Source organism: Rattus rattus, chromosome 6 (assembly GCF_011064425.1).
Source record: "Rattus rattus isolate New Zealand chromosome 6, Rrattus_CSIRO_v1, whole genome shotgun sequence".
NCBI lineage: Eukaryota > Metazoa > Chordata > Mammalia > Rodentia > Muridae > Rattus > Rattus rattus.
This window is the reverse complement of record NC_046159.1, coordinates 59,832,521-59,975,255: the sequence shown is the minus strand read 5'-3', so window position 1 is coordinate 59,975,255 and position 142,735 is coordinate 59,832,521. Positions and strand designations below refer to the sequence as shown.

The 142,735-nt window shown below is 44.7% G+C and overlaps 5 protein-coding genes, 1 non-coding gene and 1 pseudogene across 10 annotated transcripts; 6 read left to right on the top strand and 1 right to left on the bottom strand.

Annotated features, from left to right (window-relative positions):
• The first annotated feature begins 19,451 nt into the window (after nucleotides 1–19,451).
• On the top strand, nucleotides 19,452–20,374 carry LOC116904315 (annotated as a pseudogene).
• Nucleotides 20,375–32,476: 12,102 nt separating this feature from the next.
• On the top strand, nucleotides 32,477–38,210 carry Fam136a (family with sequence similarity 136 member A). The gene is made up of 3 exons (XM_032906173.1): nucleotides 32,477–32,645; nucleotides 33,441–33,581; nucleotides 36,870–38,210. Exons 1-3 carry the CDS (start codon nucleotides 32,559–32,561, stop codon nucleotides 37,056–37,058), a joined length of 417 nt encoding a protein of 138 aa, XP_032762064.1. The 5' UTR covers nucleotides 32,477–32,558; the 3' UTR covers nucleotides 37,059–38,210.
• Nucleotides 38,211–39,402: 1,192 nt separating this feature from the next.
• Snrpg (small nuclear ribonucleoprotein polypeptide G) lies at nucleotides 39,403–46,343 on the top strand. 2 transcript variants are annotated; one of them, XM_032906170.1, is made up of 4 exons: nucleotides 39,403–39,528; nucleotides 43,386–43,408; nucleotides 44,225–44,349; nucleotides 46,174–46,343. In XM_032906170.1, the coding sequence occupies exons 1-4, from the start codon at nucleotides 39,497–39,499 to the stop codon at nucleotides 46,222–46,224; spliced, it is 231 nt and encodes a 76-aa protein (XP_032762061.1). In that variant the 5' UTR covers nucleotides 39,403–39,496; the 3' UTR covers nucleotides 46,225–46,343. The 2 variants fall into 2 exon arrangements, with proteins under 2 accessions (XP_032762061.1, XP_032762063.1); XM_032906172.1 differs by lacking the exon at nucleotides 43,386–43,408 and having other exon boundaries at nucleotides 39,468–39,528.
• A 10,420-nt stretch (nucleotides 46,344–56,763) lies between these two features.
• Nucleotides 56,764–68,883, bottom strand: Pcyox1 (prenylcysteine oxidase 1). The gene is made up of 6 exons (XM_032906169.1): nucleotides 68,713–68,883; nucleotides 67,658–67,864; nucleotides 66,170–66,344; nucleotides 62,396–62,607; nucleotides 61,941–62,090; nucleotides 56,764–59,470 (listed from the first exon to the last, which is right to left on the bottom strand). The coding sequence occupies exons 1-6, from the start codon at nucleotides 68,822–68,824 to the stop codon at nucleotides 58,812–58,814; spliced, it is 1,515 nt and encodes a 504-aa protein (XP_032762060.1). The 5' UTR covers nucleotides 68,825–68,883; the 3' UTR covers nucleotides 56,764–58,811.
• A 9,153-nt stretch (nucleotides 68,884–78,036) lies between these two features.
• Nucleotides 78,037–78,107, top strand: Trnag-ccc. The gene has a single exon. It is a non-coding gene; the product is annotated as a tRNA-Gly (tRNA).
• Nucleotides 78,108–78,626: 519 nt separating this feature from the next.
• Nucleotides 78,627–107,785, top strand: Tia1 (TIA1 cytotoxic granule associated RNA binding protein). The gene is given in 14 exon segments (XM_032906168.1): nucleotides 78,627–78,667; nucleotides 88,400–88,496; nucleotides 91,794–91,892; nucleotides 94,654–94,708; nucleotides 94,875–94,907; nucleotides 96,096–96,183; nucleotides 99,897–99,972; nucleotides 100,499–100,675; nucleotides 100,677–100,746; nucleotides 100,982–101,077; nucleotides 101,192–101,276; nucleotides 102,024–102,147; nucleotides 102,936–103,081; nucleotides 105,779–107,785. Coding segments are annotated over 14 exon segments (1,299 nt in total). The 5' UTR covers nucleotides 78,627–78,641; the 3' UTR covers nucleotides 105,906–107,785.
• Nucleotides 107,786–112,755: 4,970 nt separating this feature from the next.
• On the top strand, nucleotides 112,756–140,909 carry C6H2orf42 (chromosome 6 C2orf42 homolog). 4 transcript variants are annotated; one of them, XM_032906164.1, is made up of 10 exons: nucleotides 112,756–112,862; nucleotides 117,616–117,869; nucleotides 119,070–119,904; nucleotides 122,557–122,667; nucleotides 124,707–124,811; nucleotides 126,408–126,512; nucleotides 131,149–131,256; nucleotides 135,034–135,134; nucleotides 137,883–138,045; nucleotides 140,263–140,909. In XM_032906164.1, exons 3-10 carry the CDS (start codon nucleotides 119,082–119,084, stop codon nucleotides 140,469–140,471), a joined length of 1,725 nt encoding a protein of 574 aa, XP_032762055.1. In that variant the 5' UTR covers nucleotides 112,756–112,862; nucleotides 117,616–117,869; nucleotides 119,070–119,081; the 3' UTR covers nucleotides 140,472–140,909. The 4 variants fall into 4 exon arrangements, with proteins under 4 accessions (XP_032762055.1, XP_032762058.1, XP_032762056.1 ...); XM_032906167.1 differs by lacking the exon at nucleotides 112,756–112,862 and adding an exon at nucleotides 112,905–113,162; XM_032906165.1 differs by lacking the exon at nucleotides 112,756–112,862 and adding an exon at nucleotides 112,905–113,215.
• Nucleotides 140,910–142,735: the final 1,826 nt, after the last annotated feature.

The following is a 142,735-nucleotide window of genomic DNA, read 5'->3' as shown; positions in this document are numbered from 1 at the left end:
CCAGGGTATCTGCTGCCCTCTGCTGACCTTCCTGGACAGGAGCACACATGGAGTACATGGACATATATGTGGGCAAAACACCCATAGACATTAAATTAATGTTTTTAAAGCTGGGAAGTGGTGGTACATGCCTTTAATCTCAGGAGGCAGAAACAGGCAAATCTTTGAGTTTGAGGCCATCCTGGTCTACAAAGCGAGTTCCAGGACAGCCAGGGCTACACAGAGAAACCCTATCTTAAAACAAACAAACAAAAAGGAAAAACAAAAACAAATAAAAATTTAAGGGAAAAAATATTGTGCCAGAAAAAAATTTAGTTAAGAACCAGCAAAATAACTTAAAGGTGTTTGCTGTGCAAATCTGGTCACTTGAGTTTGATTCCAAAATCCCACAAACACGTGAAAGGACAGAACCGTTTAGATTCTGTTTTGAGACATTGCTCCTGTGTGCTGGGATTACAGGGAAAGCATCACACAGTTTTGGGCCAAATCCCCTCCATGAACCCAGCTTCAGCCAAAACCTCTTCCCAAGCCCTCGGAGTCCCCCGCACCAGCAGTCTGAAGCCCCTTCAGTGCCCCTCTCATAACGCTGCCTCCTGGCCTTTATTCTGCTGCCCTGTAGCCCTACCCCTATGCTGCCTCCAGCATTGACGTGTACAAAATTACTAAAATATGAACTACTGCTTCCAGAGTGGATCGTGAGAAAGTTTCAGAAAGTAATGGTTCTTAGTGTTTAAGTCTAACTAGTGTTTAACTATAACTATAACTAGTGCTATATAGTTATAGTGCTATATAGCTGGCCTTGAACTCCTTATCCTCCTGCCTCCAACTCCCAAGAGCTGGGGTTAACGGGCATACCTTTATGTGTCTTACTGTCTCTGAGTGGCTGTCTCTTCTCTCCTGTCAACAACTCAGTCAGGAAACAAGTGCCCCCACTCCCCTGAGCCTTCCTGGAGAAGCTGGGCAGGTCCAAGTCTTTGTTTGCCAATCACAGACACTGCTGTGTTGCCTGAGACAGGAAGAGGGTGAAGGAGTTGGACAGATGACCTCTGATATTCCTGGAGGCTGCATCAGAACATCCAGGAGAGCTGGAATGCCCTGTCCACTGCTTCTACTGCATCAGACAGAGATCAGAGGATGGGTGTGTGTGTGGCTGTAAGACGAGGCCACAGGACTGGGAATCTGGTTGGGGTAGACCTCTCTTTACTTCATTCAGACAGAAGTGATCTGTGTGAACACTGGGAAGCCCAGTACACCATGGGCAAGGCTGCTTTTGTTCTCCTTCACCTGCCCTCTTTACATTTATTTATCTGGCAAAGAGTCTGGCAAAGACAGGCTGTCATGGCACAAGTGTGGAAGTCAGAGTATGGAAGTCAGAGGACCACTTCTGTGCGTCTGTTCTCACCTTCTGCCATGTGCATCCCAGACACGGAACTCATGTTGTCGGGCTTGGCAGCCAGTGTCTTAACCCACTGACCCATCTCTCTAACCCTATTTTCATTTCCTTACCATTAGAATTTATTTTAATGTTTTCTTTTCTTTTTTCATTTTCTTTTTTCTTTTCGTTTTTTTGGAAACAGGGGTTTCTCTGTATAGTCCTGGCTGTCCTTGAACTCACTCTGTAAACCAGAGTAACCTTGAATTGATGGGCCTGCCTCTGCCTCTGCCTCTGCCTCTGCCTCTGCCTCTGCCTCTGCCTCTGCCTCTGCCTCTGCCTCTGCCTCTTTGCCTCTGCTTCTGCCTCTGCCTCTGCCTCTGCCCCTCTGCCTCTGCCTCTGCCTCTCTGCCTCTGTCTCTGTCTCTGCCTCTGCCTCTCTCTCTCTCCCTCTCTGTCTCTCTGCCTCTTCCTCTGCTCTCTGCCTCTCTCCCTCTCCTCTGTCCTCTGCCTCTCTCTCTCTCTCTCTCTCTCTCTCTCTCTCTCTCTCTCTCTCTCTCTCTGTGTGTGTGTGTGTGTCTGTCTCTATGTCCCGCTCCTTCCCCTTCCTCCTCCCCCCTGCCCTTCTGCCCCCCTGCCCCTCTGCCCCTCTGCTCCTCTGCCTCTCTGCCTCTGTCCCTCTGTCCCTCTGTCCCTCTGTCCCTCTGCCTTTCTGCCTCTGCCTCCCCAGTGCTGGGATTAAAGGTGTATACCACCATCCCAGCCTGTTTTAATTTTTCAGCCAGTATTATTTGGATCATTCATTTATTCTTATTGTGGTAAAAACACATAAGATAGAAAAGTTACCACTTCAATCATTTCCAATCACACAAACCCAGGACACTCACACTCATCACCTTATTCTACTGCAAAACATTCCTGCCACCCAAAAGGAAGCTACTCTCCCGCCATTCCTCCCCTGCCCCTGACAGCTGGCCTGCTCTCTCTTCTCTATGGATTTGCCTATTCTGGATTTAAGTCGTATATAAATGGGTTTGTAGAATACATGGTCTTTTGTGACTGGTTTCTCCCATGTAGAAATCATGTTTTCTAGGTTCGTCCATATTTACTTTAACATGTGGCATGTCTCCATGTTTGTGGCTATGTCATGTGCTGCCTATCCCTTCACTGGCTGCCAACCACTTGAGTTGATTCCAACGAATACTGCTGATGCGATCAGGAAAAAGAAATTATTTGTGCCATCAAATCCCTTTTATGAGATAGAAGAAGGTTATGTTCTAATTGCTTTTTTCGCTATCAACCAAAGGCAAATATATTTTCTGAATTCTAAGATTCACGGGGTTGTTGCAGTTTATTGTAGAGAGAATATCTTATGTCTGTATGGATGACGCACCTGTCAATCATAAATCTGATGGCCTATGGTCTAGGCAGGAACTAGGAGGGGGAACATCCAGGAGGCAGAAAAGATCCTGGGATAGAGCCAAGCTCAGGAGATTCTCCTGGGAAGACATGACGATATGGATGCATGGTACCTGAGTGCAGGTAACCAGACACATGACATAACGTAGGTTAAGAATAAGTGGGTTTTGGGTTGGGGATTTAGCTCAGTGGTAGAGCCCTTGCCTACCAAGTGCAAGGCCCTGGGTTCGGTCCCCAGCTCCGAAAAAAAGAAAAAAAAAGAATAAATGGGTTTTAAGTTATGATCTAGTCAGAGAAGAGCTTAGTTATATGGCCAAGGTATGTGTAAATACATAATGAGTCTGAGTCTTATATCTAGGAGCATGGGACTGGGAGGTAAGACCAGACGTAACTTCTACAGTTTATTTCTTAGTTTAGGGTTTTTTTTTTAATGTATGTATCTCTGGGTATGAGGAATTGACTCTGTGGTTAAGAGGACTTGGTAGCCTTCCAGAGAACCTGAGTTCAGTTCCCAGCACCTATACAGAGTAGCTCACAATCATCTACAGCTTCAGGTCTGGGTGATCTGACAGCCTCTTCTGGCCTCCAAGGACACCTGCACTCGTGTGCATGTATACTCACACAGGTACACACCTACACAGAATTCTAAAGGTAAAAAATAAATAAAGATAAAACACAAAATGGACTCATCAGTAGAAAGTGAGACATATGGATGAGGTTTTACTGTAGTTTGTACCATTCTGTACTGGGCATATTTTCAGATAAGCACTCCTTCCTCTGCCCCTCCTTTGGGTAGAAGGGGCCACGTAGTAGAATAAGGCAATCGTGGAGGGGGCAGGGGAGCAGCCCTTACTAATAGCTTTTCTCTCTCTAGAGTTTGGCAAATCTTGGGTCACGTTTGCTAAGTGGAAGGCTAAGACCTCTAGGCTAAAATGGAAAATGGCCCTCTGCAAGGAAGGCCCAGCAAGCCGCATGGGTCTACTGTGACTACTGATGGGGTGACAGGCCCTGCCTCAGTGACTATGAAAGTTTAAAATCCACATTAAGAGGGGTGGGGGTATGGGGAGATTGCTCAGCCAGTAAAGAATGTGCCTCTCAAGCATGAGGACCTGAGTTGCATCCCCAGCTCCATGTGAAAAGCCAGCACATATCTATAACCCCTGGGCTGGGGACAGGTGGATCGCTGAAGCTATTGCCCAGCCAATGGAGCCTAATCAGTGAGCTCCAGTTTCTGCGAGAAACTGTCTCAAAAATTAAAGTGGAGGGGTTAGAGGGATGCCTCCGTGGTTAAGAATGGTATTGCTCTTGCAGAAGACCCAGGATCAGTTCCCAGTACCCATATAGGAGTTTAAAACGGTAACTTCCGTTACTGTGGGATCTGGTGCCCTCTTCTGGCTTCTGTGAGCACTGCAAGCACATGGAAACGCAACCCAAACACCCATATACGTAAAATAAAAATAAATAAATCTTTTTTTAATTAAAATAAAGAGCAATTGTAACTCCAGCTCCAGGGGTTCCAACACCCTCTTCCGGCTTCTGAGGATCTCTCTGGGAACCTCTCCAGCACCCTACTTAAGGTTTTTTATGTTACCATGCAGTTTTTGAGTGATCTGAATGTACAGGGTCACTAACGTTGTAAACAGATGGTGGCTGCAATAGCTGTTAGAGACAACCTGGTGCTGTCCCCACATCTGGAAATGGTTTTGGCTGTTGGCTGGATGCTTTGGTGGCCTCTTTTTATTTTATTTTTCCAATATGATAATGATGGGTTTTTTTGTTTGTTTGTTTGTTTGTTTTTGTTTTTTTTTAATAGACCTGGCTGTCCTGGGGCTCACTCTGTAGACTAGATTAGCCTTGAACTCAGAGATCTACATTTACTCCCAAGCGCTAGATTAAAGACGTGCACCACCTAATAATATAGATGCTGGGTACTGCACTGTGGTCCTCGTGATAGAGTAGAAGTGCTTTTAACCACTGATCCATCCCTCCAGCCTCCTAATTAAAATACTTCTTTTTTAAAAAAAAAATAGGTAGATAGATAGACAGACAGACAGATAGATATGTACACACACACACACACACACACACACACACACAGTGAGAATTTTGGTTCCTTTAAAAACACAAAAATGTTATGGGAATGTTTTTGTTTTAATCCCAAGTGTGAGATATGAGGCTGCTTCAGTCTGTCCACAGCAGCTGACTATGATTTGCCTCATGCTCTGGCAGGGGTGTGATTTTGTCAGCGGCAGATAATTTATATGATGTTTGGAATTCAGAGAACTCTTGAGAGGGTGTAAAAGTGCTAAAGCCCCAAGAGGGGTGCCACGGTGGAGGCTGCTGCTGCTGGGTGCTGGTACTCATCACTGGTTGCTTATTGCTGGTTGAAGATATCCTGACTGCAAAGATCAAACTTGATCCAAGGAACTCAACACCCTAGTTAGCAGGAAGTAGTCTAACGATATCAGCACCCTCTTTCTTTGCTAACCTGGTTTCCCTCCTACCTGGTGTTGAGGGGTGGAGGACAGTGGTGGAAAAAGGGAACAGAGGGAACCTACAAAGTAGCCAGAAGTCTGTCCACACACACACATGCACACACGCACACATACACACACACACACACACACATGCACACACACACACTCACACACACGCACACGCGCACACGCACGCGCACACACACACACTCACATTTAAAATATATAGTATATATTATATAATAGTATATATTATATCTATTATATATTATGGTAGAGAGTGATCACAGAAGACTCTGACATCAACCTCAGGCTTTACCATGCATGTGCACATGTATACATGTATACACAAAAAAAAAAAAAAAGCAGTAACGGTGGCTGTGTGAAGATGTTCAGCTTTGGGGTAGTTTATTCTGCCACAATAAATAATTAAATCATCTCTAGCTATCACTCACCTGTTCCGCCCTGGCTCCTCCCTTGCCCCATTCCCCAGCCCAGGATACCTTATCTACTCGTGACTTTGCTTTGATAAGACAAACTGTCTCAGAACACACGTCAGACCCACGAGTGTGTCCCTTGGCAAGCCTGCCACCATGGACTTGTCACCAGGAACAGCAAGGCCAGCTGCCCTCTTGGCTGGATGCCGTGAACACCACCTACTTCCTAACTTGGGAAATTTACTTATTGGTCAGCTTCTACCTGACTCACCTCGAAGTTTACCACCCACCTCAGCCATGCCTTAATTTGCCCATCAGTCTCATGGACTGGTCTCCAGTGTCTACCCACCTTACTGTGTCCCACTCAGTTCATGTCCCCGCCTTTTCCCCAGTGCATCTTCTTGTCTTGATAGCTTTTGGCCACACCCTGAAGATCCACTGTTTGTAATGTAATTATACATTAGCTGCCTGTCTTCACAGCTGTGAGCTTCTCCAGGCCTGAAATGAGTTGTATTTGTCTTTGAACCTCCAAGCTTCTCAGTATCAGAGAAAGAGAAGGTAGGAAGGAAGGACTCAGTAGGAATGGCTCCAGCCAATCCAGGTCTCACAATGTGATGGGACCCACAGGCAAAGTTGAGTTCAGCGTGACTTGACCAAAGCATACAATGTTTCAGCATCTCCCCCAGAGTCCCTCAGATGGGGCCTGGTATCAAGCAGAGCAGAGAGAAGGGGCGTGAGGTACAAAGTGCCCTTGAGAGTTGTCAGTCTGTTTCTGAGGCACTGTCCTACAGAAAAAGATCTGAGAGCTTGATTTTCCTTGAACAAATAGCTGTCCTGTCAAATGTGATCACTGTGAAATACCAAAACCAAAACCAAGCCACCGCCTAATTACATCTCAATAAACTTTCTGAGATGTATTCCAACAAACCAATTTGCTTTCTCTCTTGGCAAAAAAAGAAAAAATATTATATATGAAAATAACTTTGTTACATTGTAATGTCCCATAAAAATGTTAGCCAATGAACTTCACACCTTGGGTCAGATGGAGCACCATCTACAATAGGATGGTCGTCTGGAGTTGTGGGATATGGTACAGCGGCAGAGTGCTAGCTTAGCATGCATTCCATCATTCCATCCCTGGTACAGCAAAGCAAATAATAAATAAATAAATAAATAAATAAATAAATAAATAAATAAATAAATATCTTTGCATAACTCTCTTCAAAGTCATACAGATCTGGACATCGAATCCAGTCTCTCCCTTAACAGGCCATGGATCTTGTCTTAGGGTTTCATTGCTGTGAAGAGACACCATGACCAAGGCAACTCTTTTTTTTTTTTTCTTTTCTTTTCTTTTTTTAGGAGCTGGGGACTGAACCCAGGGCCTCGTGCTTGCTAGGCAAGCGCTCTACCACTGAACTAAATCCCCAACCCCGACCAAGGCAACTCTTATAAAGGACAACATTTAGTTGGGGCTGGCTTACAGTTCAGGGGTTTAGTCCATTATCACCATGGCAGGAAGCATGGCAGCATCCAGGCAGTCATGGTGCTGCTGAAAGAGCTGAGAGTTCCACATCTTGATCTGAAGGCAGCCAGGAGAAAGGTCTCTTACATGCTGTGCAGAACCTGAGCATAGGAGACCTCAAACCCCACATACAGAAGCACACTTCTTCCAATGAGGCCACACCTCTTCAAATAAGGCCACGCCTAATAGTACCACTCCCAGGGCTGGAGAGATGGCTCAGTGGTTAAGAGCACTGTCTGCTCTTCCAGAGATCCTGAGTTCAAATCCCAGCAACAACATGGTGGCTCACAACCATCTGTAATGAGATCTGATGCCTTCTTCTGGTGTGTCTAAAGACAGCTACAGTGTACCTATATGTAGTAAATAAATAAATCTTTAAAAAAAATAGTACCACTCCCTATAGCCAAGCATTCAAACACATGAATCTATGGGGGCCAAACCCATTCAAACCATCACATTCCACTACCTGGTCCCCATGGCCTTGTAGCTATAGCATAATTAAAAAAGCACTTAGCCCAACTCCCAAAGTCCCCATAGTCTATCACAGTCTGAACAATGTTTGAAAGTCCAAAGTTCGAAGTCTTTTCTGAGATTCATGAAATCTCTTAACTGTAATCCCTATAAAATCAAAACCAAAAAGCACATTACATATTTCCAACACCACAGGACATACATTATCATCTAAAACCTCCTAGTGAGGAAATACTGGACCAAAGCAAGACCAGAATCCGGCTGGGCAAACTCCAAACTCTGTATCTCCATGTCTGATGTCCAACTCCTTTCAGTTTTGTTGACTGCAACATGATTCTTTTCCTTGGGCTGTTGCCACTCCCTGTTAGCAGCTTTCCTCAGGAGGTATCCCACAGCTCTGGCATCTCTAACATCTTTGGGTCTCCAGGCACCTGCAACTTCACAGCTTCTTGTTCCGATGTCTGGGATCCACACATGATCTCCTGCGCTCCGCCAGAGGGCTTGGGTCATTTCTCAGCTCTGCCCTCTGTAGCTCTTCTAGGCTCTGGCTGACTCCACTCCACTGTTGCTGCTGTTCTTGGTGGTCGTCCCATGGCACTGGCATCTCCAGTGCCCTGGGGTCTTCCACTGCAACTGGGCTGCACTTTCACCAATGGCCTCGCATAGGCTCTCTTCATGGTGCCCAGCCTCAACTTCTTTGCATGACCCCTGCCCCCCCAATTCCGGGCCTTCAACTGCCATTGAGGCTGCACCTTCACCAAGGGCCTCCCATGGCCTCTCACAGTGCTCAGCTGCTCTTTATGACCCTTTCATGCCTTCAAACCAAGTACTACTTGGCTGATTACCTAGTCCAGCTGCAGCATGAGGTACGACCTTGGCTGCCTCTGGAATAGTTTCTTTGTGCTCTCAGAAAACACTTACAGAGGATTTCACCTCAGTGATGCTGGTCTCTTCTTAATCACCACTAATTTCTTAGTTCCAACTAGCCAGCATCAATTGTCCCAGTTACCCCGTCTCTTCTGGACTCTAAAGCCAGAGCCACATGGCTGAAGTTGCCAAGTTCTGCTGCTTGCTGGATCTGGAACATGCTCCCTCTTGTTGTATTACATCTTCTGTTTATGTTTTTGATGATTCCTTCATTGCCATGGGCAGGAGAGTTGGCTCTACCTGTCGCCTGAGTAAAGTGAGAGAGCTGGCCCTGGTGGTGCGAGCACAGGGGAGCAGGGTGGTGTGGGCACAGGAGAGCTGGGTGGTGTGGGCACAGGGGAGCTGGCCCTTGGTAGTGTGGACATAGGGGAGCTGGCCCTGGTGGTGTGGGCACAGGGGAGCTGGCCCTGGTGGTGTGAGTACAGGAGAGCTGGGTGGTATGGGCACAGGGGAACAGGCCCTGGTGGTGTGGACATAGGGGAGCTAGCCCTGGTGGTGTGGGCACAGGGGAGCTGGCCCTTGGTAGTGTGGGCACAGGAGAGCTGGCCGGCTGACCAACTCAGCTACCACCCAGGTCCTCATCCAGGACTTTGAGTTGGCCACCCCAACATCTACCCCATCAATCAACTGCTGGAGTGTGTGAAGGGGCCGGTCCTGTAGATTCAAAGCTGCAGAATCTCCATGACACAAGACAGCAACAGGATATCTGAAAGGAGTCCCAGTGAGAATCCAGGATTGATGCTGTCACAGAAGCCTCATACCAGACCAATGACTCACTGCAATGAACATTTGCAAGTAAAGCTGTCTGGATAAAGGGGTGCACACCACAGCTCTCATGGGAAAAGTTTGTTTGTTTGTTTGTTTGTTTTCCTTGGAAGGGGTAAAAGGGTGAAGGGCAGAGGAGAGATGGGAAGATGAGTGGGATTGGGGTGCATGATCACAAAGAATCAATAAAAGGTTAAGAAAAAGAATGAAAGAAAGAAAAGCAATCCCCTTGAACTGACATCACAGACAGTTATGAGCTACCATGTGGGTGCTGGGAACTGAACCCAGGTCCTCTGCAAAAATGATAAATTCTCTTAACCATGGAGCCGTCTCTCCAGAACCAAAACATGTTCTCTAGGGATATATGTTAGTGCACAGAAAAGGCACACAAAGATGTGACAGGAGAGTGGCTGTTTATCATAAATTAGAAAAAAAATGATCTGTCAATGTCCACGGGTGTCTCTGTCTGTGTGGATGCCTGTGCACCCGTGTGCGTATGGAGGTCAGAGGTGAGCCTTGTGTGTTGTTTCCTAGAAGCCCTCTGCCATGTTTTGTTTTCTTTAGGATTACTTATTTTGCCCTCTCTGTCCCCATTTCCAGTACTGTGCAGATCTCCCAGCGCTTCCTCACCACACATCCCTTTGTCCCAGCCATTAGCCCCCACAGGCATTCCCTGGGAACCCATCAGCCACAGGGCTGAAGCGGATAGGCTAACTGCAGATCTTCCCCTCTCTCTTTCCTCTCCTCCAGATCAATCCCCAGACTCCTGCCCAGCTCTGAAGCCGGCCACCTGATGAGGCTTCCCCTTCCTCTCTGGCCCCATCTCTAGCAGATCACACAGATCTCCACAGCCTCCCAAATTACCCACCCCTGTGTCTCGTATTAGTAACAACACACAGGAAAGTTCTAGAATAGAAAGAAGAAATAACACCCAACAATCATATGTGGCAAGAGATAGCCAAACTCGGGACTGAAATTAATAAAATGGAAACAAACAAAAAGTCAAAGAATCCATGTAAAGAAAAGTTGGTTCTTTGAGAAAATCAATGAGACTGCAAGGGATCCAGCACCATCTTCTGACCTCTGTGGCATCAGGCATGCGTGTGGTGCACATCCATACATGCATGTGGTGCACATCCATACACGCATGTGGTACACATTCATACATGCATCTAAGGAATAATTATAGTAATAATATAAGAGCAATAAAAAAACAAGCAAATATGGCAAGCCAACCAAACAAGATGGTTGTGAGCCACCCTGCATTTGCAGGGGAGCAAACGTGTGTCCTCTGCAAGAGCAGCCAGCGCACTTCACCCTAAGTCGTCTCTCCAGCACCTCTATTTTGGGGGGAAGGGAGACAGAAGGTTTGAGATCTCTGGGACACTATGACCAGACTAGGCTGGCTGGTCAGCCAGTGAGTTCCAGGTCAGCCTGTTCCCACCTCCCTGGCACGAGGCTTACAAACATGAAGCACCCTCCAGCGTTTTAAGAGCCTCACGCTTGTGTGGTAAGCACTTCACTCACAGCCATCTCCTTGGTCCCTAAGATAGTAAGTTTGCATAAGAAGAATGTAACCACATATTATACAATTTAACATTGATAAATGTATATGCAAAACTTCTGGGGGAAAAAAAAAGCACACAGAAGTAAAAAAGAACAAAGCAGCATCCAATCCTGCCTGAAGCGCCAGCCCTTTGGAGAGGATCAAACGTGTGTTCCAGGGCTGGAGAGAGAGGTGGCTGAGCACTTAAGGGTTCGTGTGGAGGACCTGTGTTCCATTCCCAGGACCCACATGGTTCCTCACAACCATCTGTAACTCCTATTCTAAGGAATCCAAGGCCTCATTTTGACCTTTTAACCTTTTGACGATTTTATTCAGCACTGGGCACGCATGTGGTATAAATACATTTATGCAGTCTAAACAGTCATATAAGTAAAATAAATCATAAAAATGATTAAAATTAAAGATAAAATCTCTACCCATTCGGGGGGTAGGGGGTATGTCTGTTAGGGCCACTCACAGCCTGCTTGTCAAACCATCTCCTGCCCACAAGGGAATCCCAGCACCAGTAAGCCCAGTAGCACTCCTAGCCCAGGCCTGGGATGTGACCGTTGGTGGAGCACTTGCCTAGCATGTACAAAGTCCTGGGCTCCGTCCCCAGTGCAGCATGAACCGGACATGGAGGTGCACCACTGTAATCCCAGCAGAATTTCAAGGTTCTCCTTGACTGCACACACTCATAATCCACACCGTGCCTTCGCCCTGTGGAGTTCATGAAGCCCACCCACCATCTGGAACTCCAAACATGAAACACTGAGGAAAATTCTAGATTTGCCCTTAGAGACTTCGAAGTATCCTTTTAAGCAAAGAACTTCAAAATCTTTCCAAAGAGATGCCTCCCGCCTCCCTTTCTTTGTTTGGGTGTTGGTTGTTTTGTTTTGTTTTGCTCTGCTTTGTAAGGTGGGGAATTTGTGGCCCTGGTTTGGGGTGTTCTCAACCCCCCCATGGACTGCCTGTTGACTAACCCTGCCCTGCCCCTCTACACACCCTCAGAAAAGCCGGGGTTCACAGAGAAACGCCTAGTCACTGTCCCCACCCTGCCCCCTCTGTCTCCCCTGCCTCAGCCTCACCATTGTGTCCAAACCACTGCAGAACAATGGATTCTTAGCAGATGATGGAGTCGCCCATCTCATCAGCCCAGCAACCCCAGCTATGCCCGGCATCCGTCTGAGCTCAGCATTTTATAGGCTTCTGTGACATTTGCAGGCTGGCCTCCCACTTCTCTCAGTATTTGGGGAAAAGGAAGGACAGAAGGCCACTCTTGTCACTAGTGAGCTCATCCTTCTCTGAGAAGAGGAAGAAAGATAAATTTCATCTCCGAGCCGAGAAGCCTGAGCTGAGGTCCTGTGGTGGGGTGGGGGGTGTGCGAGGGGGATGCAGTCCCTGCTGCCTGACCTTTCCAGCCTCCCAGAGGAAGGTAATTAAAGGAGGAGAGACAACTTAATGGAAAAAGCGCTGCCCACCATCCCCTGAGGCGTGCTATTCCCACATGCCCTCCAGAGCCGAGGCATTTTTCTGCCAGGCCTCATGGGTCTGAAGCCTCAGGCTTCTGAAAAAGCCTGCCCACCTTCAGCACGATGTATACTGTGGCCATCAGGTGGGCTTTGCCAAAGTTCATCTGTGAGCTGAGAACACACCCACTCTTTAACCCTCCGGCAAAATGCTCACCCCAGAGAGCAGTCATGGCTCAAAATGGTGATCGTCCACCTGACAGATGAAGGGTACCATCGAGAGGCTGTTGGAGCCTCCATGACTGTGCCATCTGTGGAAGGGTAATATAACATTATGACAAGGCTTCTAGAGACTACTGCCTGGGCTTAACCCTTTCTCTGCCGGCTGGCAGCAAGCCGTCAGTGGCTTCTCAGGTTTTTCTTAGTGCCTTCTTATTAAAAGGGAGAGCTGAGGGAAATAACACCAGCTAGGGCTGTTGTAAAAGTCAGCCTTTGCCAACTGAGCCGCCTGAGGTCTTTTCCCTTCCTCCTGGTGAAGGGGGTTTTGGTGGTTTGAATAAGGATGAGCCCCCATAGGCTCATAGATTTGAATGCTTGGTCACCAGGGAGTAGTGACACTATTTGAAAGGATCAGGGGTTGTGGCCTTGGTGGAGAAAGTGTATCACTGGAGGTGAGCTTTGAGATTTTCGAAAGGCGGAGCCAGGCCCAGTGTCTCTCTCTACCTGCTGCCCGTAAATCCCAATGTAGAATTCTCAGCTCCTTCTCCCACAGCACGTCTACCTGTGTATAGCCATGCTCCCCACCATGATGAAAATGGACCAACCCTCTGAAACTATAAGCCAATCTCAATTAGTTCTTTTATAAGAGTTAGTGTGGTCATGGTGTCTCTATCCAGCAAGAGAACGCTGACTAAGACCAGGGTTTCCCCAGTTCTCACAGCAGGTGTTGAAGCTGGTTGAGTTACCACCACCTCCCGAGCTCCTCAGACCTGCTTCTGCATAGAAGATCCAAGGAAGGATTCTGCTTGGCCCTGTTTAGATCACACACTCACCTCCAGCCCACTCCTTACTGTGGGCAAACGAGTGCAGCGTCCTGATTGGCTAAGCATCTGCTTTGTGTTCCTTCCCACCAGACTGCCCAGCATCAGAACTGCTCAGCAGGAAGGAGCAGGTTCAGAGTCTGTTACCCGTGAGGATGAGGATGAAAGACACTAACCACGGCATCAGATGTCCAATCCAGTCAGCACCTAAGGGATTGGATCCAGCCTTCAGTCAGATGGGTGAGCATGTGTGCCCAAACATGCTTATAACCCGCACCTAAGTCCCCCTGTATTCCACAGCTGCACGAGTTCAATAAAACCCTCAAGGCTTCACGAAAGCATCCTAGGTTCAGTGTTAAGTGTCACGTCCAAGAGCACAAAGTTAATAAGAACCAAAGGCCAGACAGAGGCAATGCCAGAGCAGTTAAAGCACTTTCTACACAAACGTGAGGACCAAAGTTCAGATCCCCAGATCTCAGTAAAGTCTGCACGGGCATTGTGACCCACCTGTCATTTCAGCCAGGAAGTTGCAGACAGGGACCCCTAGTGTAAGCGGGCTAAGAGGACTGTATCGGTAATCTCTGGGTGTGACTTGAGACCCTGACTCTGTGAATAAAATAGGAGGATTATTAAGAATAATTCCAGCAGCAACCTGTGCCTCCAAACCCATCCAATGTGACCACACTTCCACACACGTGTCCCACACACATGCAACACACACACACACACACACACACACACACACACACATGCTTGGATAACATACATTCACACACACACACGCTTGGATAACATGCATGCACATTCACACACACACACACACACACACACACACACACACAAGCCATATCATTCCACTGCACCATCCAGCCCCAGTGGACCTCCTCAATCCCCACTACCCGGCTCCCACCATCCTTCCCTCCTCCCTCCGCTATTCCCAGGGCAACACTCATCAGGACACATTCTTCACACCAGCCTCTCCTCCCAGACATCGAAGCGCCACAGCGGCTATTTCCCTTTGCCTAGGCACCGTGACTCAGCAAAGCTCCAGCCCCGTGATGCTCTGAGCTGCAGGACTGACCTGGAATGTCTCCCCTTCCCTCACAAACACATTCTTTTCATGCCTCTGTGAAGCAAAGACCTCGACCAGAAAGTGGCCAGGGCCTCAGATAGCCCTGCCTTCTCGTCTCCATATTGTTGTTAGAAGAAAATAATTTGTGTGGAACCACAATGGAATAAGCATTGGCAAAGTATACAGAGCCGGTGTGGACCAAACCTGCGCATGTCCTGGGAGGGACATTTTCCTTCAGCACCCATGCCCTCCCTGCACTGCTCACCATGCACACTTGAGCTGGCTCAGCAAGCTGCCTGCCCCCACCCCGCCACACACACGCACACGCTCACACACTCACACACTCACACACACACACACACACTCACACACACACACACTCACACACACACACACACACACACACACACACACACACACACACACACACACACACACCACACACACACACACACACACACACACACACACACACACACACACACACACACACACCCACCCAAACACACCAAAAAAACAATCACACACCACAAACACACACACACTCACACACCACATACCCACCACACACCCAAACACTCACACACACACACACACACACACACACACACATCTCCAACTGTTCCCAGGCTGCAACTCCTTGAAGGAGGACCATTCAACCCTCCTAAGGCTCAGGCCTTCACCTGATATTACACTCCACTTCTTCCCAGGCCAAAACACCTCAAATGTTCCTCTTCCAGCCTTGACTTCTCGCCCTGACCCTTCCCTTGAAGCTCAGTCTTACCCAAACCTTTGTTTTATGTTTAAATACATTTTAGTTACATTTATTTGTTTATGGGGTGGGGGTGTGCACACATGGAGGTCAGAGGGCAGCCTGTGAGGACTGAGTCTTCCCTCCCACCGTGTGAGCTCTGGAGACGGAACTCAATTAGTCAGTGTTGGCAATGAGCACTTCATCCACTGCGCCATCTCACCAGCTCTTACCCAAGACTTTAAAACAGTCGTCTTTTGTGTCTGGTGTGATGGTTCGTGCCTGTGATCCTAGCACTTGGAAAGCTGAAGCAGGAGGATTACTGTGACTTTGAGGCCCTCGTGATTTACATAGCAAGTTCTAGGTCAGCCAGCATTGCAGAGAATCTCTCTCAAAAAAAAAAAAAAAAGTAAACAAACAAAAAAGCGATAATAGCCCATAGACCTTGACCCGCCTTCCTTCCCTACCATCCTTCCCTATAATCTGGCTAATGACTACCTGCCTGGTTTCCTACAAATGTCATCATCGAAGTCATCAGTGACCTCCTTGTTTTCAGATCTTCTGCTGTTCTTCTGAGCCTGGATCTGGTGCAACCCAGGGTTGGCCTCCAACCAACTACAAGGCCAAGGACAACCATGAACTTCTGATCCTCCTGCCTCTATCTTCTTGGGGGAGGGGATACCAGCACTACACCATCGTACCTGGTTTACTATGAGGTACTACAAATTTAATCCATGGCTCTGTGCATGTGAGACAAGAACTCTACCCACTGAGCCACACTGCCTTGACCGTGAGGACCACCCCCTCTTCCCAGAAACTGCCTCAGCCCTAGTCTCTGATCACATGGTGGCTTCCTTCCACTTCTCTGACCACACCCTCTTAAGTTTAAGTCTTCCTTTCCAGCTCTTCTCTACAAACATTAATGGCCTCTGGCTTTCTCTCTGAGGCCCTTTTCCTTCTGACTTTAGACCCTCAGTAGACAACCTCATCCACTCACTGTCTCCACCAGTCTTCCAAGCCATCCTTTCCAGCGATGGTGCTACAGATTGTGGCTTCTGCAAAAATACTAGTACATCCTACCCAAAGCTTGGGCCTCTGCCTGGGATCCACAGGCACCACTCGCCTAGCTTTCAAAGTAGATCCTTTGTGAAGAGTCCCCTTACATGCATGCTACTTGCTGGCTGGGTTCTCTTCCATCAGGACACGCACATGGCCACATAAGTTGTTCCTGTCACCATAGGCTGCACGGAACAGGAAAGATGACCAAGGCCAATTCCAGCTTCCTCTCTGCCAGTCTCCTGAGCCAGAATGATTGATTGTCTTGGGACAACAGTGCCCTCTTGAGGAATGTCTTTCAAACGCATTGCTGCCCTCGGTGGGTGGGGCTCTCCCCCATCCTGGCCTTCAGCTCACAACAGTGCTGTGTCATCCATCCACTGTGAGATGCAGTTCCTTCCTCTTGTCTGATAGGTTTGAGGTCATGGTGGAAGCGATGCTATGTGACTTCCAAAGCTTAGCTAACTTTTGCTGGGTTCTTGGGGCCCTGTCACAGCTTCAGCAGTGGCAGCGCCTTAGGCTGGCATTCCGTGAGGAATGCAACCATGCACAAAGCCTGCAGAAAATGCCAGTGGAGAGAGACAAGACAATTCAGGCCATTCTGGTGCAGCCCCAGTTTACTTACTAAAGTGAAGAGACCATCAGAACAGTCCAACTGAGTCCTTTTCAAAGTCCTGCCCCACGGAAAACATGAAAGACAATAAAATTACTGTTTAAAGTATTAATGTATGTGGGTGGGTGGGTGGGTATGTCTATGCTGTGTCTGTTTCTGTGTCTGTGTCTGTGTGGTACATCGAAAGGCCAGAGGTCAGACAAAGGTATTATTCCTCGGCAACTCCTTAGCCTTTTTTTTTTTTTTTCTTGAGACTGGGTCTCTTACTGGGACCTGCAGAGTCACCGGTTTGGCTAGGCCTTGTGGCTATCAGGCCTCAGGGACCTGCTGGTCTCTGTCTGTCCAGCACAAAGAGCACACATGCACATCACAGTGACCATCGCTTTCACCTACACTCGGAACTCAAACTCAGAACCTCCTTGAGTTTGGGTAGCAAGCGCTTTACCAACTGTGCCATCTTCCCAGCCCGTGAGCTGCTACACTATGAGGTTTTGGGGTTTTTTTTTTTTGTTTTTGTTTTTGTTTTTGTTTTTTTCATCTACCCAAGTACTAACCAGGCCTGACTCTGCTTAGCTTCTAAAGTCAAACAAGTTTGGATACACTGGGGGTAACTTATCTGTAGACCAAGACGTTTTGGTTTTTGATTTAAGTGCATGTGTGTGTATCTGTGTGTAAGTGAACATTTGTGTGGGTGCCCAGAGAGGTGAGAAGGGAGTGTTGGATACCCTGGAGCTGCAGGTCCAGGCAGTTGTGAGCCATCCTCCGTGGGTGGTGGGAACTGACCTCGGGTCCTCTGCAAGAGCAGTTTGTGCAGGTAACTGCAAAGCCGTCTGCTCAGCCCGCAGAGGAGATCTGGCGTGCAGCAACCAGCACTGAGAACAGCGACCGTGAAACCAGTTCTCTGTGTGCCTTGAGGGGAAGCGGAAGGGAGAAGAATGGGATGAAAATGGAGTGATCGAGGTGATATTGAGAGACTGTCAATCAACATTTGCTTCCGTGCATGAGTCCCGAAACCATTGGTGAAACCCACCCACTTAAGAAGTAGGCTAGGACAGAATACTTGAAACTCAAGAAGGATGACCAAAATGCGAATGCTTCACTCCTTCTTTAAAAGGGGAACAAGAATACCCTTGGCAGGGAAGACAGAGGCAAAGATTAAAACAGAGACTGAAGGAACACCCATTCAGAGCCTGCCCCACATGTGGCCCATGCATATACAGCCATCCAATTAGACAAGATGGATGAAGCAAAGAAGTGCAGGCAGACAGGAGCCGGATGTAGATCTCTCCCGAGAGACACAGCCAGAATACAGCAAACACAGAGGCGAATGCCAGCAGCAAACCACTGAACTGAGAATAGGACCCTCGTTGAAGGAATCAGAGAAAGAACTGAAAGAGCTTGAAGGGGCTTGAGACCCCATATGAACAACAATGCCAACCAACCAGAGCTTCCAGGGGCTAAGCCACTACCTAAAGACTATACATGGACTGACCCTGGGCTCCAACCTCATAGGTAGCAATGAATAGCCTAGTAAGAGCACCAGTGGAAGGGGAAGCCCTTGGTCCTGCCAAGACTGAACTCCCAGTGAACGGGATTGTTGGGAGGAGGGCAGTAATGGGGGGAGGATGGGGAGGGGAACACCCAAATAGGAGGGGAGGGGGAAGGGTTAGGGAGATGTTGGCCGGGAAACCAGGAAAGGGAATAACATTCGAAATGTAAATAAGAAATACTCAAGTTAATAAAGAAAAAAAGGGGGGGGAAGAAGTAGGCTAGGAATCTGAATAGAGAATTCACAACTGAAGAAATAAAAATGGCTAAGAGGTACATCAAACTTGTTCATCATCCTTAGTGAGCAGGAAAATGTGAATTAAAACAACTCTGAGATCTTGTCTCACCCCCATCAGAATGGTCAAGATCAACAAAACGACTGACAGCAAATGCTGCCAGGTTGTGGAGAAAGAAGACAGACCCTGGACAACTGTCGACAGGAATGCAAATTGGTTCAAGTACTCTGGAAACCACTGGAATCCACATGGAACCATCGTATGATCAGGCTGTGCCACTCCTGAGCACCTGCCCAGGACACTGGACGTCCTACTCCCCAGGTCCTTGCTAAGCAATGCTTCCTCCTCCCCTATTTATACTATCTAAGAAATAGAAAAAAATTAAATGGCCTTCAACGGATGAACGGACAGTGAAAACGTGGTACATGTACACCGTGGAATACTATTCGTCTGTAAAGAAAAATGTAATCATGAAACTTGCAGGCAAATGGATGGAACTAGAAAAGACCACGCTGAATGAGTAACCAGACCTAGAAAGACAAATGTCCTCTCTCGTCTGCAGCTCTGGCTCCAAATACCCAGATGCAATTAATAAACATGGAGTGACCGCAGAAACCAGGAAAGCATAAAGGGGCCGTGCTGTTGGGGAAGTTTGGGAGGGAAACAACAGAAACGGCTGACCCTCAACCCTGGTGTGTCCCTCCACCATATCTGTGGGTGGCCCATCATGACCTGCAGCAAGCCTCAGGGGGTAGATCGCAGCTCAGAGAGTGAGCAGCACAGCACCAACAATGAGGACAACAGGGACAAGCATGAGTCCTAGGCCGGGATCCAGAATACTGAGGACTACAACGAGCTCTTCCAGCCCAAGGACAGCTTCAGTCGGACACCACACTGGAGAAGTGAGCCCTTCCCAGTATTCCCAGACAATGACACAGTCACAGCAAAGGAGGCCTCAAAACCCAGTCCAGCCATGGATGTGCAGTTGCTGGGGCCAGATCTCGAGGTCCCAGCCTGACCTCCAGTCATGACTTCCATTCCTGCACCTAAGAGTGAGCTGTCACCATCCCTGCCATTCAGAATGAGCCCATTGGCCTAATCTGACTTCTTGCCTGCTGTGAAGGTCCCCCAGCAGACAGAGCTAGTAGATGAGAATGACACGTCACAGGTAGATAGAGGCCATGACACCGTCTCTGTGCTGCTCACCGGCCAGCACAAGGATCTGGATACTATATATGCCATGTGCACCACAGGAGGTATCAAGATATCAGAGGACATCAGTGGACTCCAGTAGCCATCAATGACCCATATGTGATGGTGGATCTCCTGTACATTGTCAAAAGAAAGCCTCCCTGTGGAAGCTGGACCTGTGCACCGCCTCGCTGCCACAGATGGAGAAACCTCTACAGGTTAAGTATGAGCATATGTCCAGACTGGGTGCACCTCCCTGAAACTGATTCTGCAGCCGTTCCTGGCCCCATCACTGGCATTTTGGCAGTCCCGCCCTCTGTAGGTGTGGACACCAGCCAAGAGGAGAGGCTGCACAAGTACCGAGTCTGCTTCAAACAACTCAAGAGCAAGCTGGGTCTGAAAGGCCTCAACGGCAGTGCCTTTGGTGGGCTGCTCCTACGCATAGCCAGTCTGGACTGAGGAACTCATAGTGGGAGCACCAGCACCAGCAGCCCTCATTGGCTTAGCCTCACACTCTAGTTTGCCGTATGCCCATGGCCTGTGAGCCTTAGCCTGGCCTCCACTCTTGCCCTGACGGCCTTCACAGTCCTTCACAATTGCAGACTCAGAGCTCCCTCTCCAGCAGCAGCTTGAAGTCTTTCACAGCCCTCGCTTCTTGAGACAACTTTGGTCTCAGAGCTGCTGCTATAACTTATCGGTCACATTTATTAAATTTATAATTGTTTCTCACTTCCTTTTTTTAAAAAAGAATGGCAGCCACCATGCCTGGCTCTAAATCCTAGTCTTACACCACAGGTAAGTGTAGCCACCATCTCTCATTAGAAAAGCTTCTCTTTACAACAAACAGAGTTCACCACAGAAAACCACAACTCAACAGAGTGCAGAGATCAATGGATCGTGGGGAGCCCAGCCCCAACATTTACATCTGCATCACAGCTCCAGGATTTATAGTTCAGGGAACATGGTAGGAAAGGGAGTGGAAAAATTCTAAGTCAAAATACCAGGAAATCTGCTGTGAAAGAGTCTCTCCTAAAAAGGACTACAGAAACAAGACCAGAACAACAGCAACATCAGCGAGCCTGTTAATGTGGAAAATCGTATGGTGTCTCCTGGACAAAGAGCAGCAGGCAAGCATTGACAGCCGGGGGGGGGGGGTGTTAGCATCTCCCAGGGATGAGCCCTTTAATTGGTTGTCCAATGCAGGGTGGTCAGCCTGGAAACCATATACACACAAACAACAAAAACAAACACAGCAGGTCCTGATATATGTATACATGTATGTAATATATAGAGCAAATAATCAAAGATAAAGGAGTTATCAACTCTAGGAGAGAATGGAGAGTTCGAAGGAGGGTAACAGGGAGGACTGGAGGGAGGAAAGGAAGAACGGAAGTGATATAATTCTATTCCAATTTAAAACATTTTTAAAAGAGTACTAAAGGTAACTAATGTAAAATAACTAAAAGTGAGATGTCATATAAATAAAAATTGTAAAAGAGACATTAAAAAAAAAGTGGGGCCTGTTAGACTAAGCATAGCCATGGTAGAGAAATCACTCAGCATGCACAAGCTCTGAGGTCAGTGCCCAGCCCATAAAAAGGAAATGTACTTATTTTTATGAACTATGTAAAAATTAGAGTTCTGAGAAGTGAAATTGTTGTTACAATCCCAGAAGTTACAAAAACCAACCTCTCCAAGGCTAATCTTGGTATTATCTTAGTACGCCAAGGGGCTGTGAACCCTAGGACCCTATATTACTTAATCTTCTCAATACTGAAGCAATACACATAGCCAAGGCTACTGAAGGAAGAGCGGGAGGAGGGAGGGAAGGAGGGAGGGAAGACGAAGGGAAGGAGGGAAGGAGGGAGGAGGGAGGGGAGGGAGGGAGGGAGGGAGGAGGGAGGGAAGAAGGAGGGAAGGAGGGAAAGAGGGAAGGAAGGGAGGGGGAGGGAAGGAGGAGGAGGGAAGAAGGAGGGAAGAGGGAGGGAAAGAGGGAAGAAGGGAGGAGGGAGGGAAGGAGGGAGGGAGGAGGGAGAAAAGGAGAGAAGGAAAAAAAAGAAAGGGAGGGAGGGGGAGGGAGGGAAAAAGGGAAGAAGGGAAGAGGGAGGGAAGGAAGGGAGGAGGGAGGGAAGGAAGGGAAGAGGGGGGAGGGAGGGAGGATTTATTTCAGCACACAGTTTAAAGATATCGTCCATTATGGTGGGGAGGCCTAGCACCAGGGGCACGAGGCAGCCCCTGGTCACGTTGTTCCATTCGACTTGCTTTCTTCTTTTTAATTCAAGCTGGGAATGCTCCCGGTCAAGTGGGCTCACCTCCAGCTGGGTTGGGTCTTCCTACCTCAGTTAACCTAATCTAGATACTCCCTTCAGGACAAATCCAGAGATTTGTCTCTTAGGTGGTTACAGAGCCTTTCAAGCTGACAATTGAGGTTAACCATCAGAGATCCCAAGAGCCAGTCACAGGGAGGCTCTCCAGCTTTGTCCCACAACTAGGAGAGGGTAGGAGTTCATCTGCCTGTGAGAACAAGAGCGAAAGCGACTCCCATAACAATGCTTGCCATGGCTCTGATGTATTCTGACTATAGAGGGTGGCACTGTGGACTTCTCCGAGCTAGCTCTGTCACATGAATGGGACTTCTTAGGTATTTTCATGGTACGTTTCTCTTTGAGCCTCCTATCTCAGAATCACTTGGAACATAGCTGAAATGCAGATTATCCGGCCACTGTTCAAACTTACAGGATCAAAGGGCTGGGACCCAAAGCTTCACTTTAGCCCTTAGCCCAGAAATCATGGAAATCATGGATTTGAAATTCACTGGGCCGTCTCAGTGGTTCGCATCACTTTTTAAAGGTGCATCTTATTTCTGTTTTTATAGAGACTGTAGCCATGATGATCTGTCAGGACCAGGAGAGTGAAAAGCAATTATCCTCCCACTATCTGTCTGGTTCTTCCTTTGTTTCTTATTTGTCTTTTTCAACAAGGCAATCTGCAATCAAGATACAGAATTCGAGAAGTTTAGAGAGAGCAGAGACTAGAACGGGAAACCATGGTTGGATGTCGCTCTGATGGTAGAATGCTTGACTAACATGCTCAGAGCCCTAGCTTCCGTCCCAGGGGGACATAAAACATGGCACATCCCGGTAATACTCAGTACTCAGGAGGTAGAGGCTGGAAGACCAGAAGTTCAAGACCAGCTTGGGCTACACAGTCTGTGCCTCAAAAAGAATTAGCAGAGGCTGGTGAGATGGGTAAAAGTGCTCACAGCACAAGCCTGGTGGTCTGAATTCAAGGCCCAGAACTCACTTTAAACAGCTGGACTTAGCTGCACACACCTGCAGCCCAGCATTCCTATAGCATAATGGGCAGTGGGGACAGGAGAATCACCGGGAAGCTGGTAGGCAGCTACGCTGGAGTATCCAGTGCAGGAGAAACAAAAGACCCTGCCTCAGACGGAAGGAGAGAAGTGCCTCCCAAAAACTGTCCTCAGACTTTGGCTTTACTCGCACATGTGTGCGGGTTCTATGATAGCCGGTTCTAGGCCAGCCTAAGCTACAGAGCCAAATTCTCTCAAAAAAAAAAAAATCAAAAGAAGCTCTTTCCCATGAATAATATCCACCCCCTCATAGAATATGTATGTGTAAAATGAATTTATAATTCTAGCTAGCCCATATAAAAGACAAGCAATCCAGGCATTTTATTTACAAACTGTAAGCCGAGATTGGGCAGGTTTGGAATTATTCTGACCTATTTCCCAGCCATAATGTCCCTTATTATCATGTGCTCGTGCTCCATCTCCTCTCACGGCAGCCTCCTCTACCACCATGCCTTCTCCTCTCTCTCTCTCTCCACCCGCCTCTCCCTCTCACTCTCACTCTCACTCTCTCTCCCAGCAACCCCTCACTTGATTGATCCCCAAGTCCCACCTTTCTCTCTCTACTGCCCAATCACAGGCTCTAGCCTTCCATGACCAGTTAAATGGGTGAGCAAGGTTTATATAGAATCGTTTGCCTTACATGAGGACCTACTCATGGGGGCAGCCGGATTTTGACAGCCAGTATTTAGCATCAGAATACACACAGCATCAGAGCACCATCTGTGCACAGACTAAACCCCAGTCACCTGCTGAGATAGCTACACTCCACTAAACAGGAACAAGAAATTAGACCAGGGATAAATGGATAGTGATAGGAATAGAAACCATTTATTAAGAAAGATAAAAGGGGGGCTGACGAGATGGCTCGGTGGTTAAGAGTAAATGCTGTTTCTCCAGAGGGCCCGAATTCAGTTCCACCACCTATGTCCTATTGTTCACAACTACCTGTAACTCTAGCTTCAGAAGGTCTGACACCTTTGGCCTCTGCAGGCACCTGCACATATGTGCATAATTGCATATGTACACATATATGCAAGTTCACATGTGTGTCTATACACACTCACAGAAGGGGAGGGAGGGAGAGAGAGAAAGAAGAAATTGGGACAGAGAACAATAGAGCAAAAAGCATTTCTAAAAGTGGGAGTGGATGATCAGGGTAAGTCCAAGACTCAAAGGCCTGTGTCTCCAACTTTTATAGGTCATTTACGTAGCCCCTCCTTCCTTGCCCTTTGGAGATTTGGTGGGAGTTCTCTCTCTACACATGCTATTGTGACATGTACAGTCTGTGATGGGTGAGGTTGCCTGTCTTCCTCTGCCGTTGTTTTTATCTCCCTCAAATGCCAGCCTCGATACCTCCGCTCTATTCCTCTCCGCTGTTTCACCTTAGAAAGGCATCCCTGTCCAACTGTCCAGTGTTCTCTGTGCAGGGCACAGAGGAGTGGGAGACTGCTTGCTTCAAGCTGAAGGTGGTAAGAAGAAAAATTCCAGTTGCAGCAGTCAGATTGTCAGCACCAAAGGCTGCGTGAGTCAGGGCTGGAGGCTGGCAAGTGGGCTCTGAGCTGGTGGAGACCCAACAGCGTTCTATGATCCAAGTGGAAAGACTGTGTCACAGAGCGAGCAGGTGAGGCCGGTCATCAGGACAGTCGGCTGTGACTCGAAGCAGTCCACCTGTCAGCATGGAAAATAAATCCACACGGCTGCTCCCTGCCGTGGGTTGTCTTTCCCATGCCACCCCCTGGCAGGCTGGTACATCTGGGCAAGTGACAGAGCCATGAGTATTTGTGGAGAACCTGATTGCTAGCAAAAATAATAATCATTTTAAGGTTGTTGGGTGAGCTGTCGTTTCACATGAACCCGTCAGTCCTCACTGTCCTCCGTGCTCGTTAATTAGGATAGAATGTTCTCAGAAAAGTATTTCTTCCATTGCTAAGGTTAGAATTCAGGGCCTCGCACATGATAGTAAAGTGTTTTACCAGCCACAAAAGAATTTGTTCATAATTAAAGGATCTGTCTCAGTAGATAAAGTCGTACATAGCAAGCATGACAGAGTTAGGATCCCCGAAACCCATGTTTCCACAGAACGTTGGGCAAAATGGCTGCCTGTAAACCCAACACTCAGGAGGCAGACACAGGGGGTCCCAAGGCAAGCTGGGTAATCAGACTAGTCAAGTCGGTGAGCTGTGGGTTCATGGGGAGGGCCTGCATTAATAAAGTGGAGGGTAATTTAGGAAGACACCAGTGTCATCTTCACTACACGTGTGCCCATGCACACGCATGTACCTATTTGCATCTAAACATGCATACTCAGACCACACACACATACACTTGCAGAGAAAAATGTTAAAAGAATGTCCACCCAGTCGGCTTAGACTCGTTTGTTGTACAAAACTTGGAAACCCATGTAAACATTCGAAAGAAAATTGTAATTGCTTATAATACTAAGACCCATATACGGTGATAACACCTAACACATTGCTGTGTGGTAACTCTAGGCTCTTCGTCCATGCTATTTAATAAATGTTTGTCTCCATTTTTTTTTCTGAGCCAGTGTCTCCTGTGGTCCAGGTTAGCCTCACACAACCTATAGTCCCAGCACACAAGAAGTTGAGGCAAGAGGAGCAGGTCCAACCTGAGCTACACCAAAAACTGAATAAATAAAGGTTCGGTGAGTGAAAGCACTTGTGTCTGCATAAGGATCTGAAATCCAATCCGAGGATCACACAGAGAGTGCTCGCTGTTGGGGCTAGAGAAGTGGCTCAGCCAGTTGAGGTCATTGACTGCAATTCCTGTCACCTACACAGTGGCTCACAACTGTCTGCAACTCCAGTCCCAGAGGCTCTGATGCCTTTTTCTGGCATGCCTGGGCACGAGGCATGCATGTGGTGCACATACATGTAGATGAAATACCCATACAGAGAAATAAATAATGTTTTAAAAATTAAAAAGCCAGATGTAGCTGTGCAGATGCACACACACACACACACACACACACACACACACACACACACACACACACACATTTTATACTTTCTTTGCCCTCTGCTAAGTACCCTCCATGCTGCCAACAGGGAAAACAATCCCCGCCCTTGTCTCCAGGTTCACATCTTCCACTGTTGAGTAGAAAAGCGAGCCTGCTAAGCATGTAGCTGGGCCGAGGTGGTCCTGCCTGTCTGGGGTTCCTGAGCTACACGCTGAGGCTGTTTGTCCTAAGGCCCAGAGTTTGACAGCAGAATTTCTCACCCCCTTTATTATATTTCACCCTCCCCAGCACAGCCCATCAGCATGGCACCTCTTCCCACCCACCGCACACCCCAGAGCTCCAGCCACAATGACTTAATGACACAGATTAATTGACATATTATCAGAAGTGAAAGGCAACTTTCTATTTCCTATCTGTGACCCACAGTCGTCCTGGCCCACGTGGCGTAGGAGCTGTTCACCTGCTGTCTAAGCAGAAACCTCCTGCAGTGTGAAGTCACTGACATCCTGTGCCGCCTCCAGCCCCTCTGTTGCTCTTCCTGTGGACCCGGGTGTGTTCGCGCCATCTGTACTGTACACGCGATAGATTGAATGAGTCTTCAGCCACTTCGGGTCCCCTCGAAAGATCCCACTGCTAGTCCCTTGAACCCAGGACTCATCCAACTTCTCGGCATTCATCCAACCCACTGAGGGGGTCTCTGCAAGTGTCAGACAGGAAAGTGACCTCGAAGAGATAAGAATGAAAACCTGACTCATCCGGGCAGTGGTGGCAGCCCACGCCTTTAATCCCAGCACTTGGGAGGCAGAGGCAAGTGGATCTTGTGAGTTCAAGACCAGCCTGGTCTACAGAGCTACTTCTAAGACAGTCAGGGATATGCCTGTCTAGGGGGGAAAAATACAACCAAAGAAAAAGGAAGGAGGGGTGGGGGAGGGAGGGAGGGAGGGAGGGAGGGGTGGGGGAGGGAGTGAGGGAGGAAGGGAAAAAGCAAAAGGAAAAAAAGAAAACCTGGTTCAGATTGACTTTGTAACCTGGATCAGACAGGCAGTTCAATGTCAGCATACTTAAAACGCAGTACAATTTGGGAAGAGGTTTCCAGGCAGCAGTCTTTCCAATACTGGTGCACAATAAAGCTTAAGGTGAGACAACTTAGAAACTCATTTACAAGTACATGTGACCATGAGGGTGAGTTCTATAGCTAAAGGACTAGAATCTAATGTGGTCTCATAAAGGTCAGCAGGCTATAAAATACACGTGACGGCTACCGTAAGGATGGGTATCACTCTAGGGACTTGGAGAAAGGACTGCCTCTATAGCAAAAAAAAAAAAAAGGTGGGTGAGGTGTAGTTCTACAGATAACAAAAAGGTCACCAGGTCGTTAACAAGATCCATGCCCAGCCTTCTGGGCAGGAAAACAGGTATTTTATCTCCTCCGTTGAGAAGAGGCCCTGTGTGTTTAACATTCTTGGTTGCCCTAGTGATCTGTGGGAGCAAGGACCTTTGTGTCCCACAACATCTTACCACACCCATCCAGTCTTCAGAAGGACCCTGTTATGGTTTGGATCCATGTCCCCCAAAGGCCCCTAGTCTGTGGCACTGACAGGAGATGGTGAGGCCCAGTGGGAGGAAGTTAAGTGTCCTTAAAGGACTCCAGCTCCTCCTCGCTGCTCCCTAGCTGCACGCTTTGCCACGGTATGCTGCCTCCCACGGGGCCAAAGGTGGCAGGCAGTTGGCCTTGAGTGGAAACCACCAAATCCTTGAGCCAAAGCAAAGCGTTCCTCCCATTTGAGTTGATAGGCTTGGCTGGCCTGCACAGCCTCTGAAGCAGTCTCCCGTTCCCTCCGTGGAAGTCAAACACTTCCATGTTTGACTCAAAGGGGGCTCAGCCACTTTGATAGACCATATAGGGAGTAAAGTTAGTGGGAGTCATAGAGATGGGCGAATGGTTCATTATGCGGGTAAAGACATTAAGTCTCAAACAGAGAAACGCCTAAGGTCAGCCCAGAAACAAAGGCTTCTGCCAAAGCTCCGCAAACAGACCTTGCTGCGCTGAGAAGCACAAGAGTGCGGCCGACGGGCTCAGGTCTTGAGTCTGCAGAGGCCAGAAGAGGTCGTTAAATCGCCTGGAACTGAGTTATAGACAGCTGTGAGCCAGGTGTGGGTGCTGGGAATGGACCTGGGTCCCCCGGAAGAGCGGTATATGCCCTTGGCTGCTGAATCTTCTCTCTAGACCTCGGTTTCCCCTGTTAAACGACGGGACTAAACAAACCTTTCCTCCCTTAGATTGTTCCTTTAAGATGTATTCATTTTATTTCATGTCTGCGAATGTCCTCTTGCATGTATGTCTGTGCCCTGCGTGTATACAGTGCCTAAGAGGGCCAGAAGAGGCTTCTGATCCTCTACAACTGGAGTTTCAGAGGTGCGTAGGCCTCCATGTGGATGCTGGAAATCGAATCCGAGTCCCGTGCAAGGGTGGCCAGTGCTCTCACCTGCCGAGCCATCATCTCCCCAGACCCACGGCTCACTTCGTGCCGGGTATTTTGTCACAGGAACGAGACTGGTAACCTATATGCTGGGCACAGCTGGCTCCACAAACAGTTATCCAGACATCGTTGGTGTTTGCTATGACAGCCACAGTAATAAGAGAGTGAGAGGAAGAAACACAGAGTTCCCAGCAACGATAATAACTGTTTACCTTGTTTCTCACAGACACAATCTCAAAGCCACCGCCACACCTAGGAATTAATCATGCCGTCCACACTCCACAGAGGGAGGAAGGGTGGGTCCTCCATCACTGGAGGCTGCATAGTTAGAGGTTGAGAACACGACAGGAGTTTGATGCTAAACCCAAGATGAAATCTGCAGACTGTGTTTCCTCAGCCCCAGACTTCATTAACTCTCCTGACCATAATACACAGTGAAAGAGCATTGACCAGGGGCTGGAGAGATGGCTGAGCAGTTCAGAACGCTGCTCTCACAGAGGACTGACTGCAGCTCCTGTTACCAACACTGGGCAGCTTACAACCACCTTCAGAGGATCCAACCTCCTCCTCCGGCCTCTGCAGGTGCCTGCACTTCCACACACGTGTGCGTATGCACACACACACACACACACACACACACACACACACACACACACACACGCACACACACGCACACCCCTGGAATAAACTCTCTTTCACAAAACGATTATTTGACCATGATGGACTAATTCAGGGCCTTTGCTCCACCATGATCTGTCCTGCTTCCGTTCCTCCAGCACTAGCTACCCTAAATAAGCCTTGGGAACCAAAGACCCCTCACGGAGGCATCAGAAACACTGCCTGCTTCCTGCTGCTGTGTGGCTTCCTGCCACTCACACTGAGTCTTGGAGTGCTTTAGGGCTGTCTAAGCCTCTCTGTGACAAGGCACACCACATGGCCATTACCCTCTGAAGTCTGGTCACCTTCTTAGGACTGTAAATATGCCCCTTCCCTGGAGTATCCAACCTAGCTTAAGGTTCTGACGATTACCCCCTCCCTTCCCTAGGTCTTGCTCAAATCTTGATATTTCATTCTAATCTCATTCCTCTTCAATTTTCTATGCAGTCACTGAATATATGGGTGTGGTAGAGACCACATAACCCACCCCAAGAAGAAGAGCAGACTTCTCTTTAAAACCTGGAGAACACCAGGGTGGTGGTGGCACATGCTTTCAATCCCAACACTCAGGAGGCAGAGGCAGAGAGAGGCAGAGGCAGAGGCAGAGGCAGAGGCAGAGGCAGAGGCAGAGGCAGAGGCAGAGGCAGAGGCAGAGGCAGAGGCAGAGGCAGAGGCAGAGGCAGAGGCAGAGGCAGAGGTAGACAGATCTCTGTGAGAGTGAGGCCAGGTTGGTCTATATAGTGAGTTCCAGGACAGCCAGGGCTGGTACATAGTGAGACCCTATCTCAAGCAAATGAATAAATGCTAAAAAATAACTAACTAAATAAATAAATATTAGAGAGGTACTTTATTGTGAGAATAACATGAGATTGGAGAGATGGCTCAGTGGTTAAGAGCACTACCTACTCTTGCAGAGGACCCAGGTTCAATTCCCAGCACCAGCATGGTACCTCACAAACACCCCTAACTCCAGTTTCAGAGGATCTGACATCTTCTGGCCTCCACGAGCTCCTGCATGCATGTGGTGCACATACATATAATCAGGCACACACACATACACATAAAATAAAAATAAATATATTTTAGAAGAGAATAAGCGAGGGAAAGAAAGAGATAGGTACCATGAGAAGAATGGGTGGGGGCCAAGGAGCCTTTCCAGAGAAATCCCAGAAATAAAGGACACATGAGATTTTTATGTAAATTCTGAGGAACATTTCACACCTGTGATTCAGCTCAACATAGCATCCACGGCAGAGAGCACAACTGTGAGTAGGACCAGTAGTCAGGGAATATTCTAAGACCACAGCACAGTTAGCTTAACTCTTCGTCTTACAAAGAGCTGCAGAGAGGCCTGGCCTGTTATCTTCGGGCTGTGAGATCCAGTCTTTAAAAAGTGACCACTGTGTTAGGGAGCGGGCCCTTGTCTGACCCATATCAGAGTCACTTTCTGTATCATTGAAGAACCTCTAGTCTTGCAATTCTGAAGCTAACAAAATTGTCTTACCAAAGGCTTCCAACCGGATCTCAGTATGACTAACAGCATTACTGTAGAAGCTGCCGCTGAAACTCCATGATACATGTTAGGAATAAGGGGGAAAGAACAAAGTGTTAAACTGTGCTTTTATTATAAAGAATTTTCTGTGGGATCTGGAACCATGAAGTCAGTCTCTAGAGAGGTCTTCCCACAGTCAGGTGTCGACGCGACTGGGGCAGGCATCTTGCCCTGCTAGGATTTAAATATTCCAGAGTCTTCACCTCCCTCTGCTTTGATTTGTGCACAGTGGGAGAAAAATGGACAGTGAAGGGCCTGCTTCAGACCCCATCCAAAGTTCTCGCAAAGCACCTAGTCTGTTGGGTCACCGCTGCCATCGCCCTGGCTTCAGCTACTCCTGGAAGATCCATGTAAGTCTGGCTTGAAGTAGTGAACACATCTTATCCCCAGCCCTAGTATTTGGGAGAGGGAAAGCCCAGCCATGGAGAAACACAGCTTCCCTCAAAGGACAATAGATTGTGGCTTTTCCTACTCTCAAAACAGAGTTAGCCTGCCATCTAGTGGCAAATTGCAGCAAGTGCTAAAATCTCCAGCACACTCACATGTTAATCCTTTTTTTTCGTTCCGAACCGCCGCTGTTTCCACAAAGCTTCAACCCTTTTTTTTTTTTACCCCCGTTTTGTCCACTGCAGCTTCCCGTGCCTGTATAGCATTCTCTTCCTTCTCCTGAGTGCCAGGCAAGGACCTTCTAGCTCAATACAAAGATTCAATTCAAGATTGCCGCTTACGGGAGAGATTTCCTGAAACACTCGAACTTTCCCGCCCCAAGCTCTTCTAATACAGCCTGCAGCCGCCCTCTGCACCCGGCCCATGGGTAGGGGAACAGCGACCACGTGTGTTTCACAGATAACTACATACGACAGTAGAAATGGGAACATGAGAACACATGGCTGACGGAACCAATCCAGCTCAAAACAGCTCGCCGCTATTCTACAGTCTCGCTATCTACAGCCTCTCCATATTCCCACACTACTCTTGAGAAAAAATCTAGAGCCCTGTACCCTTTACTCACAGTAACTAGCAACTCGACAAAAATGTTCACCAACTGGGGAACTGACTAAACAAATTACGGTATGTACATTTAATGAAATTCTGTTCGGCAACAAAAAGAAACCAAGACCAAAAATAACAATAATAATATCTGATCAAACTGTACACACAAGAGCTGCTAATTACATTCGCTTTTTTTTTTTTTTTTTTAATTGGAAGGGACAGAGGGAGAGCGAGAAAGCGGAAGAAGTCAGAGCAAGGAGATCTTTGGCCACCAAAAAGCCTGGCTCCGCGGAAGAAGCTGCGGCGCGCTTCTCCTGCCTGCAGTTGCTTAACCTGGACGCCAGGGGGAGATGAGGGTGCGGAAAAGGGAATGCTACTGAGAACAAGGGCGCAATGGCCCGGGGACAGGGCGAGGTACTGGGTAGGACATGCGGTGACCCGGCTGGGGAATCCGGTTCAGTGGGCGGGACTCAATCGCTGGGGGGCGGGGCGAAGCCAAGGGCGGGGCGAGAGGGTGGGACGCTGTGGTTTGAGAATCCCGCACGGGCGCAGGGGGCGGGGCGCGGCGAGTACACGCGGGCGCTGGCGCGGAGCAGCTCAGGGTCGCCATGGCGGAGGTGCAGCAACTTCGAGTGCAGGAGGCTGTGGACGCTATGGTGAAAAGTGTGGAGAGAGAGAATATCCGGAAGATGCAGGTAGCGGCGCGGCCGCGCGCCCAAACGGGATTGGAAATTCGGGCGGGGATGGCGGGGTGACGTTCGAGCCCCGGGCCTCGCGTGGGGCGGTTTCCTCCCGCCTGGCCTCGGTTAGGAATGTTCGGCCGCCCCCTGAGGTGACTAGGCGCGAGGCTCCGAGGGCCCGGCCCAGGAGAACCACCAGGTTGAAATCCCTTCGGGCTATCCAGTGTTGATTCAGACGCCACGAACCCCGAACGCCCTCAGGCGTGGGCCCCGCCTACTTCACCCTACTGGCCCCGCTTAAGTTTACCCCTCAATCACCCTCTACTGTTTCGATCGCCTTGTGGGGCGTTGACTAGCCAGGCCGACCTCTGAACTCTGCTACAGAAACTGGTTTTCAGCACGTGGTTTCTTCCGGTTCAGTCTTGGATGCATTATAATAGCATCAGAGCTAATAGCAACAGACAGGGACTCCAACTTGGCCTCCAACCCCTGATCTTCCTGCCTCCTCCACCTTTGGTGTGTTAGGACTACAGGCATGGGCCACCACCCTGGCTTTGTGTGGTGCAGGATGGAACACAAGTCTGTCTTAGAACTAGGAAAGAGCTCTACCAAGAACATACATCCCCAACCTACAAATGTTAGGCCTGGTAATCGTCCCAGTCTTCTGAAGTCCTGATGATATTTGCGGGAAAAATAAAGCAAAAGATGTCGAGGAACATACAGGTAGAGAAGCATGGCCTCCAAACACTTGTCCTTCGTGGACTGCCCTCAGTCTTTCCAGTCTAATCAGGCCCTGTCTTCCCTCCCCAGGGCCTCATGTTCCGGTGCAGTGCCAACTGCTGTGAAGACAACCAGGCGTCTATGCAGCAGGTGCACCAATGCATAGAGCGCTGCCATGCACCTCTGGCTCAAGCCCAGGCCCTGGTCACCAGCGAGCTGGAAAGGTTCCAGGTGAGGAATGTCTCACAGTTCCCGCGTCCTTGAACAGCTCCTTGGCTGGAGATAAGAAGCATTTGTTCTGCTTTAGGTCCTTGGTTCTGTTAACTCTGGTGGGAGCCCTGGTATTTTGAGGGGGTTGATATTTTTAAAAAGCCCTGGAAGTTGGGTGCTATTAAGTTGTGCTGTATTTGCCATAGAAACAGCAATATAAAAGAAAGATACCAAGGGATTTTATAACCAAGCAGCTTGCCTTTTTGATGTATTGCATACCAAATACAATCTATATCGTGTAGTATAAAATTCCTTAAAGTGGAATTGGGGCCGTAGAGATGGCTCAGCAGTTAAGAGTGCTGGCTGCTTTTCCAGAGACTCAGTTCCCAGTACCCACCCAAATGGTGGTTCACAGTTATCTGTAATTCCAGTCACAAGTGGTCGAAGCCCTCTTTGTCCCTCTATGGGCACTGCACACACATGATACACAGACATATATTTAGGCAAACACTCAAATACATAAAAAAGAAATCTCAAAAAAAACCATGGAGCTGGAGAGATGGCTCCGCAGTTAAGACCACCGGTTGCTCTTCAGAGAGTCGGGCTCAATTCCTAGCACCCACATGGCAGCTCACAGCTGTCTGTAGTCTCAGTTCCAGAGGCCCTGGCACCCTTACACAAACAAAACAGACAAAACACCAGTACATATAAAAAGAAAAAGTAAAGGTCTTTTAGTTATATTTCTTCTTTGGCTGTTTCTTACATGAAATGTATTTTGGATTTAATTAAGGTCGCTTTCATGGGCATGAATGTGGGGTTTTTCACTGCAGCTTAGGCAATTAAGAGTGGTCCCACTCTGAAGAGAAACAGCTCTCCTTCCTGCAGCAGCCTTTACCAGGTCAGGGCTGGAGAGATGACCCGTTGCTAAAGAGCACTTACTGGTCTTTAGACCCAGGTTGGGTTCCCAGCATCCACATGGGATGAGACAACTCTTCTGACCTCTGCAGGTTCCCACACACACACGGTGCACATGCATATATTCAGGAACACAAACATAAAACAGACTTTTTTTTTTTTTTTTTTTTAAACTGCCAGTAGCACCTCAGCTAGGAGTGGGATCTCATTAGCTCTTCCTCTTTGATTTTTAAAATAATGAAGTTTCCTGGAAAGTGAACTGAGGTATTCGTCTTAAAAAGATGCGGATTAATGGCTAGCTCAGGACTTGCCACACAAGTCTGACAACCTCAGTTTGATCCCCAGAACCCACACAAAGATGGAAGGAGAGAACCGACTCCACAGGTTGTCCTCTGACCTCTGTAGGTATGCCGTAGCAGACGAGGTGGTTATACATCCACGCACAATTTAAAAGGTCAATATCGGGGCACTGCCTTAACGGTCTTTGTGGACTTAAGCCATCCCCAGAACTTCCCATTTGGAAGACCTGAAGAGAGGTTTCTACGACATTGAAAGTTCAGTCACAAAAAGCACTACTGGAGTCTTTTGAGACAAGATCTCAGCTCTGTAGCTTAGGCTGGCTGGAAACTCACAGCAATCCTCCTGTGTCTGCCTCCCAAGTGCTGGGATTTCAGACCTGTGACACCAAGCCCTTACTGTAAAATCTTCTGTTCCTTCCGTGAAGAAGAGATATTCATACCTTTGTTTGACTCCAGGTGTATTTTGTGGGCTTGAGTAGCAAGCACTTCTGATAGCCTGGGGTTCCATCCACCTACAGTTACACCCGATGTGGGGTAGACTTCCACACTCCGATGTGCAAACTCTTCCAAGTCACTGCTGCCAAGTAACAACAGCAGAGCTTTTCTCCTTTTCTAGTTTTGAGAAATTTCTAGATCAGATCTTTGAAAAGTTGGTTCTTGGGTTGCGATGTAAGTGTCTCCTTGCCGTCACTGTACAGTTGCTCCAGGCTACCTCATTTGCAGAGCTGCTGGCAGTGGTAGTGAGGAGGGTACCCGTGATGCTAGGTCCAGCAGTCACTGCTCAGTCCTCTGCCTTGACTTGTCCGCACATAGTTCCTTCTCCTCCTTCAAGCACTTTAACCATTGAGCCGTAGGTACCTTACATCCTAGTGTTCCAGGCCATTTATCTCTGCCACCCCCCCTTGGTTTCAGCCTCTGACCATAGAGTATACACAAACTGGCCCTGGCTCTTTTCTCATAACTGCTAACTGCTAATATATAGCAGAGGTGCCCATCCTGTGGCCTGTAGGCCACATTCATGCCAACATAAAATTACAAACCTGTTTAACTATTTTTGAGGTGTGTGTGTGTGTGTGTTAGCTATTTTTGCTTCTTTCCCCCTGCTCCTTTTGTTTTTTGAGACAGAGTTTCCTTGTTTGCCCTGGCTGTCTTGGAACACTCTATGTAGACCAGGCTAGCTTTAAACTCAGATCTGCCTGCCCCTAGCTCCCAAGTGCTGGGATTAAAAGCGTGTGCCACCACACCTGGTTGTTGTAGATGACAATGTGGCCAAGAGAAGCCAAAATGTTAAATACCCCTGACAGAGCTTGCATTCGTTCAGACCTCCTGAACTCCCAATTCACTTCCTACTCTTTTCTTAACACTCTACCCTAGACTGTTAATTCCATATGAGCAGGGACACTTGTGCTTTGTTCATTTCTGTATTCCACACTAGAAGAAAGCCTGGCACATAGTAGAAGCTTGACAAATGCTTGAATTGTTTTTCTGTAGCAAGGACAGACAGTAAAGAATTAAAATGTGGGCTCAGGAAATGGTTACGGGGATTAAAGCACTGGCTAGGCGAACACCAGGCCTAGAACAGAGATCACCAAAAACCATTGTATCTTGGGCATGGCAGCCCACCTGTAATTCTAGCCCTAGAAGCCAGAGACAGAATCTACAGAAGGCTGGCAAGCAAGACTTGATCTGGGTTTGATTGAGAGCCCTGCCTCAGTGACTGTGTGGGAGAGCAATGGAGCATGGTCCCTAAAATGTACCTCAGGCCTCCACATCCACAAACATAGGTCTAAAAATCCACAGCACGACACATGTGAAATGGAAGAATGGAAAAAGAATCGAGGTGTTTGTAAGTCTAATGATAGTCTTTTGTTTGCTGCCAGCATCTTGTATAAAGTTTTTTTTTTTCATTCCTCTGCTCTGGGTGCTTAGTCTGAGCCTTCCCAGTGGCACCTCCTGTTTGAGCTAAGCAAGTATTACACTTAGAACTGGCAGAGACAATCTATCTCAAGCCTGTAGCCCAAGGCCTAACATGGGACCAACACTCAGACAACAGAAGCCAGCCTCTCAGCCCTCTTTCTCTTCCTTCTCATCACAGGACCGCCTGGCCCGGTGCACCATGCATTGCAACGACAAAGCCAAAGACTCAATGGATGCAGGAAGTAAGGAGCTTCAGGTGAAGCGACAGCTAGACAGCTGTGTGGCCAAGTGTGTGGATGACCACATGCACCTCATCCCAACAATGACCAAGAAGATCAAGGAGTCTCTGTCATCCATCGGGAAATAAAATTGTTTGCCAGTGACCATTGGGGCTGAGAGCAGGCTGTTTAAGGAAGAATGGAAGTTTAATATGTTAAGCAATGTTTACGAATGAGGAAAACTTAGGACACAGCAAGTTCCAGGCAAACGCGGCTCACTACCAGACACTGGTTCCTTTACATCTGGATCTTAGAAGGTGACGTGGAAAGAAGCTGATGCTGAGATTTGGATCGCAGATAGCTCAGAGGAGAAGTCTAGATCCTAAATATTTATGTGCAATGTTTGTTCTGTAGTAGAGATCAACCTTGTACCAAGGGCTGAGATTTCTACTACAAACATCCAGGCTGGTGGCTCTCTTAAAACCTGTTGGTAAAACCTGAGGAGAGGTGGGTCTCCTCAGAGAAGCTTGGCAAATCCTGTTCACCACAAGTAACACCACACCACCTTGCATATGCTGTGAAACAAAACTCAGTAGGCTAGTGATTTAGAGAGAGGAAAAGATCTCCTTTCCAAATCTATAGTTTGCTTGGTTTTGTCTTCTGTGCAAGGGCACACAGTGGATTTAAGGTACAGGAGGGAGAGTGGTTTAAATAACTTCTAAAGGTTCCTAGTATTTTCTGGCCATCAAGATGGGATTGTCCATTTCTTCAAATTCTGTTATTCTAGAAACCCCAGAAAAGCCAGACAGTGTCACAGTGTACATGGGAAACAGCTTTCTTCACTGACTTGTACACCAAAGTGACACATCCTCACGAAAAGCAAGGGGGGGCAGCGGTTGGTTGTCACTCACACGCCAGTGGCTGAGAATAAACAGGAGCTGTTGAGAAGTATTGGCCTTGGGTTCACAAAATAAAAGTGCAAACCCAGTATTAATCAGCTCTGAATTTACAGAGCCTTGTAGCCACAAGGAGGCCTAAAAGTAAGCAACTTGGGCCAAGGAAAGCTAGGGCCACTACAGCAGGAGAAGCACACACCTTCTTACCAAATGCCATTTTTACTGGGGGTTTTGCAGTGCAGTGTTGCTGGCCCAATGTGGCACCTTATCTATTGGATGAGTACTATGTTGTATTTATACCAATTAATTACTTGAAACAGTGATAACATTTGTCTGTTTGCTGTGTTAAGCCTGCAATATATTTTCCAAGTGGTTTGGTTTTTAAATAAAGTTTCATTGTCTCCAGCTTTTTCTTAGTGGGTAGTGATATATCAGTAAATGGGAAACACTAAGAGAAAGCCAGAGCGCATCATAACTTGAAGGCTGTTAATGTTGAAGAGATACCCATGATTAAAGGCACACACCTGTAATCTCAGTACTGTATGGCAGAGCTGAGGATTGCCCTCCTGCTTTGAGGTCAGCCTGTGCTAAAGGCTATTAATATTCACGCCCGTTTCCTAGTTTCAACCAGCACAGCCAGTGTTGGGAAGAGTATACAGTTGAGCAGTTTTGTTCTACTTTTTGTTGATGACACAAATAATCATGGGGAGAATTCAAAGAACTGCCTCCATCTAGCAGGGGTCTGGACAATATGTCTGTGCGTCATTTTCTTAATGACTACTATGAGAGCCCAGTGCACTGAGAGCAGTGTCACCACCCCAGGGAGGGTGCACAGGGGCAAGCTCAATACCTCAGAACTTGTGTGGTACTGCTCACGTTCTATGTATGGACGTTTATGTATGTGTGCTAGGCAGGTTTTGAAGGCAATGTTAGAACTGCTGAACGATGAATCAAAAATACTCCAGACTCTGAATTCACATCCTCGAAAGAATCAGCCTAGCTACCTTCCCACTACTGGTGCAAACTGTTCGTTAACTTGGATGCTTCAGGAGCCCTCAGCCTTGCCTGGATATGCTTAGGAAATTAAGGACACAGGAAGCAGGGGTTTAAAGCCAGCTTTGACTACACAGTGAACTCGAGGCCAGCATGAATTATGTCAAAAACTGAGTGAGAAAAGGACAGGGGAAACGACAAAAATGTAAAAAGAAAAAAATGTAGAAAGTGAAAAAAAGTGACACACAGGCTGGTAAGATGGTTCAGCAGTTCAAAGCACTGGCTGGTCTTGCAGAGGTCCTTAGTTCAATTCCCAACAACCACATGGTGACTCAAACATCTACAATAGGATCTGAGATCCTCTTCTGGCATTCAGGTATACATGTAGACCACTCATACATAAAATATAAATAAAGGGGTTTGTTTTTAAGCGACCTGCCACTTCAATTTTACACAAAGGAAGCTCAGCGTAGCACCACCTCTCTGTCCTGGCCAGTCACTGACGACGCAACCGGAAGCGTGGCTCTGGTCCGCACGTTCAGGCGTCCCATCAGTATCGCGAGATAAAGGGTAATGTTATCGGAAAGCGATTGGCTCGCGCGGCAGTGACGTCAGATACCAGCGCCAAGCCTGCCTCGCGCGCGTTTCTGAGGCCGCTCACTCCTTCGCCGTTGTGCTGAGCTCACTGAAGAGTCGCCATGAGCAAAGCCCACCCTCCCGAACTGAAAAAGTGAGTAGAGTCGGCCCGATCGAGACTCGCCAGTCGCGGGAACCCTTCTCCTGTCTTGCCCGTGCTGCTGCTGCTGGTCCCGGTGATCGTGAAAGCCGGAAGTGGCACTGAGGTCCGGTCGGCATGGTTACCTCAGTGCCGGTGCCTGTCTTCCCAACGCTGGGCTCTGTTAGGCGGGCGGCCAAAGGCTACCTGGATAGGGACCAGAGCAGCGGTCGAGGCGCATAGTTGTGAAAAGCTGGAAACTCACAGGCTTAAAATGATCGATTGGAGTGGGGCGTGGTTGTCTGTGATCTATGGAGCTAATACTGAGGCAGGAGGATGACTGCGAGTTCCAGACCAGTCTAGGCTAAAAAATGAGACCGTGTCTCAAAACAAAAAGTTAGTGGTGAGGTAGCATGTTGTGTTTCAATAAACAAGTGCATTCTATTGCGTTCATCGAAAGAGCTAGTTAGTTAATTTCCTTTTTGATGCTCACAGACGTAATTTAATTGTGTGTTTGTGTACGTGGATGCAGTTATTGCGGAGGCCAGAGTGGGCATTGGATCCACTGGAGCAGGACTTGTAGGAGGTTGTGACTCCTCTGGCGTGGATACTAAGAGCTGAACTCGGGTGCTATGGACAAGCAGTAAGCGCTGAGCCATCTGTAGCCCCAAAAACTAGGTTTCTGATACACTGTCCTTGTATTCAAGTTAAATTTAAATGTCGTGTAATATCTTGCTCTGGTAATAAATCCATGGAGGAACATCCGTTTTCTAATTGTAAAGAGCTAGTTTTTTGAAGAATTTTTTTCTGTACCCAGTAAAATCAGGCAGACCCTTTGGTCTCAGACACTATTGATTGGCCTGAACCTGTCACATATGCACATAGTCTTTGGACTACTCAGGGTACAAGATTAATACTGGGTCGTTTTTCTGTGTATAGCCTGTTTGTTAACTGTAAAGTTCTGTCAAGACACCATTGCAGGGAAAAGGTCACATTTGCTAATTTTGTATTTGAGTGCACATTTTAATTAAAGCAGCCTCTGTGTGAAACCCCTGCTTATTTGGATCTGTTAAAGATTTATTAAACCATAAGTCTGACATTTTAAAAAGAAATTATCCTGTTTGTTTTGATGATGAGTTAATGAATGAAGTCTATATATGTGGTCTGGATTCGGCAGGAATTGGCAAAATGGCATTGGTTTTTAACAATTGGTTCCCTACCTGTAATCTTCAGTGTTCTTGGATTCTTAACAGATATACTTGGGCCTTTCAGAGACTGGAACTAGTGATTGTGTCCATATTTTTGTTGGTGTGTTGGTGGTGTTGTGCTTGGAGCAGAGCCTGTGGGAGCTACTCTGTTCCCTGAGTTGATACCTTTTTCTCATTCCTACTTTTTAAGAAATTTGAAATACTGCTAGATCTTCCTCCTTTATTTTCTCATAAGTACTTCCTCCTTTTACAGCTATTCACTCCTAGTTTAGTGTAACTCAGTGGTTCTTAATCATTTCTGGCCCTGAGTCTCAGTTTCAAAGCTGAGGCCCCCACCTCAGTCTTAACCACTAATTAATTCTGCATTTATCACCACAAAGTCAAATCCAGACTTCTTAGCCCAGCTTTGAAGCCCTGCCATCTGCAATCCAGCAGCCATATTTTACTTATATAACTAAGAACATTTGTCTTAGTTATTGTCTCTTGCTGTAAAGAGACATAGTGAACCAAGACAACTCTTATAAAAGAGAGCATTTAATAGGGGACTTGCATACAGTTTTAGAGAGTCCATGATCATCATGAAAGAAGCAGGCAGACAGTAGTTGAAAGCTTTATGTCCTGAACTTAAGCAGCAGACAGGACAGAGAGACACTAGACCTGGCGCTGGCTTTTGAAACCTCAAAGCCCACCCCCAGTGCCACCTCCTCCAAAAAGGCCATACCTCCCAATCCTTCCCAAACAGTTCATCTGCTGAGAACTAAGCATACAAATATGTGACTCTGGGGGCAATTCTCATCCAAACCTCCACAGTGAACATCAGTTCTCCATCTGTATAATATGGTAATAATAGTACATCAGTCATGAGTATTTTAAACATGCTCCTCTGTTGCTTTACAAAATAACTCCTATTAAAATTTAGTGTTTTAGAAATGTAATTTGTAGATCTATTTCCACCTTCCTTCAGACTCTTATGGCTTAAATTTATATTTGAATTCTATGATGTGCTATACATTAAAACTCAATGAAGCCAGGCCTGGTGGCATAGGCCTATAAAATCTGGTACTTGAGAAGCTGAGGCAAAGAGCTGCAAGTTCAAGACCAGGGTAGCTAAGAAACACTGTCTCTAAACTGAAAAATAGAAGAGAGACGGGGTTATAGCTGAGAGGTTGAGAATTTGTCTAGAATGCTTGAGGCTCTGGGTTCAGGAAAAGGGAAGGAAATGTTTGTATTTTCTAGCCTGTTACTGAAAGGCAACTGATTTGACAGGCTGGGGAGAGTGCTCCAAAGGTAAAGGCAGCTGCCTCCACGTCTAATGACCTGAGTCAGCCTCTGAGACCATATGGTTGAAGAAGAGAACCAATACCTTGAGGCTGTCCTCTGACTTCTGTATTGGCACCATGGTGAACCATACAAACAAAATTAATTTTTAAAAAATGTAAGCACTAGAGAGATGGCTATGAGTGCTTCCTGCCTTTTCAGGGGATCTAGCTCCCCCTTTTCTGTCCTCTTTGAGTTCCTGCCTATACAGCATACATCACACAGACACAAACATACTCCAAGTAATAAAAATGTCTTAATGACCTTATATGTCTTTCTGTAATGAAATTCTTATGTTTGATACAAATTAAAGTTTCAAAGTATGGACTTATTTCACTAACACAGGTTGAAATCTATCCTGAACATTAAAAGCTTAATGCTTTAATGTTAAATAAAGCACTTCATTGTCAGGTATGTTGGCATACCTCTGTAATAATACATACACAAGTCTTTGTAATCGTATTAGTATAAATTCCCTAACCCATGACAATACAGAATTTGGGACTGGAAAGATAACTTGGCAGTTAGGGACCTGAGTTCATTTCCCAGCGTCTATACTGGGCAAGTCACGGTTGCCTATGATAACTTTAGGGTATCTGGTGCTCTTCTGGCTGCAGACGACAGCTGCCCTAGTACACATACACTCACACAAACAATAAGGAGTCTTACTGTTTTAAATGTTGTGTTTCTTTTTTTTTTTTTTTTTAACGTTGGTTTGTGTATGTGTGTACATAAACTCAAGTGTGGAAGTTAGAGGACATCTTAAGGAATTCGTTCTCTGCTTCCAACAGTGAGTTCCAGGAGTCAACATCAGGCTTGGTAGTAAATGTTCTTCCAGCCCAGATTTTAGCAATTTAAGAAAAGGAAAAAGACTTGCTTTGCCTGGTGACACACCTTCAATTCCTCACACTGGGGAGTTCAAGGCCCAGCCTGGTCTACATAGTGAGTTCTGGGATACCCAGAGCTACATAGAAAAATCCTATCTCAAAAGAACAAAAGCCGGGGTTGGGGATTTAGCTCAGTGGTAGAGCGCCTGCTAAGCTCCGAAAAAAAAAGAAAAGGGAAAAAAAAAAGAACAAAAGAACAAAAGCCATTTTATTTTATATATGTGTGAGGATATGTGCGTTTTGAGTGTAGGTGCCCTGGAATATCCTAGAGCTGAAGTTACAGGTGGGAGTGACTCACCTAGCTTGGATGCTAGAAAGTAATCTCAGGCTCTCTAGAAGAACATGGATCCCTCTTAACATCTCATCCCAACCCAAACAAATTATTTTAATTTAACTGATCTGTGCGTGTTTGTGCTTTGAATCTCTTTAGGTAGTCATAATTTTCCCTCTTGCTTTCCAGGTTTATGGACAAGAAGTTATCATGTAAGTTTGCCACCACCTCAATTCCTTAGTTTCTTTTTGTTGTCTTAGCAATAAAAACGTGTTGTAGAAATTTAATACATACAACATGTAATTCTTCTCTGCCGACCAGGTGTCAGAGTTCTAACTAGACTTTTTACTTTGCCTTCTAATGGCCAGTACCTCCTACTTTAGAGTCTATCATCTGAGCCTTCCTGACCTTGACAGAATTAGGAGTTTCCTGTGTTATATGTGAAACTTTGTCCACCCCTTTTCCTTTAAATACGTTACCAAGGAGTTGGGCAAGCAGTGCTTGATATTTCTTGTGAATGTGTAGGAAAAACAGATTTAACTAGAAACCTCCTTACCCATGTAATTGAAGAATACTGAGATTTTAAAATACAAGCCTAAGGGTTTTAGGGTTTCTTTCTACCATACAACAGCTCTTAACTTTGAACTCTGTTACTTGAAACGTTGGTTCATTTGTATGAAGATACTATATAAAATTCCTTACAAATACATTTACGTATAAACGTTGAAGCAGTTTTATTGGGGAGGGGGGTCATTGAGACAGGATCTCGTTATGTGGCCCTATCTGGCCTCAAAGTCCTTGAAGCAGTCCTCCTTTACTATCGCCAAGTCTGGGATTACAGTCAAGAGACTCACATTAATGTCTCCAGGGTCTTAAGGCTAAGCTGTAGGCAAAGAACTGGAATATTAGAATAGAATTAGCCCAGGTTAGGCAGATAGTAGGACTGGGGTCACACACACACACCCTGCTCTGTGAAGGATGGTTGAAACCTTGCTGACGGCTTATTGAAACTTACTGTCTTCTTATAGTGAAGTTAAATGGCGGCAGGCATGTACAAGGAATACTGCGGGGCTTTGACCCCTTTATGAACCTCGTGATTGATGAGTGTGTGGAGATGGCGACCAGTGGGCAACAGAACAACATCGGGATGGTGGTGAGTAAGGGTGGAAAGACTGGGTGCTGGCATCCCCTCTCTCCTTTTACCTCTGGACACATTGAGCCATGGGATTTGATTGATCTCACCTCTGCAGAACCTCCTCAGCCTAGATCTTGAAACAGCTAGCTGTTGGAAATTCGTGTTGAGCTTTGTCCTATAAGGATGGGCACACACATCTAGGCTTTGACTACAGTGAAAAGTTTCTAACATGCTTATGATGCCCCGGGATGGCTTGTTAAGATACAGGTTTTAAGAGCGGGAGAAGATGGCTCAGCTGTTTTTGTTTGTTTAATTTTATGTGGGTGGGTCTTTTGCCTGAATATGTTTGTACCATGTATGTGCCTGGTGCTTATGAGGTCTAGAAGATGGTGTTGGATCCTCTGGAACTGGAGGTATAGATAAAGCTAGTGCTATTAATCCCTGAGCCATCTCTCCAGGCCCAGGCTCAGTGATTAAGAGTACTTGATGCTCTTGTAGAAGTCTGGGATTGGATTCCTGGCATCCACACTGCAGCTCACAACCATCCCAAAGCCCAGTTCCAGGGAATCCAACGCCCTCCTCTGACCTCTTTGGGCACCAGGCACGTAGATGCATGCAGGCAAAGTTTCCATACATATAAAATAAATAAATCAGAAAAAAAAGGGTGCAGGTTTGGGCTAGAAATGTAGCTCAGTGCTATTATGCTCGCCTAGCACACAGGCACTACTTTGCATTCTTGGCATAGGCGCTAAACATAATGACAGCAGTTCATGACAGAAAATAAGATAAACCAGGAGAGACAAGGCTTTGTTTGAAGTAGGTCAGGCTATATGGCCTGCAACTCGGGGAAGTCCTGCTTCAGGCTTTGCAAGTGCTGGTACAGCCTTAGGCAGCTGAGCTTTCACGTTAGACTTTCTTTCTAGAAGGGTAAAGATAGACCCTTTATTATTTTACTCAGGTATGTGTTTTCTCAAGACTGGTATCTGTGTAGCCCCAGCTGTCCTAGAAAACATTGTAGATCAGGCTGGCCTAGAACTCATAGAGATTTATCTGCCTGCCTCATCATTTCAATTCAAAAGTTTATGGTATTACTTTTTTCAGAGTTAAGTATGGTGATGTACATCTGTAGTGCCACCTCTCAGAATCTGAGAATGAGAATAATAATAATAGTAGTAGTAATAATAATGGCTATTCTCTGTAGAGATTTATAATCCCTGTGTAAAGATCAAGAAACACTGGGCTGGAGAGATGGCTCAGTGGTTAAGAGCACTGACTGTTCTTCCAAAGGTCCTGAGTACAATTCCCAGCAACCACATGGTGGCTCACAGCCATCTGTAATGGGATCGGAGGCCCTCTTCTGGTGTGTCTGAAGACAGGTACAATGTACTCATATGAACAAAATAAATAAACCTTAAAACACACACACACACACACACACACAAAAGATGAAGACAGACAGCACATACCAGTAACCCTGGTTCCCAAAAGTAGGTCACAGTGACTTGGCATCTTATAAAGTTAATCATTACTTTTCAGTTGTGATACCAGTCTTTTCTAATAAGCCTAGGAGACGACTTTTTTCTTTTTCCCTAAAATGGTATTTCCCTATGCAGTCCTGGCTGGCCTGGAACTCACAGAGATCATTCTGCCTTTGAGTTACTAGAATTAAAGGCATGTGCCACCATGCCTCAATCATGTCTTGATTGAAAGATTAACTTGGTCCTTGTGGCTTGTTGAGAAAAAGGTCCTTGTGGTCCTTGAGAAAAGCCTTACTGGCATGTCATGTTGGAAAATTATGATTTGTCTCTTAAATGAATCATTTTCATCTGACTTCTTTTCTAGGTCATCCGAGGAAACAGCATCATCATGTTAGAAGCCTTGGAAAGAGTCTAACCAGTGTTTAGCAGTGTGTCCACATCCCTCCCCAAAGCGTGCTTGATTGTGATGTAGAACTAGGTCATGTACATTTTCATATGAAACTTTTTGCTAAATAAACTTTTGTGATATCAGAAGTGTGTTTCTGGTGTTCTAGATGTAGAAGTTGAACAGTTACTCTCTCACCAAGGGTTCTTGGCTGAACTGTTTCAAGGAGTTTTATACATTCAAATGGAAGCTTCTTCCTTAGTGTGAAAGGAGACAAGAAAACATTGAGGAGATGGGCTACAGACATGTGGCTTTTAAGCATTGGTTTTAGTGCCTTTGACCTCCTATGACTCCAAACTTAAGTCCCTGATATGGAATTCTTGGAGTGGGTGGGGGGTTAAGTTTTAGAATATTTATTTGGATGACGCAAGCTGTCTTGCAATAGGATCTGCCTCTTGCTTTTCTATTTCTGTGAAGAAACACCATGACAAAGACAATATTTAGAGCTGGAGAGATGGCTCAGCGGTTAAAACGACTGACTGCTTTTCCAGAGGTCTTGAGTTCAATTCCCAGCAACCACATGGTGGCTCACAACCATCTATAATGGAATCGGATTACCTCTTCTGGTGTGTCTGAAGACAGCTACAATGTTTTTAAAAAAAAGACTCAAAGTCCACCCCTAGTGACACACCTCTACCAAAGCCACACTTTCTAACCCTCCCCAAATGGTTCCATTCTCGGTGCCACCACAGATCCAAACCTAAACAAGAAGTTTATAATAAGCATGTTTCCTTTTGTAACTTTATATATGTTTCCTTGTGATCTATTGTTTTACTCATTCCTGTGGGTGCGTATGTATCTCTGCCTGTGTGGAGGTCAGAAGATAGCTGGGCAGCAGTTGGCTTTCTGTTCCACCATAGGGAGTCTAGGGATTGAACCCAGGTCATCAGGCTTGACACTAAGCATCTTTACCAGTGAGCCAGTCCAGCTAACCCATGCAGCATTTTAGCATACTTGCATTTTGACTGCAAGCTAACATGAGTTACAGGTTTTGAAGTATTTCAGATTAGAGCGCTACATTGCAAGTGTGCTTTTAGCAAGACTGAGGTGTGGCCCAGTGATGGTGTGCCTAAGAAGCTGAAGACCTTGGTTTCAAACCCCCAACTGTGACTTACTACATAGCTACTAAAATAACCCCAAGCTTAGTACTTAAGTACTAAGCTGCATCCTGGAGGTCTGAACTTAGGTCCTCACACTTGAACGGCATATGCTCTTGTGACGAACCATCTTCCCATCCCCTGCAGTCTGCACTCTCTTTTCTGTTAGCTATTAATCAAGGTCTCTGGGTAACGTGTGTCCAGTGAGTTCGCTGGAGCTCTCGTTCTCCTCCAGGCCCTACCCACTCCTTTATTATGGAGGCAAAGGCGGGACTATTACCCCTTAAAGAGTCAGACAAACCAGAGCTGGCAATAATGTCATTATGTAAACTCGTCATTTAGAGATTTTTTTTTCCTTGCTTGAGGGTTGTGATGTCCAGCTGGAGAAAATGTCACCAGAACCAGTGTTTACTTTCCCATGGCCTCAGGTATCCGGTACTGCCGATTTTGAAAAGGATGTGGTCCATCACGTTGGGAGCCCTGAGCCCTGGGCCCCCTTTTATTGGGGGTTCTTGCAGAGCTAGTATTTAGTTTGCCCCCCATTACTGTTGTGTGGGATCCTGGCCCTGAGGTATAGTTATACAATTAGTGGGTGTCATCTGCAATAAGTCCTAGTGAGTAATGGTAGCTACAGCAGACAGCAGCTTTCCTGGTGAGATGACTGAGTTTTCCTTTCAATAAGGGTCTTGTCCTTTTTAACTCATGTAAGGGCTCCCTGCCTTTGCTCTTGAACATACAAAGTGATGAACAAGGCCTGTTCAAGGTCTTGGCTCAGTGGTTAAGAACCCTTGTTATTCATTCAGAAACTCAGGTTCAGTTCCTAGAGTGCACATGGGGGTTCACAATCACGCTTAACTCTAGTGTCACAGAGTCATAACATTTTCTGACCTCCACAGGTACCAGGCTTGCATGTGTTACACATAAATCCGTGCAAACAAAAGTGAACACACACACACACACAAAATCTACAAAAAAATTTCAAGAAAAATCAGTTTACATGCTGGGAGGCAGAGGGGGCTGGGGTCACTACTGAGGTTTCAATTTCAGCTGACTTTCCTGGTCAACGTGTGGACTCCACCTCTTGGCCAGTCTCAGTCTCTCTGTCTCCCTATCTCCCGCCCCACCCTCTCTGATTTTTCAAGATGGTTTGTATAGTTCTGGCTGTCCTTAAACTCACTTTGTAGACTAAGCTGGCCTAGAAGTCTTTCTGCCTCTGCCTCCCAAGTGCTGGGATTTAAGATGGATGCCACCACGTCCCAACTCAATCTCTTGATCCCTGTTAACTACTTTTGTGTCACTGACAACATGACAGAAGCAAGTTAAGGAGAGACATCTTGCCTCAACCTAGAGGGTGTCAGTCCATAGTTGCCGGGCTTTGCATCCTGTGTAATAAGAGCATATGGGCAGGAGACAGCTGTTACATCCAGCAGATAGAAAGCAGAGAGCACCGTGTGATAGAACCTCATAGGCCTTCACCCAGACCTATGCTCAACCCCAGCTCCCAAAGTTCCACAGCACTGGGAGGCAAAGGACACACACACACACACAGGAAAAAGACCTTGAGAAAAATAGTGCGTGTGCTATAATGAGAAAAGGCCTGTGGAAGAAAACTGCCGTGAACACTTAAATGAAGTGTCAGGTTGGAGACAGCACCGATGTGGAGTATACTTGCCTAGAATACACGAAACCCCTGGTTCCATCCTTTGTACAGCACGCAGGGGGTGGAGGCAAGAACAGAAGTTCAAAGCCATTCTCAATTATATAATGAATCCAGATTCTCGAAACTCTGTAAGCACATGATGTCTGCTTCATGTCTTGTTTGAGACTGTTATGATTTGAATCTAAAAATAACTTGGGATATTTTGAAAAAAATGTCATCATACAAATAGAATAGTTAGAAAGGGGTCACTTTATCTCTACTGCCCAAGCGTAAGGATTTGTAGATCGAGTTGGGCAGTTACCTTATCTTTATAGTGCTTACTTTATGTGGAATATTTTGTCTTCATCTGCGTCTGCTCCACATGAGTGCCTGGTGCCCATGGAGTTCAGAAAAGAACATTAGATTCACTAGAACTGGACTCACAGATGGTTGTGAGCCACCATGTGGTGCTAGAAATTAAACTCAGGTCCTCTGGTTGAGCAACCCGTGTTCTTAAAATAATTTGATCATTTCAAAATCAGAAGTTTATGTCATACATTCTTTCAAAGCCAGGCATAGTGGTGCACATCTGTAATCTCAGCCCTCAGGATCTGAGCACCATAGTGACAATAGCTAGTCTCTCTGAGAAGGATGAGGGTTCCTAGTCACAGGTTAAAAACAGAACTGGTAAGGTGACAAGTGCAAGTAATCTTGGCACTCAGGAGGCTGAGTCACAATGAGTTGGCATCTCATAAAGTTTATAACGCTCCAATCCAGAAGATCTAGAAGTAGCTCTCTGCTGTGGCTCCATGTCCTATAAAAGGTCTTTGTGCTAGCCTTTCCCTCTCCTCCCACCATTGTGTTCCTATGTTCTGATTGTTCTGTACCAGGACTAGGATGTAGTTCAGAGTACAAGCATAGCCTGCATAAGACCTGGGCTCAAAGTGAGCAAGGCCCCCATGCACAACATGCACAGTAAGAATCTAGCATAAGAACAGTAACATCCAGGAATAACAGTGTGGCTGCTTGTGTCTGACACAAGTGAGGAGTGGTTATGAAGAGAACAGCCACCCCCTATATGCCAGTTCCTCCTGAGAGGGTAGTGAGGATGTCGTCCATCAGTTGGTCATTCAGCTCAGGCCTGATTGGCGCCTCACAAACTCAAGAGATAATCTGAGGTCAGCTACCAACAACCATATTGGCCTGTAGCTCCCTCTTTTGACCTCCGTGGACATCCTCATAAATGCATGCATATACACTTGAAACGAAACTAGGTAAAAAAAAGACTATTAGCGTTACTAAACACAGTTTGTACTTCTTGTTCTCAGACATGTTTCACTTGCTACCTGGGACAGAATGACATGGAGTTATCGCTGAAACAAGGGGTCAATGCCTGGGATGCTATTGCCAGTTGTCAACTTGGTAGCTGTACCTAGAATAACTAAAGTCCAGACATGGAGGGCTCACCTATGACCTAGATCTTGACACTCGATGACACATGCTTTTGATCCAGATCTTGAGGCATAGTGGCAGTGAAAAGTTTAGGCCCAGGCAAGGTGGTAAATGCCTTTAATCCCAGGAGACAGAGGCAAGGCGATCTCTGAGTTCAAGGCCTGCCAGGGACAGAGCAAGTTCCAAGTAAAGAAAAGTTTAGGTCCAGGAGTGGTGGTATATACGTTTAATCTAGGCCTTACCTTCTGCTGGAGGTCTACAGAAGGACAATGGAAGAAGGAAGACTTCCTTTTTCCCCTGCTTGCGCTTACTTGCCAGCACAGCTGTCAGACCTAATTCTTCAGGATTCCACCTTATACAGAAAACCAGCTGAAACACCCAATCTTGTGGGACTGAATGACTAAGATGGTTGGACTTCCCCCTCACAGCTGCCCATTGCTGGGTGAGTTGGGACTGCAGACTGTAAGTCATTCCAATGATTTCCTTCACTGTATAGAGACAATCCATGAGTTCTGTGTCTCTAGAGAACCCTGACTAATACCATTGCCCTTAACAATCTGCCCACATAAGCTTACACTGTCGACTATAATATATCCCTTTAAAATAGAAGGCTGACTGCCAAAGTGCACTTCTGCAGCATCTCAGTTGCTTGCTCACCGAGCTAGTGGTTTTAGAGTATAAATGAGAATACAAGCTGGATCTGGGCCTTCTAGGGGCAGCTGCCTTGCCTTTCTTTGGACAACTGACGAATCTCTTCTTCCACTCTCAGTGGTACCATAGTGCTTGTTCCAAAAAGATTCCCACAACACACGCATAAGTAATAATTAAAAATTGTATTAAAAAATGTCCTGAGGCTCAAAAAGCCCAAAGAATTCAAACAAAAAGGAAAGAAGATGAGCTGGTTTCAGCTTTCAACCTGGTCCAGTCCCAGGACAATAAAGAAAAAGAGAAAAGAACAAGAAGAGTTTCCTAGCAGGGTTGGGGAGGATGTACCGGCGACTTTGGTCTAAAGAGCTGTGAACTCACAAGAAATGTTATTTCTGTGCTTCTCCAGATCATGGCAAAAAGCTGTGAGGGACAAGGATAAAAAAGAACCCCTGGGAATAGTTTAACATCTGTGCGGGAAGGCCTTCCTTCCTTCCTTCACCTTAGCTCTGTGGGTGTGGCACTCACCTCAGGGCTGGCCTTCCCAGTTTTAACACTGGGCTTCCTGAAACAGCATTTCCAGAAATCCCAGTGCACTCTCTTCAGCAGCCTTAACCAGAGGAAAAACAGGCAGAAAAGCCGGTGAGAAACAGGAAAAAGAAATTTGCTTCCAGTTAGAAGAGGCAGTTGTCTTGCAGCTAAATAAAGGGAAAAGTGGAGCCATATGGTGGTGACACATGGCCTTTAATGCCAGCACTCAGGAAGCAGAGGCACGAGGATCTCTATGCTTTTGAGGCCAGCCTGGTCTACAGAGTGAGTTCCCAGATGGCCAGGGCTACACGGAGAAACCCTGTCTCAGAAAACCAATAGATAGGTAGGTAGGTAGGTAGGTAGATAGATAGATAGATAGATAGATAGATAGATAGATAGATAGATAGATAGATAGATAGATGGAGATAGTAGATGAATGGATGGATGGATGGATGGATGGATGGATGGATGGATGGATGGATGGATGGATGGATGGATGGATGGATGGACAGATGGATGGATGGACAGACAGATGGATGGATGGATGGACAGACAGACAGACGGATGGATGGATGGATGGATGGATGGATGGACGGATGGATGGATGGACGGACCGACAGATGGACGGACAGACGGATGGATGGATAGACGGACATACAGACGGATGGATGGATGGACAGATGGATGGATAGATGGATGGATGGATGGACAGATGGACGGATGGACGGATGGATGGGAAAGAACATAATGGAATCATTCTTCTGTGATGCCAAGGCTTGCAGTGCCAAGGAAGTTGCTTCTACAAGGATGGGGTGGGGAGTCTTCTACAAGGATGGGGTGGGGAGTCTTCTACAAGGATGGGTGGGGAGTCTTCTACAAGGATGGGGTGGGGAGTCTCCACTTAGTACCAGGGAAGCCTATTGGGGACTGAGGGGATTGGTGCTGCTCAGGCTTAGCCTCCATTGGCTTGGCAAAGTCCTTGCCTACCAAACCTCTGGTTCTGTGGGAGGAGTCTCTAGAGTTATCTAGCAGACCAGTGGCCCTGGATTTTAAAGTCTAGGTACCAGCACGGGGGGACACACCCCAGAGTTAGAAGTAAGCATATCTCTGTGAGGTTAATGCCAGCCTGGTCTACATAGCAACTGCCAGACCAGTCAAGGCTACAGACTGAGACCCTGTTTCAATAATAATAACGATAACATCAATGACAATGTAAAAAACAACAACCGAGAAGACCGGCAACTCAGAAATTAACCAATCGCTGGCTATGCCATTTCCAGAAATGTATCCAAAGGACACTAAAAAAAAATTCACAGATATACACTTACACATCCATGTTTATTATAGTGCCGTCCATAGCAGCAAAGTCGTGGAATTGGCCAGGTGTCCATCAATGGGTGGTATGGACAGAGAAAATGTGGAACATATACACAGAGGCATTTGATGCACCTGTAAAGAATGAGGGCAGAGGTCCTGAGTTCAAATCCCAGCAACCACATGGTGGCTCACAACCATTGTAATGAGATCTGATGCTCTCTTCTGCTACTCATGGACATGAAATAAATAATTTTACAAAAAAATTGTGATAAAGATGCTAAAGTGTAACTCTTCATAATTGATGGCTTCTGGTGGGGGTGCAGGTGGGGAAGGACTCAGTTTTCTTTTAAGGGGCTGGGAATGTGATCATGGTCTTTAATGGTGGTGGTAGTGTTCTTCCTCCTCCTCCTCCTCCTCCTCCTCTTCTCTGCCTCCTTCTCCTCCTTTATTTTTGAGGGGAGGTCACAGGGTTAGGGTAGGGTAGACCTGGGAGGACAGGGAAGTGAGTGTGATGGGTACATGGTGTGAAATTCCCAAATAATCAGTAAAAATGTTATGCTGGAGAAAATACATCAGATGCTGGATGTGAGGTCATTTCTGTTTTATGTTGTTTTGCTTTGTTTGTTTCTGAGACAGGATTCATTATGTGGCTGTACCCAGCCTAGAACTCAAAGAGATCCACCTGTCTCTGCTTCCTGAGTGCTGGGATTAAAAGCATATGCACCATGCCTTGTCTTTTTATGTAATGCGTTTTTTATGTATATAGGTATTTTTGCCTGCGTGTACATATGTGTACTACATGCATGCCTAGGCCTACACTGGATCCCCTGAAACCTGTACAGATTGTCGTGAGCCATCATGGGTTGCTGGAAATCAAGCCTGGGTCTCCTGGGAAAGCCGCCAGTCTCTTAACTCCTGAGCATTCTCTCCAACTCTACTGAAATCTTAAGACAATTGACGAGTGGACACAGGTTTTTTTTCCTATGCTTGCCATAACTTTTCAGTCAAATTAGCCATGGAACTAGACTGTAACTCAATGACCCTTTAGGCTAGTGGTTCTCAACCTGTGGGTCACAACCCCTCTGGAGATCAAATGACCCTTTCACAGGGGTCATACCAGATATCCTACTTATCAGATACTTACATCGTGATTTATAACAGTAGCAAAATTACATTATAAAGTAGCAACAAAAAATAATTTTATGGTTGGGGGTCGCCACAACATAAAGAATTGTATTGAAAGGTCATGTACTGGGAAAGGTTGAGAACCACTGGGAAAGGTTAGGCCCTTCAGGATCAGGCTCCTTCTGCCTCAATGGTGCTTCAAAACCACTATGTCTTGGACATACTTACAGGGTTACAAGAGGTTCCTGGTTGGTTCTGGCAGAAGACTGCTGTGTCTATGCCAGTCAATTTTGGACATACAGATGCAACTAGAAGCCCAAAAGGACAGACATCTGACTTAAGGGAGAGCCTCTGAGAAATGGTTCCTATAAATCAGCCATACGGCTGGATTTCTTAGTTATCACCTCTCTGGGGTCTGCTCAACAGCACACTTCTGTCCAGCCTTCTCCTACTTACCCTTCTGGAATCTTCCAGGACCACAGGTCATTGGGTTCCAGATGGTGCTGTCTCAGGGATGTCACCTGTCGACAACAGCACCAAGCCTGCTTCCTGCCACCCAGGACCTCTCAGCCTTCATCATAGTCTAGCCTTCGATCTCTCATGATAACTCTCCTCACTACAAAATGCCTAGGGAGCCTCCTATGCCTTTTAGTTCCACACTCTATGGCAGATCACTAAGGCTGACCAGGGCCCCTCCATGCCTCTGTTCAGAAGCCCCACATTAGTTTCATCCCTTGTCAGACTTGGATGCTGATATGTCAGGGACTAGCGTGGGGAAGAACGGGATGAGAGTCAGGCAAACATTCTCACACTGTAACTCTCAGACCACTGGTTCGAGCCTGACCCCAGTGACTTGGGATGTTTATAACAAACATTCAGAGTCTAACTCCTATTGACCCATGGCCAAGTTCCTACATGGACAAGCTCAAAAAAGACCTGATACTTGTTATGGGTTGACCCCCTAAAATATCTGTAGCCATTTTGTTCCACGCCTGTCAGTTATTTCATATTGCTGCTGTAACATGCCTGTCAGTCACTGACACAGAGAAGTGACGGCTCAAGGACATGCTGACCACACACCTGTTTTGTTCTGTATGTTCTCAGTGTTCTGTATGAGGTTTGCTAATCTTAAGAAATTCCACAGAGCTTTACATAGGACCCACCAAATCAAAGGTCAGTATGAACTGTTATGTCTAAAATGGCTAGAGTCAGAGCCCTCCCTGCACCTACTATGTGTGAGCTCACTGTGGTGTTTGTGGCTGACATTGAAGAATGCTATTAATAAGCCTCAAAATTATGGCTGTAATACTCAAGCTCTGTTATCTCAATGTTCTGAAGTTCCCCTGTTCCCCACCCATCCAACCCCCTTACCTTACTCAGAACCAATCAGCTTAAAGTTTAGCTGATAATACTGTAAGTCAGCTGCTTCTCCCCTTGCCCTTTAAACTTCTGAACCTGGTTTTTCCTATAAAAAGCCTGCCCGGAGAGCAGACTGTACTGTAATTAGGCCCCCTGCAGTCCTTTCTATGCTCCTGGATGTCCAGTATTATGATGTGCGTTCAGTAAGCTCTTCTTGCTTATCTGAGATCAGCGTTTGTTTGGCTGAGTGGTGATTCCTGAACTCCAATACTGTAAAGTAAGGTGTGGTGAAAAAGATAAAAAGAGCTTGGAGAGGTGGCTCACTGGTAAAGAGCAGTGGCTGCTCCTCCAGAGGATTCAGGTTTGGTTCTCAGCACGAAGATGGTGGCTCACAATCACCTATAACTCAAGTTCCGGGTGACCTGAAACCCTTTTCCCGCCTCTGTGGGGAGCAGGCAGCAGGACCCACATGGTGCAGACAAAAACATATACACATAAAATAATAAGTAAACATTTTTAAGAAAGACAAAACCCACCAAACTGTTCTGAGAGAACTCCTCTTCCTCCGGAGGGCTAACTTGTGAATTTCCCCGGTATTTCTACCTCCTTTTTTTTTTTTTTTTTTTTGGTTCTTTTTTTTTTTTTTCCGGAGCTAGGGACCGAACCCAGGGCCTTGCGCTTGCTAGGCAAGCGCTCTACCACTGAGCTAAATCCCCAACACCAGTAGGTTACTTTTTTTGGTCTGAGATAGATAGAATTTTTTATTTATTTTTTTTTGAAACAGGGGCTCACACTTAAAGTACTTATTTATTATTATTACTACTACTATTATTTTAGACAAGGTCTCCGTGTGTTGTCCTGGCTAGCCTTGTACTCACAGAGATCCACCTGCCTCTGAATTACCTGAATTTAAGAGATTTGTCTGCCTCTGTCTCTCAAGCGCTGGGTTTAAAGGTACCACACCTGGCTAAAGAGTTTTCTTAATTTTTTAAATTTACACGAATGTGTACTTTGCCTGCAGCTCTAGACCACTGAGACAACTCTCAGGCCCACCAGCAAACTTTTCAATTACAAGCCTAAATATATCCCATTGCAAATCAAGTCCACGAATATTAGAAATTCAGTTATCTAGTACGTCCCTGCATCTGAGCAGCCCTCGCAGAGGTGTGGTTGCTTTTTGCTGAGCAGAAAGTGCTCAGTGGAAAATACCAGGAAGAGCTGGTAGGTGTGAGGACACATAACATTTAATCCCAGAACACAGAAGGCCGAGCAGGCTGAGTCTATGACTTTGAGGCCAGCCAACGCTACGCAGTGAGAGGCCCCGCCAAAATAAAAGACCAGAGATAAGTTGTAAATTTTAATCGACTCCCATCGCAATTTGTTACAATTCTTCTATTTTATAATTATTTTATAATTATTGTTGTTAGTCTCTTACTGTGCCAAATTTATAAATTAAGACTTTATCACAGGTCTATTGTACACATGGAAAATAGAACATTGTGGGGCTCACTGCTTCCCAGTTCCAGGTGCCCACTGGGGGTCATGAAACATACACCCCTCACATGAACAGCCACTGTACCAAATCCACAAGTGTTACATTTTTGACAAACCACATTCATTAACACCACAACAGGAAAAAAATACAAATGTCTCTGAATGAACTAGAAAAAAAGCCAACCTTTTGATTAAACTATGAATTTAATTTGTCACTATATCAAATATATCATGGCTGCTTTCTCCACACATTAATCCCCACAGTTATAGCAGGGAAAAATAATTTTTAAGAATCGGGGTTTTTTAAGACCACTTTATTGAAGCAATGTTATAATCTGGTGAAGAGAGTTGGTTTTTATTCCTTGAGATAGGTGTTGCCACAGCCCAGGCTGGTCTTGAACTCTTGACCTTCTTGCTTTGTCACAAAAATACAGAGAACAGGCATGTACCACCAAAGCAGGCAAAATTACTTTTTTTCTCTTAATACTAGTGGCTATGACAGTCACTGGTGACCTCTGAACAGTGGAAGAAACATTAGCTTTCTTGAGCTTGTCTACGTATGAGAAACCTGATTCGAATGTGCAGCCACCACTGAGAGCCACTGTCTTAAGATTGCAGCAAAGGCCCCTCACTGCACATGCCCACCGTCTGGTGCGACTCCCTCTGAACTCAAGTGGCCATGAAGACCTGGTTCTAAGGCCTACTGCTCTGGCCTCACGCAGGCTGCTTCTGTTCTAGTGCTCGTTCCCATGGAGACCACAGCTGAGTAGCCACTGAGCAGCCAGTCAGTCACCTCTGGCACGAGTCTGCTGTGGTCATGATTTGTGTTGCTTAGCACTTTTAAGGCACTCGAAGCTCTCTATAGATGGTTTAACCCTGTCACCCAGGACTTGCTCACCCTTGGCTGCATACGAGGAACTTGAATTTGACAAAGCTATAGAGCCAAGACACCATCCTCAAGCTCGGAAATCCCATTCTCTGGATGTCGGTCCTGGAGCTCCTGGGGCTGGCAATGTAGCTCAGTGGTAGAGCTTTTGTCTGGTATACTCAGGGTCCTGGGTTTAGTGTGAAAAGACACAGACTTCCTCCCATGAGGGCCTCGTATTACAATGCCAGTTTCTTGGATTTAATAGCTCATATTTGGTTCCCAACCACAGGATATCTCTTTCTTTATCTCTGAGTCTATCCCTGATAAAACCAAGACAGAAGCAATCAAAAAGTCACATTCTTAAAGTCTGACTTTAGGCTTGAGAACATTTACATCAAAAAAGTGTAAACTGCCAGGAAATGGGAAACACCTGTATCCAGTCCATAGGAGGCTGAGACAGGAGGATTTCTGTGATTTAAAGACCAACCTGGGCTTAATAATGAATTCCAGCCTAGGGTGCAGACTAAGATCTAGTTGTTAACTGCCCCCGAAGAAGAAGAGAGAGAAAGATTACAACCTAAGCAAACCCAGGCTGACAAGTCTATCAAGTTCCAGGTGACTCTTAAAACTGGACAAGCCTGGGAAACACTCAAATGTTTCTTCAAACGGTTAACAACCAGGCCTAATATGGAGGGCATGTAATTCCAGGCCCTTTGGAGGCTGAGGCAGGAGGATTCCACCTGGACAACTTAGTGAGACCCAGTCTGAAAAAAAAAAAAAAAAAACCAAAAACCACGGATGAGGGCGAGGTGTATAGCTCAGCTCAGTAGCAGAGCACTTGCCCAGCATGCACAGGGCCTCAGGTTCAATCCTGCACCTCCCCCAAAACCAAAGCTCGAAGACATTCTGACTGAACACCGAGTTCTCCGAGGAACAGGGACGCTTCAGGACCCACAAGAGAGGCGCTGGGGAAGACTCTGTTGACTCAGTCCTTGGAGAGCAGGGTGCTCTGGGGAGGGGCAGTGCTCAATTACAGTTCCGTCTTAAGCTTTTCATACAGGTCGTCCTGATCGATCATGTCCTCATTGCCGTTCCAACGGTGGTAGGCAAGGAGCGCTGCGTTGTAGCCGGCGATGGCACTCATCTCCATGCAGCTGGCAGCAAACTCGATGCCATTGAGGTAATAGAGCCGGTCATGGAGGATAATGGAGGGACACTTCTGAGGAGGATTGTAGTAAGGGTAGGACAGCCACGGCTTCCGCACGGCATAATCGTAGGATAGGAAGAGCTTTGAGATTTGTTCTTTGGTGAGAATGTCCTTGGAGAAGGTCTTCCACACATGCATGCCATCCACTGCCGGTGGGGGACCCTCCTTATGACTTACAGAGGCCACAATGGACAGGCTGTTGATAAACATATCTGAGTCATCAGTGACAAGAATCGAGGATAGGCCGAACTGATCCTTGTGCCTGGAGCTGAAGAGGGTAGAATTGAGCTCTCCTTTGATGAGAGTTGTCACGAGCTGTTGATATGGGTCATTGAATTCCTCGATGGGGGGATCAAAATTTCGGAAGGTTATGTTGGACATCTTCCGGTTCAATGGGGCAGCCACAAGGACAATGTCATAGAAGTCAGAATGGATCTCAGATCCTGTTTTATAAACCACTTCATACATCTTCGTGGGGGTTCCTAGAGGGCATGAAAAAGAAGGGGTTTCTTAGTGCTTCTAACACTCAATTTCAGGCCTCCTACAAATAATTCTGTAGCATTTTTGGTTTTCTTTGTGTACGTGTACAAGTGTGTGTTTGTATTTGGAGGCCAGAGGCTAGCCTCAAGTGTCAACGCCCCCAGGAGTTGTCCATCTTGGGTTCTGTCTTTCTCTCTCTCTTTCTTTTTTTTAAAGATTTATTTATTTGGTCTGGAGAGATGGCTCAGAAGTTAAGAGTGCTGTTTGCTCTTCCCGAGGTCCTGAGTTCAACTCCCAGCATCCACATGGTGGCTCACAACCATCTGTAGTGAGTGAGATCTGATGCCCTCTTCTGGTGTGTCTGAGGACAGCTACTCATATAAATAAGGTAAATCATAAAAAAGGATTTGTATTATTATTATCATTGTTGTTGTTATTGTTGTTGTTGTTATTTTATGTATAGGAATGTTTGCCCACATGTATGTCTCTGTAGTACCAAGTACATGCCTGGTGCCTGTGGAGGCCAGAAGAGTGTCAGATCCTCTGGAACTGATTACAGGGCACTGTGAGCTGCCATGAGGGTCCTGAAAACTGAACTTAGGTTTTAACAAGTGCTCTTAACCACTGAGTCATCTCTCCAACCTCCCATCTTGTTTATCACTGACTATAGCTCACTAATTAGGCTAAGAAGGTTATCAGTGAGCCCCAAGCATTCTCCTGCCTCTACTCCCCCCAGCACCGCAATTACAAGCACTTGCCAAAATGCCCTGCTTTGTATACAGGGGTGTTAGCATCAAAGTCAAGTTCCCATGCTTGCATGGCGAGCGCTTTACTGAAAAGGCTCTCAGCTTCCCCACCCTGCTTGTGTTTTTGAGACAGTGTCTTATGTTGCTCAGGTTGCCTTCAGACTCTCTACATTGCCAAAGGTAACCTTCCACTTCTGATTCTCCTGCCTACATTTCTGGAGGACTGGGATTATAAGGTCTGTACCATCACCTAATTTCTGTGGTGCTGGAGATCAAACCCATGGCTTCATGCATTCATGCATGCTAGGAAAGTGCTCTACCATCTAAGATACACACCCAGCCTATGATGTGTGTGTGTGTGTGTGTGTGTGTGTGTATGTGTGTTGAGCACACAGGTATATATGCACACCTATATATGTATGTGTATACATCTGGGTATGCACACAAAGGCTAGAGGAAGACATGGATGTCCTGTTCTCTTGCTTTTTGCCTTATTCCCTTGAGACAGGGTCTCTCATTAATCTGTAGTTAGCAGCAAGCCCCAGCATTATTTGTCCACACTCTTTACAGTACCGGGATTACAGGCAAACCCAAGAGACATCTAGCCCCTTTTTAAGCATATGTACTAAAGATTTGAACCCAGGTCCTCTTGTTTGTGCAGCAAGTGCTCTTACGAAGTGAGCCACCTTCCCCAGGCCAGAAAATCTTTTCTCCTTGCATCTTTTACAAAGTTCCAGAACAGTGGAACTCCACACTGCTCATGCAGAAATATTCCCAGCTGTGCTAACGGCCATGACCATGGCTCATGGGATATGGAAAAAACCTCATCCTCAAAGGAATGTCCCATGTTTAGTTCTTACTGAATAGAAGCTATTAGAAGTTATAGAATTGTGGGACTTGAGTTCAAATCCCCATTATCCATGCAAAAAGTGAGGTTTTTGGGGTTTGGTTTGATTTTGATGGTAACAACTTTAATCCCAGCATTCGGGAAGCAGAGGCAGGTGGATTTCTGTGAGTTCAAGGACAACCTGGTCTACATAGTGAATTCCAGGACAGCCAGAGCTACTTTAGATAGAAAAGTCCTATCTTTAAAAAAAAAAAAAAGAGCACTGACTGCTCTTCCAGGGTCCTGAGTTCAATTCCCAGCAACCACATGGTGGTTTACAACCATCTGTAATGGGATCTGATACCCTCTTCTGGTGTGTCTGAAGACAGCTACTGTGTACTCATATACATGAAATAAATAAATCTTTAAGGAAAGGACTGGGGATTTAGCTCAGTGGTAGAGCGCTTGCCTAGCAAACGCAAGGCCCTGGGTTCGGTCCCCAGCTCAAAAAAATAGAAAAAAAAAAAAAAAAATCTTTAAGGAAGGAAGGAAGGAAGAAAGAAAGAAAAGGTGGGGGTAAGGTGGGGGTGTGGGGAGTAGAGAGATGGCTCAGTGGTTAAGAGCACTGGATGTTCTAGCAGAGGTCCTAAGTTTGATTTCCAGCATCTATATGGTGGTTCAAAACCATTATAACTTCAGTTCCAAAGCATCTGATGCCCTCCTCTGTCCTCTGGGGGTACTCATGCCTTTACATATATTGTATACACATACATATAACAAAACACACCCATACACATGAAATAAGTCTTGGAAAAAGCATGTGTGTTTGCGTGTGATATTTTTCTCCTTGAGCTATTATTTTCTTTGCAGGAATAATGGAAGAATCAAAGACAGCCTCACCTGTCTGCTTGGTGCTTGTCTTCTCTATTGACATTACAGAGCCAGATATAAGATTGCTGTTAGAGGCCTGAAGGAGCCCTGAGCAAACAACTTTATTACCACCTTCCACTGCCCAAAGGTTGGAATCAGCAGCCGTCATTGATACTGCACCTGTTAGGAGAGAGCAAAAACATGCTTTAATTCTGCCTTGGTCAGGTAAGGCGCCCTCTCCTGACCACTTAGATATTCTGCCCCAAATGCCGCCAGACACTGTCAGTTGACCCTCAGGGGAAAAGGTCTTGCTCTCTCTCGTGAAAGCCACTGAAACTAACAGAAGCACAGGACCCTCTACTGCTAACAACTCACAGATAGAAATAAACTGTGCCAGTAAAAATGACACTAAGAAACCAGACTCCCCACCAGTGACTAGGTCCCTTAGCTATGGTTACCCCTGATTCCTTCCGGTTCTGGCTTACCCACAAAGGCATTGAGGTCAGTGCTTTGGCCAAAATTGACCTTCATGACAGGAGCGATCATCTCGTTGAGGAACGTCTCAGAGAAGCCTGCTTTCTTCAGGTTTTCACGGAGAGTTTGGTTGAGCAGTCTGACGTAGTCATCCCCTCCAATGGCGTACATCAACTTTTCTACGCTACTGAAGGCATAGTCATGGGACTGGTAACGATAGATCCTTGCAAAAAAAGAGAAAGGGCCATTAAACGCACTCAGGACATGGAGCTGCAAACAGAGCAGAAGAATGAAACAGATACCAGGCTTTGCATATTGTAGGACACCCTCCCTGGGATACATAGTGAAATTCTATCTTATAATATTAATATTTATTATTATCATTATCATTATTATAGGGCTAGAAATACAGCTCGGACTTAGTAAGAATGGCACTTACTGCTCTTGCAGAGGGCTTGGGTTCTGGTTTTGTTCCGTTTGGAGACAGAGTTTCTCAGTATAGCCCTGGATGTTCTAGAACATCTGTAGACTGGACTAGCCTCACACTAGATCTGCCTGCCTCTGCCTCCCAAGTGCTAGGATTAAAGGTTTGCGCCACCAACCACCTGATTTAGGACTAGGTTCTGTTCCCAGCACCCACATGGCAGCTCACAATCATCTAACTTTTTCCCCCCTTCTGACCTCTTCAGACACTAGGCATGCATGCGATCGTGGATATACATACAGACTAAGCACACTCAATTGTTTTTAAATCATGAACTGACTTCCATGTTTCCTTCTGATGAGCTCCTACCAGTCAGGGGAGGCACAGCTCGATCTCATCATTCTCAGCCCTCCGCTCTCTTCCCTGCCTTCCACCTCAAGACATCTGTGCTCTTACGCATGCTCAGTGGGACATTTTCAAAGAGACGTGCTTGTCTTGGGAACATAGCTCAGCTGGCAGAGCACCCACCTAGTTCACACAAAGTCCTGGGACTGACCCTCCCTCCCCCGACCAGCATTACATAAAACTGGTCATGGCAGTGCACACCAGTAATCCCGGCACTCGGAGGACGTGCACATAGGACAGTCAGAAGTTTATGGTCACCCTCAGCTACACAGAAAGGTCAAGGTCAGCCTGGGCTAATGCAAGGAATATGCCTAGTTCTTACTCTTCATTCTTGAACTCTATCAGCACCAGGCTCAATCTTCTCCGCCTATCCCTACCACTACCAAACATCACCCTCCATGTTAACCGTGACAAAGCTGCCTTCTCCCACCAGCAGAAAAGCTTGCGGATCTTCCTAAAGTCTTTCCTCATGCCATTCTCAGCTCCATTATAGAGGACAGGGTTCACACCCAGACTAGTGAACGAATAACTGACCCATCTGCCTCTGTTTTATTTCTTTAAAATAAAAATTATTTACTACCCCCAAGCCCTAAAAAGTTCGTCTTTGGGTTTTTTTTCTACTTATAATATCAATACCAAAAATAGTATTTCTCCCAAGTCTAGAATACTTAATCTGACATTAAAAGAAAGAAACAGGGATGACAAGATGGCTCAGCAAGTAAAAAGTGCTCTGCCTCACAACTTGATGGCATGAGTTTAAGGCCCAAAGCCCATTGTGGAACGAGAGCAGACTCGCCAAAGCTGCCCTCTGGTCTCCACATGAATGCTGGGCACAAGTGTACCCACATTCCCATCAAATACAACAAACAATAATACTAAAATAAAAGTTAAAAAAGAAAAAGTACTTTTTCTTTCTTTTTTTTTTTTTCCAGAGCTGGGGACTGAAACCCCTGAAAAAGTACTTTTTAAAAAAGATTTATTATATACACTGTAGCTGTCTTCAGACACACCAGAAAAGGTATCAGATCTCATTACAGAGGGTTGTGAGCCACCATGTGATTGATGGGAATTGAACTCAGGACCTCTGGAAGAGCAGTCTTAACCACTCTTAACCACTGAGCCATCTCTCTCTAGCCCAAAAAATACTTTTGTTGCACTGGGGATCAGTTGTGTCTCTAGCGTGATAAGCTCCCCAACTCCTGACATGGGGTTCATTGGGAGTGTTGACAGAGTCTCAAGCAGCTAACAGACCTCAAGCTCACTGTGAGCTGAGGCTAGCCTTGAACTCATGATGTTCCTCCCTCCATGCCCAAGCCCTGTGGTTACAGGCATTAGCCACACCTGACTCCCCAGCCTGTTTCTAGCTGTCCACGCTGACCTTGGCCTCAATGCTGCCCACATCACTTTACAATAGCATCCTTAGTATCCAGGATTACAGGCCAGTGCTACCAGACCCAGCGTGAGAAATGACTTCTTTTTATTAAAGTCTCACTATGCAGCACTTGCTGGCCTGGAACTCACTACATACACAAGGCTAGCCTCAAATTCAGAGATAAACCTTTGTTCTAATTGCAGATAAAGAAAACTGGCCAAAATAAATAAACAAACAAACAAACAAACAAACAAAATTTAAATAACAGCAACAAAAACTCTGGAGAGATGGCTCAGTGGTTAGGGCACTTGCTGCTCTTCCGGAGAACCAGGGTTTGGTTCCCAGTACCTACATGGTGGCTCACAACCATTCATAACTCCAGCTCCACAAGATCACACCCCCTCTTCTGAACTCTAAGGTGTCATGCACATGATGTGTGTGTATATATATACACATACATACATACATACATACATACATACATACATGCAGGCAAACCACTCATACACATAAAATAAATAAATCTCTCAAAATTATAAAGAAAAACCAAAACTGGCTATACCAGGTAGCCCATGCCTTTAACTCCAGCATTCAGGAGGCTGGCCAGCCTGAGATTCACAAGGCCTGTAATTCTGTTCTAGGTGATCTGATGATCTCTTCTGGCCTCTGGGGGCTCCTGCACATACTTGTGCAAATATACACACCTGGGCTCACACACATACACATAAATTTAAAAAAAAAAATCTTTAATTTTACAAAAAGGCCTCACTCTAGGAGATGGCTCAGTGGCTAACAGTATTGGCTATGCAAGTCTGGGGACCTAAGTTCAATCCCTTGTGTGCGTGCACACACACACACACACACACACACACACACACAGAAGATAGAGAAGTGATAGAGGAAAACATTGCATGTTGACTCCTGTGTGCACACATATACACAGAGGGAAATGTGTGTATCCATATACAGAGAAATGCATGCACACCAAAACCCCAGGGCAAGCTTCACCTCAGCTTACATTTCCTCTAAGCTTTTGTGCTCATGATCTCATCCACCAGCATGAGACAGGCATTGAGAGTGAGGCTCCAGTCAGCCTGGGTGGGAACTCCAGCTTTAGCATTTTCTAGGTGGGTGGCCTTCCACACTTAAAACCTGGACCTCTCCATCTTCCACTTGTGCAGAAAGCAGCCACAGCACTGGCTCGGGCGGGAGCCTACTGCCATGAGAACTCGAGCTTTTTTGTGGTGGTTCAAACTCAACTTCTGGATCATGCTTTGCCAATGTCTCTTTAGTGTGGCCAGACACTATTAGAGTCTAGACAAAGTTAACGCCTTAAATGAGGCGGTCAGGCATGGCAGGCAAGCGTTCTACCGTGGAGCCACATCTCAGCCCTTGCAAAGTACAATGAAGAGGCAAACACAGACGACATGTTCAGCTCCCGAATGGAGTGATGATCTCTGTATGTTTTCTGTGAAAACATTTTGCTTTACCCGGTGGTGATTAGGTAGACCTGGTGCAGGAAACCAACATTCTAACGCTCCCCAGACTGACAGATCTCAGGCCCGACAGAAGCTGGAGAGTTACCTCATGAACTTGTCGAGCAGGTCTTCTACCCACATGTGCATTCTCAGGGACTGAAATCCATAGCGCCACACCAGCTTAATCACGTTGATTATAAACCAGCTGCTCTCCTCAAACACTAGAGACTTCCCATTGTACACTCCCACCAGGCCACCTGAAGCGGGCACACTGGAGAGACCTGCCAAAACAGAGGAAGGGGCTCGAGAGATGGCCCAGCAGTTAAGAGCCCTTGCTGCTCTTGCAGAGGACCTGGGTTCAGTTCCAAGCACCCATGTCAGGCAGCTCACGACCACCTGTAACTCTTGCAGGGGCATACCTCTCCCCATCCCCCATAGATACATAACTTAAAAAATAAATCTTAAAATGATACAAACCAAGACAAAACTAGAGGGCGAGTATGCCAGTGATTTATATACATTGGCCCAATGAAAAGGGAATTTGGGAGACCTGTCAAGGACTTTCTGGACTGAGGGACTTAGGGCCCATTCCCAGGTCTCAGGAGACACATTAGAGTTCTATTTTTAGGACAGAGTGGACACAGTACTGACTGCTCGGCCTACAATCTGACACAGTAGGAGATGGGTCAGAAGATCACGTACACGGAACAAATTAAACCCACTAGTCTTAGTCACAGAGAAGGAAGCTTCTGCTAGGGTTGAGAAGGGCAACTGAGAAGTAAGATGCATCCCATTCCTACTCAGACCTTACTTTGCAAAACTGGGAAACTCAGGTAAATGGAAAAAGGCCAGAGTTACACAATATTCCCTAAGAGAAGGCTTGCAGAGGCCTGCCAGACTTCCCCAGAACATGCCCCGCTTTTCTGCTGGCAGGGTCATGTGTCCCTGTGAGTACATGTCTCTGCAACCTGTTTGAATGACTTCAAGCCAAGTGTTGGAAGACCACGGGTCTCATTGTTTCAGCAGCAGAACAAGTTAAGGTTTCTGCTAGCTCAAAACACTCTGATTCCTTAACCCAAAGTCCAGGCTTTAAGAGCTAACAACAGGGAGCCAGCAAGATGGCTTAGCCCCAGATGGCATTGCTGCCAAGCCTGACCACCTGAGTTCAATTCCTGAGACCCACACGATAGAAGGGAAGAACTGACTGCATCAGTTGCCCTCTGACCTCCATATACACCCTGTGGCACTCAGACCAACACCCCCACCCCACAGTTATACAAGATAAACAGCTTAAAATATAACTTTTTAAAATTTAAAAAAAAAATTTTTTTTAAAGAATTGACAGCGACAGCCACCCTCACTCCACCCCATGGCTGTAATTCCAGAGAGCTGATGCCACACAGATAGCTAGAGTCTCATTACAGGAGAGTAGCTCAAAGGTAAGCTGGGACCAACTGCTAAACCCCACAGCAAGAGAAACCGTTTCATCAACTTCTCTGTTGAAGACACGGCAGAAACACATCAATTCTCTGTGTTAGGAAAACACCTACGGCCAGTCACACAAAAAGCTGCTTAGTGCTATGAAATCACATACCCAGCTCTTTGACAAATCGCTTCATGTGCAAATTTAGAGGGTGAATGACTGAACCCCCTGCTTCGTAGTCATGACCTTGCACCTTCAAAGTAGCCAAACGGCCTCCAACTTCTTCTCTTTCAAACACATCAATCTTCACGTCCTTCCCAAATTTCTTCCGAAGATAATAGGCCGAGGAAGTACCACCGATTCCAGCACCAACTATTGCTATAGTAGGGGAAAGAGGAAAAGAGGAACCGTTTGTTTCCCCTCTCGCTGCAGTGTGACTTTTGTTTTTGAAAAGCCATTAACCAATAATAGACATTACTCAAGACTAAAGCTAACAACTTGGGGAAACCTGACGGCAGGGTTCTCTCTAAAGACACACTCCCTGAATGTAGACAGGCGCTATAGATGAAGTTACAAACTGACAGTAGGTCAAAAGATGCCCAAAGATCTTCACAGGTCTTTGTGGAAGACCCACAGACCCAACCTCCTGTGCCCAATTCCTGGGGAAGTATGAATGGGCCCCCCCTGCACGCATTTTAAATAAAGTAGCCGCCATCTTCGCTCAGCTTTGTTCTTTGTCTATGGCCCCAACACCGTGAACGATCCTGAAAGACACAGCTTCAGATGGGGACAGACACCAGGAATGAAAACCCGAGGCAACCAAAGCCACGAAGAGACCCGGTTCTCTGGTTAGCTGCAGCAGTTGCAGCCTTGTAAGCAGAGCGCAGGTGCGGAGAGGCGGTCCCAGCACTTCTCGGGGGAGGGGATCTAGGGGTGGGGGAGATAGACTGGTCCCTGTGCAGTGTTTGCGTGCGTCAATCTTATGGACAGACAGACTCAGCTCCAGGGACAGCTAGAAGCGGGCTCCCGAGGGCGTCTAGCTCCTAGTGCCGAGGGCCTCCCAGGCTGGAGCTGTACGGATACCGAGTCCTTGACTAGCACACGCCTCCCACGGCACTGCTCCATATTCGGGAGCGCACACGGCCGGGTCCTCAGGACCCCATCTCCACCATGTCGCGGGAAGACCGACCTAGGCATCTCCGCGCCTCTGCATCCCCCGCACTTACCGATCTTTTCCGGCGGGGCCCGGGGCTCGGCGCTCGCCAGTCTGCCTAGACCACACAGCAGCAGCCCCAGACCGAACAGCGAGCCCACCAGCGTAGCGGCGAAGCGCCCCATGGCCTCCCGCAGCTGCAAACTGACCGCGGGTCCGCCAGCAGACCCTGCTCTATGCGTCTGCGCGCCTTTGCCCCGCCCAGGCCCCGCCCAGGGCTCACGGGCACGCCCATCCACCCCACCCATTGCCTTTGCTCTCCAGGCTCACCGACCTTGTGTACCTAACCCTGAGCCGCTCTGTGTCCACCCCACACCCCATCCCACGAGGTCCACTCTGGTCCCAGAAGCCCACATCCAAGGCGCAGGTTGAGGCCCACCTCAGCTTTCCTTTCCCGCCTCTCCTGAAGATGCATCCTTCTTCACAAATGCCCTCTCCAGTCCCCCAAACCGGGTGCTTGCAGAGAATGCACGTGGCCAGTCTCAGTCTAAACCAGGCAAACGGGCCGCAAACATTTCTAAAATGAGCACTTTGTTCCAGGGACTCAGCTGCGTGATAAGAAAAAGAAGAAAGATGGGGTACTGTGAAGTAAGGGAGCAGAATCAGGACCCATGTTCGTACAGAATAAAATTAGAACACCCAAAGGGCCTCTCACATAAGGTCTGTTTCCAAGTTGAAGACAATTGAAAAGACACATACAAGAAATGCCACCTACCTCCAATTACCTAAAAACAAACACTAGGTGTGGATGGGGATGGGAGTGGGGCTGGAGACGTGGCTCAGTGGGGTTAAAAACACTTCCTGCTATTTATTCCACGGGACCTTCTTCTGGCACACTTGTAAGCATAATAAAAATTTTAAACACTGGAGAGATGACTCAGTGGCTAAGAGTGCTACTGAGTTCTGTTTCTGTGACTTACAACTGCCTGTCCCAACAGTGCCAGGGAAATGGTCACCCTCTTTTGACCTTTCAGAGCACCAGAACACACACAAACACATAAATTAAAATAAGCTTACACACAAAGACAAAGGGATCTTTCTTCCCTTCTCTACCTGGAGAGATGTGGGTTTATCACCAAAGGCAATTTTAGACATCTTAAGTAAAATTCCTAGGAAGTCATTGGTTTGGCCTGAGCTACTGAACTGGGTGGATGAAATGTTTGTCAAATCAAAGGGGAATCTGCATCAGAAATCACTTGCTACTGAGGTGAAACTAAATTTTCTGGTTGACCTTCATAGGAAAGGGAGCTGGTGGTGATCCAAGAGCCAATGCCTCCCTTAGCAGATCAGATACCAATGTCCCCTATGCTTCAACCTTCCCAAAGAAAGTAACTTAGAAACCAGTCATCTCTTTGTTCCCAGCTCCTGTTTTCCTCTGTCCTGTGCGGTCTAGAGAGCCAGGCTTCTCCTCCAGATGTGGGAAGAGCTTCGCTATGTTATAGAACAAGGTGTTCCCACTTCTAGCCAACTGAGACCTGGTTTTTCAACAGATTTTGTTTTTAAAACAGAATCTCAAGTAATTCCTTCTACCTCCTGTGTGCTGGGATTTGATAAACTTTCATCAGCCAGAAATTCGCATAGCAGGCTTGACTCTGGAGCCTTTCTCCTGCCGTGTATCTGCCTTCTGACGGTTTCCAGCCCTAGGAACTCAAACTCTTCCTCACCATCGTATGCCGTACCCTTTCTCTAAAAGCTGACCATTCTTGGAAGACATCCTGGATCCCAGGCCAGCATCTGGACAGTCACTCATTTCCTGGGAGCATCTTTCAATTTTCTGTTTGTTTTCTCCTATTTAATGAGACAGGGTCTCACTATGTAGCCTTGACTGGGCTTGAACTCAAAGAGATCTGCCTGCCTCTCATCTCCTGGGTACCGAGATTAAAGGGCTATGCCAGTATTTGGGTTATTTTTCTCTTGTTGATGTGGTTTTGTTACAGGGGTCTGTCCTAAATAAGGAATATAAAAAAATGAAGAAAAATTATTTTTTCCTCTCCCCTAAACTGATGCCAAACTATAACATACACAGAAACATACATTCACACACACACACACACACACACACACAAACACATACACAACATACATACATTCACACACACAAACACATACATTCAGACACACAAACACATACACAAACACACACACATACATTCACACACACATTCACACACATACAAACACATTCACACACACACATACTCACACACACATATACATTCACACACACATTCACACACACACACCACACACACATACATACACAAACACATACATTCACACACACACACACACACACACACACACACGTGTGTGTGTATATACAGAATGGGTACTGAGGAAATGGTGCACTCTGTAAAATGCTAGGTTTGCAAGCACGAGAACCTGATTCAGAGCCCATACAAAAATCTGGATTTGGAAGCACGTGACCATGATCCCAATGCCAGGAGTCAAGACGATCCCTAGGACTTGCTGCCCAGGCAATCTAACCTAATTGGCAAGCTCCCAGTTTAGTGGGAGACCCTGTCTCAAAAGCTAAGGTAAAAGCTGGCTAGTCAGGGCAGTGGTGGCTCATGCCTTTAGTCCCAGCACTTGGGAGACAGAGACAAGCAGATCTGAGTTTGAAGCTAACCTGGTCTGTTGGAACACAGTCCAGGAATAGAGTCTTGTGTGAGGAGAATTCTGAGTGCAGATGAGAGAGAACACTCCAAGAAAACAAGACCTTGTGACTTCAGTTTCTTCAAAACATGGAATTGTTCTTAGATTGTGTGTTCATGCTCTTCCCAGATGTAGCAGATAGGAATGAGCTTGTGTCAATTACTCAGTATTGCTTGTTATTGTTGTTATTGAATTAAATGTTTAAATTCTTTGACTCTATGGGAAAAAGTTTTTGCCACACGTTGCTTTTCCTTGTGCTTATTATATACAGTTTGGATTTGTGAGAACTTTATTTCTGTGATTTATTTTTCTTTTCTTTTTTTTTGGAGCTGGGGACCGAACCCAGGGCCTTGCACTTGCTAGGCAAGCACTCTACCGCTGAGCTAAATCCCCAACCCCTGTGATTTTTTTTTTTAATCCTCAAATAAATTGTTGATGATCCAAATAAAGTCGGCTATTGCATGAGACTTTAGTCTGCCTTGTTTATCAGTTCCAGTCTCCCAGGTTCTATGACATCTAGATCCATGACACTGGTCTACAGAATGAGTTGTTCCAGGACATCTAGTGCTACATGGAGAAGCCTTGGACAGACAGATGATAAATAGAGATAGATGATAGATAGATAGATAGATAGATAGATAGATAGATAGATAGATAGGTAGGTAGATAGACAGACAGACAGATAAATTGAAGATGCATTTGAGGAAGATAGTCAATGTTGACTTCTGTGAGAAAAGCTATAGGCTTTTGATCCCATTTTCTCTTGTTTCCCCCCAAACAAACACAAAAGAAACAGTATATGAGCATAAAGAACAGTATTAATGGATGGAAACTGAGTTGGATACAAAGTAAGGTTGCACTTGGGGCTAGTAAGATAGTTCAGCCAGTAAGGGGGTGCTTGTGGTCCAACCCTGGTGACCAGAGTTCCATATCCTGAACCCACATAAAGACGAGAGAGAACCAACAACTTCCACATGCGCACTGTGGCCTGCATCAGGATAGGCCTCATTAAGTCTGTAGTATTTGGGCAAAAGCTGATAGGAAGTGAGGGAACAGGCCTGTGTAGGTATTGGGGGGGGGGAAACAAAGAGGAAAGAATATGTGGCATATTTGACAGGTTGTGGATCGATTCCAGAATGTCGGGGTGGAAGTACTTTAGGGACCAAAATGCAAGATCTGCACTGAAGAGCACAGAACTCAGACAGTCTACACACTGCCAAGAAAACAGAGCTGAAAGCTATGGCTTTTACTTCATTTTCCAAAGCACATTATGCCACAGGAGTTCAGTGCATTAAATGCAAATAAGCCTTTGGTAAATATTTGCTGTTTGATTAGAATCAGTCCTGTTACTGACCTTGAGCCTAGTGTCATATTTGGAAACTGACGTCCACTACCAAAGCCATGTGAAAGAATATACAGGAAGTTCCGTGGGAGGCACTGAGGTTCTCTGCAAAGTGGAAGCCAAGGCATTTCCATGCTGCACCCTGGTCCTTTCAGAAGAACAATCCAGATGATAGACTGGAGAAACAAAACAAAACAAAACAAGACACAGAGGAAGGTCCAGAGGTCCTGAGTTCAAATCCCAGCAACCACATGGTAGCTCCCAACCGTCTGTAATGGGATCTGATGCCCTATTCTGGTGTGTCTGAAGACAGCTACAGTGTACTTATATTACAACACACACTCACACACACACACACACACACACACACACACACAGAGACAAAGAGAGAGAGAGAGAGAGAGAGAGAGAGAGAGAGAAAGGCAGGTGACCACCTCCATAATCATAGGACTTGGAAGGTCAAGAGTTCAATCGAGCCAGTCTTACATAAGAACCTGTTTTTAAAAAATAACAACAGAACAAAACACAGTAACGATAAAGCAAAACTGACAGAGAAAATATTACCACATACATAAATTATAATTTTTGTTTGTTTTGGGGATAGGGTCTCCTATTGCAACCCAGGCAGGCAGGCCTCAAACTTTGAATCCTCCTGAATGAACCCAGAAAGGGCTAGGGTTATTAGCATGTACCAGCATTCCCGGCCTATGAAGTGTAATTGTAAGGTAACATAGCACCAATCTCCTCAAAGGAATGTTGTCTGAAAACACAGTCTCTTTCAGAAAAATCAGGACAACCAAGGATTCCCTGGAGAGATGGTTCAGTGGTTAGGAGCACTTGCTGCTTTTTCAGAGGACAGGGCTTGATTCCCAGCACCCACAATGCAACGATCTGTAACTCCAGTTCCGGGAGATCTGACATGCTTCTGGCCTCCTCAGGGACCAGGCACTTATAAAATAAAATAATAAAGATTTAAAAATTTAAAAAAAGAACCTATAGAGGCTGGGAAGGGTTACTTTAGGTCAGTTTACTCCACAGACAGGTTGCACATGGTCTGATTTCCTGCTTTCTGAATTTTGAATACCTTTGCCCTACTGACCCCCTGCTCAGTTCCTTCCCTGTTACCTCATTCTTGCCCTAAAATAGTTCATCATCTCTATACAAATTATATTCAAGTTGCTGGAATTTTCCTATAGGGAAAATCTAATCGGTATCTTACTGATTAAAGTCTGTCTCTATTAGTTTGTGTACTGCCATGTTTGTCTTTGAAAACACAGAGAACAAAAATTCTGCCACCGATCACAGAGATCCTTCTGCCTCTGCCTCTGGAATGCTGGGATTTAGCACCATACACAGCCAAGAGTAGAATTTTAAAACCAAAGGCATTAATAATTAGGCACAAATAAATATTGTCTTATACTACGACAATCATTAGGATTGTCGTTATTCTACCCAAAATGCAAAAGAGCCCCATCGATTGGCAGAAAGCGGTAAATCGCTTCATCTTTCAGCTTTTGCAAATTTTTGTCCAAGCATTTGTAACTGCAATAGCAAGTCGGCTGCTGCAACTTGAGCAACACTGTGCAGGTGCACAGAGTTCTGCCTTGCAAAGCCCAGCCTTGCAGACAATGTATTGTCTTAGTCAGGGTTTATTCCTGCACAAACATCATGACCATGAAGCAAGTCAGGGAGGAAAGTGTTTATTCAGCTCACACTTCCACATTGCTGTTTCTCACCAAAGGAAGTCAGGACTGGAACTCAAGCAGGTCAGGAAGCAGGAGCTGATGCACAGGCCATGGAGGGACGTTACTTACTGGCTTGCTTAGCTTGCTTTTTTTTTTTTTTTTTTTTTTTTGGTTCTTTTTTTTTTTTTTTTTTTTTTGGAGCTGGGGACCAAACCCAGGGCCTTGCGCCCTAGGCAAGCGCTCTACCACTGAGCTAAATCCCCAACCCCTCAGCTTGCTTTCTTATAGAACCCAAGACCACCAGTCCTGGGGATGGCACCACGCACAATGGGCTGGGTCCTCCCCACTTGATCACTAATTTAGAAAATGTCTTACAGCTGGGCCTCATGGAGGCATTTCCTCAACTGAGGCTCCTTTCTCTGTGATAGCTTCAGCTTGTGTCAAGTTGACACACCAAACCAGCCGCTACATGTATCCCTCTGAAAAAAAGAAGCCCACCCTAAATTTTGGAAATCAGAGTCCTCAGGAACTTGACATAGAAGCTTCTTCAGCATGTGATTGAACAGTTTCCTTTGTGCATTTTTTCTTAAGATTTTTCTCAGTAAGACATATGTCTTTGAGATGAGTGTTTGTGGGAGAAGGTCTGTGGCCTAGGGGCCAAACAGAAATGGCAAGACTGAGAAAGGCTGAGAAAACCTCCGAAGTTTAGAACTGTCAAAGCCTGGTGGCACTCTGTATCCTCAAACCTGGCTCTGAAGAACTAGGGCCTTGGTAGCATACTTCGCTAGAGTGTAGATTGGGCGCCATCTGGAGGCTGCTTTTTATTAGAGAGACACCACTTTCAAGGGCTTTTGGCAAAGAGCAGAAACCCTTCCAGAGCCTCACCCCCCAACAGTGAGCATGTTTAAACATCAAAGGAGGTGGGCTAAATGACAGCGGCTATGGAATATTTGAAACTCATCATTTTCATCAAAATTTGAATTTTGTTGAAGTGAAATAGCTAAAGTTAAGACATTTAGGTTATCCTGGGGAAAAATGCATAAGTAAATGCAGACAAGAATGAAGTACGTGCCTGCATTACAAATCCCAGCAACTTTGGTGGCAGGGACAGAAGCAGGTGGATCTCTGTGATTTCGAGGCTAGCCTGGTATACATAGGAAGCCCCATGCTAGCCAAGCTACGGGTGAGACACTGTTTCAAAATGGGACCAAGGAGGGTGAGGAAGACAGAGATGGGGTGGGGGTGTGGTGGAAAGAGATAGAAAGAGAGAGAGAGAGAGAGAGAGAGAGAGAGAGAGAGAGAGAGAGAGAGAGAGAGAGCGCATTTTCATGTGTTATATAGCAAAAGCAAATAAAATTAATAATATCTCAGTATGGGGCTAGAGAGATGGCTCAGAGGTTAAGAGCACTGACTGCTCTTTCCAAGGTCAGGACCTGAGTTCAATTTCCAGCAACCACATGGTGGCTCACAATCATCTGTAATGGGATCCGATGCCCTCTTCTGATGTGTCTGAAGACAGCTACAGTGTACTCATAGAAATAAAAATAAATAAATCTTTAAAACGAACACTGTCTCAGTATAAGACAAAGTGGAGGGAGCAGAGGAGAGAAGCTTAGGACCTGACTTTGAACCTCTCTTAGAGGGATGTGAATAAGGACCACAACTTTTGCCTGTTTCGCTATGGATTGGTTGGTTTGTTTTGTGTTTTGTATTATTTATTTATGTGCTTGTTTATTTTTGAGGTAAGATCTTACGCTATAGCCCAGGCTGGCTATGAACTCAAAATAACCCTCCCGCCTCAGTCTTTGGAATGCTGGGATCACATGTGTAAGTCCCCACAAAGGACAAAGTTTTTGCCTACTATGATTTTATACATATATGTGATTCAGTAATCCTATGTTTAGCCATCTATCCTACAGAACTAAGGTGAAATAAAAGGAAACAAGAAAGAAAAAAGGAACTAACTTTGGTCTGGTGTGATGGTTGATACATGCAATCCCAAAATTTAGGAGGCTGAAGCAGGAAGATTAGACTTCAAGGAAAACCTAGTCTACATGTTCAGGTGTCTCAAAAAATATATGCCAATGTATAAGAATATCTGTACTGAAAATTTGACACTAGATGTAATTTTTAAAAAGTTGCCAGACAGTGGTACATGCGTTTAATATCCGCACTCTGGAAGCAGAGGCAGGCAGATTGCTGTTGGTTTGAGGCCAGCCTGGTCTACAGAGCAAGCTCTAGGATAGCCAGGGCTACACAGTAAGGCCTTGTTTCCAAAAAGAGAAGACAAGTGTTTCAAGAAGACACATACCGTATGATTCTGTTTGTATGAAACACTCAGAAAGCAAAATCATACAGTCTGAAAGATCACTGGGCTGGTAATGGGTAAAGCTTGTTATAGTTGAACACCTTTGTTGATAAACTAAAAGCCATTTTAAATAGATTCCTGCCTCCCAAAAGTGTTCAAAAAACTTTAAACATTTAAACTTTTGCCATACTATTTGTGTATTTGTTTATTTGAAGGGAGGACATTGTCCCTAAACAGCACTGACTGGCTTTGAATCCTTGAATTTCCTACCTACTTCTGTATTCTGAAATGTGGGCAATATTTGTTATCTGAGTATAATTACTCTATATAATCTGAAAATATCACATACTCTAGAGATAATTACAGAAATAAAAACCTCAAACGTGGCGCTGTGGTGGCTCATGCTTTTAATCCCAGTATTAGGGAGGCAGAGGCAAGAGGATCTTCTGAGTTTGAAGCTAGCTTAGTCTACAGGGCTAATTCCAGGTCAGCCAGTTCTGCACAGAGAACTCCTGTTTCGAAAAACAGAAAAGAGGAAGGAAAAGAAGGAGAGAAAGGAGGAGGGGGAAAATGAAGGAGGAAGAGGAAGAAAGAAAGGGAGGTAGGGAGAAAGGAAAAACGGGAGGGAGGGAAAGAGGGAATAACAAATAAGGCCGAGTAAATAAGTGGTTCTCAACCTGTGGGTCGCGACCCCTTTCGCCGAAAGTATTTGCATTACAATTCATAACAGTGACAAAATTACAGTTATGAAGTAGCAACAAAAATGTTATGGTTAGGATTACCACACTAAGAGGAGCGGTATTAAAAGGTCGCAACATTAGGAAGGTTGAAAACAACTGCTGTAAATGAACGACATTGGATACATAAACTCTCACGTCTTTAATAAATGCTTCAACACAATGTGTAAATTAAGAAAGGAGAAGGAGTACGGGAACCACATCCAGAGCCATAACTCTGAACCCTAAACGAGGGCTAACTGTTGAGATTCTTCTCACCAATTTGCAACAGTAACTGTTTTCTTACAAGCTTTTCAATTTCATTGAGTATACAAAAGAAATCCAGACATCAATACGGTTCCTGCTCGCAAAGTATTGTTTATTGTTAAGTAGACTTAATTTTCTTACCGCAACTCTTAACTTCTAAATAATAAACAAGGATAAAAATCGAGATTTTTCCCAAACACCCACTCAACTGCACTGGGATGAGAAAGAATGAATTGCTTTATAAAGCAACGAATTCGGCAAAAGTATTAATTCGTTCTTATTTTCACTTACTTAAAACAAGAATCCAGTAGTCAGAGATACCTACATATCTCCTATGGGTTTCTGGAAGCTCAGAATCTCAACAGCGCCGCTGGTGTAGTGGTATCATGCAAGATTCCCATTCTTGCGACCCGGGTTCGATTCCCGGGCGGCGCATGTCTTTTGTACTCTCTTAAAATAGTTTGCAAAAAGAAGTTTCTCCTCCTACTCAAAAGACTCATGTTATTTTATTTCTTTAACCTCCCCAAAGATTTTTATTTCACTATATAATTCACAAACGAAACACTCCATTCTGGAACCACACAAATTCTAAACTATTGGTATTGCGCCTGCGCAGTCTGAGCCATCCTTTGCCTGGTGGAAGCGCGGCTGCGCAACAAGTGAACCCCGGGTTTAAAGCCTAGCCCTGCTACTAGGAGGGTGAGCATGCTAGCTGGCTGTGCGCATGCGCGGCGCGGGTCACTCGGCTGTCGGCTCCTAAGCGTCCGGCTCGCCGCCATCTTGGATCGGGGTTTCATTGTTCGCGGTGGGACGGGCATTTTTGTGTAATCGCTGCCAAAGAAGAAAGCGAAGTAGCCTCCAGTCAAGCAAGGAGGCCGGCTCTTCCGCAGCCATAGCCACCTCAACAATTTGGGAGGTAGCGAAGGGCAGGGAGCTGGACCCTGAGGTGCCGCCGCGACTGCAGCAGCCATGGAGGACGAGATGCCCAAGACTCTGTGAGTCTGGAGCAGCGTTGAGGGAGGCGGGATGGTGGTCGCCCCGTAGGGAGGCCGCGGCCCTGCGCCTCTCTGCAGCCTATTGTTCTCCGTGGACGCCGCGCTGTGGTGGTTCCTCCCTCCCGTGCGCACGCCAGGATGCTTAGAGCCGAGAGGGGCCGAGAGGACGATAGCGGGAGAGGGGCTCGGCCCCTGTCACCCCTCGGCTGGCCGCACCCGCGGCCCCCAGACCTGGAGGAAGGACTTTTCATTCAAAGCTCTCCTCAGGACTCGGCACATCCTCCTGTAGTCCCATGCTTGCGTCCTTTTTTTTTCCCCCGCCCCCTCTTTTCGATCTTTTCCAGATTTCCATCTGGAACTTCCTTTCTCTTTTCTTTGGTAGGATTTTTAATTTTTAATTCTTGAGACTGAGGTAAAAACTTTATTCTTGCAGTTAAGAACTGGAAAAAAAAAAGCCGGACATTTTTCTCGAAGGTCTTCGGCTTTCCCTCTGTAGCAACTCCCCAGACCCTCGACCAAAAACCTAACTGGACACCCAAGGATGTTGAAACCGTTCTTAAAAAATGGAAATCTCACTCGGAGGGATGCATCTACTGAGGGAAAGTGGGTCTAATTAAAACATTTACCACCATTTGCTACTAGTGCTTGGCATTTTTATTAATGGAACAACTATTCAGTCAAGTCTAAGCATCTTTAGTGAGTATTTAGTAACTCGAGTTTAGGATATTGTCTTTGTCATGTAACTTCCCCTTGCATTCTTTGTTTTCCAACGCACTGGAAGAGGTGGTCCTGCCTTTGTTGCATTTCTCAAAGCAAAAAGGAAAAGCTCAAGGAATTGTGGGTTGGTTCTGGGTTTTGTTTTTGTGTTTTCCCGGTATATTTGAAGATTGCAACTTGATGCATCGTGCACATGTGTCATATAAATGAAGTAGAATTAACATGTATCATGTCACAGAGCTTAACTTTCCACCTAGTTCCTCACATAGCTTTTTGTTATTATTAGAATCCTGCTATGTACATTTAAGGATCTTTTTGAAAATCTCTAGATATTAAAATTGTTCTGAAGTACAGATTATTTTTTTTCCCCTCTCCTGTTTTCAATTTTTTTCTTTTGTTTGTTTTGTTTTATTGAGACAGGGTGTCACTATGTCCCAGACTCACTATTACAGACTAGGTTGGCCTAGAACTCACAGAGGCCTGCCTCTGCCTTCTTAACAGTGTGATTAAAGTCTGTACCATACACTTTGTCCCAATTTAAATTTCAAGTTGCTATTTTTTAATGTATATGTGAGATATATATATATATATAGATATATATATATATATATATGAGAAATAGGATAGCCCTTGAACTAAACCTGTATTGGCTCAGAACTGTTAGTTCTTTCTGTCTCAGTCCCAAGTGCTAGGATTCAAATCTTCCATACCCAATTTACATTTTTGTTTCTTCCTTCCTTCCTCCCTCCCTCCCTCCTATCCTGGCTGTCCTGGAACTTCCTTTGTGTACCAGCCTGGCCTCCAAACTTGCGAAGGTCCTCTTGCCTCTGCCTCCCAAGTGCTGAGATTACAGGCTTGCACCACCACACCACGTTTACACTTCTCCTGATCTAGTAAATATCTTTCTTGTTTATGGGACCTTGAAGTAGCTTTTTAGTAAGGATGCAGTACTTAGGACATGACCATTGGGTTTTGGAAAGATTGCAGCTATAAGTGAATGAATACTCCCTAAAATCTATTAAACACATATTTGTACGAAATTTCCCTTTTCCATCTTAGCATTTTGGAATTTGCCCTGCTATGCTTTTTGATGTCTTTTTTTTTTTTCCCCGGAGCTGGGGACTGAACCCAGAGGCCTTGCACTTCCTAGGTAAGCGCTCTACCACTGAGCTAAATCCCCAACCCCGCTTTTTGATGTCTTTATAAGAGACTTGAAAACTTTTTAAAGCTTCATTTCCATAGTAAGGGTATTTTGCCTGCATGTGTGTATGCGCCTTCAGAAGTCAGAAGAAGGTATCGGATGTCCTGAAACTGGTGCTTGTGAGCCACCATGTGGGTTCTGGGGACCAAACCAAGGCCCTCTTCAAGAACAGGTGCATTAACTGCTGAGCCATCTCTCCAGCCATGCTTTATAAAAATCTTATATTTTTTATTTTAAAAATTTGCAGAAATATATGGATGCCAACATAACCTTTTAAGTACAATATGTGGAAATATCCAATAAGGAGATGTTATCATTTCTAAAGCAGGCATTTAAATAGCACTATATTGAGACCAGGGAAGTATTGATTGGAGTCAGTTCATTCACAGAAAGTTGGATAAATCCTTAGTTTGTGTCAGATGCTTAACATGCTCATTTAGTCTTTATTATATCTAAGAGGGAAGACATTTTATAATCAAAAGAAATCTAAGCTTAATGTTCCAACAGCTTACTCAGAATCATATACTTTAAGAAAAAAGTCCTTGCCAGGCATAGTCTCGCTTGTCTTTAATTTCAGCAACTAGTGAGGCGGAGAGGCCAGTCTCTGGTACACAGTGAGTTCCGGGACAGCTAGAGCTACATAAAGAGATCTGTCTTGAAGGGGGAAAAAAAAAAAAAAACAACCTGGCAATTTTGTTAACTGTTACAGCAGTGACTATGTTTTCTTTGTATCCTACAGTAAAGCATCCTATTCAAGAGTTTTCTTCTGAAAGTAGTCCATGATTTAAAATTTCCTATTATTCCTTCCCCTGCTGCTCCTACCCACTTCAGTTAAAACTTCCATTCTTCCACGCAATCAGTATTGATTAAATATTGGTAGTTACTAACCCTAAAAATGTTCCCAATAGTGTTTTTAAGTTTTAAATGCTTACCTTAATGACTCTGGAAGTCAGGGTTTTCTTTTTTTTCTTTTTTAGATTTATTTATTTATATGTACACCATAGCTGTCGTCAGACACATCAGAAGAGGGCATCAGATCTCATTACAGATGGTTGTGAGCCACCATGTGGTTGCTGGGATTTGAACTCAGGACCTCTGGAAGAGCAGTCAGTGCCCTTAACCACTGAGCCATCTCTCCAGCCCCAGGGTTTCCTATTTTGATGTATATTCTTAGCCTAGTCTGGTCCGTGGTAAGTACTCACACTTGTTTTAAAAATCTAGTACAGTTCTAGAAGTCAAGATTTTACTTTGAAAGTAGCTGTTTCGCTTTCACCTGTGTTCCCAGTGACTCAGGAAGCTTCTTCATTTGCTTAGTTTTCAGCAACCACACCTTTTTAAGTTAGAGATTGTCAGCAATACTTTGAAAATATATTGTAAGAAAAATCATGTTTATTCAGCAAGGTAATTTTATTAATATAAGGTATAGTTTAGAGATTTGTAGTGAGTGGGTGGGTTATATACACACATTCTTCCCATGTGTAAGTTTGAATTTGTCCATAATAAAAAAAAATAAAAAACATGTGTAGTAAGTCTGAATTGGCTTTGGTTAATTTAAAACTTTGAATTTGTAAACTAAAATCTGTACACTAAGCTAGAAAACATAGTGTTAGTGTTAGCTGATGGATTTCCTCAGATCCACCGTAACATCTTTTGTGTGATTTACCGTCAAATGGAAATGGGTACTCTTTTGAGACAGCTGTGTGTGACCTTTACAGCTGTTAGGATTGTAGTCTATGAATTTTATAGCATCACTAACAGCCTGCAGCTTAATTGCTGAGTGCTGATCTGGACTTTCTCTTTCTATCACCCTGTGTATTTGTGATTTCTGTCTCCTCACTTCTCCCCAGACAGTTTGACCTCATAATTTCTATGAAATGGCATCTCTTCTTGTATTTGCTTGTCTTTTCCCATTTCTTTCTTTGTTCTTCCTCTTTCTCCTCCTCCTCCTCTTTCTCTTCCTCCTCTTTTTTTTGAGACTGTGGCTTACTATATAGCCTAGCTTGGCCTTGTGCTTGTTTATTCTTAATTAAAGATTAGATTGACACCAAACAAAGTAGCTTATACCTTTTCCCAGCACTGGAGAGGCAAAGCCCACAGGATCATTGAGTTTGAGGACAGCCTAGCCTATAGAGTGAGTTCCAGGAGAGCCAGGCCACACAGAGAAATTCTGTCTTGGAAAAACCAAACCAATCCAAAACAACCTTACATTCAAGTCTATAGTATTTACAGTTTCTTTTCTTTTGAGACAAAATCTCACTTTTGTTTGAAAGGCTGCCTCAAAACTTGTGATGGTCTTGCCTGACCTCCCACATGTTGGGACTAGAGAGACATCTTATTTGGGGTGGGAGATGGAAGTCAGAGGACATCTTTGTGGAGCAAGTTCTCTCCTTTTTTACATGAGTTCCAGTGATTGAACTCAGATGCTGGGTTTGGCAGTAGCAAGTACCCTTATTTACTGAGCCATCTTGCCAGCCCTGGCCCCCAGGTTTTGTTTTGGGTTTTTTGTTTTGTTTTTTTTGGGGGGGGTTGTTTGGATTTTGTTATTGTCGTTTGTTTTTTAAGACAGTATCTTATTCTGTAGCCCTTGCTGTCCTAAAACTCCCTATGTAGACCAGTCTAGCCTCTCCTGTCTCTGCCTCCCAGATTAAAGGCATGTGCCACTCTGGTTTCTTTTTCTTTTCTTTTTTGGGTTTTCAAGACAGGGCTATCCCTGGACTCATTTTGTGAACCAAGTTGACCTCCAGCTGCCTCTGCCTCCCAAATGCTGGGATTAAAGGCTTGTGCCACCATGCCTAGCTCTCTAGTTGTTTTTTTGTTTTGTTTTGTTTTTAAGATTTTTTTCATATGTGAGTGCACTCAATATAATTTTAAAATTTTATTTATATATGTACACTCTCATAGTGTACTTCAAGACACAACAGAAGAGAGCATCGGATCCCATTACAATTGGTTGTAAGTCACCATGTGGTTTTGGGGGATTGAACAATTAGTGCTATTAGCCACTAAGCCATTTCTCCAGCCTAGTTCTTTAGTTCTTAAAGAAAAGAAAACTAAAAATTTTGTCTCAAAGTTTAGTAATTAGGCAAAATAAAAAATTCTCTAGCAAACTGCAAATGTTCAAGCATCATTCTAAGGATTAAAAGTATCAGGCCCTGTTTTTCTTCCTCAGTCCTGCATAAATAACCAAACATGGTAACATACTCAGACTTGGAAAGGTGGAGGGTTCAAGGCCTGCCTTGGCTACAAAAGACTTTGTCTTAAGACAATTATACAGAATTAACAAAGAGCTAGTAAAATTAAAAACAAGTCTTGGAGAGGGATTATTAATCTTACTTTACATGTGTGAATGTTTTGCCTGAGTGCATATAATCAACGCCACAAGCAGGCCTGGGGTCTGCAGAGTTCAAGAGGACATTGGATCCCCGAGATCTAGAGCTACAAAGAGTTATGAGCTACCATGTAGGTGCTGAGAATTGAACCTATGTCCTCTGCAAGAGCAACAAGTGCTTTTAACTTCTGAGCCATCTCTCTAGCCCTTCATTAAGGCTTGATATATTCCAGGTAGGGTTCTTCTAGACCAGTGGTTCTCAACCTTCTGAAAGCTGCTACCCTTTAAATGAGATCCTCATGTTAAGGGGACCCCCCAACCATAAAATTATTTTTATTGCTACTTCATAACTAATTTTGTTACTGTTATGAATTGTAATGTAAATATCTGATGTTCAGGATATTTGGTGTTGGACCTCTGTGAAAGTATTGTTCAATCACCAAAGGGTCACGATCACAGGTTGAGAACCAGTTTTCTAGACAGTAGTTACCCAATCCATTTTTCAAAATCTCTGCTTATAAAGAATTTATCATTAAAGTTTACTTATGTTTTTCCCTCAGAATTTCAGTTTTTTCATTATTAAATAACACATTTTAATATAATGTAGCAAAAGACAAGTCCAGTTTAACTTTCTTCTTTGTGAATTCTTTTGTCAATTAACTATCTAGAGCTGTATAAATAAAAATGAATATTTCAAGAGTTTTGGATTCCATTTTTATAACTTCGATTTTAACTGTGGTGTAGCTGAACATTGTCCTTGAACTCTGATCTTTCTGCCTCTGCCTCCCAAGTGATAGGATTACAGAAGTATTCTACACCATACTGATTTTTACAACTATCTGAAAGCTTAGCTTTCCACTTCAAAACTCCATATTGCTCAGGATAAAGTTGCTTGCCTCACACATCCTAGCTTCAGTTGTAGTACATTGAGTTGAATGAGCTCTGTCCTGACAGAGCTGTCATGTTGTCACTAGTAGTATTGGTGCCCTTCAGTCACATCTAGCATGTTAAGTGATAGTCATTTAGAAAAGCTACAGAAAAATTACAAGAAAGGTGCACTGAAAACTAGCTGTCTTTCCTGTGAATTACCAGTCAATTCCCATTTAGCCAGCTGTGCACTATTTGTGTTTCCACATGGGTTTTTGTTAGGTTGGTTGGCTTTTACATTTTTAGATTGCATTCATTTATATATTTGTGTGCATCACTTGCTATGTGTTGGGGCAGGTATGAAAGCACACTGAGTTGGGTCTGTTCATCCTGTGGGTCCTAGGAATCAAACTCGGGTGGTCAGACTTCATGTCAAGGGCCGTAACTCACTGAGCTATCTTGCCGGCTCAGGTTTGTTTTTTTGAGATAGTTCTTTGTATGGCTCAGGCTGGGTTTGAAGTTCTAGAATTATGGGCATTTGCTGCCATAGTCAGCCAACCATGTTCTTCTCTTCTCTTCTCTTCTCTTCTCTTCTCTTCTCTCTCTCTCTCCCTCTCTCTTTCTCTCCCTCCCTCCCTCCCTCTCTCTCCTTCCATTTTTCCTTCCTTTCCTTTTTAACTAAAGTCTTTGTGTTATGTTTGTGTTAGTTAAACTGGTGACACTTAAGTCTCAAATACTGTATAAGAACAAGAACATTCTCTTAGGTAACCATAATGTGCTTTCACCTTGAGGTTACGTTCATACATAATGTGTGTGCATCTGCATGTAGTATGTATTGGCGACACTCAAAAGCAGAGTTTCCACTAGTGCCTACTTTTCCAGCTTGGTTATATCTACAGATACAATGTTACCTAATATAGTGGGTTTTTGGTTTTTTTTTAAACCAAACTTCCAAAGAATACTCTGTGTGTGTGTGTGTGCGCGTGTGTGTGTGCGCGTGTGTGTGTGTGTGTGTGTGTGTGTGTGTAGGTAGGTGGGTGGTTGGTAGGTAGGTAGGTAGGTGGATGGTTGGTAGGGTTCCCCCACAAAAGTTCATGCCCCAGAAGCTTGGACCCTTGTATGATTGTGTTAGATTATTGACCTTTATGAAATGAGTCCTATATATGTGTGTGTAACTCCAGCATTTCAGAGGTGGAAGTAGGAAGATTAGGCATTCCAGACTAGTCTGAACTATAGCAAAACCTTTTCAAAACATCAAAAGAAGTAAGTCCTAGTTAAAGGCTCTTAAGTCATAGGAACACTATCTTGGGAAAAGATTAGTAGACTTAGTTGTTACCAGCAAAACCAACCCAGGTCCAACATGTGACGCAGCTAAGGAGTCTCAAAAATGCCAGTGTCGTGTTTGAACTTTCCAGCCATCATAGGCCAAACCAACCTGTGAGTGTTACCCAACCTCACATATTTTGTTACAACAGCAGAACAGACCAAAGATAACCATTTTCATCTCACTGACATGAGTATTTAACTTTTTCTACACCTGACTTGACTTTACAATTCTGTTCAAGATTGGTGTATGATTCCAAAAGGGTTACAGTAAATGCCAATATGGTATTTGGAGGGTGTGGAGCCAGGCCTGGTGGTACAGTCTGTGCTCTTGGCTACTCTGGAAAGTGGGGTTTGCAAATTCAAGGCCTGCCTCTGCAACTTAACAAGACCCCATCTCACATATTAGTGAAAATAGTTTTAAAAGGCTGGAGATGGAAGGCCCTAGGTTCAGTTCTCATAGATACATGACAAGGACTCTTGGCTTGTAACTGCTCCAGTACAAAGTTTTGTCAGGATACTAAGTACAAGTCACAAGGAAAACAAAACTTGAATAGTGTAATCATATGAGAAATTTATCTAAAGGTGTATTGAAATCAGGTGTAAGGGCACCCCCCTTTTAATCCCACCACTTGGAAGCAGAGACAAACAGATCTCATATGAGTTTGAGGCCAGCTCGAGTACCAGGACAGCTAGGGCTATGTAGAGAGACCCTGTCTAACACACACATAGTAAAAATAAATATACATATGTACGCATATACAGCCTTCTGCAGGAAGAGTGTGGAACTTTGCTTAGGAAATATTTTGGAAAGAGACAGCTTTTTGCCAGCATTCAGAATCAAATGATAGTCTGCCTCATCCCATCCCTGGAAGGATACTGCCATCATATCTTCCGTTGGGGTCAGGTACCTCAGCCCTGCTCCTGTGGTTGCTATAGGCTTCCCATTGTTACTTGCCACCAGGTATGCTTTCTTCAGGCCTAGTTTCTTTCTCGGTTCAGGGTCTCACTAAGTAGCCCAGCCTGACCTTTTCTCACTGTTCTCCTACCTCAGCCTCATTAGTGCTAGGATTGCAGATCTATGCTGCTACACTGACTTAAGGAAACATTTGTTAAGTAAAAATAAGAAAAGATATAAGCTGTAAATTTTATTAAAGGCCAGGATGGTAGGGCATGCCTGTAAGCTAACACACAGAAGGCTGAAGCAGGAGAATTAATGGCAGCTTGAGAACACTGTGGTCCACATTATCATAACCCTATCTTTAAAAAAAAAAAAAAACAGACAAACATTTTAAAGTACAAAGAGCTTCTTACTGCTTCACTCCAGCACTGGAAGAATCTGCAGATTTCACATTTGTTTGTACTTTCTGTTGAGAGCTAGTATGTATTCAGCTAATAGACTTGAAACAGCAAACAGCATTGTTTATAAAAATTTGAGGGCAACTTTAGCAACTAACTTATGGAGATAATTGGTTCAGTCCTCAAGCCGTTTGCATAAGGAAGATTTGCCGTTTGATTTCATTGCTCTCCTTGTCCCCACATTTGAGACAGTGTTTCTTTATGTGTTCCAGACTGGCTTTGAACACCCCAGCCTCACAGGGGCTGAGAGTACAGGCATGTGCCAATACATCTGGCTGCCTGCCTCCTCCCTCTCCCTTTCCCTCTCTTCCTCTCGTCCTCCTCTCTGAAGCAAGATCTTGTGTATCCCAGACTGACCTCAGATTGTGTAGACAAGGAATTGCAGATCTTTTGGCAAAGAGTGGCCCCTCAGTCCCTGAGGCTTGTTACCTCAACTGTTCTGAACTCCTGCTCAATAGTGAAGCGCTTTCCCCTTGTAGGTCTCATTTTTGGGGTAGTTGGCTCCAGCATGACAAAATTGCCGTTAGCTATATGGTCTCCTTCCAAGTCCACCTTTTCTACACACTCCTTAGTGTTGCTTCTCTGTGCTTCTCCCTTGCTCTCTTCCTCCAGCATCCTCATGGTCTCAGTGGCTCTGTCCTGAACACTAGAACAAAAAGAAACCATGTTTACATTTTGTAAGCATGTAGAGGTACTTGTTTTATTTTGAGCCAAAGATATATCTATAGCTGCTCCCAAAATTTATCTTTCAATAAGCAGAATTCAACAAAAGAATTTTCACCCTTGAGACAGGAGCTCCCTCTATAACCCTAACTGGCCTAGAGCTCAGCATGTGGACTAGACTGGCCTTGAACCTGTGCAGTTGGGATTACAGGTGTGATGCACCATGCTTAGCAAAAAATAAATCTAAAATGGTAAATGTTTCCCTCTGTTCCAGATACGTCGGTAACCTTTCTCGAGATGTGACAGAAGCTCTCATCCTCCAGCTCTTTAGCCAGATCGGACCTTGTAAAAACTGCAAAATGATTATGGATGTAAGGGTATTTCACTCAGTCACTGTTCTTCCTTCCTTAACATACTAATAAAGCTGTTGTAACTGCAGAACTTCTTCATTAATGTCTATTCATAGGGGTCGGAGTGAATTTGTAATTAACCTGTTTAGTAGACAACAAAGTTTCTTTTGCTAAGTGAATGGTGTGTGTGTGTGTGTGTGTGTGTGTGTGTGTGTGTGTGTGTAAGTTCTATTGAGGTATCAGAATTGTTTTACATGTAGTGTTAATCAGCTGAATGACCTATAAGTTCAGTTATTAGATTGGGAATTGTGGTAGACTTATAATGAAAAAATATATAACAAACAATATTTTTAGCTTCATTTTTAAAGGTTTTCTTGAATGTTTATCAGACCTTAATGTTTAGAAAACTTAATCATATGGTTGATGTTAACTGCGAATAATATCTAGTTTTTAGAACAAAGTTGATTGTATGTGAGCAGGTATGTGGAGGCCAGACGTCAACATTGGTGGTTCCTTATGTATACGTAGTAGACAGGGTTTTATACTGTAATCCAGGATGACTAGGAACTTGCTGTGTAAGCTGTGGTCTTCCTGACTTAGCTTCTCAGTGCTAATATTGCAATAGGCCACCACAGCCTGGCAATTTATTTATTTTTGAGATGTGATCTATGAATTTAATTCAGACTGCCCTGAAACTTGAAATGTTCTTCCGCTTGAGTGATAGAATGATAGATGTGCTATCGCCCCACAGAATCTTAGTTATTCTAGAATAAGAGAGTGTTGACTGAATGTCATGCTTATCTCTATGCTCTGAAATTGTGAATTAGTTTCCTTTAATAATTCTTAAAAAGCCTTAGAATGAATTACAAGAATTATAAAGTCATTTTTGTTCTGTACTAGTAAGTCCAGATTATTAGATTGTTTTCTGCTTTAATTTATCATAAAATATCTTGAAGTCAGGTGTCATAGTATATGCCTGTCATCTCAGAACTCAGTAGCAGGGAACAGGGGATCACTGTTGGAGGCCACTCTAATCTACATAGTAAGTTCTAGATCAGCTAAGGCCCCGTAGAAAACTGTCAATGAATACATAAACAAACAAACATCTTGCTTTAAGCTAAAGGTTTCCTCAGTGATTAGGTGCTTCCTTAGCATACACAAGGCCCTGGATTGTGGGCTCCAACACTAGGGGAGAAAAATCCAGTTTTTGTTTATTGTATCTCAATCACCAGCAGAAAAGAAGGGTGTTTTTTGTCTTTTGAGAAGAGTCTTACTCCAGGCTTTAGACTTAACCAAGATGTCAGCATTTCTGGTACTGGGATTACAGATAGAGGTTTTTTTGTTGTTTTTTCTCACATTTAAAATTTTTTTTCTTTTTTCTTTTTTCTTTTTTCCCAGAGCTGGGGACCGAACCCAGGGCCTTGCGCTTGCTAGGCAAACGCTCTACCAATGAGCTAAATCCCCAACCCCACATTTAAATTTTTTATTTCATGAGTGTTTTGCATGCCTCTGTGGTGTCAGATCCCCTTAAATTAGAATTTATGGATGCTTCTGAGCCACTGTGTAAGTGCTGGGGAGCAAACATTGGTCCTCTGCAAGAGCAACAAGTAGACTTCACCTCTGAGCCAACTCTCTAGCTCCCAAGGAAGACATTTTAAAATGTTTCTCAATAGGCAAAGAATTGTACCATAAGTTCACATTCCAAAACCTATTGTAAATATTATCAGAATCTGTTAGTGTCCAGAGCCTAGTTTAAGAACTGTCTGGGGGGCTGGAGAGATGGCTCAGCGGTTAAGAGCACTGACTGCTCTTCCAGAGGTCCTGAGTTCAAATCCCAGCAACCACATGGTGGCTCACAACCATCTGTAGTGAGTGAGATCTGATGCCCTCTTCTGGTGTGTCTGAAGACAGCTACAGTGTACTTGTATATAATAAATAAATAAATCTTTAAAAAAAAAAAAAGAATTGTCTGGGGTCGAAGATGGCTCAGTGGTGAAGAGCACTGACTACTCTTCCAGAGGTCCTGAGTTCAATTCCCAGCAACCACATGTTGGCTCACAACCATCTGTAGTGAGTGAGATCTGATGCCCTCTTCTGGTGTGTCTGAGGACAGCTACATTGTACTCACATAAATAGAATAATAAATCTTAAAGAAGCATAAAGAACTGTCTGGAAAAGATTAGTTAAGATTTTCTATTGTTCCCCAAATTTTTTTTTAAATTTATTTTATGTATGTGAGTACACTGTCAGACACACCAGAAGAGGTCATTGAATCCCATCACGGATGGTTTTGAGCCACCATGTGGTTGCTGGGAATTGAACTCAGGACCTCTGGAAGAGCAATCAGTGATCTTAACCACTGAGCCATCTCTCCAGCCCCCTGTTCCCCAAATTAGAAGCAGTAAGATGTCAAAGTTTGTAGCAATAAAAAGTAATATACAGGGTGGGTGAACGCCTTATGGTACAGCATTATGTAGTGGCTCTGAGCCTCGGGGTCTGATCCATAGCACTGCAAGAGGAAACAAAAAGGAAGCTATGGATTAATCATACTTAGTATTTACTGTTTTTATTACTGTTTTTAGTTTTTGGCTTTTTTGTTTGTTTTTTTTTTTTTTTTTTGTTCTTTTTTTTTTTCGAGCTGGGGACCGAACCCAGGGCCTTGCACTTCCTAGGTAAGCGCTCTACCACTGAGCTAAATCCCCAGCCCCATGTTTGTTTTTCAAGACAGGTTTTCTCTGTGTAGCCTTGGCTATCATGGAACTCACTCTGTAGACCAGGCTGACCTCAAACTTGGAGATCTGTCTGCCTCTGCCTCCTGAATGCTGGGATCAAAGGCCTGTGCTACCATCCCCTGACTCTGGCATTTACTTTTTTTTTTAAAGATTTATTTATTTTATGTGAATATACTGTTCCTGTCTTCAGGCATACCAGAAGAGGGCATCGGTTGATGAAGATGGTTGGGAGCCACCATGTGGTTGCTGGGAATTGAACTCAGGACCTTGGGAAGAGAAGTCAGTGCTCTTAACCACTGAGCCATCTCTCCAGCCCTGGCATTTACTTTTTTAATCTGAAAATGTACTTATGGAATGAGCAAGCCCTTCTCCATGCTTTGCTAACTATAGAAATTTATATGGTTCAGGGAAAAACTAATTTTTTTTTCTTTTCTTTTTCTCGGAGCTGGGGACCGAATCCAGGGCCTTGCGCTTGCTAGGCAAGCACTCTACTAGGCAAGCACTGAGCTAAATCCCCAACCCCGAAAAACTATTTTAAATGGAAGAATAAAGGTCAAAATTGACTTTGGAATTTCTTCTCCAGCAGACGGCAGGAAATGACCCGTACTGTTTCGTGGAGTTCCATGAGCATCGCCACGCAGCTGCAGCCCTGGCTGCTATGAATGGGCGGAAGATAATGGGTAAGGTAAGCTGTCAGAATTCTAGAAGGTGACTCACACTGGAAAAACATTTTCCCTCTCATCTTCCCGCTTCTGCCTCCCAGGTTGGACTACAAGTGTATGCTACCACACCCAATTTTATGCAGTGTATGGGGTGCAACCAGGGCTTTGAACAGCACTCTACAACAGAGCTACATACCCAGGTCTTGGAATAGAAAGTTTTTTTTTTTTTTAAAGATTTATTTATTTTATTTATAGATGGTTGCAAGCCACCATGTAGTTGCTGGGATTTGAACTCAGGACCTCTGGAAGAGCAGTCAGTGCTCTTAACCACTGAGCCATCTCTCCAGCCCGAAATAGAAAGTTTTAAATTGGATTTTACCTTGTTTCTGTTTTAGAATCATTATATGCTCTTTGTGGCTTTGTATTAGGGTCAGCTGTTTGTCTTTGTATTAAAAAGGTAAAATGGGGCTGGAGAGATGGCTTGGCATTAAGAACATTGGCTATTCCAGAGGACCTGGGTTTGAACCTTGCACCTGCATGGTAGCTCACAATTACCTGTAACATCAGTCATATGGGATCTAATGTTTTCTTCTTGCCTTTGAGGATACTGCACACATGATGCACAGATGTACATGTAGGCAAAACACCCATACATAAATAAATAAAAATTTAAATTAAAAAAATGGATCTCAGCATAGTGGCACATTCGTTGGTTTTGATTCTTTGTGAATTTCATATCATGCACCCCAATCCACTTACCACCTCATCCCTTCATACAACCTTCCTCCCAAAGAAAACAAAACATCAAAACAAAACAAAAACTTGCTATGAAACTTGCTATGAAAGCTATAGTGTGCCATACAGTATACTCTTCTACCCAAACAGCTTTACTTGCAAACATTCATCACAATGAGTCATTGGTGTGGTTCCAGGACTCTGGCTTCTGCTACACCATCAACACTGGAGCCTCACTGGGACTCCTCTTGGATATCCTGTGGTTGAAGATCCTGCAGCTTTGGTTTTACAGAACCAGCCCCTTCATGTCCTCCAGTAGTTCATAGATGGCATAGATGTTGGGAGTGGCGCTTATCTGAGCCTGGTAGTGGCTTTGTTGTTCAGCCTGTTGGCTCTCCTTCACCAGGGCCACCAGGGCCACCAGGGCCAGCTCTTCAGCTTGGCATAAATGAGGGGCAGGGACAGCTCTCTCGCTTGTGGCTAAGAGTCAAGACTGGCACCCTGCTCTTACGTGCTCAGGGCTGGCTCTCAGGGCCAGCTTGCCTTCCATGACTAGGTGAGGTATGGGGCTCAGCCTTTTAATCACATCTGTGAGGAAGCAGAGGAAGGCAGATTTCCATGAGTTCAAGGCCATCCAATACTATGTAGTTTAGCATCAAACAAACAAACTAGGCTAAAGCCTCTAGAAACCAGAAGCCTATGTTAACTCCTTTTCTCCATAGTGCTATCTATGCACATGCTAAATACTAGATAGTTATGGAACTACCCAAATTTGGGTGAAACATAACAGTAATATGGAATACTAATAGAGAGGCAACCAGGGGAAATGAATGGATAATGTTAAATTAGGGCTTTAATTCAGCACTAGGGAAGCAGAGGCAGGTGGATCTCTGAGTTCCAGGCCAGTCAGGTCTACAGAGCAAGTTCTAGGATAGCTAGGGCTACATAGGGAAACTCTGTCTCAAAAACAACAAAAATTGAAACCAAACAGAAAAACAAAAAGATGAGCACAGTGGCGCACACCTTTTTTAAGATTTTATTTTATTTATATGAGTACACTGTAGCTGTCTTCAGACACACCAGAAGAGGGCATCAGATCTCATCACAGATGGTTGTGAGCCACCATGTGGTTGCTGGGAATTGAACTCAGGACCTCAAGAAGAGTCGGTGCTCTTAACCACTGAGCCATCTCTCCAGCTCCATGGCGCACACCTTTAATAGAAGATTTGGGAGGCAGAGGCAGGTGGATCTCAGTGAGTTGGAAGCCAGTATGGTCTACAAAGTGAGTTTCACAACAGTAAGAACTGCATAATGAGGCCAGGTCTCAAAAAAATAAAAGACCAATCAGAACCAAAAAGTTGAGAAAAACTTATTTGTATATTAGCAGAAATGTGCAAAGATTAGGATTTGTCAAATACACCTAAATTAGCTGCCCTACATACTTAGGCAAGAGAATTGCTAACTCAGGGCTTGCCTAGGCTATAGAGTGAGTTGAAGCTTAGCCTGCTGACGTGGCTACTCATCTTAGAATAATGTGCAGAGAGGAGCAGAGCCGAGTGCTGCTCAGTGGTACATTGATTACTTGTTACCATTTGTGAGGCTTTAGGTTTCATCCCCAGACTAGCCCACTCCCCCCAAAAAAAGAAAAAGTGAAAAACATGGTGGTTATATCGAAAGCTCAGTGATTAAGAACATACACACTTGGTGCTTTCCCAGAGGATCTAGATTTCATTCCCAGTACCACATGGTAGCTCACAATCATCTAAAACGCCAGTTCCTGCTGACCCACTGCCCTTGTAGCTTCTCTACAGTGTGTATATCTGGTAGTCAGTACAAATGTGCATAGACATAGAATAAGGTAAAACACCTGAACATAAATAAAATTTAAAAAGGAGCAGAAAGACCTGTATTTACCAGTTAGAATTTGTCAAACTAAGCCAGAAGAAGAGTGCTGAGACCGCAGTGTGCACAGGTGTCCGCCCCTGTACTGGCTCTCTTTGCTGTATCACAGGGTTGATTTTGAACTTTATGGAATTATTTTTGTTTTAGGAAGTGAAAGTGAATTGGGCAACAACCCCTAGCAGTCAAAAGAAAGATACAAGCAGTAAGTACATGTGATGCCTGTGGGCATTTGTTGTCTCATACCCCATAGTTCTATTGTAAAGCATATAACACATACATGTTTGCAGTAATATTTTGATCGTTATCCTGATATGATTTAATGTGTTTGTGTTAATAAACTTAAGAACAAATCTAATCTTTGTCATCAGGTAGTACCGTTGTCAGCACACAGCGTTCACAAGGTAATTGTATCTTCTTAAACATAAAATGAACTCTCTTGAAAGGGTATTCACTAACCACCTCAAGTTTTTTAATTTGATATTGGTTGGGGGGAGCGGGGCGGAAATATATAGTATTTTTATTTGTTTCTGGCAATATTTTTTCCTTCTTCCCAATGTTGACCAAGTGTGGCTTGTCCACGACTTTGTTGCTAGTTCAAGCTCTCTGTCCCCCTTGGTAGCAGCTGATGCCTTAGAAATACTTTCACCACCTAAAGGGCAAGATACCCTACTTCCCTGAGGTCACCTGGGCTTCATACCCAGATCTTCCAGTGCTCAAGTTGCTCCTGAAACAGTGTTTCCGGAAGAGCAACCCAGTGTGTTGCTTAAGGCCTGCAAATAGGGGTAACTTCTCTTTCCAACTCTACTTTGTCAAAGTTGATGTATGTGTCCATTGTAAAGTGTTCCTCAGCAAGTTTGGTTTTGCAAAGCTTCACGTATGGGATGGTGCTTTTTAATGGTGCTGATATAAAGTGAAGGGATTACTGTTTTCCTTCTGTTGCCTTCAGTCTTAGTTCACTTGCACATGGATTCTCATAAACTGAATGGTGTAATGTCTGGGCAACCAAAACTGTTGGCTTTTGAGAAAACTGTCAAATACTTTAACATCAAACTGTTGCAATGCAAGGTATTTCTTTGATTGTTCTTCACAAATAATGGCTAAACCAAGTATTCATGTAGCTAGTTCAGTAAGTTGCCTTACGTAAGGCAAATCTAGTTTTCATAACTGTCAGTACCTCTAGTTAATTATAATTTATTAACTAGTAATAAATTACTAGTTAGAGGTAGTAATGAGTAACATTAAATAATTACTATTAGAATGATAACTAAGTCTTAAACAATTTTTTTTTGCAGAACTGAAAGTTTTTATGTTCCTAGTTTGTTCACTAGCCCCTTGCAATGATTGCAATGGCTGTAAATAGACAGTGACAGCCAGCTTCTGCTAGCTCTCAGTCCTTTTAGAAGACCACTGTGTTGTTAACTTTGATTTGTTATGTTTAAGGTTGATAGGATTTTATAGCAAGGATAGTATTTTATTTATACTTGATTATAAAGTCTGTGCATTATTTTAAGAATACTTTATTGGATCAGTTGTAGTATTTAAGTTCTGAAGTTGTATTTTTCTTTTCACTCCCCTCCTTCCTTTGTAAGATCATTTCCATGTGTTTGTTGGTGACCTCAGTCCAGAAATCACAACTGAAGATATCAAAGCAGCTTTTGCACCATTTGGAAGAATTTCGTAAGTAACAAAAATAAATATAACACTTAATTAGCAGTGCTTTTTTTAATGTAATAATAACTATAACTTTGTTATGACCGTGAACCTTAATTCTAATACTTTAAACATAGCATATTCCATTGTTCAAAGATCATCCAAGAGTCTGAAAGCAAGTGTAGCCCACTAATGAGCGATGGTCTTCAGTGACCCTGCAGTGGTCAGTCAGACCGCTGTCATACACATTGCAGCCTCCTAGAGGCTGGGCTGTGGTTGAAGGACTTATCTAGGCACTTGCTTGGATGATTCCATGCATTTTATGTTAACTTAGCAGCACAAAATCTGAACAGTTTTGGTTGAAAAAGCAGATGTTAAATACTACTTCCTTGGCATTTAACCCCTCTTCCCTTTTAAAAACTTAACGATAGTGTTTTGGACCATTTTGTGAAATACTCTCTTTGTTAAATTTGATAGTAGCCGTGCATTTTAGGCCTTTGTCAGGATTTATTCAGGGTAGCATTTATCATAGAAGAACTTTAAAGGTCTGAAAAGCCTGCCCTAAGAATAACCAGCAATTTCAGTTCTTATTCAGAATCAGTTGCCGAGTTTAGGGAAAGTATTGTAGGGTTTCTAATTCCTTTGCTATTGTGTCACTAGAACAAAAATAAAGAAGAATTCTAGCTATAGCTGGTTTGAACAAAGCAGCACAGAAAGGTGAGGAGATTGAAGTGTAGAGACCTATAGGGCTGTGGTGAGTTTTCAATTGAGAGTTGTAGTTGGCTGGTGAGAGAGTTGCCTTGAGGGTAGGACAGCTTACCAGTGGCCTCTTCTGTTACATGACAGTTTTCTTTGTGAGAACTGGTTAAGGAAATAGTGAGGCTTTAATTTCTCAATTGTTTTTTATAATCTGTGTTAGGATTTCAGTAGTGGTTGGTTGCTTTCCAGTGTCTAGACTAGGCAGGTCTGACTAACTTTGCCTCTCAAGCTGTGAGAGTTCCGCTCTGAAGAATCTTGTGTGTTTTCAGTTTGGTATGGAGAATCTTGGTCAGTTTCCCCCTGTCCTCAGAGCAGTCACAGGAAGACAGAAGACTTAAGAGTTCTTTTCTGATCTGGGCTGTTGCTTTCTATGCGAGTCATTTTAGAAGGAAGTAAGCATCAACGATACTTCAGGGCTGACACTTCTGAGGCATTAAAAAGAAAACAACTTTTCTAATATTGTGAACAAATAAAGTAGCTATTTTGGTGATTTTTAAGTTTTATTGAATTAACCTTTTCTAATGAGAATTTTAGTTTAAGATTTAGATAAAGATTGTTTAATAATTATTGAAGGGCTAATAATGTGGTTCAGCAGATAAAGGTGTTGCTACCAAACCTGATGACCTGAGTTCAACCCCCAAACTGCATGGGTAGGAGAGAATTGACTCCTGAAAATTGTCCTCTGACCTACACACACACACACGCATGCATGCACGCATGCACGCGCACACACACACACACACACACAAAATGTTTGAAAAAAAAATCCAGAGGTGGTAGCACACATCTTTAATCCCATAATTTTGGTGGTTCTCTTGAGTTTGAGGCCAGCCTAGTATACAGAATGAGTTCCAGGGTAGCCAGGGCTCCACAGAAGAAATCCTGTTTCAAAAAAATTAAAAAAATAAAAAATAAAAAAAAATAAAAGAATATAATTCCTTAGCAATACTTTTAGAAAGAGCCTCCATCAGTAAGATTAGAACAACAGATCTTCAGAAAGTTCACAGGGGTGGAAGCTCACGCCTTTAATGCCAAGAGGTAAAAAGAAATAGGTGAAGTTAAATGACATTCAGACTCAGCAGTTTCATGACTTTTTAGTTTGAAACTAGTCATTTTGTTACTATGAGTATGTCACATTGTTAGCCTGGGTTTTTTTGTTTTTTTGTTTTTTTGTTTTGTACATATATGTGTTCGTGTTTTTATGTATGTGTGAATATATGTGTACTCCTGTTAGACAAGAGGTTGATATCAAGCATTTTCATCCATTACTGCATACCTAATACATTGAGGCAGAGTTTTGCACTAGAACCTAGGGCTTACCAGTTCTACTAGTCTAGCCAGCTTACCCTGAGTACAGCTGCCTTTGCTTCCCAGGCATACTGACATTTATGTGGGTGCTGGAGAGCTGAGCCTGGGTCCTTTGACTTTGCATGATAGCACGTTATCTGCTGAGCCTGTCCCTAGCCCCAGCATTTAGGTTTTCTTATGGGTTCACAATTGTTAGTGTATTAATTTTTTTCTTGATAAGGCCTTTTCGTTGCGTTAATCTATGTTAGCTTATACAGGTAGTTAGATTTCCTAAATTTAACAGAACTATTTGGCAATTGGTAGCACATAACATGTTTCTACTTTTGTTTGCGTGGTTGTTTCTCGTCTTAAGGAGACAGGCTGATAGCAATGTTGAAGGGTTTCTACACTAGATATTTCTATAGGTAGTTTACACTATGCTTGATTTATAGAAGGTATAGGGTAAATGGTGGTTTATTAAATATTTAATATGAAAATAAAAATATTTTCCCTAATCGATATAGCGTAAACCCTTTCTGTTGCTTGAGTTTAGGGTCATATAGCAAATTTTGATATAGAAATAAATCAACTACCAAATTAAATGCATGTGTGCCATGTATGTAATAGTTACTGAGAAGTGACTTATAGCTTTACCTAATCATCAAAATCTTTTATTACACTTAATAAATCACTTCTAAACTGATCTAAAATGTGCTTGTGTATACTTACAATTACATTGCATGGCTCTCTGACTTGGGTTCTTGTTGTAAACATGCCTGTTTTGTTCATGTGTCTTGGGAAAACAAGCATTGTGACATATACTAGGCTAATTTAAAGTAGATTGCCTGTGAAACACAATTTGAGTCCAGTTTTTTTGACGTATGGAGTTTGAGCTATCGTGGCTGGGTTTTTACTCAATCTCAAATAATAGGGCTCTGGTTATTTTGCAGAGTGTCTCTGAAGAATGGACAGAATTGCCCTGGCTAACTCCAAGCTACGGTTCACAGTGGATAAATGTTGGCGTGCCTTTTTACTTTCTGACTTTTTAAAACTTTGTTTCATATCTTATAGTTTCCAATCAATCTTAATATGAATGCTGTTATGAAATTCAGTATAAAATTTTTCTTACATAGTTTAAAAGTAAAATGTGTTTGTGTATCCTTCAATGATTTAGCATTTCTAAAAATGTCAAATTCTCAAAACTTACCCTAGCCCAGAATGGGGGTATATATTCATCTGAGAAAATGAAGTAATTAGCTTAGGGAATATACAGCTTTTTAATGCTTTAGTTTTCAGTTTTATATTTTAATTTTTTGAATGATTATGTAGCATATGGTGCCAAATAGCAAATGATAACCTGCATGGTTAAAGAAAGCCAAAGTACCTAAGACCTCTGTAGTTACTAAGTGCTTCATAGGAAATCTGCTTTCACCATGCTTAATCTATAGACGTTCATAAGACAGTTTAAAATGGAAAACTCGTTAGAATATAGATTTATATTTCAGACATTGATCTGCATGTCTATAAAATTAACCCTCATTAGCCAATAAATACGTTTAATAGAATAAAAGGTGAATTTTTATTAACGGTTTACTGTTAGTGAAGGTGAAATATAAAAATGAATTGTATTTGGCTCTCATTTTATGCCCAGAGGACAGTTTACAAAACTCAGTTTCTGGTGGCTTCTATTTCAGAGATGCCCGTGTGGTAAAAGACATGGCTACCGGGAAGTCTAAGGGATATGGCTTTGTCTCCTTTTTCAACAAATGGGTGAGCACAATCAGAAGTGCATGTCCAGGGCCATAGAGGAGGATGAAAGCCCTCAGGTCGTTATTACTAGTGTTTAGTTCACTAATCACGAGAAAGCAGTCTCTTTTATTCTGGCTGGTTCTTTAGTCATTTAGCACCAACACTTGCAAAATATTGATACTGTGTTTCAAACTGGGCAAAGTAAAAATGCTTATCACCAAAAAAAAAAAAAAAAAAAAAAAAAAGCCCAAGCTGTTTTGTCAAGATACTTGACAATTTGTAATTGCTCAGTTATGCCCCAAACTGTGAGAGAGGTCTCCTGCAGCGCCTGTGTATCTTTACCCCTTTTTAGCGTTCCCCAAACTAGTAACCAGGAAATGAGACTTAAAAGCAATGTTGCAGCTTTGGAAAGCTATTAGATATTGTGTGTTTCGTAAGGACTTTTTCAGTTTTTAACATCCTCAAAAAGCATCATGTTTTCTTTATGTAAGTTGTTTGTAATATCAGCTAATTGGAGCTTCTCTGTTGTCTCTGATATGTGGAACAGGATGCAGAAAATGCCATTCAGCAGATGGGTGGCCAGTGGCTTGGTGGAAGACAAATCAGAACTAACTGGGCAACCCGAAAGCCTCCAGCTCCAAAGAGTACATATGAGTGTAGGTGCATTGGAGACGAGACGCAAATGTGGAATGTGGAGAGAAAATACACTAGATTTTAAATGTTAGAGCTGTTCCCGGAGACTTATTGCAGAAATAGATGAGAAGCAGATCAAGACCACTCTTGAAAATGTACTTAGTTTTCATTTTTGTGATTTTAAATAATTATCTTTAATGTCAAGTCTCCTGTTATATAGAGCATCTGGGGTAATGTTTATGCATTCGGGGGTGGGGGCTTAATCCTAAAGTAAACTGTAATGTGCTTTATAGGTATTTTGACTGAGGAAAACTGCCATTATAGTAGTGTAGCTAATGAGCTAATCTTTCCAAATATGAGTAATGATTTGAAGAAAGAAAACGTTCTCTCTTCCCAGCAAACACCAAACAGCTGTCATACGATGAGGTTGTGAGTCAGTCTAGTCCCGGCAACTGCACCGTGTACTGTGGAGGAGTGACGTCAGGACTGACAGGTACGCCAGTTTGCCAGTCAGTGTGGCACCTTGGAACTCGCTTAGACTGAAAAGCTTCATGTTTGTAGGTTTTAATAGTGTGAATTCTTTTTTATGCTCTTTGTTTTCTAACAGAACAACTAATGCGTCAGACTTTTTCCCCATTTGGACAAATAATGGAAATCCGAGTCTTCCCAGATAAAGGGTACTCATTCGTTCGGTAAGGTAGTCTCTTTCAAAGCTTTTTTATTTCTTCTGAAATAATTTTGAACATTTAATATAGTGGGGTGTTTTAAAGGATTTGTCTTGATCACCAGCTTGAGAACTAGCTCAGGAGTATACACCTGGAAAATACTAAAACCCGAGAGAGAGAAATGTCTTTAGCAGACAGCCGTGTACTCATCCTTACTATTCATGTTTTATTGACAGGACCTTATGCTACCCAGGCTGGCCTTGGAACTCACAAAGCTCTACCTGCCTCTGCCTTCCAAGTGCTGTGTTTAAAAGCTACTTACTGGTACATTTTTATAACTCCCTCTTTCCAACACAATACCAACAAAACATACCCACCATTAAGACACATGTCCTACGCCAGGCCTGGGGGTACAGATCTGTAATCGCAGTACTTGAGAGACTGATGATCAGAAGTTCGTGATCATCCTTGGCTTCATTAGAGAGTTCAAGGTTAGCTTGGACTACAGGAAACCCTGTCTTTTTATAAAAAAGGAAGAAAGAAAAATCTCCAATCTCCACAGCTGTAAGGTCTTTAAAAAAAATTTAGCAAGGGAAATATACCACTTTTTTGGTAGGTAGGCTGGAATTGTTTTAGAATCCTCATTTCTTCCATGTTTGCTTTGCTTTTTTTCTCCCAAAATGGTCCAATTCATTTTTCTTGATTCTAAAAATTGTGTTCACAAATACTTAAAAGAGAATTTATATTGATAACTCTTAATATTGTCTCTAATAGGTTCAGTTCCCATGAAAGTGCGGCACACGCAATTGTTTCTGTTAACGGTACTACCATTGAAGGGCATGTGGTGAAATGTTACTGGGGCAAAGAGACTCTTGACATGATAAACCCCGTGCAGCAGGTGAGAGGCTCTGTGACCGTGGGACGGAATTACTGGGCCAGTAATGAGGTCGCTTCGAAATGAAGCTTATTGCTAATCCTTGTTAACAAGTTTCTAGCTCACTCCTTAGTTTGTAAGGGCTCTTCCTGCATGTGTTATAGTTCAGGAGTGCTATGTCATGGCTTGCAGAGGTGACATGATGAGGTAACCGCCTCAGTTGACCCATGCTCACACCGTGGATTTAAAATGCTCCACCAAACCTAACAGGGTATTAAGTCTTTTCTTAATACTTCATAGATATCTTCACATTGATTGGAAAACTCACAAGCATGCTTGACCCAGCTGAACAAAAAATAAAGCTATAAATATTTGTAGGCTTTAGTATTGTTGCTTCTTTTCTCTAGGCAACTTTAATGGTCCAAACTCAACCCCACAGAGACTTCTATGAGGGTGTTGTAAATGGAGCAGAGAGGTGCCAGTGAGAAACCCACCACACATGTAGAGTTCTCATATTTCTAGTCTAAAGGAAACAATCATAAACAGTTATGAGCAGCAAGTCCAGTCTTTATCATGAGTTTTGCCTGAGCCTTTCAGACTGCACCACATAGTTACAGTAGCATGATGGCACTTTCCTCAGTGGTTCTTCTCTGTGTGATGCTGGGCACTCTTTCTACCATTGAGCTACGTTTCCCAGACCAGTCTACTATTTCAGTTGTGGTAATGGCCCTGTGCTTTGGCTGTGTGGTAAGACTGTATATACAAAGAACTTCAAGTAATACTAAATTATCTGTTGTAATTTTAATTGATAGCAAAATCAAATTGGATATCCACCAGCATATGGCCAGTGGGGCCAGTGGTATGGAAATGCACAACAGATTGGCCAGTATGTACCTAATGGTTGGCAAGTACCTGCCTATGGAATGTATGGCCAGCCATGGAGCCAGCAGGGATTCAAGTAAGCACATTTGCTCTTTGCCTTTCTTAACCTTGGAAAACATTAGAAAGAAACTTGTGAGTATTGAATGAATCACGTAGCCCAGCGTTAAGCATAATGATAGCCATGAAGAACTTTCCCTAAAGTTTACCTCTGGCCTCCACATCTTCTGCTGTGCTTGTACATCTCCCCCGACACACACACATGCAAACAAAATAAGGTATTTTGCCTTGAAATGTAACCACAACAGTACAGATTTTGGTAAATGTTTAATAATAAATTAAATTTTTTTAAATTACATTTAATTTTTTGTATGGCACATGCACACCATTGCATATTCATAATGGCAAGGGAAAAACTTATGGGAGTTCTTTCCTTCGTCTTGTGAGTTCTGAGGATCAAGCTCAGGTTGTTGGGCTTAGTGGCAACCTTGACCCAGTGAACCTTCTTACCCAGTCCCTATTTTTGTTTTCTGAGCCAGATGAAGCCCATGCTGGCCTTGAACTTGATATAAAACTGAGGATGAACTTGAACTCTTTTTTTTTGACCTTGAACCCTTAATCCTCCTGTTTCTACGTCCCAATTATAGGGATTCAATACCACATCAAACTTAAATCAACTTTCTAGTGAAAGGTACTTATAGTTTCTTTTCACATGACCACAGCTGCTTATCTTGAATACACAAGTGTTTAAAGGATGTGTTTTTTTGTCTGTGAGTTTCTTGCCTACATTTATGTTTATCACCCTGGTGCCTTGCAGTGGTCAGGAGGGGACATCAAATCCCTTGGATCTGGAGTTAGAGATGGTTGTGAGCCACCATGTGGTTACTGAGAATTGAATGTGGTCTTCTAGAGCAACAAGTACCCTTAACCCCTGAACCAGTTCTTGTAGCCCCTGAATATACATTGTTAACTCATGGAGAAAGACTCTCCCTCCATGTGGGTTGTAGCTGTCTAAAGATGCCCCTTTCTCTCTGTGTCCTCCTCTGCCGAAGAATTTGACCTCTGAGATGAAGGCTGCCCAAGGAGCTTTCCTCCTCCAAACCTGTGGTCCCTCACTTGTGCCATGTCATTGTTGCATAGCCTTCGTCTATGTGCAGTGTTACTTGTGTGCCCACTAACCAGGTTCCAGTTTATGAAGGGCATTTGGGGAGCAAGTTTGGGTCCTCATTCCCAAGATCACCAGTGACATTTGTCAAAATTGATTGTGTGATAATGTAGAACTCCAGCTTCTCCCTCCTGTGTTTCTGGGGTTTGCCAGTGTAGCCCTGCCCATTCTTCTTGCCCTGGTCTTCCTTGTGAGCAGATGAAATGAAGGAGCAATACAAGTATTTGGATGCATTCATTGTGTCACACACACACACACACACACACATACACACACACACACACACACACTCACTCACTCACTCACTCACTCACACACACTCTGTAGGACAATCAAGGTGCCACATACCTCTAATCCAGTACTTGGAAGGCAGAGACCAGTGCATCTCTATAATTTGGAGACCAACCTGATCTACATTTCAAGCTAGCTCAGAGTACATAGACCTTTTCTTTAAAAAAAAAAGATGAGTAGAAAAGAAAGAAAAACATTGTGTACGTGTTGGATTAAAGGTATTTTGTAAAGGAGCTGAGAAGATGGCTAAGTAGTTAAAATCCCTTGCTGTTTCTGCAGGGCACCAGGCTTTGGTTCTCAGCACCCACATGATGTCTCACAGCCATCTGAAACTCCAGGAGATCCAACACCCTTTTCTGCCCTCACCAGGCACCAGGCATGCAGTGCACATACTTACATACATATAGGCAAACTCAAAACACATAAAAATAAATCATAAATAAAAGCAGTAAAAATAAACCCTTAAGAAATATTCTTTTGGGCTGGAGTGATTAAGAGCACTGACTGCTCTTCCAGAGGTCCTGAGTTCAATTCCCAGCAACCACATGGTGGCTCACAACCATCTGTAATGGGATCTGATGCCCTCTTCTGGTTGTGTCTGAAGACAGCTACAGTGTACTCACATACATAAAATAAAGAAACCTAAACAAAAGAAAGAAATACTCTTTTTTAAACTACTTTCTAATTTTCCTTGGGTATTAGAGATGTTAGCTCTCACTATACCTGATGATCTAAGTTTTTGTGTGTATGTCTTTTGTTTTGAGACAGCGTCTCAATGAAGTAACTCTGAGTGCCTAGAATTCATTGCCCTCAAATTCACAGAGATCAGCTTGCCTCTGCTTTCCCAGTGCTGCAAACAAGGGGAGTGGCTTGTTCAGTGTGCATCCAGTCTCAGTAGAGGAATGGTTTTTCTGAGTTCAAAGGGATGAATGTTTATAGATTAAAAGTATTTTCTTAGCTGTAATTTCTAGAAAAAAAATTCTAGAAGAACTACCCAACAATGTATAGTGATTTTTTTTTTCACACTCATGTATTCCTGACTCCAGCTCTGTATACCAGGCTGGCCTCCCAGCCTGAACTCAGAAACCTGCCTACCTGTGCCTCCCAATTGCTGTTGTCAAAGACATATGCCAACACTCCTGACTGAGGATCCTTATTTTTAAGGGAAAATACTTTGTGTTTGTTTTCTCTAGCCTAACAGTTTTCCTCATATTTGGGTTAAGTAAGGTATGTCCTTATGTATGTGTTGCCCACTCCTGGCCTTGCATTATCTTAACAATGGATTCTCCTCCCCCCTGCTTCTTTTACTTTCTCTAACAGTCAGACCCAGTCTTCTGCACCATGGATGGGACCCAATTACAGTGTGCCGCCACCTCAAGGGCAGAACGGCGGCATGCTGCCTAATCAGCCTGCTGGGTATCGAGTGGCAGGGTATGAAACCCAGTGAAAACAGACGACAGAATGGAAGCCAGTGGCTTGAAGCCACAGGGAGGGTAGGAAAGCAGATGTTTACTTCAAGATTTATCAAATCAGTCAGTACAAATGCCAGATACAATGTATTTATTTAAAAGACTCATTTTTAAAATCATGACATTACTTTTCATCCACATTGTTTTAAAAAGGAACAAGATGGTGGATGTCTGCCAATTTTTGCTTCATTATCTTTTTGATAAAGTCTCTCAGATCCTTGTTTCTCAGACAAATGCAGGGCTTGCTGCCACTTTGTTAAAATAAGAGGCAGAGAATTGCACAATGGTGAACTTTTTCCACTGAATAGTGTGCAGTTTAAGTTTGCATTCCTGATATGATATAAAACATGTAATATAGATGTAAAAAAAAGCCAAACTTGTGCAAGGTCTAGAAGTTCTTTGTGACTTTCAGCGCGTGCACAGTTGTCTTAGGTTAAAGGGTAGGCATTGTGTGAGCTATACCATCTCCACTATTATCCCTTTGGAATTTTTAAATATAAATTATTAGTTTATATCATTTTGTATCCACAGTTTTTTCACAAATTGTCCTGCCTTATGAAAAAATCTGTAAAATACTCTTAAATGAAAAAAATGATGTTCACTTAGATTGAAAACTTTTCTCAGATGGACTGATAATTACATTCATCTTGTTTTTATATGAGAAGGTGCCTCAAGGATTCCCTGTTGGACTTGTTTAAAAGGACTTTTTATCTTCTGTGATAACCTTTGCCATATACCAGGAACTAGGAAAACAAGGAACTTGTTACTAAAGAGAATCTGCAATGTGATAAGTCCTCACCCACATGAGCTTCGTGTGTCAACGTCTATGTTTACATGTATGGTTTTCTAAGATACTTCAGCAAGCCACAGTTTGCAGTTAGCAAACTTTGTATGTCATTTCCTTCCTACAGGTGTCATGAAGCGTTGATGTAAGACAGATTTTACACTTGCATGTGAATATCACATACATACTTTGATAGTCTTTGATACAAACTCATCTGCTCTTGTTTTTCAAGAATTTTGAGACGCAAAGTTGTATGTATCAGAATATATTAATTAGATATTTTAGTTAGATTTACTTAAGAAGTGAATCCACTTTGATATGTACAGATGGTAGCTGTGAAACTGTGGCTGTCCCTCTGTCAGGCTTGGGGTTCATTAAGACCTCTAAACTAGCCTGAAGGGCCAGCCAGGCAAGACAGTTTTAAATATTCACAGGCCAAAATAGAACAAACAAATAAACCCTTAAAAGTCCTACCTCCTTAAACAGCCTTCAAGGAAAAGCTCCTGAGCACTGTGTGGCTTTGGTCCTTCAGTACCAGGTCCTCAGGAGCTCTCACATTACTATTTTTGAGGTTTGCTCTCTGTTGGCATTGATCTAGCCTTAGGGTTTCTAATATATTTCAGAGTCTCTTGGTTTGGTGTGGTTTCAGTGATGACCACAACCTTCTCCTTGACAGCAGAGAGGAAGGAGCCCCTGTGCATTGTGGGTTTTGAGACCTGCGGAGAGCTCCCAGCATTTTACTCAGGCCTGTGGAACTGGAAGCATTTCCTGGCCTGTATCTTTCAGGTAGGAGCACACAACTCTAACCTGTGTCTAAGCCAGTCCCCTTGTCCAGCAGCCCAGGAAGACAGTCCCAATGTGTGCTTCTCTGGAGCTCAGTTCTATGCAGTTGTGCTAATGTTTCATTAAGTCACTGTGTATTTTTAAGTACTAAAACATTGAAATTTGCTTTATGGAAGATGAATAAATTTTTTAAATACTTGGAAATTTTATTTCTTTGTAAACTTCTTCAGATTAGGACAGGCAATAAAAGCAGCTTAAATAAAATACTAAAAGCAAAAAGATAAAAACTCACGCATGAGGAAGCTATTTTTAGTTTTTTCTGGATTTGTCTCTTATTTTAGCATCCTCAGTATCTATCTCTGTTTAAGAATTTTTCTTCTTTTGTAAGTTTAGGCTGCAGGATCTTTTGGGCACAAGTAGTTTATATTCAGTTTTTTTTTTTTTTTCTTTCGGAGCTGGGGACCGAACCCAGGGCCTTGCGCTTCCTAGGCAAGCGCTCTAACCACTGAGCTAAATCCCCAACCCCACACAAGTAGTTTATTTTGTGCAAAAGTGTAGTTTCTTCTTTTGACTCTGTCAAGGACTAAGGACGTTTATTAGTAGCATATTCTTATTGCACATATCCTACAGTCACATTGATTTGCTGTTGGGGGGGTAGTGGTGCTGTGTTCCTGATGAAAGACTGACATTTCAGGAACATGGCTGTTGTTAGTTTAAATGAATCATTTAAATCATTTCTCAATCTGAAAAACTTCATCCTGGTATAAGAGTCAGGCAAGGAATGAAGGTTTTTAAAGTGAACTTCCCTGCAATATGCATTCAGGTTTTACTCTCTGGTACTGTGAAGAACCTGAGTGGCTCTTGGTGGGTCATGGAGCCAGTATTCTTTATCCTGACTGTTTGGATGTTAAAATTGCTCTATGTTTTATATGACCACTGGGGTCTTCTTGCAGTGATTATTGTGTGTGAGATCCCCCACCCGAGTGTTCATATTGTTAACTCTCAGGTTCACCTTATCCCAGAAGCCATGGTCTGCGTAGGTTCCAGAGGCTCTGCACTCTGCAGCCTTAGCTAACTGTGAAGCCAGAGTTTGGTCTTCCTGGTGAAAACGAAACTCACTGTCTAGCTTATCCTTCTCTTGTTTTACCCCTGTGCTCATCTTCCTTTTAGATTCGTGCTAGAGTTCCATTTCATTTTCAGAGGACTCGAATACTCCACAGAAGGAGTAGACAGACTCCTAAGGGCTATCCATGCTACTGAGATTATAGTCTACTTAGATCAACAAAATATATTCATAGGAAAATTTAAAAAGCAAGACTTTTAAATGAGCGGTGATTTCTAAAAATTATTTTTTATTGGTCTAGTGACCTGGTTTAGCAGGTAAAGGTGACTGCCACCAACCAAGCCTGATGACCTGAGTTGAACACACTCGGTGGAAGTAGAGAATTAACTCTCTCAACAAATTATCCTCTTACCTCCACATGTGTACACCCTACCACGGCCACATATATAAATAAATCTTTAAAACTGTTGTTTCTTAAAGTTCTTTTTTTTTTTAAGATATGCATTATATATGTGTGTGTGCTTGTGGGTGCAGGTGCCTGTGGATGCCAGAGAGAGGAGAGGGCGGTGGATTCCTGGAGCTGGGGCTACAGGTGGTTGGAAGCTACTTGACACTGGGGATAAGAACTGAGCCATGAGCTCTAATTCTGGCCTCCATGGGCACCTCTGCATACTTATACATAACCTCATAGACATATACATAATTAGACTTTTGTTTCTTTCTTTGTTGTTAGGTTTTCATTATGTGCTTGTGGGGTTGATAAATTTCATTTAGGGGCTGAAGAGATGGCTCGGTGGTCAAGAGTACTGGCTGTTCTTCCAAGGGACCTTGGTTCAATTCCTAGCATCCATATGGTAACTCACTACCATTTATAACTCCTGTTTCGGGGAATCAACACCTTTTTGAACTCTGCAGAGCATGCACGTGGTATGTAGACATACATGCAAGGGGAAAAAAACCCATACACCTAAAGTTTGTGGGTGAGGTGCCACAGCTACTAGTGGAACTGTACAAGTGCCCTTCATTGCCATCTGTTACTCCTCTTGGAAGCTGACTTCACTTGACCCAGTACTAGCAGGAGTACGAAGGGGAGGTGCTGCCATAGCTCTGGGGATTAAAGCTTACTGGGGTTGCAAGGAAATGAAGAAAAGATAAACACACGTGCACAGAAATGCTGGTTGTCCCATGGACCAGACTTATGAATTAACTTCAGCTCTCCAGAAGCTCAGGGTGTTTGTAATATGCAGGTGACCAGAAAGGCATGGTTTATGGGTTACAGGGGTGTCAAGGAGACAGGTTTAGCTCAGATTGGTAGGAGTAATTTCTATAGGGGAACAGTTCAATGTCAGGGGGAATAGCTGTGGGGTACATTTTCTATGCACCATTTGCACTCGAATCCTGAAGAAAGCTTCGCCATCCTTGAGCCTCACGTGGATTAGGGGAGACAGCTTAGGAGAGTCCCATGGGTCTCTGCCTGGGGCCCTTGACTCTATCATGTCAGCAGCTCACCCATTCAGGGCTTCCTCCACTCCCTTCAAAGGAGGGGCCTTCTCCAGATTTCATGGTTCCTTTCTTTTAGGGTATAATAATGAATTCTTGCTTTCTTCTGTTTTGAGTTTTTGAGGCAGGGTCTCTCTGTGGTCCTAGCTATCCTGGAACTTACTCTGTAGACTTACTCTGCAGGCTGGCCTCAAACTCAAGGATCAGTCTCTACTTTGCCAAGTGTTAGAATTAAAGGAGTGTACCACCACCCCAGGCTTTCATGAATGAAGTCTTAAAGAAGCCGGGTGAGGATGAGAGAGATGGAGAGGTGGCTCAGCAATTAAGAGCATTGGCTAGTTTTGGAGAGGACTTGAATTTGGTTCCCAACACCCACATAGCAGTATACAGCAAACCTGTTCTCTCCTGTTCTAGGGGCTCTGGTGGCCTATACAGGCCCTGCAAGCACGTGTACTAGTACATGCAGACCAACACTCATATGAAACAAAAGGGACTGAGTTGACTCCCTAGCAGTATAGTGTAGGGGATTAGCCCTGGGTCCTCACAGGACTACACCTGCTTGGAAAGTTCTGTTCTAGTCCTGCGCTCCCTTTGTTCCCACATCTGCCTCACAAAGGGGATCCAACTCCTGCCTTCCAATTTGCTTCCTCAAAATGTGTGTCTGGAGGGGTTGGGGATTTAGCTCAGTGGTAGAGCGCTTGCCTAGCAAGCGCAAGGCCCTGGGTTCGTTCCCCAGCTCCGAAAAAAGAAAAAAAAAAGAATAATTAAAAAAAAAATGTGTGTCTGGACCCCTGGGACTGACATCACACCACCTCTCTCTGCTCTTCTGTCCCTCACGTATAGGTTTGGGCTACATTTAACTTTTTCCAATGGCACATAAGAGATAACTGAAACGACAACAAGCCAAACAGTGTCTGTCACAGTGCAGGTTCTATCCAGTATCTTAGAATTCCATCTCCAGTCTTCTGCAAACCCTTCCATGCCTCACTGACTTGCTTCTGAATGAACAGTTTATTATCAGGGTGGAGACAGAGATCAAAGGGAAATACTGGGGCTGGAGAGGTAGCTCAGCTGTTAAAGAACTTGCTTCCAAGCACCCAAGTAGTAGCTCACTCCATCTGTAATTCCAGTTCCAGAGGATCTGATGCACTCTGTCCTCCACGAGCATCAGGTATGCACATGCAGGCATAATACCTATAAACATTTTGGAAAATTGTTTAATTTTAAGGGAAATGACAAAAGATGTGTTAACTAATAAGAGTTGGAACAAAGTAAACATTGGCCAATGACTAGTAGGTCGTCAGTAGTCAAAGAAATCCAGTGTACAGAAAGCAACTACTTATGTGTAGACAGAGAAAGGAGAAAAGGAAAAAGGGTAAGGAAAACAAACTTGCAATCACAGCTGAACGCCCGATACTTAGAAGGAGACCAGGTCCTGGAAGAACAGGAGTATGCAGGCCTGTGAGGAAACACCTGAGGGGGAGAAGCATTCCATGAAGTAGGGAGGCAGCAGGCGTTGCCTGATACCACTGGGGCATACAATGCAATGAATGACTTAACTCAATATCCTGTATTTTATGTCAGTTGAAAGTTGCAGACTGGCAGAGCCAGTGGTTCTAAGTAATAATCACACAGGAAAGCTTGGTGTGAGGATGCTGCCGGCTGGTTCTGAGGACAGGGAGGTGAGGATCACAAGGTCTTTCATGAACCACTGTGCACCGAATTCGAAAGAAACAGCACCCGGAAAGAGGTCATCTCCATGTCTCTCTATTGGAGACCTGACAATGGACTATAGAACAAAGGAGAAACACTTCCCAAATGAGGGTGGGGCTCTCTGGTCACCGCTTGAACCAATTGCTAGGAACTAGCCATGGAAAAGCCATGTTTTTGTTGGAAGGTGATCATCCAGATGATTCAAGTATAAATATAAATGTTTTTGAACTTAACAGCAAATGAGAATTGTGGAGAGGGGGAACAGCTCTTCTTTAATTCCTTCAGTTTCTAAAACAATATTAGAAAATCTGACCCCAGAAAAAGGCCACTTCAACTGAGAAAAGTAAAATTTGGCCACAGTAAAGCAATTGTGCGTACAGCGCCACCACCAGTAGGTGTCCGAGCTAGAGAAGTTTCCAACACGCAGGCCTCACCTAAAGCACCATTGCTTTCTGGAGATAACTGAGTAATTCTGAAAATCCGCAGGGCGTAGGTGTCACATGATTTTAGTCCCAGCACGTGGGAGGGAAGAGGCCAGCGGATCTGTGTTTGAGACCAGCCTGGTCTAGAGAAAGAGTTCCAAGAAACCCAGGGTGGGGTGGTGGGGGGTATGATTCTAAAGAACAAATATAAAGTCTATTTCGGCTTTTTCCAAGGGGGAAGCGTTTAAATAATGTGCAAGTGCCAAGGGAGAAAAATAACCATACAAGCTTCAGGAGAGCTTTGCTTCCGTTTCCCAGTAGAACTGTTTTCAGCACAGAGTTGTTCCGTCTCGAAGTACTCGGGACCACCGGGAAGCCCTACAGGTGTTTTCTGTACCTTTAGCTAAAGCTACGAAGAGACAGCGCCCCGAGCCTTCTCCTTAGTTTTCACCGTTATATGGGCCAAAAGAGAGCACCCTAAAAATACTACAAATCCCATCATGCCACTTCAGCGGAGGTAGGAGGGCCCTTGGCGCACGTGGGCGGATCTGACCAATAACGACTGTCGTTACAGCGAACAGTTTGGACGTGTTTGTAAAAGGCCGCGGCAAGCAAAGAGAGACGCGGCGAGGGTGGTCACCAACCAGAGGTCCCTAGAGTTGCGAGGCAGGTAAGGGGGCTAGGTGTGAGAGGCCAAGCACAAGCGGGGCACGGCTTAGGGCGAAAAATAGAGGCGGAAAACGTTCGGGGAACTGTGTGTCGGATTGATGACATTTCTGCTGGGCCCTCACTTGGCACCGGAAGTGAGCGTCTAGCGAAGGATGCCGGGAAGCAGGTCGCATGGGAAGTGCGTTTAGCAACCGGCCGTTCCCGGAAGCTGCGCTTAGGCGCGTTCCCCTAAACAACACAGGGGTTGTGGCCCGGACTCTGTTATTTGACAGCAACCAGGCTGATTCTGCAATCAATAAAGGTCTGCGGGCTGTGTCGTTTCGATCCAACCCGACAGTTTTATTCCTAAAATGGGTAAATGGCGCCTCCACAGGATTCCTTGAGTGAATGTGTGTACTCGAGTGGTTCTTTCTCACTTGGGGCGGTGTTCACATGCCTAAGGCAGCATCCCCACACCGACCAGCTCAGCCGGATGGAACCAGGGGGCAACCCATCGCGTCCCGGGGTCCCTCTGCCAGCTCCAGGCGCTGGTCATTCTCTTGCTGAGAAGAGACTACCATCGGGAGACCTTTCAGGTTTCCAACGGAGCTCCTTCACAAGTCCTGTACCTTGTGTATCCTTTTTTAAGACAGAGTCTGCAAGCCGGGCGTGGTGGCGCAGCCTGTCATCCCAGCACTTGGGAGGCGAAGGCAAGATTTCAAATTCCAGGACAGCTAGGTTATATAACAGACCCTCTATCAAAAAGAAAGAACAAACCGGGAATGATGGGGAGCTCCTTTAATTTCAGAACTCTGGAGACAGAGACTGGCGAGTCTCTTAGTTCGAGGTTAGCTGCTCCATCCCAGGACAGCCAGGTCTATACAAAGAAATCCTACTCTCCACCTCCTGCTGCACCCCCCCCCCCAAAAAAGGAAAATAAGAAGAAAACTCTAATAATTTGTAGTAGTACATGTTTTCAAATTCAGATAGTAAAAAAATGAAATGAAATTTCTCAGGTCTCAAATCATTGCTGAGGGAATAGACATCTATACTTAGTCCTTAAAGTTTTTTTTTTTTAAAGATTTGTGTATATGTGTGTTGTGTGTTCCCAGTGTGTCAAAGGAGTTGGATTTTCCAGAATTAAGAGTTATAGGCGGATGAGCCCTGATGTTGATTCTTGGAACCAAACTTGTGTCCTCTAGAAGAGCAATACACAGTCTTAGCCACTGAACCATCTCTCCAGCCCTATTTGCCTCCTCACTTTCTTTTCAAAATTAAGCTTAGCATACACAAGACACTAAGCTTTGTTCACTCCACAGTGTATGTTGAGACTTACTTCTTACTGGTACACAGACCTCAATTGTTTTTAGTGGCTTTACAGTGGCATGTTATTCAGTACACTGTACTTAGTTCTTTAATGGAAGTGCTTTTCCTAATCTGCAACTAAGAAATATCACAGGGGCATCTCTGTGATTTGGATGCCAGCCCAGTCCACGTATTGAGTGCAGCCAGATGTACATAGTAAGACCCTATCTTCAGAGAAGAGGTGGGAGCTGGAAAGATGGCCCAGGGGTTAAGGGACACTGCTCTTGCAGAGGATCTGAGTTGAGTTCCTAGCACCCATACCTAGTAGCTCACAAGCACCTGGAACTACAGATCCAGACGGATGCAGTGCATCTGCCCACTATGACTGCCTACACTCATACGTACATAGCCCGACACAGAATAGGTTTCAGCCCCTTTGGAAACAGTTTCCAGGCTCTGAAAATGTTAAATGTACAGAGGAAATAACCATGTTTACTATGATGTTTACATTTATTGAAATATATGGTCCAGCACTGTGGACCATACATGTAGCCCTGTCACTTAGGAGGACAAAAGGGTTATCAAGATTTCAAGGCCTGCCTCATACATAATAAGTTCCAAGTCACAAAGTAAAACCTTATCTTAAAAATAAAACAAATAGGGCTGGGGATTTAGCTCAGTGGTAGAGCGCTTACCTAGGAAGCGCAAGGCCCTGGGTTCGGTCCCCAGCTCCGAAAAAAAGAACCCAAAAAAAAAAAAATAAATAAATAAAACAAATAGTATATGGTACTCAATAAATATATACATGGTGGGGGGCTTACTGGGGATCAAATCAAGGGTTTTATACATGCTGAGCCAGTGTTCTACAACTCAGCTGTACTACCTTCAACCCCATGTAAGTTTATTTTTTTAATTTTTTAAAAAGATTCATTTATTATATATGAGTACACTATAGCTGTCTTCACACACACCAGAAGAGGGCATCAGATCCCATTACAGATGGTTGTGAGCCACCATGTGGTTGATGGGAATTGAACTACTGGAAGAGTAGCCAGTGCTCTTAACCACTGAGCCATCTCTCCAGCCACTGCCCCCCATGTAAGTTTATGGGAAGACATTTGTCTATACGAATACTGGTCCCAGTGATCTCAGCACTATGCATCATAGCCAAAAACTTGGGACTAAGCCAAGCATCTGTGACTGATACCTGGACAAACAAAATACAACTTACCTATACATTGAAATACTGCATTTAAAAAAAGATTTTACAGGGATTAGGGAAGTGGCCCAGCAGTTAAAAGTGTCTGCTTCTCTTCAGAGTTCCATTCCCAGCACTCTGGGATGTCATTATCAGGCAGCTTTTCAAGTACCCATAACTTCAACTCCAGAGGATCATATACCCTCTCTGACCTCCATAGGCATCTGCATATCAGACAGATACACAACTAAAAGTAAATCTTTGATCACATTTTACATAACTGGGTGTAGAGGCTTATTCCTTTAATAATGAAGTTGATCCCAGCACTCAGGAGGCATTGATTAGGTCCAGGCCAGTCTGGTTTCCAGAGTGAATTTCAGCCTAGTCAGGGATTCTTGGTGAGACCTTGTCCCAGAAACAAAACCAAAATACTATGTACAAGCTAGTACATATATTCATGTATATGTGTATTTAGAAATATGTTTCTCCATTATTTTTGTGCATAATCAGCAGTGTATTATATAGTCTAATTTGCACCTAAAATATTTTTTCAAGAATTACAAGCAGATTGCCTTATCCCATTTTAGTGAAAAAGCATTGAGAGACAGAGAAGATGGTTTTTGTTTTTGTTTTTTTAAGATTTATTTATTATATATAAGTACACTATAGCTGTCTTCAGACATACCAGAAGAGGGCATCAGATCTCATTACAGATGGTCATGAGCCACCATGTGGTTGCTGAGATTTGAACTCAGGACCTCTGGAAGAGCAGTCAGTGCTCTTAATCACTGAGCCATCCAGCCTGAGAAGATGGTTCTTGAGGTGAAGTTCCTGCCTTACGAGCATGAGGTCTGGTCCTCAGGTAGAGAGGTGAGAACCTGTAATCCCAAGTGCTTAAGGATCCCTACAAAAGAGCCAAGTGTAGACGTATGTGCCAGCCAGGGCTGGGTAGCAAGATTCTATCTCAAAAAAATAAAACAAGTGTTAAAAACATTGAACTTAAGAGGCTGAGAGAGGGGTTGGGGATATTTAGCTCAGTGATAGAGCGCTTGCCTAGAAAGCCCAAGGCCCTGGGTTTGGTCCTCAGCTCTGCAAAAAAGAAAGAAAAAAAAATTGAGAGAGTAGATCAGTGAGAGTACTTGCCGAGCATTCACAGAGCTCTGGATTGGGTTCCTCAGCACTGCAGAAACAGTGTGATCCGCATACCTGTGAGCGCAGTAGCTGGAAGTGGATGCTAGAGGATCAGAGGTTCAAATTCATCATAGGCTACATAGGGAGATTGAGACCAGCCTGAGATGAGATAGAGTCTCAGAAAAAGGTGGGGGTGGGGGGGAGTGGTAACACACGCCTTATAATCCTAGCACTCAAGTGTTGGAGAAAGATGAGAAGTTTGGGTCATCCTAGGCTACATAGGATATCAAGGAGGAGCGGTTAAGTCAGAGGACACAGGTTTGGTTCCTAGCACTTACGTGGTGCCTCACAACTATCCATAACTCCAGTTCTAGGGGATCTGGTGTTGTCTTCTTTTTTTTTTTTTTTTTGGTTCTTTTTTTTCAGACTGGGGACCCGAACCCAGGGCCTTGCGCTTCCTAGTGTAAGCTCTACCACTGAGCTAAATCCCCAGCCCCTGGTGTTGTCTTCTGACTTCCCCCAGGTGCATAGATATGCGTGAAAGCCAAGTAAGCACTCATATACATATAAATGAGTTTTAATGTTTTCAGTGAAAGCTGGGATATAGTGGCTCACACATGTAATCCTAGCATTTGAGAGACAGAGGCTGGTGGATCTCTGAAAGTTTAAGGCTAGCCTTGTCTACAGAATGAGTTCCAGAACAGCCAGGGGTTCACAGAGAGACCCTGTCTAAAAAAAAAAAAAAAAAGTTTTTTAATAAAAATAATGAAATATAAGGCACCAAAACTATTACGTTTTTACCACTGGGGAAGGTGGATAGGACCAGTTCTACACTGTGGCTTCTGTTCCTGCCAACCTTGTGCAATGACATTACTGTTACTTTACTACTTTCTTGTGAAGGTATAAATGTTGAATTTCCACAGCAATATCTGACAAATATTTCTCAAATGTCAAAATTGTAGATGTAGACCCCATGGGGCCTTTGCTTGTGTTGATGTGCTGGTACTGGCCTGCCCCAAGGGCCTCCCATGGACCAAGTATGTCATCAGCTAATGAGCTGTCCCAGCTTCTTCTCTGCCTATTTCGAAGTAGAAGAGCCACCTTCGTCACATGACAACTGTCTTCTCTTTCGTTGCTTTAGGCTGCCAAGTGTTCTACCTAGAGGAGCTGGAATTTGACTGGAACCCTAAGCAAGAGCTTTGCCGGTGGGGATGGAATGTCTGCAGTGTTACATCAGAGTTCAGCCTTCAGAGGACTTAGGCCAAGTGGCACACCTCACTACAAATGAGCTTGCCTGGTTTTGTGCTATCTGATCGTCACAAACTAATGAAACACATGTTAGGTCTTAAGGACACAAGTTCCACTGTTCTCCAGGTGCCCTGGCAGCTGGTACAGGTAGGACTGGGAAGGGCTGGGCAGTGCTTCGGGGGACCAGTAGAAGTGAAGTAACCCATCTTTCCTGTGCTCTGGTTCTTTCTTTCTGAGACAGGGTCTCAGGTAGCCCAGGTTGGCCTTGAATGCCTTTGTAGCTGGGAAGAACACTGAATTCATGATCCTCTTTCCCTGTCCTGAGTACTGGGGGCACCGGCGTGTACCACCGTCTCCAGTTTATTTGGTGCTGAAGCGCCATACTAGTCCCAACAATTGGGAGCCTAAGGCAGGAGGATCTGTGAGAATTTGAGACTAGTCTGGGCTACTGTCTTAGTTAAGGTTACTATTGCTATGACAAAATACATGACCAAAAAGCAAGTTGGGGAGAAAAGGGTTTATTTGACTCACACTTCCACATCACTGTTCATTTTTGAAGGAAGTCAGGACAGAAACTCACACAGGGCAGAAACCTGGAGCCAGGAACTGATACAGAGGCCATGGAGGGGTGCTGCTCGCCAGCTTGCTCAGCCTGCTCTCTGATAGAACCCTGGACCGCCAGCCCAGCGATGGCATCACCTATAATGGGCTGGTGATTGAGAAAATGCCTTATAGCCATGTCTTAGGGTTTTAGTGCTATGAAGAGACATCATGACCATGGCAACTCTTATAAAGGACAGCATTAAATTGGGGCTGGCTTACAGTTCAGAGGTTTAGTCAAGTATCATCAAGGTGGGAGCATGGCAGCGTGCAGGCACATGTGGTGCTGGAGAAGGAGCTGAGAGCTCTACATCTTGATCTGCAGGCCTCTAAGAGAAGACCGACAATACTAGGTGTAGCTTCAGCATGTGTGTGTGTGTGTGTGTGTGTGTGTGTGTGTGTGTGTATAATGAGACCTGGAAACCCACCTCCACAGTGACACACTTCCTCCAACAAGGCTACACCTCTTCCTATGGCATTCAAACCACATAAGTCTATTGAAACCACCAGAACCTATGTCTTACGAAGGCATTTTTTTCAGTTAAGGCTCCCTCTTACCTGATAACTATAGTTTTCATCAAACTGACATAAAACTAGCCAGGACAGCTACATTTTTACAGTCTAATCTGAACTATGAATTAAGTAAGTGAAAATCCCTTCTCTCTCTCTCTCTCTCTCTCTCTCTCTCTCTCTCTGAATGTTACCTTTGTGAGAATGTTCTCCTGCTGATGGTCTTGTCTTTCTTAGGGACTGTGAACAATGGAACCAAACTCTCAGAGGACTAAAGTCCCAGCTTTCTTATCTGACTTGGGGAAGGCCACATTGAGGGGAATCAGGAAGTGTCCCCGATGTGGTACGTACAATGGAACCCGTGGGTTGAGCTGTAAGAACAAGACATGTGGAACCATATTTCGCTATGGTGCCCGAAAGCAGCCTAGCATTGAAGCTGTCAAAATCATCACAGGCTCTGATCTACAGGTCTACTCGGTGCGGCAAAGAGACCGAGGCCCTGACTACCGATGCTTTGTGGAGCTAGGTGTTTCAGAGACCGCGATCCAGACCGTGGATGGTACAATTATCACTCAGCTGAGCTCTGGCCGATGTTATGTCCCCTCCTGCTTGAAAGCTGCCACTCAGGGCATCGTGGAGAACCAGTGTCAACACATCAAGCTAGCAGTGAACTGCCAGGCAGAGGCCACCCCTCTGACCCTGAAGAGTTCAGTCCTGAATGCTATGCAGGCTCCCCCAGAAACCAAACAGACCATCTGGCAGTTGGCCACGGAACCTCCGGGTCCCCTGGTACAGAGAGTCACGAAAAGCATTATGGTAGTGAAGTGCAAAGCCAGCCAGAAGCACAGCTTGGGCTATTTGCACACGTCCTTCATGCAGAAAATCAGCTCCAGAAGCTTGCCAGAGCGCCGTTTCTTCTGCTCCTGCCAGACTCTGAAGTCACACAAGTCCAGTGTCCCCAAGGCTGAGGCAGCCCCAAAGTGCATCCACTTCTTTGCTTGCCTCTGTGCCTTTGCCAGTGATGAGACATTGGCTCAGGAATTCTCGGACTTTCTAAATTTCGATGCCAGTGGTACGTGGGGAGATTGACCGTTACTTGGTTGTTCTAGAATGGCAGTAAACGCATTCTGTTGACACGTCAGGTGCTAGATAGTATAGATGAAGAGGACTGTTTTTTTTTTACCTGTATGTTGTGTGCAGATGTGTATGTACTATGGCATACATATACACATATGTCACTTCTCTCCTTGTACATTTACAAGGGCTCCAGGGTTTGAACTCGGGTCTACAGCAAGTACTTTTACCTGCTGAGCCATCTCACTAGTACACTTAAAAAAAAACATGGTGTTAGATAGGCGGTGGTGGTGCAAGCCTTTAATGCCAGTATTCAGGAGGCAGAGACAGGCGGATGTCAGAGCTTGGGGCCATCCTGGTCTACACAGTGTGCTCCAGGACAGCCAGAGCTACACAGAGAAATCCTGTCTCCTCAAAAACAACCCCCACCCCCCTATAAAAAGTGAAAGAAAGAAAAAACATAGTATTTTGGTGGGGTAACCAACTGCCTCAAAATCAGTCTGTTTGCCTCTCCTACATGCTGGAATTACAGGCCAGAGCCACCACTCCTGGCTTGCATTTCTTTTTTAAATTCAGCACATGTGCTGAAAAGTTTGGTTAGATGGCTAAAATTAATAATTAAGAGAGCTGAACATATTTTTTGAGACATTGGATTTAGCAAATGGATGTGTGTGTGTGTGTGTGAGAGAGAGAGAGAGAGAGAGAGAGAGAGAGAGAGAGAGAGAGAGAGAGCATGCACACATGCTTTTTGGCACTTGAATGTACAGATGCCTGTACCTGTGTGCGTGCATATGGAGGCCAGGGGAGGACATTACTCTGTCTTAACTCCTTAAGGCAAAGTCTCTCACCGAGTCAGAAACTCACAGCTTCAGCTAGGCCAGCAAGCTCCCCGGGCTCACCCATCTTCCTTGCCCAGTACTGGGTTGCAGCACTGCACCCATGCCCAGCTTTTTTTTTTAATTTCTTTATTATGTATATGAATACACTGTAGCTATATCTTCAGACACACCAGAAGAGGGCATCAGATCATATTACAGATGGCTGTGAGCCACCATGTGGTTGCTGGGAATTGAACTCCGGACCTCTGGAAGAACAGTCAGTGCTCTTAACCGCTGGGCCATCTCTCCAGCCCTCTGTTTTTTAAATGCATATTTGTGTCCGTGTGTGTGTGTGTGTGTGTGTGTGTGTATGTGTGTGTGTGTGTGTGTGTGTCCAGGTGTCATGGTGCCCGTGTAGAGGTCAGAGACACCCTCAGCCATTAGTCCCCCCAGACCTGAGGCAGAGCTTTGTACTTGCCAGGCAAAGGCTCCATCACTGATCTAAGTCCCCAGCCCCTCACCTTCCCTTTCCTTGAGGCAGGGTCTCTCATTTCCTCCATACTCCATGCTTCAAGGTAGTGGTTTATGAGCTCTCAAGGGATTCGCCTTCCTTCTTACCATAATAGTAAAGATATTGCAGATGTGCTACCATGGGAGTGATAATGTTTAGCTTTTCACATAGGCCTTTAATTTTTTAAAATTATTATATATATATTTATATATATATTGAGATTATTATTATTATTATTATTATTATTATTATTATTATTATATGAGTGTTTTGCCCCATGTCCACATGTGCCTGGTAACCCACAGAGGCCAAAAGAATGTATTGGATACCTTTAAATTGCAGTTACAGATAGTAGTGTGGGTGCTAGGACTCAAACCGAGGTCCTCTGAATGAGAACACAGTGCTCTTAAACACTGAGATACCTTCTTAGCAACCCTGACTTTTTTTCTTAAAATTTGTGTTTATTTTCTGTGTCTGAGTGACTGCCTATATGTATTTATGTGTACATGTGTGTCTGCTGCCCATGGAGGTCAAAAGATGGCCTCGGATCCTTTTGAGCTAGAGTTACAGGGTAGTTTTGAAGCACCATGTAGGTGCTGGGAACCAAACCTAGGTCCTCTGGCAGAACAGCAATTGCCTTAACTGCCCTGCCATCTCTCTAGCCTTATGTCTGAACTTTTACATGTATCTGTGCATGGCTGTCAGGTAGGTTCCTGTGAGGACCAGAGGCATGAGGTACTTAGAGGAACTCAAGAAGTGGTGATGAGCCACCCAACGTAGTTGCTGGCGACTGAACACACTAAGTGCATGAATGCTGGTTCCCACGGAGGCCAGAGATGTCAGATATTTCTGTGAGCAGGAGATGCGGGCAGTTGTGGCCTATGCAAGTGATAGGGATGAAACTCGGGATCTCTGCAAGAGCAGCACATGCTCTTAACCTGAGCCGTCTCTCCAGCCCCCAGTTGTTATTTCTTGATTGCTAGCTGCCAACAGCTCCCAGCATTTTAGTTTTACATTTCTCTATAAGTATAGGTAGGTGTGTGTGTGTGTGTGTGTGTGTGTGTGTGTGTGTGTGTGTGTGTGTACTGGAGATGGAACCCAGAGCCTTATGCATTCTAGGCAAGTTCTCTGCTCCCAAACCACTTCCCCATTCCTAACTAGAGCAAAATGCGAGTTTTTTCAAGTAACTTATTTTACATCAATCAAGTGGTCTATCCTTTTTTTTTTTCTGGAGTCAGATTTTTATAGATTACTTTTTCTGTAGTTAGGGGTCCATACTTTCTCTTGAATAGTAGTAACTCAGAAACCTTTCTTTTTTAAGGTCTTAAAGAGATCATTGTGCCCCAGTTAGGCTGCCATGCAGAATCATCTGTCTCAGCTTGTGAGTCCGCTGCCTCTAAGCCCCGGAAGAGGAAGAAGGATGAAATGTCTGGTGAGACAATTTCACTCATTTCTTTTGTTTTTCACTGAGTCTGAAGAGTCATGAGAAAAGACTTGTTCCTGAATTTTTAATAACATTTTCTTTAAGTAAGAGCCAGACCAGGTGGTATACTCCAGAAACTGAGGCGGGTTTGAGGTCAGCCTGGTCTACCTAAAGAGTTCTAAGCCAGCAAGGGCAACATATGAAAGAATGAGAGAAAGAGAGAGAGGGGGGAAGGAAAGGGGGAAAAGAAGGGAAGGACAGGACAGGACAGGACAAAGCAAGCAAGCAAGCTGGGCAGTGGTGTCATGGGCTTTGGAGGCAGAGGCAGACAGAACTCTATGAGTTCGAGGCTAACCTGGTGAACAGAGTAGGTTCTAGGACAGCTAAGGCTATACAGAGAAAACCTGTCTCAAAAAACAAAATAACAAAAACCCATCCTGTGTTGGAGACCTAGTTCAGTGGTAGAGTGGATGCTTAGCATGTACAAAATCCCCAGCACCAAACAAATCATTATGGTTAGTGGAGAACTTCAGGTCCAGTGAGAAACCTCTTATGGGAGCAAGGTAGAGAGCAATGCAGGAAGTTACCCAACACCCTGTTCTGGCTGCCACATTCTCAAAATGTGCTCCCCCACCCCGCTTCACACATACAGACACACCAAGCAGAGACTAAATGAGCAAGCTGTAGAGGGCAAACGCAGCACTTGGAGGTGGAGGCTGGAGAATCAGCATCCAGAGTCATCCTTAGCTGCTTACTACGATTGAGGCCATCTTAGGCTGCCCTGTGTGAAAAACAAAAGAGCAAACCAGTAAATACTGTAAAATTATTCATAGAGAAGAAAATGGAAGAGAGGGCACCCGAAAGCATGTTGGTTATCAGACAGGTAAAAACACTGGGTAGATTCCTTCCTTCCACTTCTGTTTTCCATCCAAATCTTTTATAAACAGCAGAAAAAGTTAAAACTTTGTGTTTAATAGTTAGTATTGGTTTGTTCTAGAAACTGTAAAGCTATCCTGGGTATTACCAAAAACTGTTTTTGTTTTAGGTACTTTAGAAATTACTATCAAATCAGTTTTTATAATTTTACAAAATTTAAAAATGATTATTTTTTGTTGTCTTGCATGTATGTATGCACATGCCTGTATTATGTTCATGTATGTTTGTGCACCATGTGCATTATTCCTACGGAGTATGGAATCCCCCAGAACTGAAGTGCAGGAGGTGCGAGCTGCCATGTGGGCGCTGGAAAACTGAACCCGGCTCTTCTGCCAAGGAGCCAGTGTTCTTAACTGCTAAGCCATTGGTCTAGCCCCAGTTTTGCAGACTTCTTCTAAGATTATTTTTTGTCTGGGCTGGAGAGATATCTCAGTGAGTAAAGATTCTTGCTATCAAGTTTGAAGATCTGAGTAATTGGGGACCATCCCTGGGACCCCATGGTGGAAAGAAAGAACTAACACCCAAATTGTCCTCTGACCTCTATGTGTGTGTGGCACACCTGCATACACATAAAATAAAAATGTCAAGAGACATGGCCCAGTGGTTAAGAGCACTGGATGCTCTTCCAAAAGATCCTGTGGAGTTCAATTCCCAGCACCCACATGACAGCTCACAACTGTCTGTAACACCGGTTCCAGGGATCTGCACCCTCACCTAGACACTTATGAAGACAAAAACAGTAATGAACATAGTATAAAAATAAATCTTCAAAAATAAATTAAAATGTAACAGCAAAGTTACTTTGTCTTGTATGTAGGTAAGATTATCTTTAACTCCTGATCCTGTCTCTACCTCCCATCTGCAGGATTACATGCCAGGCTGTAGATATGATGTCGTCTTGTGTGTTGTTTTGTCTCTGAGACAGGCCTGGGGCTCACCTTGCCGTGGAGGATGACCCTGAACGTATTCCACCTCCATTTCCTGCTAGCACTGCAGACTTGTGCCATTGCCCTCGTTTATGGGGCATCGGGCTCAGTGCATGTTATGCAGCACTTGGGTTCCATCTCGTTCCCAAGGCATGTCTTAAGTATCGGAACCCATTTCTGATCTAGGTGCACAGGTGACCAGCTCACTGATGCCACAAGATGCAGTAAACAGCAATCTAAGGAAGAGTGGCCTGAAAAAGCCCATGGTTACATCATCACTGAAAAGGCAGGGTAAGTTTCCCTTCCTAGAAGGGGCTCCAGGGGTGGAAACTATCCAGGGTAGTCAGAAGGAGTACTCAAAAGAAACGCTGCATGTTGTCTCCCATGATGTGGTACTAACATAAAGAACAGCAGTGGCTGGATTCCCAGCAGCTGAGGTCTCTCCTGCTCCCCGAGGTTCTCATAATGCTCAGAATTACGCTAGGATATACAGGGGTCCAGCACTTTATCTGCTGCTCTGCTATGAGTTCGGATCTCAGCACTCTCTTGGACAGGTCACAGACACTGTAACTCCAGCTTTAAGGGATTTTTTATGTCATCTGACCTGGGAAAAACACATATACACAAAAGTAAACAAATCTAAGAATAAATTGATGGCTTGGTAGTTTAGAGCACTGGAACTCCTCTGTAGACCAGGGTGGCCTTGAACTCAGAGATCTGCCTGCCTCAGCCTCTCGAGTGGTGGGATTAAAGGCATGTGCCTCTACTGCCTGGCCAATACCTCCCTGCTTTTAATTACTGTTTTTATTTAATGTGAACAGGAGTTTTGCCTATGTGCATGTCTGTATACTGTATGCATACCTCATGCCTGCAGAGGCCATAGGAGCATCTGATCCCCTGGGAACTAGAGTTGTAACCTGAACAGTTGTAAGGTACTATGGCTCTGAAAATCAAACCCAGATCTTCAGGAGCAGCCACTGTTATTAACCTCTGAGCCATCTCTCTTGACCCTGGTTTGCTTTGCTTTGTTTTATGTTGCCCTTGACTGGCTTGGACCCCGATACGCAGATCAGGATGGCCTTGAACTCACAGATGTCCATGTCCTTCTGCCTCCTGACTGCTAGAATTAAAGGCATGCACTACCACAGCTGACTGTTCAAACTATTTGTCTCAAAACCCTGTGAGTAGCCACAGGTGACCCTGGACTCCTGCTCCTCCTGCCTCTGTTTCCTAAATGCTGACATAGGCATACATCCTCACTCTGGTCACTTTATTATAAGGATGTACCGTCATGCCCAATGTACATGGGTGGTTTTGTTTGTGTTTTTTTTTTTTTTTTTTTTTTTTTTAAGTTTTATGAAGCTAGAGAGGTGGTTCAGCAGGTCAGAGCTCTTAGTACTCTTGAGGATACAAGTTCAATTCCCAGACTTCACACTGGGTGGCTTACAAGCACCTGTACCTCTAGTTTCAGGAGATTCGGTGGCCTTGATGGCCTCAGAGGCCACTGTATGCACATAAGATATATATAGAGAGATGTAGTTACGTGTGTGTGTGTGTAAAATACATCTGTGGGGTTAAGGATTTAGCTCAGTGGTAGAGCGCTTAAGGCCCTGGGTTCAGTCCTCAGCTCCGAAAAAAAAAATATATCTGTTATCACACTGGATACACTGGATATCATAAAATGTATAGTAGTTATATGTCAGTGAAAAAGAAAAAACCCTTAAACCTATTTCACTTAGTTTCTTTTCTCCATGTTTAATCTTTATGTTCTTTTTTTTTTCTGTATAAACTACGTGACTATTTCGAGCTTTAGTTAATTGTTTATTTTGAAAGAAAAGTAATGTTAATGAAAAACATTTGTTTTACTTTGTTTTTTCCTTTTTCTAGTCTGTGGTCAGCTGTTAGATGAGGCACAGGTGACCTTGTCTTTCCAAGACTGGCTGGCCAGTGTCACAGAGCGCATCCATCAGACCATGCACTATCAGTTTGACGGTGAGTACAGCCGGAAGCGGGAGACATCACAGTAGCGTGCAGCAGTTCCACTCTGACTTGTAGAAAAACTAAGTAAGCTTGGGTTCCAAGAGCACTGAGCCACAAGAGAGTCAATGTCAAGCTGGTGTGGCAGCACTGGAACTGGAGGGCTGCCCTGAGTCTGAGCCAGCCTGAGGTACAGACTGAAGCCTTGTTTGTTGTTTAAGAGGGGAGGGATAGCTTAGTGTTAGAGCATGTGCCCTGCACACACAAGTCTCTCAGTTCTTTCCCCATTACTAAGAAAAATAATAAGCTAACCAGATGGCTTAGCGGTAAAGGCACTTGCTGTCAGGCCTGACAACCTGCGTTTGAGCTCCAGAACTCACAAGGTTAAAGGAGAAAACCATTCCCGCAAGGTGTCCTTTGACCTATACTCGTGCACTATGGCCCACATCCTTCCCTCCCCCATAAATAAATAAATGTAATACAAAAACAGCAAACAAGCAAACAAAGAAGAAAGATATCAAAACTGGAAGAGCTAAAGAATCATTACCAAATGATTAATTTAATCATAATTGGACTACAGGACCAAAAAAGTGGAGTTAGAGATAGAAGTGAAAAGAGCAGCAGATAAAACCTGTACGTCTGCCTGGGTCTTTGCCTTTTTGTTTGTGTCTGGTGTGCCGAAGCTTTAGATTGTAAATAATACCTCTCGAGCCTCCTGGAAGTCAAAGCAGAGGTGGGCAAGGCTTCGGTGCTCCTTCCCTTGAGCACGCTGTAGGTGGATGGTGTGGCAGCTTATCTTCAGTGTCAGCTTGACTAGAAACACAGCACTGAGTGTGCATAAGGACCATGACAGAGATTTAACCGAGTAGGTGACAGCATCCCGTGGGTGGGATAACACTATAAGCACTGTACCAGCATTCACCTCTCTGCTTCCTGACACTGGTTGTGAAGGAACCAGCCACTTCACACTCCTGCTGTCCAGTGCTAGAACCTCTCTGGCTGTCATGCCCTCCCTACTGTGAACCCTTAAACTGTGTGCCATACAGACCCTTTTTTCTTTAAGCTACTTTCATTAGTGTTTTGTCCAGCAGAATTCTTTTTTTTTAACAAATACATTTTTTTAAATTTATTTTATGTGAGTACACTGTTGCTATCTTGAGACACATCAGAAGAGTGCATATGATCTTATTACAGATGGTTGTGAGCCATCATGTGGTTGCTGGGATTTGAACTCAGGACCTCTGGAAGAGCAGTCAGTGCTCTTTTTTTTTTTTTTCGGAGCTGGGGACTGAACCCAGGGCCTTGCGTTTGCTAGGCAAGCGCTCTACCACTGAGCTAAATCCTCAACCCCAGCAGTCAGTGCTCTTAACCACTGAGCCATCTCTCCAGCCCCAGCGGAATTCTTAATACAGTTCCTGATTTGTCAGATGATGAAACGCTCCATGCTTTTCTGAGGCATTTTGATTATATGACCACCAGAACCCACCTAAAAAAGTTTCACTCTGGGTTTGGGAGATATGAACTTTAATCTCAATGCTAAAAGGGTGGTCACCTGCACTAATCTAATTGACAAGATCCAAGTTTTGATGAGAGAACTTGTCTCAAAAATCCATTTGTGGGTGAGCAGTGAGGTGGTTCAACAAGGACAAGGCACCTTCCCACTAAACCTGATGGTCTGACTTTAATCCCTGGAACTCATGGTAGACAGACAAAACTGGCTTCTGCAGGTTATCCTCTGACATCACACCCTCCCCCCAACATGTGTGCCATAGGCTGCATGTGTGGACGGACGGACACACACACACACACACACACACACACACACACACACACACACACACACTAAATTAAAACAAGTCAGAACTGGAGTGATGGCTTAGCAGTCAAGAGCATTTCTTGCTTTCAGAGGCCCTGAGTTGGGCTCCAGCATCCACGTGGTGGCTCCCTATCACCAGTCCAGGGGAGGAAACACCTTCTTCTCACTTCTTCATGTGCTTACTTATTGCACATACAAACATGCAGGCAAGATACTCACAGACATAAAACAAAGTTGTAAAAAGTGTTTTCATAAGCAAAAAGCCACACAGACAACAAAGGCAGAGACATAATCCTAAGGAATCCTTTAAGCTCACCTCTGGCCTCCACACTGCTTTCAAGTACATGTGTGTACCTACACACATGAACCCACAACACATCTGTACACACTGAGCACTGAGTTTTGACATTGGCATTCTACAGTCAGTAAAAGTAAGCAGAGCCAGCTGGGTGTGATGACCTGCACCTAGCATCTCACAGAAGGATCCATTCAAGGTCTCACTCACAGTGAGTGAGGGGACAGCCAAACTACTTAAGATGCTCCCTCAAAATATATCAGCAACATAGGCGGTGGTGGTACACATCTCTAATCCTTGCACTGGTTAAACAGAGGCAGGTGGAACTCTGAATTCTAGGACAGCCAGGGATACACAGAGAAACCCTGTCTCAAAAAACATAAAAGCAAAACAAAAAATCAGTAACACTTGGGAGACAAAGGCAGTTAAATGTCTGTGAGCTCCAGGCCAAGGAAAGCCACTTATAGTAACTGTCTTAAAAACAAAAGAAAAATATCAAGAAAAATGTGAATATAAAGTAGAAGTTTTTCTATTCTAATTCTTTTTTTTCAAGATTTATTTATTTCATGTTTATGAGTACACTGTCGCTGTCTTCAGACACACCGGAAAAGGGCATCAGGTCCCATTACAGATAGTTGTGAGCCACCATGTGGTTGCTGGGAATTGAACTCAGGACCTCTGGAAGAGCAGTCAGTGATCTTCCCCACTGAGCCATCTCTCTAGTCCTCTATTCTAACTCTTTAAAAAAAAAAATCTTGGGGTTAGGGATTTGGCTCAGTGGTAGAGCGCTTGCCTAGGAAGCGCAAGGCCCTGGGTTCGATCCCCAGCTCCGAAAAAAAAAAAATCTTTTTTTTTCTTGTTTGGAGTTTCTATTTTTTGTTTTGTTCTTTATGTGTATGTTTGTGACCCTGTGTGTGTGTGTGTGTGTGTGTGTGTGTGTGTGCGCACGCACGTGCGCAATGACTGTGTCATGCTCCCCAGATCTGGAGTTGCAGGTGACCATGAGCCTCCTGACATGGGTGCTTGGAGCCAGCTCAGTTCTCTGGTAGAGCAGCAAATGTAGAGCCATCTCTCCAGCCCTCTTTACTCTTTTGTTTTTGAAATCTATGTTGCCAGAGTGACAAGTTCAGAACCCGGCCTCAGCCTCTAAAAATGCTGGGATTATAGTGTCCTACCTTGCCTAACAACTCCTTTAATATATATTATTTAACATTTTAGAAAAAATGATTTATTTTATTGGAAGGTGATTTGTCTGCAGGTATGTATGCATGCCCTGTGCATCCGGTATCTGCAAAGGTCAGAAGTGGTCAGATCCCCTGAAACTAGAGTCACAGATGGCTGTGAGCCACCATGTGGGTGCTGGGAACCAAACCTGGGTCCTCTGCAAGGGCAACAAGTGCTCTAAACTATTGAACTAAAATTTTTTCAAGTTAAATAGTGGTCTTTCTCTCAGAGGCAGGAGTGCTGGCGCACCTGTACTTCTAGCATATGGGACAGAGGAAGGAGGAGGAGCCCTAAGGTTTGAGGTCAGTCTACATAGTGATTTAAACCCAACCCCTGCCTGTGCTGCATAATAAGACTGTGTCTAAAACATGTCCAAAGTTCTGGGCTTCTCTGTGGACCTCTAGATGGTTCCTTCTGCTAGAATTAAGAAAAACTCTGAGCTAGTTGTCTCCCTACAAAATTCTGTTGACTTTTTCTTCATCCAAATTACTTTAAGAGATTAGGATGTTTTCTTATAATTTATGTGCCCTGGAGTTATGGTTAGACTGATGTTGACTGAACCTGCAGCAGCCTGACCCTGTAACCTTAGCACTCATGGTCCTGACTGTGAAGGTGTGGGCAGTCTCCTGCTTTGCTCACACATGAATACAGCCAGCAGGTGCCAGGGCATAGAGGCCAGGAGTCAGTCAAGTGGACAGGCCAACAGAGGCCCCTTAGCTCACTTACGTGTTCTCATTTCACATGGCCTTCAAGGAGAGAAGTCTACTCTGGTGGTGGCTACATACCTGGGGCTCTGAAAAGTCATCCTTGGAGGAGGATAAGTGTGTTATAAGCAAGGGACGAAGGAGGGACCAGGCTGATACAGCCCTCGGCTTTCAAGGTCCCTTCAGTCTTGTAATCTTTGAATAAAGAAACCTTGAGGGTGGTGGTGCTGCTGGTGGTGCTGGTGGTGGTGCTGCTGGTGGTACTAGTGTTGTTGGTGGTGCTGGTGGTGGTGCTGTTGGTGGTGGTGGTGGTGGTAGTGGTGGTGGTGGTGGTGTTACATCTTAACGGGTTGGGAGAGGGGCACATGCATGCCATGGCCAATGTGTGGCAGTTAGAAGACAATTTGCAGGAATTGGTTTTCCCTTTCCACATGTGGGTTTCAGTCAGGTTATCAAACTAGGCAGCAGGTGCCCTTACACTGATCTGTCTCCCGAGCCTGCCCACACCAGATACTCAGGAGCACAGCCCCATTCGTTCCTTTCCTTTTCCTGTCCTCATACTTCAAGAAAACAACCAAGTTCATTTAAATGATGTCCTTCTCTTTTCTGCAGGCAAACCAGAGCCCCTGGTGTTCCACATTCCTCAGTCCTTTTTTGATGCCTTGCAACAGAGAATATCCACAGGAAGTGCAAAAAAGCGGCTCCCCAACTCCACCACAGGTGCCAGTCTCCCTGGGGAAGAGTCATAGCAATTGTGGCCTAGAGAAGTGTGTGTGGAAAAATCTCTGTGGGACTCTCAGAGCTGCCATGTGTAGGCAAGTTACGGGGACATGAAGCTTTTAGATATTAGCTCTTAGAACAGTGACTGTCCCTCCAAAGACAGGTACTTCTTCCAGTAAGAGTGAATGGAAGCATTCAGGAGCTATAAACCTGGCAAATGATGAGCAAAGACTGATACTTCCAGGTGTGGTACAGTTTCCACAAAAACATCTGAAGCCCCAGAGGCCAAAACCTAAGGGGGTATCAATAGATACGCCATCCATCGGTGTGCAGATGGAACTGGGATCACACTCTCTCAGCAGAGCCCTGACTGACGGTCAAGACATGATTGTTCACCAGCCTCTTCAAGGGCATTTGGGTCAAACTGACAGATGTCCAGAGGGGTGCTTTCCAAAAACTTTATCTGGAGGAAACATTTCCAATAGTACATTAAGAGTATAATTCCAGCTGGGCATAGTGGTGCATGCCTGTAGTCCCAGCACTTGGAAGGCAGAGACAGGTGGGTCTCTGTGAGTTAGAGGGTAGCCTGGTCTACAGAGTGAATTTCAGGACAGCCAGGGCTACACAGAGAAACTCTGTCTCAAAAAATAAAAAACAAATAACAAAATATAGTTCCAACCTGATATGGTGGCACACACCTTTCATCACAGCAGACAGGACGCAGAAGTAGGTGGATCTTTTAGTTCCAGACCAGCCTGGTGTCCAGAGCAAGTTCCGAGACCAGCAGGGGTACACAGAAGAAACTCTGTCTCAAAACACACGCACACACACGCACACACACGCACGCACACGCACACGCACACGCACACACACACCATGGTAAGGGGTTTGTGGCAGCAATAGGAGGTGACTGGTTGCATGGCATCCACAGGAAGCAGAGGGAAAGGAATGGTGGTGCTCATCTCACTGTCTCCTTTTGGTTCTGTTAAGACTCTAACTTTAAAATGGTACGACCCAGATTGAGATGTGGTCTTCACACCTAGTTAATGTGTAAAGTCCCTGAAAAACATCCTCAGAGACTTGTTTCTGTGGTGATTGTAGGTCTCATCAAGTTGGCAGTATATCAGTCACAAGATAGCCATTAGTAATGTGAACGAAAGCACATCACTGTAAACCTTGACATTCATCTCTAGTTCCCATAGATGCATGGCCCTGTCATAATACAAAATGCTTTCGGTTCACCATCATGAGTTCCCATGGCTCTTAACAGTCCCAGTGGGTCTCATCTAATACTCAAGCCAGTCTTAACTGAGAACACCTACAACATGAGAGCCAACCTACACTGAGTATTCAATAGCATAGGATAAACATACCTATTCCAAAATGGAAGAATTAGGGCATAGCAAGGAATGATTGGATCAAAGCAAGACTGAAGCTCACCAGGGCAACACCAAATCCTATACTTTCATGTTGGGCATCTGGGGCTCCAAAGAGCCTGGGGAGCCCCACCCCTCCAGCTCTGCTGCCTGAGGACACAGCCTCTCTCTTGAGCCAGTCTTTAATACCTGCAGAACCAATATCTGTGGACAGTGCAGCTAGCTCAGGACGAACCTCACCTCCTTCAAACGCTGTTGCCGTGGCTGTTGTGTGCTGACTCTGGGGAGCACTTCCTAGGCAGGTGTTTTTGAGCAGGGAACCCTTTCCTTACCATCCTCAATTAGACTCTTCTTTCTAGTCAAGTTTTACTTTCATACATTGGCGGCTTTGATGTGTGGGGTCTTGTCCTCAGGACCCCTTTCCTGTTGTCCCAGTGCAGAGTGCTGTGTTTCCTTTTAGTGGCTCTCACCGAACCTCATAGCGACAGCTGCTTTCAATCCTGCATTGTCTCTGACTTTCAACTTACTCATGCACTTTTTTCTTGACACTGCACACTTTGGTATCATCTCTCTCCTTTTCTGTTCTTTCCCCAGGGACCTGAGTAAGCAGTGAGCCATAGCCATTGTATAGTCTGAATGCCGCCTGTCTGAAGATGACCATGTAGTCCAGTTCTTAATAATCCAGTTTTACCCAGGCTCTTGTGACACAGGCAAAACACAGCCAGTCTCTTTGCTTGAATATAGTATGAGTCTCTACTGGCCTGGTTACTGAGAGTCTTCATTCCTCTCCGAAGGCACATGAGCCACATCTCTCTTAGCATTTTGGTCTCCTACCACCTCATTGAAATGCCCATTGGGCTCTACTTACAGCATTTTAGGTTGTTTTAGCCCATGGAACCAAACTCTTCCACATGACTCCTGTAAACCACTTCCAAAGGCCCAATAACCAAACAGTCAGCTCCACTCAATAATTCTGTGTTAGTTACTTGTTACTGTGATGAAGTACCTGACAGGAAGTCCCTTATGGAGGAAGCATTGTTTTGGCTCACTGTTTGGATACACATGGTAGAGAAGTTACGACACCAGGAAAGTGAGGCAGCCATCACATCTACAGCTAGGAATTGGAGAGAGATGAATCCCGGAACTTAGCTTGCATTCTCCTTTGTATTCAGTTTGGGACCCCAGCCCATGGAATGATGCCAGCCACAGTTAGGATGGGTCTTCCCACCTCAGCATAATCTAGACACTGTCTCATACACAGGCCTAGAGGTCTGTGTGGTGTTTTTGATTCTAAGTCCAAACAAGTTATCATCAAGATTAATCATGATGCCAAGCACAATTGCAAATACGTTTAAAGTACTCAGGAAGCAGAGGCAGGTAGAACTCTGGGAGTTTGTGGCCAGCTCAGTCAATGATACACAGGGAAACCCCATCTTAAAGGACACCAACAAGGGCTGGAGAGATGACCCAGCTGTTAAGAGCACTGACTGCTCTTCCAGAGGTCCTGGGTTCAATTCCCAGCAACCACATGGTGGCTCACGCCCATCTGTAATGGGATCTGATGCCCGCTTCTGGTGTGTCTGAAGACAGTGACAGTGAACTCACATAAAATAAATAAAACTTTTTTAAAAAAAAAAGACACCAACAAACATAAAGATCAACCATCACAAATTTTGAAATGGGAAGATTTTACTTTTAGAGTAACTTTTTAGAAATAAAGAAGGGGGAAGAAGAGCCATCAGGTGGCCAGCAACCAGAAGTGATTACAGCTAGAAAGCAGCGATGTCTTCCAGTAAGTTGTGAGGTGATAGAACAGTGGCTCAGTGGGGCTCAAGTCAAGTTTCGAAAAGTGCAAGCTGTGAGTTCACAATGCTTTGAGACCCGAAGACCTTCATGCTCAGAGCTTATCCATCAAACTAGAGGCCTCTCATACAGTAATGTTAATCCCTCAGATATACTATAGGCCGCTGGCAGAGCTGTTTTAATTTCACGTGCAGATGGTGGGTAGGTATCACTTGTATTTCCTTAAAGGACTGTGATTCGACCCATTGCATCTCGTGTTGTAAGATTTTCAGAGTGGAATGCTATGCACATAGCTCTACCAGACATAGGACGGTAGCCCAAAGGCCTGGGTTTGTCCTAACACAACAGAAAAGGAGCAACAACAAAATATGTAAACAAGTTTCTAAGGTCTAAAAAGGAGCATCTGGAAAAGCTCAGCCTTCTGCATTGGAGGTCCATTTCCTATGCTCAGTCAGTACCTGCCATTCTGTTGCACCCTTGCAGAAGGTCGGGATCAGAGGAGAATGACTGCACTGCAGTGAGCTGGATCCTGGGGTAGCGAGCACCCTGGGAGGACACTGCTTCAGTACTCACATTTGTCCCTTTCTTCTCACTGCAGCCTTCGTTCGGAAAGATGCCTTGCCCCTGGGAACCTTTTCCAAGTACACCTGGCATATCACTAATATTCTGCAAGTCAAACAAATCTTAGACACCCCAGAGGTAAGAGTTAATTCCTCAGGAGCCGGTGTGTGTGTGTGTGTGTGTGTGTGTGTGTGTGTGTGTGTGTAGGCACATCTGGATGTGTATTTTTTTTGGGACATGCTCTTTTGTCATCGTTTTTGTTTTGTTTTAGTTTGGTGAGACACAGTTTCTCTGTGTAGTTCTGGCTGTCCTGGAACTTACTCTATAGACCAGGCTATCCTAGAGTCAAAGAGATAGATCCACCTGCTCTGCCTCCCAAGTACTGAGATTAAATGCATATGTCACCACCACCTGGCAAGAGACATGGTCTTTCATTGGCCTGAAGCGCAAACAGTTTAGTCAGACCAGCTGGCCAGCAAGCCTGAGGACCCTGCTGTCTTTCCTGCCCCATTTTGTTTTTGAGTCAGTGTCTTTCTTTGGCCTGGAGCTCACCAAGTAGGTTAGGCTGGATGGCCTGTGAGCCCCCAGGGTTCCACATGTCTCTGTGTCTCCAGCACTGAAATTACAAGCGAGTCCCACCACACCTGAATTTCTAGGGACAGAACTGAAATTCAGGTCCTTCTGCATGGGTGCTGAGCACTTCACTGACTGAGCCACTTCTCCAGCTCTCCCTTTTCATGGTTAAGGATTATTCAGCTGGAGTTTGTATAGTTCTGAGTCTGATTTTGGTAACTGTTCATGCTTAGAACATGTTTTAAAGGACCAGTGAGATCACTCAGCAAGTAAAGGTTTTTGATGGCCTGAATTTGATCCCAGCCCATATAAAAGGGAGTCTAGTGGTACACACTTTGAATCCCAGCTCTAAGATGGAGGCAGGAGGACCACATTTCAAACCCGTCGTCAGCTGCACATCAAGCCAGAAGCCAGCCTCAGCTAGATGAGACCCTGTATGAAAAAGCAAAGTAGGGGTTGGGGATTTAGCTCAGTGGTAGAGTGCTTGCCTAGCAATCGCAAGGCCCTGGGTTGGTCCCCAGCTCAGAAAAAAAAAAAAAAAAAAAAAAAAAAAAAAAAAAAGAAAAAGCAAAGTAACCACAAAAACATATCTCAAATTTAAGATACCGGTTTTTGCCTCCAGGGTCACAAAGCAAGGTTTGGGGCTATGCATAAGTGGTGCAGTTCTTTGATCCAGCACTCAGCAGTCAGAGACCGGCCTGTCTACATGGCAAGTTCCAGACTAGCCAGAGCCACCACATAACACCTTGTCCTTGCCCGCCCCCAGGTGAATTCATGATACTCTGGTGTCTATGAATATCCTGGACTTCACTGATTGCTGCTTGAATAGGTTTTCATAATAGTAGATGACGCTCCACGTGAAGTCACTGGGCCTTGTTTAAGCTCCGCTCCAAACTGTCATTTGATGATGTGCTTAGTCCCTTTCACCAGGACACACTGAATATTGTACTACAGCTACTTGCTTGCTTATTTATTTATTTAGTGTGAGTGTGTGTGGGGGGGTGTCTGTCTGTCTGTATGTATGACTCGGCTCCCTCCTCCTCCTGTTGCTTCTAGGGGTTGAACACAGGTGATCACCCTTGCCCCAGGTGCCATTACCCACTCAGCCATCCATCTCACAGGTCCAACACTATGCATTTTATAATAGTTTGTTGAAGTAGATCCGAAGTAGTGTGACAGATCACACCCTTCTACAGAGTAGAATATTTCAAAAACCTCAACACAGTGTGACTCTGATGCATGAAGGTAGTTTAGCCAGGCTGACTAACTCATACTTACAGTCCAGTTCTTGGGAGGCAAAGGCAGAGATCTAGAATTTCAGGGGTACACAGTGCAACTGTCTCAAAAACAAACACAAAAAAGATTGATTAGCGGCAAAGCATCATTGCATTCAGAAGTAAGCTTTTGATGGTTACACAGCTTACACGTGAGCCCTAGAAGACAGGGTCTGGAGAGAACATATCTTGAGGTTAAGTGTGATAGAGTAGCGCTCTTCATCCTCCTCTAGTCTCTGTGCATATGCATACAGGCACATGTATCTGTATACATGTTCACATATACAACAGATACATACACACATGGAATACTTTTTTTAAAAGAAAGTTTATTGATTTGCCTGCACTTAAGATAAAAACAGTATCATGGGGTTGGAGAAATGGCTCAGTGATTAAAAGCACTGGTTGTGCTTCCAGAGGACCCAGATTCAAGTCTCAGCACCCGCATGGCTGCTCACCGCTGCCATGTAACTGTAACTACAATTTCAGCCCCTCAGTATCTAACCCTCTTCCTCTGATTTCTCAAGCACCCACATACATGAGAGCCATATATATACACACACTGTCGGTCCCAAAGAAGCCTGGGGCAAGCCACAGTACCTGTGGCTTCTCTGTGCACCCTACACACACCCTAAATTCTCCAGCCCAGGGCTGGGCTTCCCTTCTCCCAGCTTCTCTTTCCTATGTAACTCAGCCACTTTGGCTACAAACAGTATTAGTTCTGCTCTTAGTTCTCTTGGTTCCCATGTGCTTTCTGAAACTTTTCCCCACACCCCCTTTCTTTTCCTTTCCTGCTCCCCACCCCTTCCTCCAGGCCTGGTTCAGTCTTGTTTAGACCTCCAGATGCCTCTGGCTGCTTTCTCCCTCCAGGCTACAATGAAACCTTCTCAGCAATGCCCAGGAGCAGTCAGGCCCTTGTTTTCATTCACACACACACGTGGATATTTTAAAAGGTAGACTCATAAGTGACCTAGTGGCACCCAAGGTACACATGTGTCACGTTTTCTGGGTCTTCCTTTCTTACTGTCTGTGTGTCCAGATGCCCCTGGAAATCACACGTAGCTTCATCCAGAACCAGGATGGGACTTATGAGCTATTTAAATGCCCTAAAGTGGAAGTGGAGAGCATAGCGGAAACCTACGGCCGCATAGAGAAGCAGCCTGTGCTGAGACCTTTGGAGCTGAAAACCTTCCTCAAAGTTGGTAAGTGACTCTCAGAAGCACCTCTGCCTTGAGGGTCACCTGTTCCTGAGGCTCAGGGTCTGGGCCTTAATCAAAGCTCATGCACTCATTTTGTAAGAACCTGAGAAACATGTTTGTCTCTCTTGAGCTGGTGATTTTTGAAAAGTAGCTGAATGTGTGTGCATTGTGGAGAGATCATGAAAGAATCAGACCCCCTGCAGTCTACCCTCCTCCTCACAGAAGCATCAGTTATTTCTGTAACACCCCCACCCCTACCCACCCCACCCCCGCCATCTCACTGTGTAGCCTGCCTTGTCTGAAACTCACTGTGTAGACTGAATGAAGGGGGTGGGGAGTGGCTGGAGAGATGGCTCAGCAGTTAAGAGCACTAACTAGTCTTCCAGAGGTCCTGAGTTCAATTCCCAGCAACCACATGGTGGCTCACAACCATCTGTAATGGGATCCGATGCCCTCCTCTGGTATGTCTGAAGACAGCTACAGTATAATCACATACATGAAATAAATAAATCTAAAAAGGAAAAAAGGAAGGACGACACCACTCCTAAGTATGAAGGTTTATTGTAGATAAAAGGAGCATAGCAGAGGCTAGCCTACATACTTATCAAATGTAAACGTGATCTCTGAAGTTTATTCTAATGTATGTATTCATATACCAACCATCTTCTCTTCTCTTCCAGATCTTCACTCGGTGTCCAATATTTGATATAAGAAACTTTTACTGAGTTAGATGAGGTGGAACTTGCTTTTAAACAGATACATTCAGATGGCAGATGCAGGCAGATCTGTGAGTTCCAGGCCAGCCAAGACAGAGACCCTATCTCAGAAAAATGAAACATGCTTCCTTGTGTTTTTGTTACTGGTAGGAAATGCCATTAATCTGTGTCCTCTCCAGCCAGTACTGTGGTGCATAGTGGGGTTGAACTGTGCTGTGGAACCATGCAGATTTGACTTTATGTCTGAGCTTGACCCTTCCTTGCTGGTTTCTCTTCCCACAGGCTTGCTGCTCTGTGTCATAAAGCCAGCAGTGGGGTAGGCATGTAAAGTCACAGTGAGCATCAAGAGAGAGGTCCCAGGTCAAACTGTGGGAGTTGATTCTCCCCTTGCACCATGAAGATCAGGCCATCATGTGCCTTTAACCTAGCCACCTCACTGGCCCCTGAAGTTACCTTCTGAATGGTTACAGCAGCACTGGCTGCTCTTCCTTTCATTCCTCTAGTTCTCTTTCCTTTCTTAACCCCATCGGGGCTACTTATTCTCTGCTTGGTGCAAGTTCCACCTGGGCAGTTAATCCCTGGACACTTGTTTCTAATTTGTGACTTTCTTTACATTTGATATAATGGGGATGGGGTAGAGAGTACTATTGGACACAGATAGACGACAGCTTGCAAAGGTTGGTTCTCTCCTTCCACCAAGAGCTCCCTGAAAGTGCCCTTAACCACTAACGTTTGTTGGCCCTGTTCTTTTTGTTTCTTTTGCAGCATTGGTTGTGACAGGGTCTTACTATGTAATCCTGGCTGGCCTGGCCTGGAACTTGCTTGGTAGGCCAGACCAGCCTCCAGCTCACAGAGATCCACTTGTCTGCATCCAAAGAGTGCTGGGATTGCAGGTGTGGGCTACTAAGCCCAGTTTTGGCTTCTTATTTAAATTATTTAAGGCTGAACAGAGTAAAATGTTCTGCATTAGAATTTTGGTTACCCTGCCTCCTCCTTTGTTAATAATGTGTTACAAACTAAGGGTGGTGGTAAACGCTTTTAAACCCAGCACTCTAGAAGCAGGTGAGCCTCGTCCACAGAGCTAGTTCCAGAACAGTGAGGGCTACACAGAGAAAGACAGCCACAAAAAGGGGAAGGGGTGGGGGGTGGTGTTAGTCAGGGTTTCTATTCCTGCACAAACATCATGGCCAAGAAGCAAGTTTGGAGGAAAGAGTTTATTCAGCTTACACTTCCACAGTTGTGTGTACATCTATGTATATGGAGGAGCTCAGAGGACAACTTGGTGGAGCTGGTTTAGGAGCTTGAACTCAGGTTGCCAGGCTTGTGTCCCCACGCCTGCTTTATGTTGAGCCATCTTGCCAGCCACACCTAGAGGAGTTATATGCTACACAGTAAATAGGAGGACATCCTGAGCTCCAGTGAAGACCCTGTCTAGAAAGAAACAAAAGCAAAAGCAAAGAGTCAGGTGACCCATACTAACTGGCCTGCACCTTTCCCTCTGTAGGGAACACTTCCCCAGATCAGAAGGAGCCAACACCCTTTATCATCGAGTGGATCCCAGATATCCTCCCACAATCCAAGATTGGTGAGCTTCGAATCAAGTTTGAGTATGGTCACCACCGGAACGGACATGTGGCTGATTACCAGGACCCGAGGCCACCCATGGACCAGCCTTTGGAGCTGGCCCCTCTGACTACTATCACTTTCCCTTGAGGCAAATCAAGAGTATTTTGCAGAGTTTGCACATCCCAACTGCTGAGGACTGTAAATCCTAGTAGCACTTATATGATCCCTGCCGATGAACCGCACTTGGCTAAGATGCAGTTACTCAGCCCATCCGTGTGTGTTCTGCAGAAGACTTTTGTAAACAGCTTTGTGTGTACAGTCTTCGTTACAAATTGGACACTTATTTCTGACCAGAGTTTTAGAAGAAACAACAAAAGTCCAGCTCACTGGCTTCTCATGGAGTCACCTGCAGCTTGTTTTCTGTAATTCTCTAAAGTCACAGCACTGGATCTTAGCTAACAGTGTTGGAAAGTTAATGGTGCCCTGGGCCGAGCAGAATCCTCTCTCTCTCTCTCTGCCTGAGAGCTCCAATCATACTCTTTATCCTGATAACAAATAAAGTACAATGTCACTAGTTTTTCCAAACCATCGATGTCATGATTTTACAATTAGAACCTTTGGGAGAATTTATCTTGTAGTCAGCAGGAAAAAGTGGGCCGTGAGTTCCAGTACATCAAGAACTACAAAGGAGGGGTTGGGGATTTAGCTCAGTGGTAGAGCGCTGCCCAGCAAGCGCAAGGCCCTGGGTTCGGGTCCCCAGCTCGAAAAAAAAAAAAAAAAAAAAAAAAAAATAACTACAAAGGAGAACCTGGGATTTTTTGTTGAAGCAGCTGGTAAAATTCAAAACCTAGTTCTAGGTTCACTCATCACAGAACAGAGATGGTGGATAAAGATTTGCCTTCTAGGAGAGAATGAAACATTTCCTACACACCTGCCACGACTTCTGTTTACACTTAACTCCAGTCGGTTTTCTCATTGAGTCTTCATTTTCCCCTGGGTTATAGGCATTACTCTTCCCACAGGCCGACTGGGGCTACAGATCGATTTCTACACAGTACTAAAATTATGTTTAGTTTACTTCTGTGAATATATTCTTTCAACTTGAAATATATTAGTTTGATATGCAGGGGGTTTTTCTGTCATGCTTTGCCTACATGTATGTATGAACACATGGGTGCCTGGTACCCTGGGAAATCAGAAAAGGTTGAAGCACTTGCAGCTTGAGTTAGGGATGATTGTGAGCCATCATGGAGGTGCTGGGAACACAGGTCCGCTGATAGTCAATACTCCTAACTGCCGAGTCATCTCTCCAGCCCTTGAATAGGAATGTCGTATAAAACTCTCTTAATTGTTGGGGGCTGGGAAGATGGCTCAGTGGTTAAGAGCACTGACTGCTCTTCCAGAGGTCCTGAGTTCAAATCCCAGCAACCACATGGTGGCTCAAAAACCATCTGTAATGAGACCTGATGCCCTCTTCTGGTGTGTCTGAAGACAGCTACATTGTACTTACATATAAAAAAAAAAAAAAAAAAAAAAAAAAAAAACCTCTTAATTGCAAATGACAGAAACGCCCAGCTCCAACCTGCTCAACAAAAAGTGTCTATCTAAATTGTAAGCCCCAGGGTAAGGTCCAAGGACCCAGACACTGTGAAGTGCTATGTGGAAAACTGCACTTCAAAAAACAACGTCGGTTTCCAACTGGGTGCATGACTTCCTTCCTGCCTTCCCCTCTACGACTTGGTGTGGGTCCAGCAGCTTTGGCTGCGGTCTGGAATGCGCTCCTGTGGGACTTCGGATACTGTAGAAATGGACTAGTTCGTGAATTCCTCGTCTGCATAAAGACAGCATCACATGTTATCTGCTCATGTTGCTGGAGATGGTGCTTTCGGTACCGTCCTAAGACACAATTTCGGTTGCTGACAAAGGCAGGGGATGAGTACGCAGTCTCTATGTTTCCTGGTCTTCAAACTTCCCATAACCAGCAGCCGGACGACGTCAGGCTGTTTCAGGAGACCAAGTAATGCAAGGCTTGAAGCCACGTTTCCGCCCACACTGGCAGAAGGGAAGCCGAAGCAGCATGCGGTCACGTGGCCCCGCGAGATGACGTCACCACGCTGCCGCCGCACATCGCTTCCAGCCACACCGCCGATGTTCTTCCGCCAGGCGGCGCCGCAGGTTGGTCACGCGCCTTGTGCGCAGCCGCGCTGGCGCTCCGGACACGTCACCACCTTCGCGTCCTTTCTGGAGAGCGCGGGAAGGAGGGCGCTGCGGGTGGTGACGTCACCGGGGTTCCCCGCGAAGCTCGCGTGGGCGGAGCTGGGGACGTGGCGTCCGCCGCATGTGGAGCTGGAGGGGAGGAAACGAGGGAGAAGAGGGGGATGGGTAGGGGAGATGGGCCGAAGGGAGCAGGA

Excerpts from the sequence above, each read along its gene's own strand:
- Fam136a (XM_032906173.1), top strand. The coding sequence starts at position 32,559 with ATGGCGGAGGTGCAGCAACTTCGAGTGCAGGAGGCTGTGGACGCTATG. Across the intron at positions 32,646-33,440 it reads AGAATATCCGGAAGATGCAG|GGCCTCATGTTCCGGTGCAG; the intron begins GTAGCGGCGCGG and ends TTCCCTCCCCAG. Across the intron at positions 33,582-36,869 it reads GCGAGCTGGAAAGGTTCCAG|GACCGCCTGGCCCGGTGCAC; the intron begins GTGAGGAATGTC and ends TTCTCATCACAG.
- Snrpg (XM_032906170.1), top strand. The coding sequence starts at position 39,497 with ATGAGCAAAGCCCACCCTCCCGAACTGAAAAA. Across the intron at positions 39,529-43,385 it reads CACCCTCCCGAACTGAAAAA|GTTTATGGACAAGAAGTTAT; the intron begins GTGAGTAGAGTC and ends CTTGCTTTCCAG. Across the intron at positions 44,350-46,173 it reads AGAACAACATCGGGATGGTG|GTCATCCGAGGAAACAGCAT; the intron begins GTGAGTAAGGGT and ends CTTCTTTTCTAG.
- Pcyox1 (XM_032906169.1), bottom strand. The coding sequence starts at position 68,824 with ATGGGGCGCTTCGCCGCTACGCTGGTGGGCTCGCTGTTCGGTCTGGGG. Across the intron at positions 62,091-62,395 it reads TGACCTCAATGCCTTTGTGG|GTGCAGTATCAATGACGGCT; the intron begins GTAAGCCAGAAC and ends CTCTCCTAACAG. Across the intron at positions 59,471-61,940 it reads GACAAGCACCAAGCAGACAG|GAACCCCCACGAAGATGTAT; the intron begins GTGAGGCTGTCT and ends CATGCCCTCTAG.
- C6H2orf42 (XM_032906164.1), top strand. The coding sequence starts at position 119,082 with ATGGAACCAAACTCTCAGAGGACTAAAGTCCCAGCTTTCTTATCTGAC. Across the intron at positions 124,812-126,407 it reads ATCATCACTGAAAAGGCAGG|TCTGTGGTCAGCTGTTAGAT; the intron begins GTAAGTTTCCCT and ends TCCTTTTTCTAG. Across the intron at positions 135,135-137,882 it reads AAATCTTAGACACCCCAGAG|ATGCCCCTGGAAATCACACG; the intron begins GTAAGAGTTAAT and ends CTGTGTGTCCAG.